The 124,792-nt window shown below is 38.6% G+C and overlaps 1 protein-coding gene and 1 long non-coding RNA gene across 6 annotated transcripts; one reads left to right on the top strand and one right to left on the bottom strand.

Moving 5' to 3' along the window:
- Window positions 1-3,481: 3,481 nt before the first annotated feature.
- On the bottom strand, window positions 3,482-5,435 carry LOC148052127 (uncharacterized). The gene is made up of 3 exons (XR_015699232.1): window positions 5,241-5,435; window positions 4,415-4,530; window positions 3,482-3,604 (listed from the first exon to the last, which is right to left on the bottom strand). It is a non-coding gene; the product is annotated as an uncharacterized LOC148052127 (long non-coding RNA).
- A 2,285-nt stretch (window positions 5,436-7,720) lies between these two features.
- Window positions 7,721-85,693, top strand: TTLL7 (tubulin tyrosine ligase like 7). 5 transcript variants are annotated; one of them, XR_015699009.1, is made up of 22 exons: window positions 7,721-7,846; window positions 26,430-26,605; window positions 26,763-26,891; window positions 27,862-27,983; window positions 28,688-28,755; window positions 37,406-37,564; window positions 39,201-39,417; window positions 41,976-42,140; window positions 42,961-43,119; window positions 55,088-55,182; window positions 55,844-55,991; window positions 56,073-56,146; window positions 58,735-58,870; window positions 59,681-59,767; window positions 63,718-63,913; window positions 64,974-65,248; window positions 68,158-68,292; window positions 70,017-70,097; window positions 75,604-75,764; window positions 80,132-80,305; window positions 80,643-80,761; window positions 83,772-83,910. XR_015699009.1 is itself a non-coding variant. In XM_009468339.2 (21 exons), the coding sequence occupies exons 2-21, from the start codon at window positions 26,581-26,583 to the stop codon at window positions 83,890-83,892; spliced, it is 2,655 nt and encodes an 884-aa protein (XP_009466614.1). In that variant the 5' UTR covers window positions 7,721-7,846; window positions 26,430-26,580; the 3' UTR covers window positions 83,893-85,693. The 5 variants fall into 5 exon arrangements, 4 of the variants coding, with proteins under 4 accessions (XP_009466614.1, XP_087589479.1, XP_087589480.1 ...); XM_009468339.2 differs by lacking the exon at window positions 80,643-80,761 and having other exon boundaries at window positions 65,046-65,248; window positions 83,772-85,693; XM_087733353.1 differs by lacking the exon at window positions 80,643-80,761 and having other exon boundaries at window positions 83,772-85,693.
- The last annotated feature ends 39,099 nt before the right edge of the window (window positions 85,694-124,792 follow it).

Below are 124,792 nucleotides of genomic sequence, written 5' to 3'. Positions count from 1 at the left end.
TTTCATATGAAATATATTGTATTTCTGTAGTATGAAGTTCTCTGTAGTTTAGGTAATGCAAAGACTTCTATGTAAAACTAAGATTTCAGAAACAGATTTGCTAGTTAACTCTACTGTAGAAATACTCTGCGGAACACAAATTCTGATGATACTGTATGAAAAATAGTTTGATTTTAAACTATTTATTAATAAACATCACAAGGCTATAAGTTAATACATCTTAAGTATGTTAAATTTTGTAAGACAGTCTATGACACCTAATCTATTGAGCACACGAATGGGATCTGGGAGGACTTGTGCACTTTGTTCTGCCAGGGACTCCAGAGGTCATGTTCCAAGCAGTGTACAAAGTGTGAAGTAAATTAGATGAGTGCTGAAAATAGATTTTCTCAACCTTGTACATATTTCAGATCAGTATCTCCTGTGTATCTTTCGACAGCGTACTTATCTGACAGGCACAAAGTCATTGCTGACATGACATTGAACCAACAGCATTGGAATAAATTCAAATCTGTATCCATTTCCTTAATGGAGACACATAATATTTACCTGATAGGAATGTTGTAAAAGTAGTTATTGTACAGTATTGTCAACTGAATAAAAGCTTTGCTTATGACAAAGGTATACAATCCTATCAACACGAATTCTAATATTATATGCACAAGGATTTCATTCTTTCTCCCAGCCCAAATTTAAATTAACAAAGCATCAAGAGACCCTAATAATGAAAATAAGTGCAGACTTTTCTCTGTCAATTGAATCAACATCCTCAAAAGATTTAGAGCTTTTTTTTTTTAGGTCATATAGCTTAGATACCAATTATCTCCCTTAAAAATTGTTATGGTGATAGTAATACAATATAACACGCAATAGCTGTCACATTGCAATACATCAAACTAATGAACTGATCATTTCAGACTTATTTCAATAAACCTGTATGAAAGAATTTTCAGTTATACCTGGTAAGGTGTGGATTGAACAGATGCTGAGAACTTTTATACTGTGAAAGAACACATTAACTACATGAGAAACAGCACAACTTTGCTGGGGCAGAAATCTCTCTTTCATTCCCATTTTTCTTCTCAGTGATTCCTGACCATGTTGCTTAAATAATGGCATAATTCCTATGTCTGAACTGCAAAGGAGGAGTTGCTCACACCCTGCTACTTGGGCCTGCAGGCCAGCAATAGCATAGGTAGCCTTTTGTAATACTGTATGATCTTACTCCAATTTGTGAATATTTATGCAAACTGTTTTTATTTCCTGGATGACCATGTTAACTTAGTTGATCAGCAGATATAAATTTCCACTTTCCTTCAACTTATGCCTCACTTGATCTTACAGCCTTCATACAGTGGAAATATTTTTTTTTTTTTTTACTGGCTTGATGGCTGCTCAACAAAAAGAAACGCCTCCCCAAATTCTTAAAGTTCTAGGACTCCCTCTTTCTTAAACAGGGGAAGACAACAGATGGGAACTAGAAGAGATTATTTGAAAAATAACCTCCAAGCTTTGATTACCAAACAGATAAAGACACTCTGAAATGATATTTTTGTGTAGTTAAAAATAGAAGTGCTCATGTCTTAAAGCTGTTCAAAAACATGCCTGAACCAAAGGGGCCCCATTAAGCTTGAGTGTAATTGACTGTAGTCTATGGATACCCTTGGTGTTATGGTATCTGCTTACATCAGTACTGAATTTCACCCAGAGCGTGTTTGGAGTGATGAGGACTATAAAAAGTTATTGTATATGAAATGCTACCTTATGTCAATATCATACTGCTACAGCTTGTAAATTTGCATTGACCTATATAATAAAAGATGTTTACAGCAGCAATGAACTCAATCAAGCACATGTTTGCTGATATATAAAAAAAAATAACAAGCCATCTTGCTGGGCATTTGATTTCCAGGAGATAATCCCAGACGGTACTCTGAAGATTAGAGAGATAGGAGATAAGAAGCTGCGACAGGCTGGCAGGGTCTGCCTGAAACACCATCCCCTATTAGCAGGTGTTGGTGCTGCTGGCAAGTTGTTGCATGGATTTTGCTAATGCACTGAGCAGATGGCTTATTATAAAAGAAATGGGTGTTGCTCTTTGAAGCAAAAAATATGGTTGAGCTGAGAAGTCTTGCAGCGAGAATCCTGAGGGAATATAAAGTATAGGGAGGGAACTTGAGCTGAACCTTGTTTCTTCATTTGTAATGTTTTCTAGTCAGTCGCTAGGAAATGGGTGATTTTTTGACTGCACAGACTATGTTTGGACATAGTTTTATAGCAAGTGGGAAAATACACCTGTTCAGAAAAGCATAATTAACTACTTTGTAAATATATTCCAAGATGAATGTCGTGCAAACAGAAGAAAACACACTTGGAATAGCTAAGTTTCATATTATACAGCTACATGCTGGTCCTGTTTCAAAGCTTTTGAACTTCATGATTGTTACTTTTAATGTTTTGAAACTCTGTCTTTTTGGCATTCCCCAGCACTAACAGTTGCATGAAGATACAACCTGTTTCAAAAGCAGAGGCAAAATGCAACTTCAGGTTTTCTGGACCATATTGGACTGTGCATCCTCCTGCACCTCTGTACGGTAATGGTTGAGCGGACAGGAGAAATAGGTTTGCATTTCAAAGCCTATTTTGTGACTTTGTTCAAAGACCAATATTCTTTAGAGAATTTAATTATCCTCTCTGTAATTTGAAGAAGTTATATTTACTGACTTTGAGATGGATTACATATATGCAGCATTACAGTGCTCATAATTATTCAGAGAGTATGTTACTAATAACAGGAAAGGTGAAATAGGAACTGTGCTCAAATAAATAATCAACCTTTCTCTGAAAGACAGGATTGATCTGATTGCCTCCATAGTTGTTCTACCATAACAATTAAAAGTCATAAAGGTACCCAGGGTCCCTGGATGGAAAAACAGGAAAAAAACTAAGAAAATTCATAGAAATATGTAGATTTCTGAGAAAGCATTCTTCCTGATCTCTAGTTTGCTGTTTTGCCTACATTTATTTATTTGTGAAATTCATAAGGTGATCTTCATGCCATAAAAGGTATTTCTATTTCTATTTACAATAATTATCTAGGCACATCTGTTGTCTCAAGTGCATGAATGTTCAATATTTAAACTAGCTCAATATTAAAAATAAAACTCTCTTTAATGCTTCTAATCAAGCATCTGTGTATTTAATACCCTGTTTTGGTTTCTTACTAAATTTTGCTCTAACATTTCAACATGGAGGTAGCAAGTACTATCTACTCTCAGAGTGATTCAGAATGCAGATCACGTTAAAAGTAAATCTGATCTGCTTCTGGGAAACAACAACTAAAAGCACATTCTGGAAGAGATTAATGCCTCCCACCTCCCAGGAAGGGAGATGAGAAAAAGCATTTGTGCTGTCAGGCTCCGGTCTTTGCTGGGAGGCTGTGTCATAGGTTGTGATTCCCCAGCTGAGACCGGCATCCATTTGTACCAGCCCTCCTCTGGAAAAGGGAAGCGTTAGCTGCACCTTGGAAGTGAGGCTGTTAGAAAAAGCCTCCCAGGAGCAGAGCAGGGCACGGCACAGTCGTATTGTCAAGCTCCAGGTTTGCCTGCAAAGTGTAAAGAAACAGCTGGGTACAATCTCTCATCATAAACTCCAATTTGTGATTTGCTGCTCTTCCCACTATATAACTCACTCAGCAGAGAGGTGCACCTCAGACTTTGGGGTGTAGAGACCTCATTTAGGGTATAGAATGCGGACGTACAGCTAAAACAAAGCAGGCAGGATCTGCCGTAGGCCCAAAGCAAGCTTTGACCCGGAGATAACACGCAATGCATGTAAACCTTGTAAACGGTTTCATCTGCGGTCCGTGGCAGCATTCCAAATGACTAACGGAAAGAAAATCAAACCTTTCCCTACGAGCATCTTGTAACACAGCTTTCTCACAGCTGTGAGAAAAATAAAGAATGCTTACATGGGGACAAGCTTAGATCCCATTGCCTCTGCTTTAGCATGGGCTTTCTTTCACTAAAATCTAGATCTGTTCCTACAGACACTTACCTACACAAACAAGCATGTGAATTGCAATGAGATTACATGTTTGTGGGCAGAACTTATACCTCTGCTTCTTTTTTTGACAAGCCTAACAAAGGTTTGAGTGGTAAATAAATGATAATTTCTGCGTATCAGTAAAAAACACAATGCAAGCTGTAATCAAACCCAGTGAAAAATACCATGTCTGTAAAAAGTAAGAAATTCTTCAACTTTACAAGCTACAAATCCATACCACACATGAGAAAACAGTCTGACATCTCTCTAGGCTTCCCTAAAGGATTTTTCACGTGGCTTTCTGTCCTTAACAATCATTCTAGTATTTGCAAGAAGCCCACAATCTGTTCTTATTAAAATATCAGCTTACCTTACAAAATGTTGAAGTAGAACAAAAACCATAATGCTGATCAGGTCGCCATTACATTTTCAACCAACTTGCTTCATATCATTTAACATTGTCAACTTTCTCCATTCCAGTTCTTTCTGACCAAGAAAAAGAAAACATTAAACTAAGCCTACTGAATATGTTTATTTCTAATTACCTCAGAAAGGTAGTTGTAGATATTCTCATGGATGACCTATTTTAGCCAAGAGATTGTGCAGAAAAGGTTAAACTGAAATTGATTTTAAAGGTATGTAGTAATGAGGAATGCGTGATGTAAGAATGCAATAGTATGAATAAAGTAAGCTAATTAATTGATAAAACAGAAGGATACCCAAACATTACCAACCCAAATAAGTCAATAAAAGATTACAGCTAGTTCCACGGCAAACATAAATCAGCCTAAATCCAATGCCATGGTGATTTCCACTGCTTGTGAATCTGGCTCCTAACCTTGATAAACAGACAAGGAGGATACTACATAATCTATTGAGATAATGGATTAAATTTCAGTTGGGCTTTTATTTATTCTTTTAAAAAAAGATGGGCTTTTTTGAAATTTTTTATTCTTTTGATAACATTCTTTAAAATCTTTATTTGACAAATGTTTCTCCATTTTGTAAATCTTTAACGCACCTATCTGATTAGGTCATGTGCCTTACGCTAGGATGCAAAGTATTTCAGCAAAGACTGAAATGGCCCTGTCAGCGTGGCAAACAGCAGCGATACACACAGGAGGAAACACACTGGTCATGAGACCGAAGGGGAAGGGGGAAAAATGGTTTGAAAACGCGTATAAATCAGCGCAGACCTACGGATTTCAGCCCGTGGCGACGGGAGCCACCAAGGCGGCAATCTGCCCGCCAACAACCGCTGGCGGCTGCAGGGCCGCGCTCCCGCAGTGCCGCAGGCCCTTCCACCGGCCCGGGCGCAACCCGCCGCCGCGGCCCGTCCAGGCAGGAGCTCCCCGCCGCCGCCACCGAGTCCTGCGGGCGGGCGGGGAGGCTGCCCGTACCTCACGCCGGTGCCCGCCCGCTGCCCCCAGGCCGGGGGGGGAGTGCCCGAGCCGCGCTGCCCCGGCCCGCGCCCCGCCCCGCCCGCGGCCGTCCTCCGCAGGGGTCCCGAGGTGTTTCCCCGACAGCCGGGAGCCAGGCCCCGGAGGTCCCCTCGCCCCGCGGCGGCCGGGAGGCGCGGCCCTAAGGGGCCGAAGGGAGGCGGCCGTGAAGGGGAGCGTTCCCGCGGCTCAGGGCGGCCGCCGGCCGGCCCGGGCTGGTGAGGCGCTGCCCGGGCGGTTGCTAGGTCCTCTGCTCGCGTCCTCGGGCAGGGAGACAGCGCCGGCCGCTCCCACCCCGGGAGGGGGGAGACCGGCGGCTCGGCGGGGCTGGCCCCCGCCCCGGCGCCGCCCGCCCCGCTCCGCGGACACCGCCCGCCTCTCCTCAGGCGCTCTCCTCGCACGTACCTGTGTGGGAGGGCCCGTCCTCCTCGCCCCGCCTGGCCGGCCACCGGCCGTGCCCCCTCGCCGGGAATGGTTTCTCCCAGCTCCCCGCCGTACCCTCCCGCTCCTCCTCCCGCTAGTGCCCGGCTCGGCAGACGCCGGCTCGGATGCTGCTGCCCGGGAGGCGCAGCGCGCTCCGCCCGGCCTGGCCCCGCGGCACCGCCGCGCCGCCCGGGAGGACCGGAGAGCTCGGGGGCCTCCCGCCCCGACAGGTAACGGTGAGGGAGCGGCCGGGCGCTCGCCCTCTCCGCCCGCGCTTCGCCTCACCGGCCCGCCGTCTCCCGCGCCTGAGGGGGACGGGCTGCCGTCCGCGGGGAGAGGCAGCGGAGCGGCCGCCGGTGGTGATTCAGCATCGCCGCCCGCCAAGGAGGGGCGGCGGGGAAGGGCAGCCCTGCCCAGCCTGCGAGTGCCGGGGAGCGGACAGGGGTGCTGGGCGGCCGGGGGGCGGGGTGCGGGTCCCGCCTGGAGCCGTGCCGGAGCGGGGTCTGTCGCCGGCTCGGGGCGATGCTCCGGGGCGGGAGCGCGGGGAAGGGCCGCCAGCCCCCGCCGCTTCTCGGGTGCGCGGCCCGAGGGCGTGCGGGCCGCGGAGAAGTGCTGTCCGCAGAGCCCGCCCCGGCCCCGCAGCCCTCGCCGGGGGCGGTGGCGGGGCTGCGGCGCAGGTGCGGGCGGGACCGCGCGGTGCCGGCGGGCAGCGGCCCCTCGGGAAGTTTCCTGAATGCAGCGGGCAGCCCGTGTGTTGGGAGGGGAGGGTAACTGCCTCCGCGTCGCTGTGTGAGGAGTGAGGAACAAGGAGGCGTTTCGGGATTAAAGATGCTCGTTTTCTCTCCCCCTGCCCCCCGCAAATCTTGCATGCGAAGTCCATCATGTGTGCAGGTCGCATCGCGTGTAGGGCCAGGTCTCTTCGGAGCCAGTTAAGGTCAAAATGGGATCGTCCGTTGGCACTGGTACCCAGTGGAGGCTAAAATGGAGAACAAGTTAAATCTCCAGAGATGCAAGTCAAATATCTTCCTGTACTTTTTGTGCTTAGTTGAAAGTCCATAATCCGTGGGATCTTTTTGAATTTCTGCTATTGAAACCACACATAATGTAAGCAAAAGGGAAAAGCAATTGATGCTGGTATTTGAACATCTTGCTGAACTCTGTGAAACTTGCTTAAGGTCTCAATATTGATTGCCTTTGTGCCTTTCTTATGTATTTGCAGTTTGAGTACCAAAATTAGATATTACTCCCTCTCAGAAAAACCCTAAACCAACCAAGCAACTCCTCCCTGGTTCAGTATACTTTTCTGCCTAAATCCTTTGTTAATTTTATGTACCAGGGTGTTAGTACCTATCTAAATAATACTCAGAGAAATCCTGCTGGTTGTTTTCACAACTGAAAGACTGGGAACACTCTTCTGTATGGGAATTGGTTGTCCCCCAAATTCTACAGACTATCCCAAAATACACAGTGACTTGGCATCAGTAGAAGCTTTTGCCCCTGTTTTAAGTACTAGGATGTAATAGAAATAGGATATATGTCAATGCTACTTTGAACAAAAAATGACAGAAGCAGTTATTATGCCAGGGGTTTTCCTACATGGTGAGTAAGTATAATGTCTACACTGACATATGGAAGTATTATTTTTGAAGCCAGATTCTCGGAAGACAAATGTTACAAAGTTTCAGAAAATTACATGAGCTATTTCATACAGAATATGGAATTTCTTTCATAAGGAAAGAATGTGTTTTTACCTGTAGGTATCGGCAGTATTATGCAAGAAAGACTAGAACAATGGTTGTCATTTTTTTTTTTTTAGAGAAACGCCCCCTTTCTATATTTCTGATGGTTTGGATACATTCCACATACTTCCGAAGGGATCTGCCCACCAGTTTGGGAGTGTTAGAAGAGGCCAGGAGATCAAGCCTGTCAGCAGTTTTTAGGTAATTATTCCAGTAACCTAGCAATCATTTTAGTAATCTGAGGCTCAGGTTGGCAATCAAATAAGGGCTTGTTCACACGCTCTTCCAAAGCTGACAGTGTTAAATTGGCAATGTAGATTGAGTTGTAGACAAGTCTGAAGAACTAGGAGATGAACTGCTCAACAAGCAGTTAGACACTGAACAATCTTGCAATCTTTTGTATAGTTAGGATTTTTTCTAAGATCTTTATAATACTGTGTGTTGATAATGAAAGCCATAAATACATTTTTGAAGGTGAAATGTGTCAGACTAATGCTGACTGCCGAATGTGCTTACTCTGAATTGTCAGCATCAAGAAAGGCTGAAAAATGATTTCTTGATTTGATTCTTCATCTGGATATTTATTATAAGTTTTAAAAATCTCTGTAGGATACATATGGCAAATGAGTCATTTCTTGAACTTCCACATTTTCGCATGTTTTGGGTTTTTTTTTTTCTTTTTTTTCTTCCCTATGTTTTAATGATGTATTAAGGACTATTTTTGCATTTAATAGATACTTGCAGATGTCTCATACAAATTGAGAACACACTGTTAATTTAAGGATGGAGATCCTTAGAAAACCAAGAAAATTGAAATAAAATCTTAACCTCTGAAATAGAGAAATTGATAATGTTTCCCAGGCTACCTTGCATCTACTTTTATAAAGCTTCTGTCTTGTCTTAAAAAATGAGCATGACAACATGTTGCAAGATAATTTTTTGATATGTGAGTCACTAATGTTTTTTGAGTTTGTGCTATAATTTTATCAGTGTAAAAACAGCTTATGAAATCAACAATGCTTATTACTCGCATCTGTAAATTTCTGCAAGCCTTCAGAAAATTTTGAGTGTCACTGCTGGCTTGAAGTATTGTGACTTTTGGGCCAATCCTAAATCATAAAGACACTGAATTGTAGCAGTAGGCTTTGTGTCAGTCCCTGAAGAAAAAGATGAATGCTTGTTAGTTTTCTACCTTTTTGATGAAGTATTTCCATCATCCAGAGTTGACACAGTGGTTCTATCATGATCTGAGAGGGGGGGGGGGAATAGTTGTATTTTCCTAAAAGAAGGCTAGAGTCTAAATGAAGACAGTGGGAGTTCAGTTTATTTGGAAAGATGCGTGCAAACTGTCAAAGTTAAGAAAATTCATTGCATGTACCACAGCATGCGTATTGGGGGATATTAGCTGGATTTTGGTTTTCCCTTGTGAACTTTAGAATATATAGCCTCAGATTCACTTTTATTTTCTGCACGCCTAGGAGGTTAATTGGGGCCATTTGACTTCCAGCAGTAGGATTCAAATGGCCCTTATTAAGCATGAGGAAGCTCTTCAGAGCTCCATTAATGCTTGCCTAAAACCCTGCCAGAATGGTACTTTGCAACTACTCCTTTTGCAGACATTGTGAGCTTCCTTTAAAGTTTACTGGAACCAATAAGCCTTTTTAACATTAATATTTAAAATACTAATGTATTTTAAATTTAGAGTTCAATTCACTGATGTCTACTACACTGATGGGTAAAAGAATAATCTGTAATTGAGAATAGATCCAGGAGAAAAAACGTCGTGACATACTGAAGCAGTCAACCTTTGAATCTGTTGGGTATTAGAGCAAATCTTCCTGTTCCACAGTAGCACCCCTCTTGGAGCCAGAAGCTTTTTCAGCCCTGGAGGTTCTGTAGTGCCTTGATCTACTGGATACTCTTCTTTGTGGTCGTGGATGCAGGAATTTACAGGTTCTGTAGGGGTTAAAGTCTTAGCTTTTTGCTTGTTCCCAGTGTTCTTCCTTGCCTTCTGTCTTAAATGTTCATACAGCTGTACAAAATGGTTTTAAAATACTACCACATTAATTTATACTCATTTATGGACATTTTTTCTCTTGCCTTGAATTCCATGCACCAGGAAACAAGCTCTAACATAACAGAACAAATTTTTGGTTTTGTGTTTTAAAGGACTAAATAAAGCAGGCATAATGGTTCTTGCCTTCAGTATCAGTTTTAATCCAAATATGGGGTCTCCAAAATGAAGACTGACGTATGTAGTTGTAATATTTCTTTTCCCAATGTTAAAAATACAGGTATTCATTTAAAAAAATCTTTGCTTCAAAGGCAATATTTAAGAATATAATCACATGGTTTTTGATGAGCATTTATCTTTGGGGACACAGAAACAGTACTGCTTTATGGAGAGCCCAGATTAACAATAATAATGAAAGAAATACAAAAGAAAACAACATTCTGATTTAGGACTCACTTTTCACTGTCTTTACGCTTGTTATTTGGTTTTGGGAGGCTATCAGTTTGAAGCCTAATATGCACCACTGCTCAGTTGCACCTTAGATGGCTACATTACTGTTAATTGATAGAAAAACCGACTGCCTAAAAGGATGGTAGTGCTTTACGGTGCATTTCAGAAGCCCTTTCTGGCCAGCAGTAGTAACAGACTACTAACAGTAACTCTTAAGAAGAAAGAAAGGCTAAAAGCACTTTTCATATATAATAAATGCTACAGAAAGAATTGAGTGAGGCGTGGGCTTCACAGTTAGACACAGTGATGTGTTGACAAGTTTATTTTCATCCTTGCTTAGTAGCAAAATGCTAAATATATTCTTCTTTGGTTACATTAAAGTATGTTTCCTTCCAACTTTGTCCTTGGGTTGACATGTGTTTGTTTTATTTTTAGCGCTTGAAAACCAGCACAGTAATATACCTATAGGGTGCAGTGGAAGCATTGGAGTATAGCATGAGAAAATGAAATCAGATGCTTAATACTGAATTCGTGCAGGTGAAGAGGCAAAGATCTAGATGCTGTTTATGAACACAAAAAAGAGTGGGCTGACAGGGCAGAAGACTGAGATTTGATGGGGAAATTGCTCTTATTTGCTTGCTCATAATAGACTTTTCCTGAAAAGTATAGAATAGAGCTATGTGATGAAAGTCTGCGTTTTCTTTGCTTTTGTGGGTGGTTGTCGTGTTTAGTGTTCATTGAACATTAAATTTCTGTGAATTTGTTATAGTGTTTTGTCCTTCCAAGCTTATCTTGGTGGGGTGAGGGGTGGGAGAAATGTGCTAAAAGACTTTATATGAATTATTGATGGAAGAGATCTGAAAGATGTGCAATTTATTCACCCAGGAAAAAACACTCTTTTTTTATTGCATTTTATTTCATGCAGCTTTTTAGAAGGATATAATATTATCCTAACTTTTTATCGCTATGTCAACCTGAAGTCTGTGAAAGACTATAAATTACTAGTGAGCATTAACAATTAGGCATTAATTTGAATAAAATATTTTTTGCTTAAAAATGAACAAGAGCGATGTGAGAATGTGACTTTGGTACATTTTGTACCATTTTAAAAATGGAAGCATTTTCTGAAAAGAATGCTTCTGAGGATGGAGAGGATATATTCAGTAAGTAAAATAAAGCGTTACTGCATGACGAGACAGGAATTGGTGCTGTTTTGGACTGTTGCAAGATCTTCAGTAGAGTTGGGAATCTTGTAGGATATTGACCCAGAGCAGTGTCCACAAGTGAAGAAATAGAAGAAAAGTGAGGGAATAATACAGAGTTAGATTTGAAATTCTGGACACCAGCTGAGAAATGATGCAGTTAATGACCCCGAGCAGTCGCTTAAAAAAGCCTATATGTTACTTTCCTCTGTTGCCTCTAGGTATGAAGAGAAAATGAAAGGGCGTTGTGGCCTTTCTGCCAAAAGCAGCGCTCAGGAATACAAACACATATAGGAAGCAAATCATTAATATTTTCTGAGAAAATTAAATAAAATTTATGAGAAATGAAAATAAAAAAGAAGATATATTCTTGTGAGTAGGTGTTTGGAAATGTCTGATGCAGATAGTCAGCACACCCTTTAGTTTCACTGATAAAGAAGAAATACCTCTCAGGCAGTTGTGGGACATGCATGCGTAATGCTGTTTCAGCTGTTTAAGGATAACAGATTAATGGTCCAGTTGAGGCTGATTCTCTGCAACAGCTGGATGTAAGAGAATTGGAACCAAGAGAGCATGAGGAGCCACGGGTAAATGTCATCTGTGGGAGAAGACTTCAGGAGAGGTGTCCAGATTTCATTACCAATTCTGTGCTTCTGCAGGAAAATGCGTCTCAACTGGTTGCACTGCATTTCCTCCTACAGTTTCCCACTGTTTCAAAGTCCTTGAATTCATCTCTTCTTCAGTATTGGAAGATGTACCTGTCCAATCATGGCCCAAGTAGAGGCCTTAATCCTTGGTGCATTGGGGTTTTTTTTGGTTGGTTGGTTGTTTTTTGTTTATTTTATGTAGAGTGAGATTTTCATGCTGAGCAACTTGGATGGGCTTCAGCTCACCAATGTTTATACATTTACAATCCAGATGCCTGCAGCTGCCTACACTGACTATATGTAGGCTGTCTGTGAAGGCACCCCAGAGAAACCAGCTCAAAATCTACATTGTAGGAGTCTACATTTATACAGATGAAGCCACTGTTGTGTCTTTATATTTGAGGAGTAAATGTGCTTTCAATGTCATCTGTGGGATTTCATGGTAGTGTTTTTTCCCTACTGATTTGTATGAAAGGAAGAACCATACTTCTTATGAACTGGGGAAAATGGCAACAAACTGTGGTAGAGCTATTGAATTTTCAGAGCCTTATTTCTTTGTACTCATGGTGCAAATATGCACATTTGTTTGATTTTCTATTTCACTTGAATAGGCAAGCAAGAGAGACGTTCTCTGTGGTTCAGAGAGAACATTTAATCTTACCATTCGTAAACTAAGGGGAGAGGAAGTAAGAGGCAATGTCATTTACGTATATTGTAGCCTTTGCGCATTCTGTTCCCAGCTTCGTTCTACCTGTATGTGATCCTGGAAGGATGGCTTTACAGCTAGTAGGACTACAACCACGTCATGTGAATATATCCTTCTCCATCTCACTAGGATCTGGCTCTCCACAATACTTCATCTTTGTAGGACAGGTGTGACAGTAGAGGTGCAATTGGTCTCCTCTGGTACGTGCAATGGGCCTGACTGCTGTAAAACTGACACAAAAGAATGGAGTGCAGTTGATTGCTCCAGAGTTTTCTCCATTTTTTTTTTTTTTTCTGTGAGGAGAGATAACCCATTTGAACAAAAGAATTTTTCCAAACCTTTTATTGTCAGATGGCCTCCATGGCCCACAGTCCACCCTTATTAAAATGTACTGAGCTGTCAGATCAGACCAATCTTTTCTTGATGAAAAAGAAAAATAATATGACAAAAAAAAAGTCATCTTGTGAAATGATGTCAGAAAACAATAGCTCATTGATATAAATTGACATTGTAAAAGAAAACAACCAAATTTAAGAAATATGAATGGTTTCAGAATACTACAGAAAGAGTTTTCCCAGGAAAGGAAGTAACATTTCTCTATCCATGAATTCACTTAAGATTTCATTTGGTTTAAAAATTGCTCTATAAGGTTGTAATCGTGGCCTCACTGAAACCAAACAGGTTTGATTTCAAAACCTGAATCTCATTGGTCCAAGGCTGGAAGAGAATCATAACCATTTTTCTTATAGCAATTTATGAACTATTCATCATCTTTAGCTTACTTCTCTGCTACTATTTTATGTTATTGTGGTCTTGACCTCTTAATTCTACGTTTGGAGAAACCATTGTTCTGGTTACAGTACCTCATGTCTCTGGTATAACTCCTTCCCAGTCACTGAGTCATCTTCTGGTTTTAGATTTTACTTTTCTTTAGCTTATTGTTATGACTAAATCCTGCTGCCTTTCTTCCCACGGCTCTTGTCACTCCCACACTCTAAGTAAAGTGGGAAATAGTGCATTCTTTTCTTATAACATGTATCATGCCTTTCTCTTTTCACCCAAAACACAGGGAGAAAATACCTAGAAAGGGTTAAGAAAGAGATCTAAAAAGTGCTAGGGATAGGCTAAACGGGAAGGAGCTGCTGCTGCAGCATGTCTTTCCCTGGTGTACCAGTGCTGCTTGAAACTCTATCAGCTGTCAATTATTGATAGAAAAAACTGTTTCCAGAGGGCTGACTCTTCAGGTAGTTTCAGCAATGCAACACTAACGGTAAGTGATTTAATTTTGCTACTTCTACTGCAGAATTATTTTAAATCTGTTTCCATATCAGTGGGAGGTCCTGGTATGACTGTTTATTCTGCAGTATGTAATCTTGTCAGTCAAATCCATGATAAATAGTTTGCACTCTTATCAGTAATTTGTATGCAGAATAATTTGGTATATCATCCTGCCACATGCTGCTGCTAAGTTGATTTTGGTTTTGTTTTTTTTTTTTTTTTCACTATTGCTCTCTATTGCAAACTATGTTAATTGAAATACATTACCTTCATTTTGAATGCTTATGCGTTCTGTCCACCACATATATTTTGGAGTGGGTTCTTTTTCCAGGATTCTTGTGCCTTTTCTCTGTTTGTTTTTTTTTTTTTCTTTCTCATCCATCCTTGAGCTTGCAGTTTATCTTTTCTTATAATAGAAAGAGCTACATTTGGGAGCATCTTCTGAAATCTTGATCCATTAGCTAGACAAAATATGCTTCTGGAGAACAGCATGAAGCTTTTTCGGTGGCGATACATCTATATCTATCTATCTATATCTATACAGTAATCTATATCTATCTATACAGTAATCTCTGTTTCTGACCCTGTGCATCCTACTTTAGCTATGAAATATGAAGCACTGCCTCTAGACAGCCAAGCAGTTCTGAAAGTGATACTTGAAGCTTATAATCTTGTCAAGAAAGAGAGAAATTCAGAGGCAACTCAGTTATTTTTAGCTTTAATCTCTACTGTGCTGAAGGTTTGGTTTAAATGGACTGTAGTTTTGATGTGGATGAGACATGGGTTGGTCTTGTTACCAAATGAGTCTGTGCCTTAATTATATTCCTGAATTGTGCCACCAGCAGGGCTGTTCTGGAACTGAAACACTATGATGTAAAGTCCACAGAAGTCAATAGAAATGTCTATATTTGCTTCACTGGGCTACAGAGAAGATCCTGTTACATATGGCTTGATCTCATTTACACTATAGACTTGAGACAAATTCTGTACTTTGTGTACTTTTCTTCCAAATGGTGCAACTGGGAAACTTCCTGGAGAAAAGCTCTTTCTTCCTTTGAGCAATCAAAGGAACATAAAAAATTGGGAAGAAGCTTCATATTTGTGAAATAATATTCAGAGTCCTGGATCAATAACCAACCATGAATCCCAGTTTATTCTCCATTTCTTTCTGTTTGGATTATCAATGGCCTTCTCCTTGATTCTCATTGGTACTAACGCTTTGCATTAAACATTTATTGAAAGATTTATTCTTCTGGTTAATGGGTGTGTTGTTACTTTTCCATACCTTTGTATTTATAAGTGCATTTGGCTCAGTTTGGTGCATTTCTTTTTTCCTTATCTGTGGTCATCAGGTAAATATAATGTTCCCTGGCTACAAAAAATTATTCTATAATATGAAGGGTGTGATATGTCTGAGAGAGTCAGAAGCCAAAAATGATAAACATTGTAATTTTCAGCCCGAGATGATATGAAAAACAGAGTGTGTGGATCAGTTCTCAGTCATGTTTTATTTTGGGGGGTGGTGGTGTGTGTTGCTATAACATAATGAGAAATTAATGTGTTTGGTTTTTTTGAATATTTGAAAACTAGTTAACTTTGCGGGCAGCATGTATTTGACTGTATAAGTTTATGCCTTTCTGCTTCATTAGGAATCCACCTTTAAAAAATATAAGTTTAAAGCAATGAAAAACCAAATTGAGCCCTGCTAAGTGAATTGAATATCCCACTGCTCTAGCCTCTGTCTGGGGACTTTTATTTCAGTATATCTCTCAAGTGTAGCTCTTAACCAACACACAATGACTTTAAAATAAAAAACCAAACCAACAAAACAAACATGCACTCCAGAGCCAATTACTTTTAAGTGTTGCTTTTTGAGAGCTGACCAAGATGGATGAGGACAGGGCTAACTGTGATATTGTACCAAACTTGGAACTGGGCTGCTGCTGTGATTAAAGTCATGAAGGCAAATAGGCATGCTTAGGGCAGTTATCTCCTCAGATTTTGGAGTTATTTTAAACTGCATTAAAAGCTATGATGCCATTGTCAGTATGATCTCTGTACCTCAGAGGCCATGTATGATTACTCAATAAATAAACTGTTCAATACTACAGGGTTGCATCAGTAATGCTGTACTTGTCATTCAGAAGGTACAGTATTCTGATCCTCGAAGTTCAAGCATATCCTGGAAAATTACTTTTTGGTAGTCTGTTGTCGGGTTTTGTTCTTTTAAGCAAAAATTAAAGCTAGTGTGTATAAATTCTGATGCACTTCATTTTTCTTTCTTGTTTTGGGTGTTCAAAGTATTCAATTTAGGATCAATATTTAAGGCATGTTATTTTTCTAGGCTTTCTGACTACATGTTGTATTTCTCTACAGATGACCAGTATATACACAAAATATTCCTATAGTTGCATACTGGAGTCTCATCTCATTACTGATGAGGATAGTGACTCTATTTAGATCCCCTGCAATGGATAAAAATAGCATGACACAGAGGGTTTGGAGCCAATCCAGCCTTTTAAAGGAATTTTTATAAATTGGGTCAATTCTAGTTAGAGAAGCTTCTGAGGACTAGCATCCTTTTGAAACTGCTGATTTTCTCCTGTTTTCATTTGCAGAAATATTTTCAAATCAGTGGTACCCCACTGAGCCCCAAATACTAAGCTGTGGGGAGGAAAGCATGTTTTTGCTGAAACGTTTTGTAGCTGTTGGAGTTTCTGGCTGGCTTTATCAGCTGTTTGTAAAATATTACTAGCACTAAGTGTTGGTTGCAGTAGTCAGTGATACTGTAGGCCAACTGCAAGTATTTCTGACTGTCATTTATTCCTTACAGAGTAGAAGCGTATGGCACAGTCATTAAAATATTAAAGGTCTACCAACCCTCATACAAGCGTATGAGTATTCCCAGTGGAGCTGAGCAAATTGATTGGAAGTGTCCGTACAATACGATAAACAATTTGGTGATCATGTACGAGCAACTTTCTTGTACTTCTATGGTCAAGAAGACTTTGAGTAGATGTTTCTTGTGAGTGCACTTGGTAGCTTATTCAGGGCCTGATTTTTGCTTAATGTTTTCACATCAGGTGCTGAAACTGCAGGCTAATGTCTGCCAATTTATATTTCAGGCTGCTGTGGGAGTGTCATCCTTGTTGCTAAACTAGAAAACATTGTTATGCGGCAGCATGTGAATTAGGATGATGTAATCCTCAGTCGGAGTCATCGTGGACTGTGTGTAGTGAAAATAGATCTGAAATAATAGATCTATGAATGGTAGACCTGTAAAATATGTAATGGGGCATACTTCATGTGGGGCTAAGGTGTGGCTCTTGCAATACACAGATGTCTGTGGAAATGATTTTAACCATATTTGTGTTCTTGTGTCCCTGAACTTGAGGCTGTTTTCACACCAAGGCAATGCCACCAACCTGAAGCAAGGGAGGGAGAATTTGATGTGTGAGGGGGAACCTTCTAAAGATACCCTTCTTTTTTTTTTTTTTTTTTTTTTTTTTCTTTCTTCTTCTCCCCTTCCCCAAGATCCTTAGTAAATCTTCCCCCAAGGGCTATTTGTAATATAAGGAATCATTGCAAATATGTCAGCTTCATTAAACAATTAGTGCTTTTTCTAGTCTACCAAGACAACTATGCTGATATATGTAAAATGTAAATCGTCCTGTCTTGTAGATCCCTAAGATCTCTAGCTCTTGCTAGAGAAATAAATCTTTTGAGAAGTGCATGATAGAAAAAGAAAGGAATAGTTTAATTCCAGCAGTGATTAGTGTGATGTACTCAAAACACCCTGTGATACATGTTGGTGTATGTTGACGTGCTGTAATGAAGAGCATGGATGGCACACTGCAAAGTCAAAAGCACAGCAGAGATGTTCCCACAGGTGCCATGACTCAATTCGTCTCCTAACTCTCTCTTGTTTACCCTTTCCCCTACCAAAACGACACCGTTAATGTCAGACTTCGACATTACCGTTACACAAAATCATTATTGCACATTATCATCTCTGTTTCTCTTATTAGTGGCCGTGGCTGTCACCACAAAGAGCATTGGCCCTTACTGTGCGGCGATCTGGCAGTCAGCATGGCTTCTTGCACTTGTGGTCCCCAAGACAGCTCAAACAAGGGTCCTTCAGCTGTTTGTTTTAAAGGGAATGCTTCATTTGAGGCGACAGGGGTGCAGCCCTCCTGTGGGTGGTAGGTGTCATGCCACTCAGCTGTCGCTTGCAGAGCTGATGTGGCCAATGAGCTCTAACATAGTCTATGTTTCTAGGCTGAAAATGCCTAGATCGCTCCAACACTATTTTAAATGAAGGTGGAATGATTGTTGGTGTGGCTGAGGTAGGTAGTTACAATAAATAGAGATGGGTTTCCATTCAGCAGTGTTCAGTGGAACTTATTGTGATCAAGGGCTAGGAATACTTTCTGTTCTAGAGTTAGTGAAATGCTGTCTTGCTGACAGATTTATGGTGTTATCAACATCTACCAAAGTGGTGAACAGTAGTACGAGACCTATGCAGTGTCTATGCTTTTTGCTGACAGAGAGTAGAACATGAAAGCTGATATTTTTTTAGCAGTGAGTGATGCAGATATACATTTTCTGAAATTAAGATTTTACTGTATAAAAACATGGTTGCACTTTGGGTTGTTTGGGCTATTCTGTCAATATTTTTCCTTGCTATTAGGAATGCTAAATGATGTTTATTAAAAGTTCCCTGCATTTTATTTATGAATTATTGATTTGTAAGTCATACAGGTTCTTTTCGCTTGCCTTGTCAATTAATATATTTCCTATGCTTACTGAACAAGAAAAAGGTTCAAGCATTTTCCTTTTTATTGTCGTCTTCTAATCCTGTCTCGCTTTTTGATGGCCCTCTCTTTCAATATTCAGAACGTAAGTATGAAACTCTATATTACTCAATTTGCTAACAGCCTGAAATATGTTATCACATTAGAAGGGGCTTTTGAAGGCTGAGAATGAGCCAACAGATAGTCACATTGTGTGCTCTACTATGAAAGACACTTTGGAGGTTATTTTTTAAAGATAAAATCGATCTTCAGCTTTGAAAGCTTTGACATTGATTTAAATTTGGCCAAGGATTTAAAGTTTCCTTTTGGAAAATGGATGAACACAAAAAGAAGCAATATTGCTTCAAGACAATACTGAAAAGAAAAAAATTGCTTCTGTGCCCAATTCCGATCTCTGTATATTGTGAGTAGGAAGTGATTAATTCCTGGGAAACACTTCTGTTGTGACACTTCCACCATCTTAACAGCCTCTAATACGTTTCCTGTTTTCTGAATCAGGGATATATACTTATCATTTCATAGACCTTTTGTGATAATAAACAATGAAAAACCCCAATCCAAAGCTGTGAAGTGCAAAGTCAGGAAAGACCAAAAGAAAATCTCCCGTGAGCTGAGACTGTAAAGTTCCCGAGGCTCTGTGCCAACGCGCGTGGCTGAGCCTCGGAGCTGGCACTGAAGGGTTGTCTTCTGACCAGACTCCAACCATTTAAGATAACACACCTTTTACGTTCTCCAGCAAAAGATACAAGTTCACAACTGTGATGCAGACTCTGTTTTGCATTGTGTTTTGAAGGTAGACTGGAAGGGTCAGGATAGCCTATGCTTTCAGTAATAGGCATTGTAAAATTACGTTTATTATATAAACTGTGTTGCAGAAGGCTAAGGCTGGTTCTAGGGCCTTTACTGATTGGGGTCTCAAATGGGAAATGGCAGTTGTAAGGTTAAACTCACACTAAAGTAACTGTAATTTACGGATTCAGCGGTAGAGTGCTGTTGCCATAGCTTGATTTAGTTGTTTTGGTAGTTTGTGTGGTAGTTCAGAGAAATTTTGGAAGTTTTAGAAATGCTGTCCATTTGGATAAACTACTTCAGAGAATTGTTTTACAGAACCGCATGATTCAAAAAAGTTTTAAATTTTGTAAATGATGCTGTTTGTATTCTTGTGTAGCTTGTAGCTGTCCATTTAGCAAATCAAACACCCGAGAACTCTGTACAGTCACTTTATCTGAAAGAACTGCTGACATCTTATCTCATTTGATGGTGAGAGCGAAGGCTGTTGAAATTAATAGATTTCCTTTGACTTCAGAATATTTTGAACCAAACCCTAATGTGTATGCGTTTTTAAGCCAGCTGACAGATAGCCTTTTAAAAACAAGCTTATCACTTTGATACATTGAGCCTCAAAATGAGGATTGCTTTTTGCATCTAGAATTTCTGTGTAGGAGTGAGAACTTGCCACCAAATTGTTTTTTTTTTTTTAGCATGTTACAATAAAACTGCTCGGCTATGCTTGGTTGTAGCACGAACACATCAACATACATTTTGTCAAGACACATATTAAAAAAAATCGTGAAGGGAATGACGCTCTTAATTCTGCAGTTTTAATTACTGCAAATTATTACCTTGCTATTTGAGGGTGGTAGTGAAGAAGGCATTTTTCTTTATTATAATTTCTCTTAATGTCTTAATCTCATTTTGAATCTGCATTTTATAGCTTAATTCCAGATCAACAGTAGATTATAGTTTTGTATAACTAATAAATAGCAGAGCCCTCACTACGGTCTATCCAGACTTTCACATTCTAAGATCTAAGGGAGCAAAAAGCTTAATTATTTAGGTCAGACTGAAAAAAACAGAACTCAGATGTTTGCTAGGTCAATGCTCTGAAGACTATTTTCACTTCTTTCTTTTATCATGTTTCTGTGAAATTTTTGTTATTTTAATTTTCCAGCTAATTGGGGAGCGGGGATTGCAGTGCTATGATGTCGTCCTTCCATCCCTATGGTCATCTGCCAAGTTCTGTAACTATATCTTCAGTTTGTCTCCATTTCAGAGTGAAAGCTCCTTATGTCAGAAGCTTTGTGGATTTCTTCCCAGCTACTGTGCGTTTCCAGACGCTTTTGACAGCACTGAATAAATTGCACTAATGGGCTCAGAGGAAAGCAGTCTGCTAGTTTTAAAATCTATTCTAAAATATTCCACTGTTGGTGAGTGATTACTTGTCTGTACGCAAAGAATGCAGGCAATGAAAATAAAACTGACAATCTAGTTTTTGTAGCATTTCCCCTAGGTAAATATGAAGACACTTAAGAAACGTTAGTTGTCTTTGAGAGGCCTTGTTGTATGTGCAATGGCTTAAGCTCTGAAGTCACGTTTTCAGTTCATACGTGTAAAGTTAAGCACATGCATAGCCCACGGAGCTTTTCAAGCTGGACACCAGTAGTGTCACAATAGCTAGGAGAAAGAGGTTCACATTGAAAACAGGACATTGAGTGATACAGAGTTGTCTCTGCTTTGGAACATGGAGTATTTTGGTCGTAAATGATTCTATCATTCTTAATGCTTAAATCTATTAGATTAAATCTATTTTAAATGTGCATATGCAATCTAGTCTCCTTTTGTTAGGGTACACAGTAGTGGTTTCATAGTTACTGGTATGATCCAAGTTAGTTTGAAGAATCTCATTGACTTGAGTGTTCTTTGGCATAGGTTCTCAAGTTGCACCACTTTTTATTTTAAATTTGAATTTGACTCCCCCTTCTCTATTTTGATCTGATTAATTCAACCTTTTTCTGAGATGCTTATTCTTTGGGGGAAAAAAAAGGGTCTGATGGCATGCAATTCCTATTTAGAGATTAAAAATAGCCTTTTCAGCTCCACACTGCATCAGGATGGATCATGAAAGGCAGAGGTCACTTGCGAGCAGTATGGTGCAAATAGCTTAGGAAATGAGAGGGATTTGTTCAGAAATACTTCTATATAATCTAGGCCAGAAGAATATTTTTCAGGCAATTTACTAACTTCTTATGAAACACTTAATTTGTGTAACAGCAAAATATACTCTTAATTTTTTCTTTTCTACAACATACTACAACTTGTTATCAAGGAAACATGGGTCATTCAATTAACTATGAAACCACTTCTTCCCACTGTTCCCTGCTCTTCACCCAGGCACTCTCGCATCTTCCTCAGGCTGTTCCCTTAGGTGGACTCAAGCACCTGATTTGGTCTCTGTCTGTGTGCAACACTTCCCTCTCCAGCAAGAGTACCCTACCTCTGCTGCCCCTGGAGGAAAAAAGCTCCTTTTTCTCTTTTTCTTTTTTTTTTTTTTTCCCTTCCCTCCCCTTTTTTTCTTCTGTCTCTTTCTAGGACAGGCTTGTGTGCAGTGTATCTCTCTTGCCGGCTCTCTCACACCTTCACCAGGCAACAGTAAAGATAACATCTCATCTCTTTTTTCCCCTGTAGAACACTTTTATTCAAAGTGCTTGCTTGTGTAAGAATATGCTAACCTGATGAAGATGCATTCATTTCTTCTCCACAAGTCTTTCTCCATGTAGGTTAACCACTTTTGTTCAGCCACCCTTGAATCAATATGGGTGAGCAACAAACCTTCACCAATTTGTGAGTATCACAATTTCAGGAGGGAAATGGTATATACAGCAGGAACTGCAGTCCTTTTCTGTCTGAGTGTGAATTCAGAGATTCCCGATAGCTGACTTGCCAAGGTTAAGCAAGCTCCATCAGTCCGAGTTTGGAAACAGAAAACTTTCTTCCATGTTGTTAAAAGCAATCTCTTAGAAACAGGTCTTTCAGATAGGTTGCTAGAGCGATATGCCTCTACGTTGTAGCTGAACGCAGGTTATAGGTTATGCTTATAACTGTGACAAGTTCTTACTTATACAGTAAGAACTGACTCAGAATTTGGTGTATTCATAACCCGACAATGCTGCTGCCGTTACTGTTGCATGATCTGGTGGGCCCTGCAATAAGCTGTAATTGCCCTGTAACTGGCAATTCCGTCGGGGTGGCAGAGGCTGCTTGCAAAGTGGTCTGCGCTGCAAGTCTCTCCTTCAGCATGCCTGAGACAAGTGTGCTCTGACTGGGAGTAGGCCTGGGCAATAATAACAAATCAAGAGATGTGAGCTAGAAAAAGGTGTCTGGGGAGGACCTGGGTCAGAGAATGAAGTAACTCTAGGGTGATTTCTGCTGTATAGAAGTCAAAAAGAGGAGAGACCTGTGGAAGCTCGTGGCTGCCAGGGCCTGTGGCATTGCAGTGTTGCATCTCAGTGCTCTGTCAGTGTGTGTCCCTCTCCTTCCAGCTCCCTCCCCCCAGCAACAGACCTTCATTTATTGCTCTCAGAGATGTATTCCTGTCTCTCCCAGGTGACCCATTCCCCCAGTTAGAGAACTGCTCATCTGAAGTGTAGTCTGAGGAGCTGCTGCAGTTTACTTGGGAGGATTGCAGCTTCCTCAGTAGCCTGGTCGTAGGTTTTCTTGCTGCAGAATTGGAACTTCTCGTGGTACTGCACTGGGGACATACAAAGCATGGAAGTCTAAGCAGGAGCAAGTCTACTGCTCCCATGGCTTAGCCTACAACTCACAGCTAGTGCTCTGGGTAATGTATTCCCCCAGATGAGATGCTGTACCTCTCATCTGTCACTTGACACAGTGGGAAGTAAAGCTGAGAATGTCCAAGTTCATTGGACCTGTATTTGCCCTTTGGAAAGGATATGGTTCCAGTAGGAACAAAGGGAAGGACTGCATCCTGTGTAAAATATTTTGGAAAACTACTTCTAATTTAGAACTGCTGGTGTTTTGGTATTCAGTGAAATGGTTGTTTGGAGATGGGTGACTTAAGAGAAGCGAAGCAATTGTAAAATGATTTTGAATTATTATATACAAGCTTAAGGCATACTACAGTTTAACTTTATTGACATAGGACAGTGCTTGTGAAAAGTCAAAAGCCTAGAGTAAGTTTGAATACAGAGTACAGTAATGATCCCTTTTGTCTTTGAGGAATTCAGTTTAAATCAGGATTTGACAAATAGACTGCATGTGTCTTTGTAACAAGATTTGACATCATTAGAGGAGTGTATACTTCAGCTGTGATGATAAAATTGTGTCATTCGTAATCTTGTCAAGAAAAGAGTTACTTCAATGATCAGTTTGCAGAGATATTTGTGAGAGTTAGTCAGTTCAATTACATTGTTTTCCATATGGCCAAACTACTAATTGTCCATAGAATGCTCTAAAGCTGACCATCAGCTCATGTACGTGTGCTAAAAAGTTGACTGGTTGAAAGTTACAGACCTTGAGTGTTGGTGCTTTCTATTTAAACCTGGAAGAGTATTCCTCTCAAGAGAGTAGAAGAGTTTATATATAAAGAAAAACAGTAATTCAACAACGTAGCGCAGTTTGGAGCTTTATGGTCCACCTTCAGAATACAATGTGTTATAATAACTTTGGGCAGATATTTTTCTGTGGTTATAAGCTGAACGAAAGCTCTATGAGCTGCTTGGTTTTTATTACTGTATCATAGCTTGTAAATCATGCTGTATTAGTAAGGGCTGGCGTTTCTCACAGGGAAGTATTAGTCGTCTTGACATTCTTCCAAATTTGTTAAAAGCTTTTAGCCAGTACAGCGGAGGAACAACTGCTAGGCATTTGTGTATGTGCATAGAAGTCCTTAATTGGCGAACAGACATACTTCAGTATTATTCCCAGGAACTAAACATGTCTTGTACTCTGGTGGTATTCTTAGCCTGAGAAACAGATTAACAGGCAATATTCAGTGAGTCATTGTGCCCGGCACTGCTTTTCCTTCACCGTAGTTTTAAGGAGGATGATTGCTTTGCTTTCCCATCTCTGTGTCTAATTTTAGTAGGCTGTCGGGCAGGAGGACTTTCAGGCCACCTTCTCAGATGATGGCATCCAAAACATTAAAACTTCAAAATGACCTGCCAGTTTTAGTTCAATTTGGTGGGATTTTCTTAGCGACTTCTGGTTCAGCAAAGTATGTTGCAAGTAGGTGTGGCTGGGAGTTACTACTATGCTGTCAAACATTGTATCTGTGCATAAAACATCTCCTGTTCTTACTTTCTGGATAAATACACAGGGTCACGTCACGTTTTAGTCTTAATTTGTGGCACTCCATTAAATGGACATGAGGGAGATTTGGTTGTCTTATTACAAAGCAGAATTTGGCCCCTAGTACATTGGCAACAGTCATAAGAGAACCATAATCTGTTCTTTTTATCCTTTTGTGTTAATGGACTGTTAAGATTAAATTTCTGTCTTGAAAGGAAATAAGATCTTGCAGCTCAAGGTATCTGCTTTTATATTTTCTTATCAAGAGGGTAACTTGTCCAGAATATAATTGTATCTCTCTCTTTCTCTCTCTGACATGTGTATGTGCGTGCACACACACACACACACACAAATAAAAAAATGAGGATTTATATTCTGGTAATATTCTGGTTATATATATAATATGATATATACCACAATAATATATAATGGTAATATAAAGTAATATTCTGGTAATTTTGCTAATGCACATCTTGTCCAGTCTTATGACCAAAGATGTTTCACGTCATAAGTCATGGCTGAATTTGACTTTACCGTAATTTTCTGCTATTTGAAATAAGTTTTGCAATCACCACTAGTGGCAATATAATCTAATCTAAAGCTAGTGTAAGGAAGTTTAGCCACACATATAATTGCAGAAAAGAAATGAAAGCATTTAAAAATCAGTACCTTATATTGTATATGATTCAAAAACTTGTAGATTTGTTTGAGGCAGCCTGCCAAAGACAGCATTTGTTTCCTTGCAGGCTTTGTTAAAACAGTGCTGCACGCCTGAAGTCATGTAGCAGTGTATTTAGAAGCATTTTATTCCTGAGGTTTTTTTGCTAATATTTTAGCCCATTGTTCGTATGTGCTTAAGCTGGACCTAAAAAACTTCTTAATATGTGGCATTTTCATGTGTGGTAGTGTATTCATAGAGAAAAAAAAATGAAATTTTGCATCAGTGTAGACATGAAAAATAGCATTTTATGCAAATAATTACTCATTTTAGAAACTGACAATTTAGATACTTGCCAACCCAAAGTGTCTTTGAAATTATGTCCATTGTGTCATGAAGTGGTCAGGAAACTGCAGCCATGTGTTATCAAGTGATTACTGGACAATTGCTTTAAAAAATGTTGAAAAATGAAAACGTGGAAAAAGATTATTAAGGTGATTTCAGTTAGTTCCCATTTGGTACCTGAAAACACATAATACAATGTGTCTGATTTTAAATTCTTAATTAAAATATGGTTTAAAATTGCTATAAATTCAGAGAGCTTTGTGAAGATAAAAGTTTGCAGTATTGATTGAATTTATTGTTACCTATTTTCATGCCCCAAATCTCCCATACACAAATGAAAATAAGAAAATGAGGTAATATAATCTCATTTGGAAAATTAATATTGCAAAATTATTTTTCCCAGAAACAAAACAATTGAATTGTAATGAACAAAGTTTTGTATTTACAATAACTTGATCAATCTTTTAAAATAAGCATTACTTTTGACTTGTTATTAAAAGCATTTCCGTATTTAGTTTTCTGCTGTTTATATTTCTTCAGGATTTCTCTATAACAAAGTTTCTCTTGTATTTTTTTAACACAGATATCTGTCCATTCCAGAACTAATATTTGCTACAGCCAGAGACTGAAATGGTGTGACTGGAGCTTTAAATAATTTGGCTTTGACAGCTCCATCATTTTCTGAGAACTTGGAACGGAATTTGGGCTCTGCTTCTGCACTATCCTAGGTTATAATGCCATCCTTGCCTAATGAGGGAGGTATGCTAGTCTTGGATTTGTAATGTAGCCTATTAATGATTCAGTATGCTTGTACCACTAAGTTGCAACGAAGTAAATGTTTGTATTTTTAGTTCATTTGTATACGTTATTTGAGATATAAAGATGTTGATAGTTACAACATCATTATTTTTTAAAGATAACCATGGAACTGCTCCTCTGACTTTGAGTTCGGAACTACCCTATCAAAGCACAATTAAAAGAAAAGTCAGAAAGAAGAAGAATGGAGTCATCACTGCAAATGTTGCTGGCACAAAATATGAAATTGGTAGGAAGCTACATATTTTGTTTTAATCTTAATAGCCATTGAGGTGAGTGAATTACTAACTAAAAGGGTGAATTAATGGACTTCGCATCAAGCTGACAGTGAGACATTTCCAAAGGATTTTCTTTTGTAAGAAACCTTTGATGTTTGTTTTTTTTTTCTTTTTTTTGTGTAACATTGAGTTGATAGCTTTGAACACTGCGCATCTGTTACTGCCCATTTGTTACGCAGGGAATGGCCTTGAAATTAAAAAACTTAAGTAATCAAGAAGGCTGTGGAGAAACCCTCTAATTATGAATTACGTATGTGTTTGAAGTTTACTTAAAGCCTTGAAAGGTGAACAGTGTAAATTTAATGTTAAATACTCTAATTATTATACAGAGGTTTCTCAATAAAATCTCCTAATGTTTTGTATTTTGATGCTTGGGACTACTTCAGAAAAATCTTTTCTCCTAGAACCTGAGTTATGCCTGGCAGATAATCGGTCTTTTCTCTTTTTTTTGTCTTAAAATAATGTACGCATTTGCTTTAGTAACTACTGTACCTTGACTAAGGAGGCATTTTTGTCCCCTGTCTGCAGTGACACTTGCAGTCATCACTGTTTTAAAATTAGCATATGTGATAGCCAACATTAAGTCTAAAAGCCGTGCGATAGCCAACATTAAGTCTAAAAGCCATGCAAGTGGACTTTTACTAGATGATTGTCAAATGCCCTGAAGCTCTTTACAGTTCCTGTCAGTGGCTGTGCTCTGATTCCAGCCTCAGTACAAGGTGCTGTCATGTTGTAATGGCAGGTTTGCAATAGACTAATGGAAATATTGCAAGATAAATAATAGCTTGCATGCTAACATTGTTCTCAGACAAAAGGTTGAATATTGGAAGTGCTTAAAATCTTAATTGATTTTTTTTAATTTTGAAAATGAATCTATTTTAGAGATTCAAAATATTCCTTAAGTATGTGATTTTTCTGTAGTACGTGTAGTAATACGAGAGATGGGATTTGTGAAAACACGTGATGAAGATGAAACAGCTAATCTTATATGGAGTGATTCTGCTGTGCAACAAGAAAAGATTGCTGAACTTCGGAACTATCAGGTAGAGTGGTAGTTAGGATTTCTGGCATGTTTCAGTAAGCTGTTTCACTCTGAAGCGTTCAGTAAGGTGTCACTTTTGGTCAGTTACATTTGTATGGAGAGAAAAAAAAACAAACAACCCACAAAACACCACCAACCAGACTGCAATAAGGCCATACCACTACATACTTTAAAATCCTATTCTCTTTTCCAGAGTTATTTGTTCATACCACTTGGAATCTGGTGTTTAAATAGTTGGGGCTGTTCTTTCATGCTTTTGTCTGCCAGTTGGGTGTTGTGAATGATCAGAGTTTGAAAGAAGATGCAAAACATCATTTATAAGTTGCTCATAAGGTTTTAAGCAGTAAGTTAACAAGCAGAGCTCTCTCCACAGTTTCTGTGAATAAGTAATTCCTTTTTTTTAACCATTACTTTGTGATAGCGTTCTTTGTTCCTAGATAGCTTTGTGAATAAGAGTATGATAGTCTCCTTTCATGTCTGAAATGAAATCAATGGGCACACTCATGTTGGTGGAGGAGAATATAACTTACAGTATCTTTAGTATTGCTAAGGATACATAGTATAATGTAAGATATTATCTTAAATAATTTATATGCAACACCATGTTTGCCTGAGCATGCAGTTGAACATTTGAAATGATTGTATTAGGTATGCCAGGAAAGCTAAAAAGTACCAACTCACTTTCTTTTTTTTCTCCTTCCTCAGAGAATCAACCATTTTCCAGGAATGGGAGAGATCTGCAGAAAGGATTTTCTGGCAAGAAACATGACTAAGTAATCTTTCTTTTAATATTAAGAGGTTTTTCAGCCATAGTATTTAATGCAGTACAATACTGAATTATTGCTTGTAAGGTTTTTTATTTTTACTAAGAGGCTATGAGAGGACTGAGAATAATGTCCGAAGTTCCTTAATAAGTTTGGCTTTGGTTGTGGATCTGTAGCATTGAAGTGGGCTACTGTTTCTCTCCGATTGACTTCAGTGGAAAAAGGTGTGGGTTCAGTTTTCTGTCTACACACTGAAAAATGTAGGAGAGCCTTAAAATATTGCATAATACACAAAATACATAATAAACCCAGGCATATATCCTGCAACAGTAGAACAGAAAAAATAACTAGTATGTGGATGGATATTATTTCTTTTAAAATAATTAATGACTACATTTTTGTGTATATCAAATTTAAAAAATGTGAAGTATCTTACTATTTATATAAGAAATAAATCAGAGATGCTCATTTGTCTAATTATAAATTCTCCTCACTCTAGTGGAATAACTGGGTTCTGAGGAATTATCCTAGCTGAGAATCTGTGAGTAAGACCTGTAAGAAAACAATGCTGAATCAATAATGATTCAACAGCCTGGTAATAAGGAAAAGTTTAGGGATAAATCATAGAATCATAGAATACCAGGTTGGAAGGGACCTCAAGGATCACCTGGTCCAACCTTTCTAGCACAATCTAGATGAGATGGCCCAGCACCATGTCCAGCTGAGTCTTAAACATGTTCAGCGTAGCAGAGTCAACCACTTCCCTGGGGAGATTATTCCAATGATTGACTGTTCTCATTGTGAAAAATTTACCTCTCGTGTCCAATTGGAATCCCCGTGGGAGTAACTTGTACCCGTTACCCCTGGTCCTCACCATGTGACTCCTTGTAAAAAGGGAGTCTCCATCTTCTTTGTAGCTCCCCTTTAAGTACTGGTACATGGTGATGAGATCACCTCTAAGCCTCCTTTTCTGAAGGCTGAACAAACCCAGCTCTCTCAGCCTATCCCCATACGGCAGGCTTCCCAGACCCTTGATCATCTTGGTGGCTCTTCTCTGGACCCCCTCCAGCCTGTCCACATCTTTTTTGTATAACGAGGACCAGAACTGTACACAGTATTCCAGGTGTGGCCTGACAAGCACTGAGTAGAGTGGGATAATGACTTCTTTATTTCTGCTGGTGATGCCCTTTTTGATGCAACCTGGCATCTTACTGGCCTTCTTGGTCACAGCAGCACACTGTTCACTCATGTTGAGCTTCCTGTCCACCAGGACCTGCCGGTCCCTTTCCACAAAGCTGCTCTCTAGCCAGGTGGATCCCAGTCTAAGCTGCACTCCTGGATTATGTTTTCCCAGGTGCAAGACCTTACACTTGTCTTTGTTAAACTTCATAAGGTCCTTGTTAGCCCACTCTTCCAGCCTATCCAGATCTTCCTGCAGGGTGGCTCTCCCTTCAGAGTGTCTACTTCTCCACTCAGTTTGGTGTCATTTGCGAACTTCATCAGGCTACACTTGATCCTGTTATCCAGATTGCTTATGAAGATGTTGAATAGCGTGGGGTCCCCCAGAGATCGATATTGGGCCCAACTTGTGACGGGTTGCCAGTTTGAAAAAGAGCCATTTACCACCAGCCTTTGGGCGTGGCCCGCCAGCCAATTCCTCACCCACTGCACAGACCACTTGTCCAGGCCATAATGTATCAGTTTCTCCAGGAGGAGGCCGTGGGGAACCATATCGAAGGCCTTGGAGAAGTCCAAGTAGACAGCGCTGACCGCTCGCCTCATATCAACTGAGCAGGTCACTTTATCATAGAAGGCCACCAGATTTGTCAGGCACAACCTGCCTTTTGTGAAGCCGTGTTGGCTTTTCCCAATCACATGCTTCATTTGACTCGTGATGGCCCCCAGGAGGGTCTGTTCCATGACTTTCCCAGAGATTGAAGTAAGACTGATGGGCCTATAATTACCCGGATCCTCCCTTGAGCCCTTCTTGTAGATAGGGGTAACATTTGCCTTCCTCCAGTCCTCTGGGACATCCCCCGATCTCCACGACTTCTCGAAGATTATAGAGAGTGGCCCCACAATGACATCAGCCAGCTCTCTCAACACCCTTGGGTGGATGGCGTCAGGGCCCATTGATTTGTAGGGGTCAAGCTCCTGTAATGATTCACATACTAACTCCTTCATCACTGATGGTGGGTCTATGTTTGGATCCTTCTGGATTTTTGTTCCCAACGCCTGGGATCCAACAGTGTTGGTAAAGACAGAGGTGAAGAAGGTGTTGAGAACCTCTGCCTTTTCAGTGTTGTTGGTGACTGATTCACCTCTGCTGTTTAACAGTGGGCCTATGTTTTCCTTCTGTTTCTGCTTGCAACTTACATACTGGAAGAACCCTTTCTTGTTATTTTTGATGTCTCTGGCCAGTTCCAATTCAAGTTGAGCTTTTGCCTTTCTAACTGCATCTCTGCACTCTGGCAATGCCCTTGTAGTTCTCAGTGGACAATCTTCCACTTCTTCATCTCTGGTATGCATCTCTTTTGGTTTTAAGCAGACCCAGGAGCTCGTGGTTGAGCCAAGGGGGCCCCTTGCTCTGCTTACTTGCTTTTCTTTTATAGGGGATAAACTGGTTTTGTGCTTCCAAGAGAGCATTCTTGAAGAACTCCCAGCACTCACTGGCTCCTTTATCCTCCATGGAAGCTTCCCACGAAATCCCTCCCAGCTGAGCTCTGAGCGAGCTGAAGTTTGCTCTTCTAAAATCTAGAACCCTTGTCTTGGTGCTAACCTTCAGCATGCTCAGCTGGATCCCGAACTCCACAATATTGTGATCACTGCAGCCAAGGTTGTTACTGACCGAGATATTACAAAGCAGGTTTTCTTGGTTTGTGAATAGCAGGTCCAGTAGCGCCTCCTTCCTGGTTGGCACATCTAACATTTGTAAGAGGAAACAGTCCTCTACGCATTCCAGGAACTTGATGGATGACATGCGAGCTGCTGTTTTGTTCTTCCAGCAAATGTCTGGGTAGTTGAAGTCACCCCTGAGAACCAGATTCTGTTGACCAGAAGCTTGCCTTAGTGTCCCAAATATTGCTTCGTCGGCTTTATCGTCGTGGTTTGGGGGTCAGTAGCAGATGCCCACTGTAAGGTCCTGCTTGGAGACGACCCCTCTGATTTTAACCCAGAGGCATTCAATAGAGCACTCACAATCACCGTAGTTGACTTCGATACATTTGAGGTTTTCCTTAATATAGAGTGCGACTCCTCCACCTCTTTTTCCCTGCCTGTCTTTGTGAAACAGCCTGTAACCGTCCATCGCGATTCCCCAGTCATGTGAGTTGTCCCACCATGTCTCAGTTACTCCTATGATATCATAACCTTCTGTTAATAAATGTGTGTGAATATTTTGATTCTTCTAATCTAAATTAGTTTAAAGAGCAATAATAATAGAGTTAATCTTTTGGCGCCCAACGTTACCTACACCGCATTTCCTGTTACCAGAACAGAATTTGTTTTGATATATTAATGTAATTAATGTGATATCGCCTCTCTCTCTCTTTCTCTCTCTTTCTCTGTTTCCTTTTCTATTTTGTAACTACAACACATAGCATATAGAATGTATGCAACTATTATGATGCAAATATTACATGCATTGCTATGGTGTCTACATGTTCTACGTGTAGGCTGGAACTCCCTTGTGTCAATACATGCTACACAAGCACTTTTCACTGCCCCTTCCAGACTTAAACCCTAAGTAAAAACATAGACGTAGCACATAGAGGCAAACAGCTATTTGGAGAGGTCCTGAAAACAGTGGAACAACATTGGTCAGCTTGGTAGGCAGTGGTCTCCCTGTGCATTGCTACAGTTCTGTGATTAAAAAAAAATGTGCACAATGGACAAAAGGGTCTTGTTATCATGCACACATTGTTTTCAAATACAGTCTGGTTATACCTCTCTCAACCTACTGAATTCTGAGTCTGAGATACAGTTTACACGTACTCAATGTGCAGATTGCACATATTATAGATAAGATGGGAATAATTTCCCTGATATGATAACTTTCGGTCAAACATATCTATGTTGTGACTTCACTTAACATCAGTAGATACAGCAGGGTTTTAATCAGTCTGTTTTTTGCAACACTAACCTCACAATTCAATACTTAGTATTCATAATTTATAAAAATTAAAATTATATGCTTTGAGACTGCTTGTGAAACAGACATATGTATGTGAAATCATGTCAGTTGCGATACATGGTTGGGCAGGCTCTTGTCTGTAGAGTGGAGGATTTTGTTCCATACAGCTGCTGTTCTGTCTTAAAATTTATTTGACCAGGATAGTGCAGAAACACTAATTCTGTTCTCTTGCTTTTCTGCTGTATGCAGTCTTTTCTGTTGTTGATACTGACTCGTGCAGAATAGCTGTGGATTTTGTACCATTGAGAGTTCCTGAAACAACTGCTGAGAATTGGTAGAGAGTAGACTCTTCTTTTTCTTTTACTTCTACCTTTGTTGTTATACTGATCTCACCCCTCCATTTTATGCAAGCAGTTGGGAATGGAGCAAAAGAACAAATCTACTGGATTCTGAGAGGCAAATGCTCTTCAGGAGGAATTGCACTTCAGGAATTCCTCTTACAGCCAATATCCAGGCACTCTGGATCACAGGACAATGTGGTTTTCACATGCAGAAGGGTGGAAGGGAGCAGTGTAATATGTAGCATGTGTAATATGGAAGACGACAACCCAGCACAGAAACTGTAGGGACATAGAGTAATGGGCAGGTAGAAGCAGGCGTGTAATTGAGAACAAAAGGAAGTGTGAGGGGAATAATCAGAACACAGAAAAGAAAAAAAAAATAGAGGTGCCATTGTAGGGCCAACTAGATCTTAATTTCTGAAAATGGTCTCTTAGATGAGATCTCCTCATGTGAAGGATAAGTGTTGTTACAGAACTAATACAATAAGTGGGGGACAAGGTATACAAGATGAATGGGAAGGGGAACAGACCCATGTATGAGATGGTCTTTTTTGCAACACCTTTGTTGTTTACATTTAAAAGGTTTGTGAACTGGTCATAGAATCATAGAATCATTTAGGTTGAAAAAGACCTTTAAGGTCATCAAGTCCAACTGTTACCCTAGCACTGCCAAGTCCACCACTAAACCGTGTCCTTAAGCACTACATCTACCTGTCTTTTAAATACCTCCAGGGATGGGGACTCAACCACTTCCCTGAGCAGCCTGTTCCAGGGCCTGACAGCCCTTTCAGTGAAGAAGTTTTTCCTAACATCCAACCTAAACCTCCCCTGGTGCAACTTGAGGCTGTTTCCTCTTGTTCTATCACTTGTTACTTGGAGAAAAGACCAACCCCCACCTTGCTACAACCTCCTTTCAGGTAGTTGTAGAGAGCGATAAGGTCTCCCCTCAGCCTCCTCTTCTCCAGGCTAAACAGCCCCAGTTCTGTCAGCTGCTCCTCATACGACTTGGGCTCTAGACCCTTCACTGGCTTTGTTGCCCTTCTTTGGACATGCTCCAGCACCTCGATGTCCTTCTTGTAGTGAGGGGCCCAAAATTGAACACAATATTTGAGGTGCGGCCTCACCAATGCTGAGTACAGGGGAATAAGCACTTCCCTGGTCCTGCTGGCCACACTATTCCTGATACAAGCCAGGATGCCATTGGCCCTCTTGGCCACCTGGCCACACTGCTGCCTCATATTCAGCTGACTGTCCACCAGCACCCCCAGGTCCTTTTCTGCTGGGCAGCTCTCCAGCCACTCTTCCCCAAGCCTGTAGCATTGCATGGGGTTGTTGTGACCCAAGTGCAGGACCTGGCACTGAGCTGTGTTGAACCTCATACATTCTTGGTCTACCCACTAACCTTCTTTCATACTTGAAAAGTCAGAGGATCTTGAAACCCAGGCAGTGGAACCTGCGTTATTAGACTGACAAGTCCTGTCTTTAGTAACCTACGTTTTGTTCAACACCTTTGATTCTTTTGCACAGAAAGTACTCTGAGAAACACGAGCACAGTCTGACCACATCCGTAAGCTAAAATAGCACTCAGAAGAACAATAACTTGCTGTTTAATTCTCAGACCTCTTGGTAAGGACTCCAAAGGCTAAAGTATAGAGCAGCACAGTGAAGAAGTGGTTACCCACAGTAGTGGATAGCAGATGTGCTGGAAAATAGGGCTATTGTAATGGAATAGGTCTCGATTCCGCAAGCTACTTGATGATGTTCCTAAGCTCTTTCTGAATAGGGCCAAGCAGGGAAAGAACAGAGCTGAATTCTTTTATTGAAAGTTTTAGTGAGCACTGGAACTTGTAAACAATGGTTAAGTATTCCGCTTCATATTATTAAGTGTTTGTAGTCTACCCGGTTATGCATAAGATAGGAAAAGGCATATAGAACTGATGTACTTGCAGTCACAAAATAATATTAATGTATCTGGAATACCCTGAAGCTATATTCACTGAGTAGGGAGTAAGGGTCTTGAAACCTGTGAGTAAGTTAAATGGCAAGTCTCTATCATGTAACGCTTCAGGATGCATATGATAAGTAATTTGGAGAGGGATGGAAGCTAACACAGAAGTTGCTTTTTGCCTAAAAACAGGATAATTTCTGCCTAGATAAGCTATTCAGTTAGCAAGGTAATAACATTTGTAAATATCTAGCAGATGGAGAGTGGTTTAAAAATATGCATGAATCATGAATGATAATATCTATTTATGATTTTTTAAAAAAATTTTTTCTGAATATTTGGTGGCTTTCATCAACCCAGATTTGTAAAAATAATAGTTACAATGAAGCTGCAGAAGCACTGAACCTCAGGCAGTACTTCAAGACTACTATAGCTATTGTGGTTTCTGCAGAGTGTTTGTTGGGTAGTTGGCTAAACAGTTTGGTGACAGCGTATCTATTATACCAGTAGGGCTTGGCTACAGTCCTAGCCTTACAGATGTGGTTGGCAGCTCTGTTTTTTCCATTAGTATTTGAGCCACTTAAAGAAAAAGTGTCTTATGCTGTATCAGGATTATTATGTAGGCTCATAGTAGAAATGAAAAATTGAGATGATATTGTAAGTCTCTTTTACATTTGAGTTATCCTGATACTATTAGTTTCCATTACAAAAGTAGAAGTATACCTAAATCTGTAATTAATTAAAAAGTATTAAAATTCATCATAGTGCCATTTTTTAAAAATCTAAATTGAGGAACTTCCTATATCAGTTAATTTCTTTTTAAACAACCAGTCACTTTCTGTGGTCTGTGGATATTTGTATTTTAGATGTGTCCACCCTATGTTACAGGGTAGTTTTGAGTTACCCAAACTAATTTCATATGAAGTTATGTATGAAGTTTCAAGTATTCTGAGTACCTGAAACAAGCTAGCTGCACCAGTATTTAACTCAGCAAAGACTAAATTTCTTCTGCTGGGAACTATGGTATACTAGTTTGCATAGTACTACCAAGTCCACATTGCTCTTAAAACTTGGCTGTTAACCAGTATTAAAACGACTTTGTTTAAAGCTAACCCATACGTGTAGCCCGTACTGCCAGTCTGGTGTGGGTATATGCTTCCTGTCTGCCAGATACACAGCTTTGGGTGACAGAAACTTCTACTAACTGAATTCTCTACCATTTTTCCTCTTCTATTTGTCTTTTCTGCATTCAGACAACAGAGCTATAAAATGAGATACGCTCACTATCCCAGCTGCCACAGCTATTAAAGCAGGGAGATCAGGACCTTGCTGCATCCTTTAAGCAGGTTCAGTTTCAGAGATTGTTTGCTATGATGTCTTAACCTTATTTTTGTTTTAGTTCTTCTATTTTTTCCCCTTGTCTTGCTTTGCATTTCTTTGCTTTATTTTGACTATATAAGGTGCTCAGGGAGTCTCAATCACAATATGCTGGTACCAAACACAAATCCAAGCTTCTGTGTTTTGCCCTATATTGGAGGTTCGTGAGCAGTTCCTTGGCCTGTGTCAAAGTATATTTGCTACAATTCCTTACTTTTAAAATTCCTTCAAAAGACTAGAAAGAAACAAAAAATTCTTCTTAAATTGCTTCCATTTTAATTTTAAATTCAATCCTTGTTATTAATATTTTTTGCACCCATGAAGAAACTCCAAATATCCTTTTTTTGTGCGTGTTGATCCTCATACATCCCCAAATACATAACAATATGAAACTTGCCAAATATCCCCACCCCTCCCAAGGAAAAAAAAAAAATTCATAAAAGAGGAATACAGGAATCCAGGAGGCTATTAGGTAGGAAAAGATCTATAATCACATGGTCTATTGTAAGTTTAATATTCCTAAGAATAGGAATAGCATTAAATCAACTGAGTAACTGAACAAAAACTCTAACAGGAGCGAGATGGATGCCAAGAAACGAGATGGATGCCAGTAACATAATAAGCAAATATGATAATAAGCAAAAATGCACCAGATAATCTGCTTTTGTTGTTCTGAAAGTATGCATATGAATATGCTATAGAGCTCTAACTATTCTTAAACAACTGCAGAAGTTTGCTTTCATATTACAGCATTTTGCTAAAAAAGCTTCCCTGTCAAATTATTGTAAATGCTTTTTAATCCTGAGGATTGATACGTCAAAGTAGTTAAAAGATTTCAATTCAGTTAGTTACACTTCTTTGCAGAATGATCAAGAGTCAGCCTCAGGAGTATAGTTTTATTCCTCGAACATGGATCTTCCCTGCAGAATACACACAGTTTCAGAACTATGTAAAAGAACTGAAGAAGAAACGCAGACAGAAAACTTTCATAGTCAAACCAGCTAACGGTGCAATGGGACATGGGTAAGTTGCATGTTAACTTCAGTCTTCTTACCCGTTGGAGGTGAAATCCAGTGCTATTTACAACATTAACAGAAGCTGTATATTAGTAAGAAGTTAAAGTTATACGATCAGTATAAGAAAGTTCGTGTATTGGATGAAGGCTTAACAAGCAGAAACAGCTAAAATATAAAGCTAAATGGAAGTGGTATTTTAATGTTGTTCTGAATGTGGCATAATTAAAGAATGCATTTTCTGATGAGGCTCAAATAATTCTTAAGATCAAGATTATTTTTATTGTGAATTTATCTAAAGAATATATTTATCAATCTGTTGTGCTTAGACTTACGGGGTGAGATTGTATTGGGCATAAATGGCAGGGTTTTGGTGGCTGGGGGCTGTGGGGGTGTCATGTGTGGGAGAAGGTCAGGATCTTCCACAGCTCTGAAACCCGCCCAACCACCCCATTGTGTGCCAAAACTGCAGCCAGTCAGAGAAGCACAAACCTATTTAAGAGTAGGAGCCATGAGGTCTTGGAGAAACAGAGGAGACACTGTTGGGGATGTGGCTGGAGGTGCACTCTTGGAAGGAGGTGACACCCATGCCCAGAGGAGGGACAGCCCTGCAGATCGTGCAACCTGCAGTTGAGTTGAAACAGCTTTGCCTGTGACAGGGCTGGACAGTAAAAAACAATGAGATAAATATTGCAATTTCATTCTCAACTCTGTTCTTGTTTTTAGATATTTCAATTTTAGCTTTTATTGCTTTTAATATCAATTTGGATTATACAGTAAAGTGCTTAGTTATTAAAAATATATCAGAATTACTGTAAAAATAAAGCCGCCAAACTTTTCAATCTCCTTATTTTTCAGTCCTTTTGATAAGGACAAAGATAAACTGAAGGGAAAGGTAGCAGCATATTTCAGAGAAATGCCTGGAAAGTACTTCAGTGTATGAGGAGTATTCAGCACCAGAACACTGAAATGCATCATAAATAATAGAGGGTAAGATTAAGGCAACAAAGCTATGGCAATTCAGGGTTAATAACGATACACTGAAAAATATTAGCTATTACAGTCTGTATAGTTAGGGACTGCCAGTTTAGGGTCTGTATATAAACCATTTTTCATTCCGATGTGGGGAAATCGGAATACAGAAATACTGAGCTTAATCTATGCCATCCTTAGTTGTACCGATCAGTGTCCTGCTTTGCAAACATTGTCACTGAGTCAGGTTAGCACTGAAAGTTCTTTGCAATCTGTACCTTGGGCAGAAGTTGTGACAAAGAAAGCCTGGAAGCCTATTATTTTTAGAGCTGCTTGGGGAAGAATAATCACAAAAGCTGGAGACTGGTAGTTCTGCCAAACAATTTCTAAGTGTAGAGGGAACCCATTATTACAAATTGTTGAATCAAAGGAAGCAGAAAGTTGTTTTGAAAATGGCTCATTGCCTTTTTTCATCCAGTAAAGCACCATAAAGGACAGGAAACCAAAAGCCATGTAAGCGAATGATACTTTTTCTCTACTCAACAAATCAGATATGTAAGTCTCTTCCTCCAGATAGACTTTAGCCTGACTACCTGGCTCGGTGACCATGAAAATCTGTTTTGAAGAGTAAGGTCAAAGTTCCATGTTTTTAAAATAACTTTTGTTTTTACCAGGATCTCTTTAATAAGAAATGGAGAAAAGTTACAAGCTCAGGATCACTTGATTGTTCAGGAATATCTTGACAAACCATTTCTTATGGAAGGCTACAAGTTTGATTTACGTGTGTATATACTTGTAACCTCTTGTGATCCATTAAAAGTATTTTTATATCATGACGGACTGGTGAGAATGGGCACGGAAAAGTATCATCCCCCCAGTGACTCAAATTTGGTAAGTTGGAGTTCATTCCAATTTATCTTATTCATGTAGAATTTTACCTGTGTAGTGTTTGGAGGAGGTAAAATAAAATAAACTGTGACATGAGATTTCATTTGGTATTTATCTGGATAAATTTTTGTATTGTCATTGAAGAGAAAAAATTTAAATGAAAGATATTTAACTCATACTTTTCTATCAAAATCACAACTATAGCTGTTATTATTGCTTATGTATAAAAATTTTGTATGACTTTGCATGTATGTATGCTAAAGAGTTTAAATATTTCCTAAAAGAAAGCAGATTATGTCAATTATTGACATTCAACCCAGAAAAAATGAAGTAAAGAAAATCACTTCAAGAACAGTTACATTGCTTTTATATTTATCTGAGACTCAGTTTGGGGTGGGGTAGGGGCGAGGATAAGGTTTATGTCCTGCTAGATCATTGTTTAACATCCCTGAAGTTTTGAGCTTCTGCTGAGGATCCTGCAACGTTTCAGCCATTGTGTTGGGAACCTATGCAGAAAACAGAAAAACAGCAGTATAGAAACCTGTGCACGAGAGTGGTCACTGCAATCCCTGAACGTGAGGGAATCTGCTGCTGGTGCTCTTTATCAGTGACTGCTTCAGCAGGGAAAGGAGTATGTACCTGACAACTTTAGGATGATACAGCAGGGCTGCCTATAAACTTGCAGAGAACCAAGAAATGGTAAGGGACATGCTAAAGTTTTTGGACACTTTAATCCTCCTGTTCACTGTATAGCATCTTCCCCTGTTGAGAGGTGTAATGCCTCTCTTCTGGCACAGACCAAAATGCAGATGTCTGTTAAGAAAGAAGTAGATTTGAAGCATTGGGAGGCATCAGTAAATTTGAGTTTCTTACACCTCACTCTGTACTCCGTTGCCACTGTATCTTTCCTTTTCCATACCATGTACTTTTAGAGCTGCTTCAGTGTAATTATCCAATAGACAGCACATGGAGAGCCTTTTTCCCTACTTGTCACTTAAAATTGTGGCTGTCTCTTAGTGCTCCTTTGAAGAATGCAGGTATAATTTGGAGCCCAGTACAAATGCTATATTTGGAAGAATTCCAGTATTATATTTGGAATAGTTTGCTTTTAATACTTTTTTATTGTTACTAATCTCAGCATTAGCAGCACTGAAATATGCTCTGAGCGGATAAACAGAACAGGCAGTTGTTTCTGTGTTCTCACAACTGTTCATGTTGTAGTTTGTCTATAGTATGAAATGACCTGGCTTATCACTAACGACATTGTTCTTTGGATGACATTGTTCCATAGTGACATTGTTCCAGATAACTTCAGACTAAAGATTAGTTCAGATGTTTAACAAATGTTCTAAAAACACTTCAATTTTTTTTGTAGTCTGAAAAGTAATTGCTTTTGTCTGAAATAATTTGAATTTCATGGAAAGATGACATTTATAATGACTCAAAAACAATAGGTTTCAGAATGATTCTCAAAGCAGTAATTGGAAGCCATGGGAGAAATTCATTACTTGTAGTGCTAATACAATATATTGTTAACTAGCCTGCAGTTAATTTGATTTTTTTTTTTTAATTTAATTAAGTTTTTTTAAACATAAGTAAGTGCACTGAGATAAATGACAGCAGAAGGCTTATGTTACCTGTTGGCTATCTTATCAAAAAGGAATTGGAACAGAAGGCTTATGGTCAGCTTAGAACATCAACTATACTCAAGTAAGGAATCAAACATGACAGAGAACTGTCACTGTGATGAAGATGGTCATCATGGTAGTGTAGGTGGAAAGCTGAATTAACATCTGTACTGGGAGATAATGTAAACATGTAAAAGGTGATTTATAAATTGGCCTTGGAAAGGTAATTTTTTTTTTTAATGCAACTGATAACGTGAATCTATTGCTGGTGACATTTTGCTCCATAAAGGAACTATGGCACTCACTCATTTATGTAATGCATATCTTGAAATTTACCTCCCTCTGATGTATGGCTACCAGCCAGTCAAAAATGAGCAATTTTGGCAGATATCAACATGGCAGATGAGTTTATATGTAAAATATATTTTAAAGTATCACTATCATGAGAACATTTCTCATAAATAAACTACAGTGAAAACTGAAATGTGGGATTGTCTATGAAACAGATGCCAGAGTGTTTTTTAGCACTTTTAAAGTAGCACTTCAAAATACCATCTTTATTGTTTGCTTCTTGTGGAATGTAATCATTCTGTAAGTTATGATAATTGCTTTTCACTTTTTTAGGTAGTTGTTTACATACAGACCTGTAAAAATGGCAGATATATTGCCTAACCAGATGTTGAGTGGTAGATCAGTTGACTGCAACTGGCTTAAATACGAGCACAGGTTTTGTTACAAGAAGGCTAGAACATGCAGCAGATGAAATCTCCAAGAATCAGAAACACTAAATCTGCACATAGTGTTATTTGCAAATATGAACTGTTTCACTGTGTCATTATTGATTTAACCTATTTTTTTTCTTTTAATTATTTTGAATTGACCATTCTAGAATTGTATTTAAGGTTTTTTAATGTCTTTTCTCCCTTTTTTTAGAGTCAATTGTATATGCATCTGACTAACTACTCTGTCAATAAACATAATGAACACTTTGAACGGGATGAAACAGAAGACAAAGGAAGCAAACGCTCCATAAAATGGTTTACTGAGTTTCTAGAAACAAATAATCTTGATGTCTCCAAATTCTGGAGTGATATTTCAGTAAGATAAAACTAATACACTTTTCTTTATTTTGTGTATGTATATTCTTAGAAATTTAATTGCTTCTGCCATCTGCTTTACTGGAATCCAGAATGATTTTTGAAAGTTTATTAATCCAAATTCTCAGCAGTGCATGCCACAAAGACATACTACAAATGACAATTATGGGTTTTAAAAGGCTAAATTCAGAGTTTGATTACAAATTTAATGTTAAACTTTTTCTGAGGGACAAAAGCCCTTTCAAACAGGTTACATAAGTAATACAATACAAAGGAACCATCCTATTCAAATTCTTGGAGACTTTTCTTGAGTGTAAAGTGAATTTTATGTGTGAATATTTACAAAATTGTAGTCAGCATCGCATATGTCTGTGGACTGGAACCTATGCCACTGAAGTCAATGGTTAGTCAATCTTTAGGTGAGGAATAGGCCTAAGATTGTTAGAGCTTAGGCATCATCTGTATGTATGATTCTGAGAATATTTATTGTAAATTATATTGCAAAATGAAATGGGTAAAGATTTGCTATACTATACTTTGTTCCCAATATACCTTTAATATTTAAGATACTACACATCTAGAAGTACGTATGTACTATGGCAAGTATAACAATATACTCTAGAGCTATATGAAAAAAATGTATCTGTTTTACTCCACAGGAATAGTTTATTCATTAGAGACCATTTATTTGGTATTTTAAATCTTTTTTTTAGTAGATACTTTAATGAAATTTAAATTATTACAGTATGAAGCACATCATTAGTTCAATAATTACTGGTGTCTTCTCTCCTGATGAATTTTTCTGAAAAAAATCCCTACAGGAGTTAGTAGTGAAGACTCTCATAGTTGCAGAGCCACATGTTCTTCATGCTTATCGCATGTGCAGGCCAGGCCAGGCACCAGGAAGTGACAGTGTCTGCTTTGAAGTCCTGGGATTTGATATTCTGCTGGACAGAAAGCTAAAACCATGGCTCCTAGAGGTAAACTTCTTTAAACAAATGTAAAGTAAATTTTTAAGAGTAAAATTAACTAAGCCCCAGCTGAATTCATATCTATGTAAGAAAACTTCCAAAGAAAATCTGTGCATTGCAGGAGTACTGTTGTTGAGTACATAGATGGTGCTTTTTCTGCAGCCATCCATATGGAAACACTGCCTTGCAGTGATTTTTGGGACTCAGATAAAGGTAATTGTCTTCCTAGAGGAATGTTGCATTTCAGATGTTTTTGAAAGTTTTGATAAGAAATGTGACATTAATCCAGTTGTTATTGTAGCTGAAGGACCTTGTTTATAGCAATCGGGTGCTACGTAATTTCCTTCATGAGTATGGTTCTGGCAACTTTTGTGAATGAATGGTCTTAATTTTCTTTTTTCTGGGGATATGTGTTCTTTTCCTCTCCTGTGGCTTTAAAAAGCACCCACGTAAACAGAGAAAACTAATTCAGTATAGACGAAATGCTGTCAAACAATTGGCGTGAATGGACTGGAAGAAACATTTCTCCTCTGACATGCTACCGGTACAGTTAAGCTTAAGTGGTGCTTGAATACATTTTGAACCAGGAATGTTTAAGGTTTGTCTATTGTGTCTCTTTAATTACACTATTAATAACACACATGGAGTTCACTTGTCTTCTTTCAGATTGTCTTATATCATTATGTTAACTGGTTGGGAGGCTGTACAGCTGGAAGAAAAAAGCAAAATGTATTAAAAATCTGTCTATTGACAATAAATCATGAATATGATTTGGCTACTGATGAGCAAAATGTACACAATTAATTTACTGAATTATAACCTTGTTCTCAGGCAATTATGCTGTCAACAGTTGTTTTGTTGTGCTTATTTCTCTCAGTGGTTCGGTATAATTTTAATTAGAAAAATACAAATTCCTTCACTGTTGCCATGCAGACATAGGCATATTTGCTGGCTTTGAAGTGCTAGCCAAAAGCAGAACATGCCATGAACTTAGTCTGTTACTGCATTGACATCTTCTCTTTTTGTTGAGCAAAGCCTACTGTCCCTTTAATTTAGCTCTACACTTCCAGATTGTCATCTATAGGTTGCCTGTAGCTTGCATATAAGTGTATGTAGTTGTTTAAGTACAGACTGAAGTTGGCCCGTGTATGCATTTCATCCAGCCTTGTAGCAAATGGTGACAGACCTCTTCTATGGGAGATGGTGAATCAACCTGTGTAGTGAGTCCGTTCTGAAGGACACCCCTCTATCTCCATGCAGTATAGAGATTTTAGGGGGGTTGATTCACTGTTTATGATAACAGGTCTCAGAGGAGAATCAAACTATCCCAGATGCCTTGTTTGTGAGGGGGGGATCTCATAAAGTAGTAAATGCTGCTCTGGTATTTTGGGTTGCTGGAGAATAATACAGGACTTGGAGTTGTGTACCTGGTTGTTGTTTTTTTTAAATACAGAAGTCTAATTATTTCCTCTTCTGCTTTTGGTGATACAGGTATCCTTCAACTTATTTTGCCAGACATTAAACTAACCTAACAGAAATTTCAAACTTTGAAACTTAGTAATTCAGTTTCTATACTCATCCACTAATTTTTACTGCGCTTGTTCATGTTTTTTGCAGCACTCTTAGAACAAACACACAGTATGTATATGTATGTACACTGTATGTATACTATATGTAGTGTAGTAAAGATCAAATATGCAGTGTGTATATATATATACACACTATACATAATGTATATACAGTGTGCGTATGTATTTATGTATATCTATATATAATATTTTTTTTTTCCTAAACCAGTTCTGGCTTCTTCCCCAGCTTTCCACTCTTATCTTTTTCCACCATTTCCCTCTTGCCAAACCTCCCTTATGGGAGTGAATCATTCTCTCTAACAATGGTAACAAGTACTAATCACAAGGCTCCGAATGTTCCCAATGTTATGGGAAAATTGCCAAAATAAGATTAGCATGGTAAATCTAGTTTCATGTTTCCATAGCTCATGTAGCCTTTCTGTTGTAAAGATAGCTTAATAAACTATTATAAGAAATAAATTGTGTGACCTGATAATGACTCTGCTTTCCTGAGATGACTTTTGTTTATACTGCCCTGATGTGATGTAGCTCTCCTGCTCCTTGATGCTACTGAACTTCCGGAACCTTCTACCGAAGTGAGGGCTGTGGGAAATGCGTGATTGCCATCTTGTGGCACGAAATGTTTCTGGCAAGCATCTGTGCAGTCCCAGCAGCCTCCATCCTTTCTGAGTAGCAACAACTACCTAGAGCTCCCTTCCGTTCCCAGAAAATCCAGTTTTATTCATTTTGACCCAAATTTCCAAGCTAGGTTACTTTATGTACATAGGAAAATCATACAGTTGAAGTTCTTGGATGGACTCCAGCCTTGTTCAACCTCATTATATCCAGTTGGGATCACAAAGTTGTGATCCTTGGAGAAAAAGATCACATTTTAATAACTGCCTCAAGTGCAGGGTACCCAGCTTCCCTTGTGATTTATGTGGGTGAGAGAAACTCACCTTATATACAGATCCACAAATTTATTATTTAATGTAACTGAACTAGCAAAATCTATTCAAAACTTTGTTATCCGTCCAGTTAAAAGGACTTTGGACATCTTAGGTCAAGGTATCCAATTATTGCTAATTCCTATTAATAAAGGAGTTAAAGCTCTCATATACACAAGCTCTCTGGTATCTAGTCCTATCTCTTGTATTATGCTTACCCTGCCTGTGCCCTGGGAGATCCAAAGGCCAACAAGGGGCAGGAGAGGTCCACTTCTCCAAAAAAAGATGGGTAGGTGCTTATAGAAAGTTGTCAGTGTCTTGTGTTCTTCACCAGGAAGAACACACTGTTGATGGTGACAGTTTCTTCCTCTTTGCTCTTAGCTTCACTTAGGGTTGTTTTTACTCATTTGCTGCCACTGTCTACTTACTGACTGTTCATTCACTGGGCAGCAATTTTGCATTGTCTCCAAGTTTTACCATAAGCGGTTTGTTTTATTTTTCCTGGATTCTGCTCTGTGTTCTCTTTGTTATCCCGAAACCCACTGCTACCTAGTTCACAAGGCTGCATTCCTGTAGTGAACACTCCTTGGCCGCTGTGATTGGTGTATATCTCAGAGTCTCTGGATTTTCAAGGCCTTCGCTGTCATCATTTGGTTGTACTTTTGGGGCCCCTCATACAATCCTCTTTCTGCCAACAATCTTCAAGATGTGCCTTCCTGATAAAATTACTGATGTTATATTAACACAACCCAGTCATGTGTATGTCCTGGTTCTCGGGTCACTGAACTCTAAATAATCATCTCTCAGCAGACAGATATATATACAATGCTTTGGTAACCAGTTATTATGAACACCTATTGTGACAGTATCACTGGTACATTTTCAAGATTACTTTACAACACTGCTGTCTTACAGATTAGTCAGCAACCATATTTCTTGTCTGGAAACAAGGGATAGCCACATGAAAAATAAGGGACAGTACTTTCTTTTAAGGGATGTTTTAAGGGAAAAGCAATTTTCTTAGCATAGTGTTTTTGCCTAAGTCTTCTCAAGATTTCTCACCCATGATCCCATTTGACAAAGCAAGGCACTTTGTTCCATATAGCCAGTATATGGGGATAGAGTTAATTTTCTTCCTAGTAGCTGGTGTAGTGCTGTGTTTTGGATTTAGTATGAGAATAATGTTGATAACACACTCTTGTTTTAGTTGTTGCCAAGTAGCGTTTATACTAGTCAAGGACTTTTCAGCTTCCCATGGTCTGCAGGTACACAAGAAGCTGGGAGGGAGCACAGCCAGGACAGCTGACCCAGACTGGCCACAGGGCTATTCCATACCATATGACGTCATGCCCAGTATATGAACTGGGCGAGTTGGCCAGGGGGGCAGCGATCACTGCTGGGGACAGGCAGCGGGTGGCGAGCAATTGCATTGTGCATCACTTGTTTTGTACATTCTTTTATTGTTGTTATTATTATTTTCTCTTCCTTTGCTGTCCTATTAAGCTGTCTTTATCTCAACCCGCGGGTTTTACTTTTTTTTTTTTTCCTGATTCTCTCCCCCATCCCACTGGGGCTGGGGGGAGGGTGAGTGAGCAGCTGTGTGGTCCTTAGTTGCTGACTGGGGTTAGACCTGAACAGCCCCTTACATGAGTAAAATTATGTGCCGAATATATAGGGTAATGGTATTTGCATTTCTTGTACTACTTAGACTACAGCCATGAGGAAATACATTTCAAATGTATCTCATTGTATTTCATTGGCACTTGAATTGTTCCTGTGATACCATTTTTCATAAAGTTGCTGCATAAATGTAATCTTTTTTGTTTGAGATCAAGTTCTGCATCTCAGTCAGCAACATGACTTGCAGAAAATGACCAACCTTCAGCAAAATTAACCAGATTCAGTCACACCTTATCTCTCTCAAAGTGTTGAGCATGCGTCAACAATGTGTACTTACAGTGATGTTGGCTAACTGGACCTGCAGGTTGATGGCAATGATCTATTTGGCACCTGGGAGGCCACATCTGGAATATTCTGTCCAGTTTTATCCTCCAGAGTAAGGGAGAGACATTGGCAAACTGTGGTGAGTTTAGCAGAAAGGTGCTACGGTGCTTCGGGGCTGGAGCACATGCTGTATGAGGAGGAGCTGGGTGAACTGGGTTTGCTTCACCTGGAAAGGGAGGGCTTTGTGGGATCTAACTGCAGGCCTGAAGTGGGCTTTGAGAGAAGACAAAGTCAGTCTCTCCTCAGAGATGCACAGTGAAATGGCTGGAAAAATTCAGGAATAGTGCAGAGGGGCATGATGTGGAAAGGTTCCCTGAATGAAGAAAAACAGAATAAGAGAAACAAATACCTAGAAAAACTTTCTGCATGATCTTTTGGGATTTCTGTCATTGTTTCGAAATAGTGAAACACGTCTCTTGCTGATGCTCTGATAAATGCACATAGATGACTATACAAAGCAAATATGCTGCAAATTACTTGTTAAGGGGGAAAAAGCTTAAACTTTTCTTCATCCAAAGAACTTAAGGTGAGATTCTTATCAGAAAAGTAACTGAGCTGGCATTGTGGGCACCCAAATTTGTTATGCCCTTGTGGTTTCCACACAGATATAAACCCATTTGGGTTTTACTGTGAGGCTGGCTGTTGTTCCTTTAGAACTGTAAAAAAAAATATTCCGCCAGCTGCATATTGTATCAGCTTTCCAGAGAGCACATGAATTATATTCAAATGGTGGATGGAGAACATTTTGAGTAGTTTTGTCAGGTACAGAAAATCCCCTGCAATATTCAGATTGATCTTAACAGTCACAAAAGTTAAGAGGATTTAAAGGCATTCTGTTTGAAGGAAGTGCTCACCTTACATGTTCAGGCACAGCTCTTGGACGTCAATTTCAAGAGTACGTGTATTTATTATATGAATATCTACTGGGGAGACCATGATGCTTTCTTTGCCCTGAACAGAACAGAAACTCAAAGTATTCTATTTTCTGGCATGTTTCAAAATACGTAAAAATGTTGTAAATCTAATGTCAGGTTATTTAAAATACATAGAGAACCTGAGAGTTCACATTGTTTCTTACTGAATCACAGTCCAGCAACATCTGATGTCAGCGTGAGCAGCCTGCACTGTTACTCTGTTGAGAAGAAGGGCTCACTTCTCACTTCAGTGTCTTAAGTTATACGAAGTCCAAATAACAACAGTATGAAAAGTAATATTACAATAGTTACATTATTGTGTAAAGTAGAATTGTTAACATTATGTCCAGAAATGAGTAGTTAATAACTTTAACAAAGGAATTCTGAGCTTTGTAAATATAAATTTTACATGTGGGAAATTCCCATTCTTCTACTCCCAGGAGTCTGTAAAAACATAATGAAACCTGAAAAATGCATCTCTCTAAAAGCATCAGATTTTTCAAATATTCATTGATGTAACTAACATTTTCTTAAAACTTCTATTGCAGCTTATTGTAAATTTGAAAAGGAACAATTTATTTTCTTTGTAGGTTTGCAACAGAGAGCACCTGTTTTAGTCATATTCTTCAGTAAAAACTGTATGTGTCTCACAAAGCACTTCTGTATCAGTCAATGAGGCAGTGTTGACGAAGTAGCGGTGCATAGGCATTAATGATCAGTTAGGTGAGCACAGGGTGCCATTAATGCTGCCCTCCCGTGGTCTTCAGCAAGGCCAGCATTTCAATTGTGTGATGAGCATATATATACATATGTATAAAAGAAAAGCTGTAAAAGCTCAGTTGCCCCTTGACCCAAGAGTTTAGCAATATTTAGAACCTTTCCAGTTACCGTTAGGAAGAGCAACTGATGAGACTACTCATCTAGCTCTTTGGTTCAATCCTTTCCTTCTTTTTAGTTGTATTTATTTATAACAAAGATGACTTCCTTTCAGTGACTTTTGTGCCCAGGCAGCCTCTCCCTCTATTGCCTTGGAGAGCCATTTTTGGGGCTCTTTATCCTGCTGTCAGCTGGCTTTTTCCTCTCTCTGATGCTTGTACATGGGTTTTCTTTGCTCTCAAACAGTAGCAGTGAATCCACTAAGCACACATGGCTCTAACTGGCTTAATATTTGCCTTCTGTAGTGCCTCCTACTCTTCCCACTTTTCCAGGTAATAAAGAGTGAAAAAGACTGCAGTTTGATTTAACATATAATATAGTGTTACTGTGGGCAGTTGCCCAAAGAGCTGGTCTAGCAACTTGCCTCTATCTGGTGGTGATGTCTGTTGGATGAGATGTTTCTGGTTGCTGTTTAGATGAACATCTCATTTACCATTCCAAGCAAACTGTAATTTTACACTAAATCAGCCTGAAGAACTTCCTCACACAGGGACTTCACAGCACTTGGTCTGGTGCAGGGCAGAGGGAAGTGACATGAAGGTAGGACTAAGAGAGGGGCAGCACCAGGCCTTTTGGCAGCCTGCAGTTGCACTGGACTGGGTTAAATGTGAAACTGCACAGAACTGGGGCAGTTCAGTGGTGCTTAACCTGAACAATGTACTGGCTGCAAGATCTCTGCCTTCCTCCTGTCCTTTGCTGAAGGCATGCTCCCTGCTCCCTGGGTGCACTGGTGCTTGTAGGATTCCTTCCTGAGATGATCAAGGACCAGTGAAAAATAACTTTTGGTGAGGTTAGTCATCATGTGGATCATTGGGGTCAGCTTCCTCACTCTCTGTGAACCCCAGTGCCAAGACAATGAAGTAGGCAGAGTATGACAGCTTAGATTTCTATTAGTTTAAACTGCCATGGAAAAACAGCCTTCTGCTTAAGCTAAGAAAAAGGGGGTTAACACTCTCATAATTTGTGAAGTTTATAAAGGAGGGATTAGAATGAACTTCATGATTGTCTCTAATCAAAAATCTGCTCAATGATAGCCACTAACAGCATTCGGTGTAATAGGATTTTTATGGCTTATAAATTTCTTTTGCTTTTTGAATTTTATTGTTAGCAATCTCAATCACTTTATTAAAGAATGAGATCCCTTCCAAAACATTCATGCTGTCCTACAGATTAAACAGAGACTAAATCACTGTTATTGAAAGGATGTAATATTTTATTCAATTGATTTTAGGTTTATAAAGTCATTCATGTAATCTCTCTTTATATTTGAAAGGTCTTTTCAATAGGTATGTGTGACAGATAGTGGAAAATGTCTTTCCTACTCCATACTAATAGGCTGCAGCAGTGGGAGGTGAGAATATGCTCTTTAACTGTTTTGGTAAAGAGGTGAAATGCCAGGCTGAAATTTATCCCATGTCTTGGTGAAGAAGAAAGTTTAATTTTGTAAAATCAGAATCCTTTGCAAATGTAACTGTGGATGGGAGCCTTCACAGGAGGTACTTCAACTTATGCTGCTTAATTTAAGCATTACAGATATAAGGTCCTCTTCTGACAAGTATGTAATTATGAAATACACTGTTACACAACTACTGTGCTTACAAGCAGTTTGATTAATTGTTTGTGTGCTATAGTCAGTGAAATTTTAATTATGAAACCAACATTGAAGATTTCAATTGGAGGAATTAAAAACTTCTAAAAAAGTTCTATAGCTATTGAAAAGTCATAGAAAGTGAAGAAGCTAACGTATCATCACTAACAAAGCAGATATTTGGGAGATAAAACTATGATATTGTGAAAATAATAGATGTGAGAAACATTATGTCCAGGAGTCTATATAGAAAAATACTGTATTTTTTTATTAAGCCGTTTTTCTTTTCTGTGCATTGCTGTCTACAACAGATTAGAAAATTTGAAGTTTTGAAGATAGTTTGTCCAAAGAAACCTAATGCACGACACTGCCATATCTCCAGAATGAGTGTTATAAAATTCATCATGAGTAGATTCAACCAGATAGCTGCTAGTTTAAGAGTAGTGCTGATCATGGAAGGTATTCAGCTAGATCAAGCACACAGGTATTTTGTTCCTTCAAGTGAGGTCCCAGGTAATCTATAATATGAAGACACTGTTAAGGAAAAAGGCATTAGTCACCTCTGAGAACAAGTGAGTGGAGCCTTGAAAAGGTATTGTGTGGTGAGACTGTAAAATGTTGTGGTAGCCAGTTTAGTTAGTTGTGCTCTTTGCAGGGAGCATATTATCTCTATGCTCTGGAGATTAGATTATCGGCTGCTTGTTTTTTTTTTTTTTCTTCTTCTTCTTCTTCCTGGCATTGAAGAGGGTTTTTCTGCTCTAAAAACGTTATTTGTGGATTAAACCCTTTGTTTTGTGTCTTAATTATGATTTCTTGCATATTTATGTCAAGAGTGTGGGTGGTTTTGCACATCAGAGACTTATGCAGTGGGTTCAGATTATGAAGTTTTGGATAGCAATGCTGGATGAAGATATTCCCCATTTTTATACCTCCCATAACTCCAGCTACGCTTAGTAATAAGTAAATTTTTTAGCTGACATTTAAGGTCAACTGTTAAGACTGCCTGTTGAAATTTCCGTTTGAGAAGGGAGATGCATGGAATGGATGAAGAGGGTTAAAGAGAAAAGTTTATTAGTGAAGCATCCTTGCACATAGTTGTACTTAATCAAGAGGCAATTGAAGTATACACATAGACAGTATGGAATAGCTAATGAACTTTAAATTCACACGTGCTTTCTATGTATTAACTTTCTGATATACCCAGTTGCTTGGATTTTATTTGTACTGGATCTGCATCTACTGCTACCTGAGACATATTGCACCAAGCCACATTTGCAATAGCTATCCAGAACTGGATTGGTGTTTTTACTGCCCCTCTGGTTACTCTTCACGATTGAGGTCACAGTAGGCTTGGGATCTCAAACACTAGTCATGAATGGTATGTCAAAAAAATTGAGGATGCGGGTGATACAGCAGTGCTCTAGTTTTAACTATGAATGCTGTAGCTTTTCAGCCTCTTAAATGACTGCATTACAGTGACAGAAACCTCATTGTGGAGTGATTGTCTGATGTCTCATAATAGCATTTTGCTTCATAATGGCATTTCAAATGCCTTCTTACATCTTTCCTACCCCCACTTTAATTTTCTGCTTAATAAACACAGTCACTATGGTTTTGTTTCTTCAGAAGTGCCAGATGTAGATTTTTGGCAAAATTCACTCTGTAGGAGAGAAACTGTTATTTAAATTATTTTACACTTTTCATAGTGTTAATTCTCACTGGTGCTTATATAAGTAACACATTTATAGTGTCTTTATTAATGCAGAATTTATGCCCAATATTATCCTTCAAATTGTTGTAAATCTAGGAAGTACCTAAACCAAATATAAATACAACAGTGTGCACTTTTGTATGCTCTCAAGTTGGATGCTTCAGTGCTGTGTAAGCACGTGTCTGTGCATCGCTAGGAATTCAGTACTGGACCACCACAGCATTTTACATGTTCCAAATAAGTCCTCCTATCTAACTGCAGCCTCACTGGATTTAAGGACCTGGTGCACATAAAAAATTAGAAATTAATTTGTTGGAAGTTTTAATAAATGTATTTCTGTCTCTTCACCTGGTTTTAATGCATGCAAAAACATTATTTCAAAGTAGAATATTGTTATTTGCTACACGTTCATATGGAGTAAAAAAAATTAATACATGGTACAGAATATAGTTTTCTTCAATACCTAACATTTCTCCTGAATAAGGAGTTGGGACTTGATTTTATGTCTCTGTTTTCAGTCCAGTGAGCTTCTTGTGTACTTAGGTATTTGCTGGACTGAAGCATAAGGCTGTGTATTGGATCTTCATGAGTATGTTTTTAAACACACATAAATCCTTCCTGGATTAGACAATATGATATCTCAGAATCAGAATATTTCCAACTTATTTCAGTTATCAGCTGTATTTAACCAATGCAGCTCTAGTTAAAGTGTTTTGTTTAAACTTCATGTTGAAAATGAGATGCAATGTGTCTGTGGTCTTGTCAACTGCGAGTATTCTCTAATGAAATGTTGGAGAACTGGGTTCTAATCCTTGTGTTCGTTTCTCTGAATGTTTACATGTTTGCTTAGCTGAAAGTGGAACATTTTAAAAAAAATTAATGTCAATAAATGTACTATCACAGTAGAGAAAAAAAAATCAGCCTTTGTGATGTGATAGGAGATGAACAGGTCAGTCTAAGGAGGTTGGTCAATTAAATATTTGGATGAAAGTCTTCCAAAAAAGAATATGTGTACACTTTTTCATCATTTTTGCTGAATTTTCATGCTTTTTCTTTCAGCATCAGATCTTATTGCTCACTTTGCCAGGCTGTTTGCAAAACCAGCAAACAAGCTGATTCTCAAAGCCAAGATGCCCTTCGGCTATAAGCATAAGTGGTGGGGCAGCTGGGATTCAGCAACAGGACAGTTGGTGGCTCACCAGCCAGGATAGTTCTTTGTCCCACAACTGTAGAGGCTCTATGATGCTCTAATGTAACAAAAGTGTTAAAACACAATCTTAATGAACTGGTTTTGCCCTCTGCTTTGAACATACTAACTGTCTCTGTATCCCACTTCTTATTTGCATGGGGCACAAGGTAATAGTTTTCACTTCTGAAGCTCTTTAGTGTCTGTCCCTTCTGTAACCAGCACTGCTCATTCACTATCAAGGTGAGATTCCTGCCTCTCATTAGCACCCATTGCTCCTGTATAAGCTTTTCTACCAGCCTGGAAGGTGTTCCTAGAAATGTTGATGCAGCTACTTCATTATCCCTCCTCAAAGATTTCCAAAAGCTGACGTTCTTCTGCAGGGGCTCCAAAGCTTGGCAGGGGTTATATGGACGTTGGTTAAGACTCCTGGTTTTTAAGTGTGTGATTTAGTCTCACTGATTCCCAGTTGTATTTCCCTTGTTCCTCTATATTTATGGTAACATTTTTAATCTCTTATCTTGTACTTAGCTTATACGCTTTTTGTTACTGAGACTGTTAATTACTTTATGTTTTCACACATGTACTGATTTAATAACTTAGATCTCTAGGTGTTGCTGTAAAGTGTATCTGAATAGTTATGTAAATATACTTGAGAAGACCTTGAATTAGAGCCTCTTTCTGTCCTTATATAGTTGTTACTTTTTAGAGAAGTAGTCAAAGTTGCTTGCAGACTGGGAACGAGTTTAACTCTTCCTGTGCTGGACTACTACAGCATGGCACATAGTCTGTTCTAATGTGTTTAACAGCACTTTGGATGGTAAATTTTCTGGTTGCAGCAACCGAGAATAGATTAGACTGGATTTACTGTGCCAGTACTTGAATGGCATTCATTGTAAGTGTCTGGATAACTTGGTGGCTGAAAGGTACATCTCCTGGCTCCCAGTATCTGTGATACTGAGAGCTCTATTTATTTAAAAATACAAACAGAAATGAGCTTCTCAACATGTATTCTCTTAATCTCTGCTATATTTGAAAGAATGGTTTCTCTGAAGCCTGTTACAATAGATGTGTTCCCAGTGAAGATGAACATTCCTGAGTCTTCTGTATCTCATTTTTTCAGATTAATCGTGCCCCAAGCTTTGGAACTGATCAAAAAATAGACTATGATGTAAAAAAAGGTGTTCTGCTAAATGCATTAAAGCTTCTCAACATACGGTAAACTTGTCCTCTTTTCTTCAGCCTGGCTCTCTTTCTGTTGCTTTGATTTTTCTTTTTTTTTTAATTTGAACTGGACTAGGAGAAAACGAAAACCTTTTTTTCCCACGTTCATATTTTCAAAATGTAAATGTTTCCCTTGCTGTCAGCTTTGCTATTGAAATTAACCCAAATTTAATTTTTATTCTTGCTCATGTGCTTGCAAAAAATGAGTGGTAATAGTAACTTTCGTACTTTTTTTTTAAAATGATTTTTCAAACAGGTCTCAAAGTGGAGATATGAGTGCAGTCATGGGCATGTGGGCACACAGGAAATTTGCTTTGGTGATAGTTGAACATACAGTCAAAAACCATACCCCTCTACAGGAAAACGTTGTAGTTTGGATATGTTGGAGAAAATCGACACTTCAGGAAAATAGATACAACCATGTTTGTACATTAAATTATAGTACACAGTCATTACAGTACACCTTAAAGTGTGAAAATTTTATAGCCATAAAAGTTAATATTTTAAAAAAATTCTTGATGAGTGTTTCAATTCTGATTTTATATCCTAAGCTGCACATGACTGACTGAAAAATACAGATGATATACTTGAGATGAAAGTGCATCTCATCTCAGCTGCATTGGATTGACATATCTTAATATCATCTGTCTTTCAGGACAAGTGATAAAAGGAGAAATTTAGCTCAACAGAAGGCTGAGGCTCAAAAAAGATTGTATGGTCAAGGTTCAATGAAAAAACTGTTGCCAGGTTCCTCAGACTGGGAGAAGCAGCGCCACACACTGGAAAGGAGAAAAGAAGAACTGGTAGGAAGGAAAAAATGTGCTGTTTCTTGCCCATGCCTTATGCTCCCTTTGTTTTAATTGTCTTTTTTTCTTGATTTGTAGAAGGAAAGACTTGCACAAGTACGTAAACAGATTTCCAAAGAGGAGCATGAAAACAGACACATGGGGAACTACAGGTAACTATTTTTGACTGCATTAGTAGGAAGTATTCAATGCATTCTTTAGGAATAATAGAAACAAGTATTTATGGTAGATTATAATTTTATGCCAAAAATGTGTAGGCATTTATAGAAAATACATACATGTACACCAGATAGTAATTTTTTTTTCAGATCGTTATTTTTTTGATTCCAAATTTTTGCTTGCACTTAGGAATTTATATGACACCAATCACTCCAGTGTTTGTGCAAGACATTTGCTTGAAAGACATGATTGTTCGCATTCAGTGTACAAAGAACCATGACTGTCATTATGGACCTGTTCTGTAATCACATGATGATTCTTATCTCTAGGGGGGGCAATATAGGGGTGCGAGTATTCCCCTATAAAAAAATCAAATCTGAGTATTCCCCTATAAAAAATCAAATCTGAATGTTATCTACGATGAGGCTTGCCAAAATTTCAGAAACTTTGTTGGTGCTTCCACCATTTTTGATAGAATGGCATTTGAAATACTATATGCATTTTTCTGCACTTTGGTTTTGGATCTTAGTAGGCTTAAACGTAAGTATCTTCAGATTTCTTGGTAAAATACGTTCAAAGGAAGTTTTAACTTGTTGGTTATAATAGGCATTGGCCAGAAAACAAGAATTTTGTTTTATGATATTTTTATTATTATTATTCTTTCTTGATATTTGCTTCAATGAGAAGTGAAAGCAAGGCCTATGAATATTTGGTGAAAGGGAGAAGAGTACGGCTAGGAAGAGATGATGGGAGCATTTGGCCACTCTATAACATTCATCCAGGATGTGGGAGGTCTGGGTTCACATCTTTTATTCTGAATTAGTCAGAATGCCTTTATTGCTGTTCTTCATCTCTGCTTTTTTGAGCAGATGTTCTATAATTCCTAATAAAGTTCTCATTTAAAAAGATAGATATTTCTGTGAAATTTTCCTTTTTGATGAATTAACATTTTGCTTACAAAAAGCCTTTCTTTATAGCATTCCTAGTTTTAATTACATCCTTTCTTGACATACGTGGAGCTGAACTAGTACATCAGAAAAAAAACCCAACAACCCCACAATGAAGCAGTTATTTTCAAGCTACTTAGACTATAAGAAAGAGAAACATCATGATGCTGTAATATGTTTTGCTTTTTCGATAACTTTCAAGTCTAACTTTTTAACTGATCACATTTTAGGTTGCTTATTCAGTTCTTGACTGAAAATGAGCCAAATGTTCTCTTTATTTAGCTTTTTGGTTAATGTAAATCAATAAAAATACAAAAATATTTTTTTCTCAGGAAAAAGTGAAGAGTCATTTCATGAGGAATGTGCACATGCAAAAGGGCAGAACAGCTTTGTGTTTTCTTATTACCATGTGTTTGCAAAAAGGCTGAAGAATCAGCAGAGCCTGAGAAGTAAAGGAATCTTGGCTAGAGATGCAGAGAAATTTTATCTGAGCATTATGCAGTATTTCTCTTTGTGATGTTCTCCTGCAGAGCAGGACTAGCTTCTGTCAGGCATTGTCATAGAATTATGGAAATTTTGGGTGCTAGTATTGCTGCATGGATTAATATTGCCTTCTGAATGAAAATCCAGAGAAACCTCAATCAACCTCAGCAGGCTTTGATTTAATCTATGGATGTCAAGTTCAGCAATTGGCTTAGTCAAGTGTCTGCCTGCAAGCACAACTAGCCCACTGATTCCAGTAGGAGTCCTGGGGTGGTAAGCATTTGTGAATTCATGAGGAACTGAAAAGGATGTATATGACTTTGAAATGGCCTTTAGCTGCAGTGTATTTCTACATATATTAAAATGAATATCCTTTCTTTAAAGTGTTGTTCTACGGCACTTTTTCAGCAGTAGAATCAACACCATTAAGAAGTGTTGAATGCAACTAGATTAGAGCTCCTACAGGTATTTTATGCAAACTGGAACCATCTTCAGTTTGCTGTAGAACTGCCTGGAGTCTAATGGGATCATAACCATCCTTTTCTCATTGCAACAAAATCATCATGAAAGATACCTTTTCAAGGAGTCACCCTGTACAGCTGTGTACCAGAATTTTTTTTTTCTTATACTATCTATTTCTTCCTGTTCATTATTTTGGAGGATTTAGCATTCAAGTGCAGTACATATTCAGTCTTTAATTTACATCATGCCCATTAACTCAAAGCAATTGTTCAGATTTTCAGGTTTGTGTCCTTTTATTGCTAATACAAATTATTTTGTGGCTCTGAATTTTACATGCAATATTTTGTTAATATTTCATGAATCATTCACACCTGCATGCATCATTCACACCCACTGAAATTGCAGAGTACTGGAAAACTGAGTTTTGGTATATCTCTGGAATGACCTGCATGGTATTTCTTTTGACTGGCTAATTGCTGGTTTAAACACGAACGTGTTCACTGAGTTAAAATTAGATTTAGAGACCAATGTTCAGAGTATATGTTTTATGATATGATATTATACAATTATTATAGATGGGATGCATATGCATTATAGAAGAGACTCTGAATTATCTGCATTACTTTTGTTCCTAGTGTGGTAAGTAGCTCAGCTTCTATCTTAAACTCAATTTTTTTCCCCTATTTTAGGCGAATTTACCCTCCTGATGATAAGACGTTACTTGAAAAGTATGAGAGTTTGTTAGCCACTGCTTTCCAAACTTTTCTTGCTGGGAGAGCAGCTTCGCTACAGCGGGAAATGAATAACCCTTTAAAAAGAATGAAGGTACTGAAGCACAAGAAGTATTGGCTGTAGAAGTTTTTTATCTTGGAATTCATGACCTTGTGGATTAGTTTCACGATAATCATGTGTGATGGCTAATAAATAGCATTTGATAATGTTTCCATCATTTTATTATTATTCTTTGTGCAGCTTGTGGGCCAGATCCTTGAATCTGGATGAACTGCAGTGGACCCAGGGTGGAGACAGGCTAGATGGCTTTAAGCTACTTTACCATTTCCCTGATCCTCAGCCTTACCCCTGGCCAAACCAGAGGTTGGCAGAAACTGCTTTTGAGCTGGTAATTGCCTCCTTCTTCCTCCAGTAATGTCCCCAGCCTATTCATCCACTTGTATGGACTGGAATGAGAGATATCATAAAACCAGCTCCACTACTTTAAGACATCCAAAAACTCTGCCTGATTGCCTACTTATCTAGTCAGATATAAACAGTAGGAAAATGGCTACATTTAAAATAACCAACAAATGTGACTTAATTTGAAATCTGAGAAATAATTTTCCATCTTTCTAGTTGGCATCATTCAGCAGTTTTACAGGAATCTTTGTTCAACCCTTTCTTCAGACTTCTATGTTTAATAAATGTTAATGATTTTAACTTTCAATTTCATGTTGATTGCAAGCAGAGATGCATGCATCAGAAGAAATACTTTTATATCCTCCTGTGGAGAGGTTCATAGTCTTATTTCAGGAATTAGTAATCAAAGTAATTTCAAATTCCTAGCAGTTGGTGCTTGAACTTTGGAAGGATAGGATCTGTCCTGCTTTGAATTAATTGTAGTGAAATTCCCATTTCTAGGAGGAGGACATTTTGGATCTTCTGGAGCAGTGTGAAATAGATGATGAAAAACTAATGGGAAAATGCACCAGGCAGCGAGGACCTAAGGTATTTGACTTTTAGATAACAATTTTTTATTTCACTCTGTAGAGAAGTATTCTGAGAATTTTAAGTGGGGAATTTAGTTAGCTGATTCTGGTGGAAGTTTTCTTCCTCAGACTGCCATTAGCTTTTTTTTTTTTTTTTTTTTTTAAGTATGAAGAGAAGCATAACTACCATTTGTCCAACTAAATACCATTAAAATTTTACTGGATATGAGACCCTTCTTTTCTTCTCTAAGGTATTTTGAGCAATTGTCGTGCATGGCAACAACTGTTGTACAAGAGATTGCTTGATTTCAGTGTGTGAAATGATTTTTATATCCGTAGCCTATCTCGAAAGAATGCTTTCATCTTTAATCGATTAGTGCCACTAAGGAATTTTGAGATCATGGGATAAGAGGCACTACGGAAGCTCAAAGGATTAATTATGATCATGATGTATCTGTAGCTTGCTTACTTGCTAAAAGGGTTGTACAGTAAATCTTGGAGCCTGTTTCATATCCAAAATCTGCTTTTAAAGTCAATGTATATTATTTTTAGCTTAATGCTTTCTGGTTGTGTGCATAGTTCATGCAAGTCTTTGCCTTAAATACACTGCATGTCTCCGTAAGCCAGTAAAGATAAATAGTTTGGGTGTGGCTAAGATAAGTATGTTTCTTATATCCTGCAAACATTTTAGGTCAAGTCTGCTTAGAATAGCCTACATTTATGTTCCTGAGCTCTGATGGATTTGTTTATGGATGCATGTAAATTTTTTTACAGCTTTTTATGTTTCTGAGAGCATAGTGTACAAATCTGGGAATTTCTGTACAAAATGAATGCTCACAATTGTCCTGAGCTTGCAGGGGTACGTCATATATGTGCAAGAATCCAAAGAGCTACATCTTATTACAGGCGTGCATACTGGAAAGAGGATCTGCATACCCAATCTGGTATTAAGCTAGCTTTGCAGGAACCTCATTACAAATATGGGGATTTTGATTCATTTAAAGAAGAGGAAAAAAAAAATCCAGTCTGCCCCAGCAACACACTCAACCCACATTCTTCAGGGATTCTTTTCCCTGAGGTTTTGTTTTCAGTTCTTTAACGTAGGGTCACTTAATTCAAGTTCAACATCTCAGTCACATTTTTCCTTTTTCCAGAAGCCTGTCTTTTCCCAGCAGCCCTCAGAGAGCATCTATCTGGTTGACTGTATGAACACAGACTTGATCTATACTATCTCTACACTGGTTGCACACAAGCCATTCTGAAGCTGGAGGCCATAAACATTTACTAGGGTACTGAGACCAAATTGAGAAACCTCTCTTAATTAGTTTTAGTATAAAGTGTGATCAATTTATGAGTCAGACTATATAACATGATCTTCTTTTATAGCAGGCAAATGGATTCCGTAGCTTACAAGCTGCTCTACCAGTACCAGTTGTTTGCACTTACAGGAGAAAGGAAAAATTGCATATGACCAAAATTCTCACTTTTTTTTTTTTTGGTCATAAAATTGATGAAATAAAAAGGAAAAGTGGTAAAAGTAATCTTCTTGTAATCATAAAATCCTACAAATAAAGATCCATTAGTGTATCAAAAAAGTAACATATGCAAGATCTGATAACAAAACAAACCTGAAGGAACAGTACTTTTCATGTCGTGTTACCCAATATGAACGGTTCTTTCAGAAGGTCATGAAGTCCTGGCCTCCCTTAAAAGGCAGTGGCTGGCCTGCTGACAGAAGCTACTGTTAGGAAGTCAGATGCTCTGGCTTGGGCGCACTCTCTTCCTTGGAAAAAGGAACAATCAGGACTCAGAAAACTATACAGAACAGCTGAAATAGTTAGGAGAGAGAGGTGTTTTCCTCCTCATCCTCCTCCATACATAGAAACATATATATATACATACATAAATATATGTGAAGGGTAGAGGGGTGTGTGTGAGTGTAAATGAGCTTTTCATGCAGCAACTATTCCATACTTGCTAGGAATTTCAGCCTTATTTTTATTTGAATGTGATTAGGAGCTCAGAGTATAAAACAAGTCAAGAATTTCCCAGAATGAAGGCATTTTTGCCTGCAATTAAAATATTAATGAATTCTACTTAGATTGAAAAATGTTCTGGAAATGTCTGGTTTATTTGTAGCCTCTAGAGGGCACCTTATCCTTACACACTGTAAGGTTTACTCGCATTTATTGCATTCCACCTGTTTGTGCAGGAAAAAGAAAGAGCTGAAGAAATAAAACAACAGATATTTTAGAGGAAATGAGCAATTACTTTTATTTTTATTCTTCTGATATAAAATCAGGTGAATTTAATCAAAGAAAGATGAGGTTAGCATAAGGGGAAATCAAGGTGATTAGAATTGCTAAGCAATCAGATATGTCTTATTTTAAGAGGTCAGTTTAAACCCAGATCTAGCTATTATTTCTCATTATTGCTTTTTGTAATTTCTTTGACCTTTCTTTTTATTCTTCTTTGTTAATTGATGTGAAGTCTTGGTCAGGATGTTCTTATTGTTTAGTGTAGAATGTGTGAGGAACATGCATATGATAAGTGGGAATGAGATTTACCTTAAAGCCCCTGTGAGTTTTGATTGAAAATGTTTATTACACCTTGTATAACTCATCAGGAATGTCTGGTCTATATATCTCCATGATACACAGCATTTCATGATTAGGACAGCTATTTTTGAGAAAGCAGTGAGTGTTGAGACACCTTAATTTGTCCTTTTGTCAGGTAGATAGATATCAAAATATTCTTTGTGTAATCTGAACAATTGTTAGGGCTGTCCTCAATGGAATATACTTTAACTCTTCCTTATCTGGTCTAACAGCTTAGGCTTGCATAAACGTACTGTCGCTTTTAAGTTAGTGGCAGAAATCTCTTTCTTTAGTTTAGGTAGAATACGTTTAGTTACAAAGTGTATCTTGCAGGAACAGTATATTTGGGGCTTTGGTCTATTGCCCTTCACAATAAAACTTGGTGCCTTGCATTATGCTAAGATAATAGGGCAATTTAAATTCATTGTGAGAGTTCTTCTGTTTCACTCTGACCCAAACTATGTTCAGAAATTATGATATTAATTTTTTAAAATCTGAGTTTTAATCTCAGTCTGTTAGATGACTAGGAAGTTGAGGCCATCCCCATAGCTTCTTATAGCTGAGAGTTACTGGAAAGAAAGAAAGAGAATGTGTAGGGAAAAAAAGTGACCACATGAGGCTTCTTAGGATAGTAGGTATAATGGAGGATATTGCATTTTTCTTGTCTGCCTGATGGTAGGTGGAAGAAGAAAAATTTTCATTTGTAGTTTATGTTCTTGCATCAGTTTCTCTGTCTCCTACTTTTTTGCTTTTTTGTCTTGCAGTATCCTTGGTAATAGCACAAGATTAATTACCTAATGACACTGAATCCCATGTGCATACGGGACACCAAATACACCTAGCATAGCTTGCTATATTCTGCCAGTTTCTGCTTTCTGCAGGATGTGGATTAATCACTTTCTCTTTCAGAAGAGTACCAGCCAAAGTTCCCTGATGTATTTCTTTACTTCACATTGATCATTGTTAAACTATAGCTTCAGTTATTGCAAATATCAGTGAGGGATTGAAACTGATTGTAAATGGTATTCTGTATCACTTGATTTATGATTTCAAACTGTAATTCAATCAATGTGTCTGGTAGTGTAAGTCATACTTGAAATAAAATTATTTTTTTCCCCCTTACTATGTTATGCTCCTCTTCATGTGAGAAAGATTAGGATTACTGTGTAGTGAATTTAATGAAACATTTAAGCATTTATTTCAAAATTAAGGACAAACTTCCAGTCTAATTTAGGAGGGTTTAAATATCTACAAATGAACCTGCCTGAATCAGGGACGTAGTGTCATAGTAAAGTGTTCTTTTGGGATGAAGGAATTTAATTTCTTGGGTGTTCTCTCTCTCTCCCCACCTCTTTTTTTTTTTTTACTTTAGCCCTTGTGTTCAATGCCAGAAAGTGCACAGCCCTTAAGAAAACTTAAGAACTACAACAGTGATAGTAGCTGTGATAGCGGTAGCAGTATGTCAGAATCGGGAGAAGAAACTGAAAAGGAAGATCATAATGAAAAAAAAGAGAAAAAAGTTTCATATGATCTTGAAGAAAATAAATACAAATCTTTGGAACGATCAGGTAAGTTAAATGATCACTTTGCCAAGTAAGTCTGGCATTCACAATGAATTCTATAAAATGCTTCAGTATTTCAGAATGTATCAACATTGGTAACTCAGGGTTAAACACTGGTTTGCTTGTTTTGTCATTTTAAAAATTTTTTCTAAATTAATGAAAATGAATTTAAAAAAAAAAGGAAAAAATGAATGTTCTTTTGCAAGAGTGCTACACAGAAAAATACAACTGGGCTACACTTGGAAATGGTGTGAAAGTTCCTCTTTGCTCTTAAATTTTTTTTTTGAGCAGATTGTTATTTTTTTCCCTGTAAAAGGTAGTCTTATTAATCTTGACTTTGCTGGAGTATAGAAAGGATAAAGAAATGTACCTGGAGACATATAGAAGGTAATATATTCCAGATGAGATCCCTGCACGGATTTTTTTTGTGGTTGTTTTCTTGCTTGCTGCAGAGCATTAGTGTGAGTGTGTTCTGTTGAACATGGTAGATAGAGCATGTTATTTTTTGTTTTAGTGGTGTATTATCTCAAAGAATTTAATCATGTAATTGCACACATATAATGCTGCTTCTAAAATTTTATTTTTCATAGCAGCATTCTTTATTTAGCAGGAGACTGAATTAAAAAACTGTATAGCTATGCAGGAGCAGATGAGGGAGACTTGATCTGCAAATATGGGATCCATCAACCAAATTTTCTCTCCTGCTTCCATATTCTTACAGTCAGGAAGCCAGTCATAGAGCCACATATTTTTGGACCTATAGGGCATATGCACTCTGTCATAAATCTGATGCGTGTTATAGAGGACTGAAGTCTACCTGATTAAAGCTGACTATAAGGAAGAAATAAAAGTTCTAATAGAGTATGTAAGGAGGATCTGACATGACTGACTGCTACATATATAGTTGTTAGTCAACATACATTATAGTACAACGTATGTGCGTGTACACATGTTGGTCATATATGTTGTTAGTTACAAAGACTGAAAAATTGGTGTTAAATGTCTGATGCAATTACTTATTGTTCTTTTGTACTTATTACTTATTGTTCTTTTAATTTGTCTGCAGGCAGAATGAACTGGAAACCTTCAAATAAAAATATAAAATCTCCATCATACTCATCCCCCACATCATCCACAGGTCCAATAAGGCGTTCTGTAAGCTGCCCTCGTTCAATATCGACTATGCAGTCACAAGCAGCTGAGCAACGTCCCTTTTCAGCCAAAGCATCTCTGCAAATACAGCGTGCATCCTCAGTGAATAGGTCTCATTCTTTAAATCGCAGCCCATCTTCAGCCAGAGTCTCTCAGACAGCCAGCTTGGGACCTATGAACTCTTCGGGGGTGAGTTAACACAGCAGTTGCATTCAAAACGTGTTCCGTTTCTCTAAAACTCAATAAATATATTACTAATTTTTACAATGTCAGAAAACCTGAGGTATTATAGTCAATGCTGTTTTGACACAAACTCAGGAATACAAGATATCTAGACCTGCATATGACTTAGAGTGAGCGCTAGCTGTGCTGTTTCAGTGTTTCTGGTGCAGCAATACAGATGTCACATTTTGTGAGTATGGAAATTTTAGAGTTTTTGTGACTGGGAAACCTGCTCTCCTAAATAGTGTTTTGGAGATGGAAAGAATTTTTCTTTCTCCGAAAAAGTTTCTGTGATTTGTTTGGAGACTGCTGGTTCTGAAATAAGGATGTACCTACCTTCAAAGTCTTTACAGTAACAAAAGTACATCAATATTTCAAAACCAGTGTATACTCCAAGGGTAAATACATTGTACCAGAATAAAACATTAGTAAGACTTTGTATGGGTGTCTATTGTAGAAGAAGGTGTAATTAATTTCTAATCTACTGTACTTAATTCGCATATACTATATCACTGCAGTAGAGCTCTACTTCCAAAGTGAACAATTTAAAATTTATAGATAGTTCTTGTCATCTTTAGGATTTGCCACTGCAATAACTGCCTCAGAAGCCATCTATTTTTTTTGAAGTGAAGATAAAATTTTGAAGCCTATCCCTGAGGCAGACAAGCATTTAGATTCAGGTGGTCTAACTAAATAATTAATAGAATAAATAAATCAGCTTAAACACTTTCAGCTGCTTAGAAATTGTGTGGTTAGTTGTAATTTCACAATGTACTTCTGAACCATACACTTTTTCCTTTTGTGACCAGATTGTCATCCTCTTTGGTATCTCCTTCACAACCCAGGCATTTCTACTTTTGTCTTTGCATGGTGGACCACATATCCACTTATCCCTAGGCAGCGTTTGCTGTGATTGGTCCCCAACCTCATTCAGTATTGTACTGGGTGTTGGTCCCAGTGCATTTCCATTCATGCTTTGGTGCCTGACATGTACGTTTCATCACCCAAATAATTCATCTGGAGATGGGGCAAAACAAACTGTCACTTTGCACCCATATTTGCAGCCTTTCTCTATTGTGGTTAGCTTTGATTGTGAGAAATCCTTTGTAACGCTAATTACTTGTTTCATAGGATTTACTATCTCTAATCATCATTTTTATCTGGTAGAATGCTCATTGTCTGTTTTGCCTGTGAGGCTTTGTCTAAATGATGAAAAAGGATCCTTTTAAAATTGTGTGCTGACATCTTGTGAAATACTTCTTAACATGGTTTTCTATCTTTAAAGTCAGCTAATAGAATTGGAAAGACATTAAGATTGTGTCTTCACCACAACGTGTTAAAGGTATTTTTTATCACATTAGCTATCTCAAGTTTAAAAAGTACCCTTTTATCATCAAGATGTACTCTGAGAGTTTAATGAGACAGGGCTAATATAGATTTTTCTATTCACATTAACTCTATATCAAATACAAATTACTGAAAGATTAAAAACAGTCTCTTACCATCTGACATTAAAAATGGGCTACTCACTTAAATTAACATTAGCAAGAAACCATACTCTCTTTTTCACTGAGAAGGCTCCACCACAAAAATGATCTTGATATGCAGAACAATTACGTTGGGTGATAGAGCTTAGGTCACGCTTCTTAAAATAATGCGAATAAAATTACTTACAGAATGGATAAGAACTACTCATAATTTAGCACTGTATTGTGAATGGAACTCTGTTCATAATTATTTTTGCAACTAAGAATAATATACTATATATTACTGCTAGAATAAAATTGAAATTGATAAACTGTAACTTACTAAGAAGAAACCATTTATGCATGATAAAGTATTAGTTTATCTATCCTTTGGGCAAGAAAAGAGCAATATATTGCCATTTTTGGAGGCTGCTGAGATCCAAACGTACTAAAGGTATGGAAACTAAGTTTAGAATAAGCCATTTACAGCTGGGAATTACAGACACATTATTATAGCTGTTATAAACAAAAGTGTATTTGGAAATATTTTCTATCTTATTTCAGCCACATTATATATCATGTAGCAAAATATTTTGTTATGCTTGAAAATATTTATCACTTACTTAAGCAAAAATATTCTTAAGTAAGTATTATAGCTCTTACAAAATACAAAGATTTAGAAATGCCTAAAAATTTTGCATTTCAGTCTTGAAAAACATAAAATTAAGCCCACTTAATCTTGCAAATGCAGAAGTATGCAAAAGTAAAGAAAAAGGATCAGAAATACTTCTAACTAGTGTTGAAGATTTAAAGAAAACCCGAAACCCCTCCAGAGATGGTCTTATGCAGACATTGTAGGGGTTCAAGGTGGTGTTGGTATAAAAAGCACTGATATTTTAAGCAAAATCCTGGACAATTGAAGATGCTCTTAGAGTGGGACCAAAGTGTCCTTACTTTTTAACGCTTCCTGAATTCTTGCCACAATGACATATAATTGGCAGTTTCTGTTAAATTGTTGCAGTGAAGAACTGAAAGGAAGTTTTTTATGACTAACAATTTCTTTTCATTATGTTGAATTCAAATTCAAAGTCTGTTATCTAGATTTCAAATTTATATTTTAAATGGTGGGCATCATAAATATCGAATATGTATTTGTTTATTCTGTTTCAAACAAACTTACATTTGAACTGTTTTTCTTTAATTACTTGACAACTGTAAGTAATGGTGATGCATTAGTGTACATGAGGCATATATGTGCATATTAGTTATGTATTAGATATTACGTCTATCCACTTTAATAATATATTTTATGTCACCCTATGTAGAATTTATTTTTGTCAAGGAAACATCTTTGTAATGTGATCTAATGACATGCCTGAAATTTTTCATCTGCTTCATATTGGTTTTTAGAGTGAATCTTTGCTGCAACAGAAAACAAAAGAGCAAGAAGTTGCTTTGACAAAAGAGACTCTTCTCATTATTAATGACATGAGAATGAAGTTCCCAGGTAAAACAGATGAAGAATCAGAACTAATTATAGAAGATGTAAGTATCTATAAATAAGAAAGAATTACAGGCTAGACACTATTTAGGCCACTAAAATGAAGGAAAGTAGAAAGCTCACTTTACGATTCATGAGCTCCCGTGGCCTTAAAACTTCCATAGCCCAGGGTAATTCAAAAGATTTCAAAGCTTTGAGCTTTGCATACTTTCTGATTTTAAAAGAGCAGCACTTAAAACATTCCTATGTCTCTATAAAATATATGAGAAACAATCAGGAAGGTTAGGAAAATTCAGTTTTTCATTGTGGCAAAAGTTCAAACTTTTAAGTAAGCTAAGAAGAATGTTACAATTCATTAACAGTTTATATTTCATCTGATATTGTTAGTACAGATCCTGACATGTTTAACTTGCTCTTGAATAGGCATACTGGAGAACTCAGAATGGTATGCTGCAAGGCAAACTGGAAGTTTGCTAGTCATAAAGACCACCAGTCACACTCTGTGGCTCTTCTAGTTTCCCAGCTTACGCTTTCTTACATCCAATATTGTCCTCATCATTTGGTAGCAAAACCTTATGAAACAATGCCCAATCTAAAGGGCAATTAAAAAGCAACACCTAATATTCAGATACATGAGCAGAAAATACATGGTATCTAAATCCCTTTTAAATATCTGGCACAAAGAAACTAGCATCAGCTTGCAAAAGAAAAAAAGTGAAGATAGTTGTTCTTTTCTCAGTCTAGTAGAGATATGGAGGGATCTAGTAATTTAAATTAACACCTGTATTCTGATGTAGTAAGTGCCGTCCACAGTGTGTTAAAATTAATCTAATTCATTATCCGGTTGGAAATGTCCTTTGTTCTATGAGCTTTCAAAATGTTGATTATGTCTCTAGTAATCTGTGCAACTACATCACAGTGGAAAGGAATTCTCCTGTAATGATGGTTGATTTGGGTGATTCTGGAAGATAGCATTCAGAACTAGCATACTTAATTTCTCATCTTAGAATCGAAAATAAAATGCTTCATTAAATTTTTTCTTTCAGACATGTGGGAGTGTGTGTGCATTTAGGTACATATGGGAGTGTGAGTGTGTATGCACTCCATCTAGTGGTGCTTTCTCATACAACATTAGCATGGTTATAAATGCAGTTTCTTATTGCAGAATTCTCTCATAAATTTGTCTGGCCTTAAGCAGTTTCTGATGGGAAACAATATTCGATCACGGAACGAAACAAGTAATGGTATATTAGTTATCAGTGAGACAGAACTTGTAGGTTTAGAATAGAATAGAAAGATAAAATAACAAAATGAAAATAAAAATCTATGTTCACAGCTTGAACTAACACATCATAAAAGGAGAGTTCATATATGATCATTTACAGAAAGGATGTTTTCAAGGTATGTCTAATGTCCTTTATGCAGCGAAAAACCTCACTATTTAAATAGATTATTGAACTTATTGCTGCGTTCAAGGAATCTGATTTGGGTCAGTCAATAAAAGTTTCTACCTGCTTTGTAGTGTACGACTGTCAGAATCAGGTGGAAAAGAGGGTAGGATTAAACTGAAAGATTGCACATGTCTTTGCAAACGTTCCCCCATGTAAATTTGCAAATATTTTTCTATTTCTTTTAGGGAAAACTTCTTTTCACAGAGGTCTTTTAGATGCTCACACTTTTTAGCATTAGGAATACTTACGAATGAAATGCGAGATTTCAGTTGTTTTTATGTGTATTTGCTTTATCTTGTGTTTTGCAATGACTACAGATTATGGATAATTGGAAGTACCATAAAACAAAAGTGGCATCCTATTGGTTGGTAAAACTGGATTCTGTAAAGCAACGAAAAGTAAGTGACATGTATTTCATTTTCTGAAGATCATCTGAAGTAGACACACAGCAGTGTTTCTACTGGTGTTTAGCAGTAGCTGAGAGTGAGTTGAGATGCTAAAATACTGGCTATTAATACTAACATATATATGAATTAATTCCATTGCAAGAAATTATGTTGCTCCATATTTAGACAAGCATAGTTATCCTGGACAAAAATTTCAAAAACAATTTCTAAAAAATTAGTCTGCTGAAAGAAAAGCAAGCAAATAAATGATTAATGCTTACATACCTAATTTTTAGCAAACATTCTTAGAAGTGTATTGATTCAGCAGATTTGATTGATAAGGGATAAACCAGTCAGCAGTTTCAGACCAGGCATATTAAAACTTCATTAGAGTTAGTGATATTGCACTTGGTTATTTGAGTCTTTGACCCACAGTATTACAACAGATCATGTTGAATAAAAAATAGACCTGCCAAGCAAAGATTATTGACTTTGTTATAATGTTCAACTAACTGGTTTAGTCTTGCAAAGGACTAATTATATTTCTTTATCATTCTGTCTTCACTCATCTGCTGTCTAGGAGCTACTGTTGTGCATAGCATCTAAAGAGTTTTTGATCTGTTTAAAACCTGACATACAGTAGTATGTCAGTCATATTTATATGTCATATGTCAGTCAAAATCATCTTCCCAGTGTAATATTTTCCTCAATGTAGCAGAAATTATATCTATTATTAATACTTTGGTGCCCCTAAAGCAATATTTTGGGTCTTTCTCTGCCTCAGTCACTGACACATTATGTGAATTAGCATATCAGTTCCAGGCATTTAATCTCTTGTTTGTCTTATTTTCACAATCTTTTTTCATAGACCATAAAAGAAAGTAACTTAATCAAAATGCTGCATACATGATAAATATTATAATTGGAAAAGGTTGGTAGATTGTTATAGAAGAATGGAAGAACAATTTCAGATCCTCATCTCAAATTACTTTTTATAAAATCAGCAGTATGATCCTCAGTCTTTCAAATTGTATTTTATTGAATATTGCATTAAATGCTTGTATTTTCATACTGGACAGAGAAAACATGTCCATTTAATGTGATCTCATACAATAGAAATATATTTGACTACTCAAGTTAAGTTCAGATTTTAAATGGAATATGTGTCCACACAGCTTTCTAAAACTAAATTAGTCATGAGAAACTGAAGAAGAACTTGGAAACGTAGGAGGCTATAATTTAATCAAAATTCTTCTCAAACCATGTGAAATGGCAGCACAGATCTATAATTTAGCAGAATTATTTTTTGTGCCATTGACAGGAATCAGTAGAGCAACCAACTTCATTGGCTGAAATTGTGTCATTTTTTGTTTGATATCTACAGCTGTTCTGCTGAATAGTCCTTTGCTTAAAATCATCTCTCATTTCTTTTTAATTACAGGAAAGGGTGCTGTAATCCCGATATACATGCACACAGGTCTTTTCTATTGTGTGCATATGGCAGTTGTAGCTTTTTGCCCAAAACCAGAGAGAGTCTTAGTGGGGGCTTGTAGAGAATGGTGATATGGAGGAAGAGCTGCCAGGAGGGAGGGAGGGAGGGAGGGCTAAGTACATACATGCATACATAGCAGGGCCCAAAATTCACACTGCTGCTGCAATGGAGATGTCATCTTTGGGACAGTTGGAACTGGTGGGGGAATGTGTTGCGAGAATGTGTTGCAAGAATTACTTTCTTTAGTCTATGATGCCACAAGTGTGGAAAGAAGTCACCAGACTGGGCCCATCGTTCCAACTGAGATACAGGGCTTTCACACAAGACTGGTTAAGGCATCTCTTTCAACTCTTCCCCATAGGTCATTCCCCAAAACTATGGGAAGGAATTGCCAAGGGAGAGTGATACATCTACTCTTTGAGGGGCTGAGGCCGTTCACTACACATTCTTCAATTGCCCTTCCTAAGCTCCTTTTGGCCATCTGGCTTAATTTACTTGTGCCTGTCTGTTTGGTGTTTTTTTGGGTTTTTTTTGTTTTTTTTTTTACTTTCTTTTCAATCTAGTCAGAATTTTCTCCTTTAAGCATTATTTCAGAAAGCCTACAATAAAGGGTGGTTCTGTCCTTTATTTGACTGACAGTCATGAAAAACCAAGGGCACATGTACAAAGTCAGGATGGTACGGGTTGATATGCCAGGTCGTTATTAGCAAAAACTGCATAATCAGAAATGTGGATTTCCTTGCTCTTCTTGTGAGGACATCTTTTACAACTTAGGAGACTTATAATTCCTGAAGCACTCGTGGGCCCTTCATCTTTGCTTGCACTGGAAATGATTTGCCTTTTTTTTTTTAAACTGCTTTTAACCTCAATCCCTTCAAGCAATCAGATAGTTATTCTTAGAAGGGTAGTTTATAAAAACGGATTAACTTTGACAATGACATTGCAGCTGAGGACTGCCAAATGTGTAAGCTTTTGTTGATTTGAAAGAAGTATGTTTTATATTCCAATGAGGTGGGTAAAGGAGAAGCGAGCTCAAGGTGGAGAATATTTATGCAAGTAAGGAATCTGTCTCAAAGGTACCTTCTGCAACTTTCTGAAATACAAACCAGAAACTCAGTCCCCTTCACTATACTTACTGGGAAGTTCTGAAACACGAGAAGAAAATACCTGGGCAATGTACTAGATTTCACAATGTTAATCTCTGACAGGTATATTTTCTTAGGAATTATTCAATATGATGTAGAAAAATTAAACTCCTGCTCATATTCTTAGTGTCTAATATTCCAGCATTACAGCAGAGGTACAGGGGGCATTTAGAAGCAAGTTGAGAGTAAACTGATGAAATCGATACATGCTAAAATGAAATTTAGTCTCCCAAGACTTTTAGAAAAAACAGACTTTTAGGAAAAACAGACTTTTCTATGGGAGGAGTTGTGACTGCTTTCACTTTACGTAATTTCTTTAAAAGTGTTTTGATGGTTACCAGAGGGTCTGTACATCTTCTTTTGAATATGCTCTTTCATAACATCTTGTTCTGTTACACCTAGATAATTGGTTATGTTAAAGTAAATGATGTAAATTAAAGTAAACAGAAAGATGAAGGCAAACTAGGGAAATTAACTTAGAAAAATGGGGATGTAGGTTTCATGAAGTTCCAGCTCTTGTGCAATGCCTTGTCTCTTTTCTTAAGTGGATGATTGAGGCCATGTTTGCAAATTAAGAACAATTAACTGGGACGTTTTCCCCTCTGGCTTAACGGCAATATCAACACAGTAAAAACAGCAAGAAAGTTTTTTTCCAGAGTACCGGGCAGTTTGCAGCTTGCTCTAAGTCCTTAGTTTTCTTCAGCTCCAGGTGCTAAAGTAAAAGAAAATGCTGCACATTGGCATCATAGTTCTTAGTACACGTCTTTTGGACTAGTGAGAGAACCTATACGGAGTCGAATTGTTCTGTTTTACACAGGGAGATAAATTGCTATTAGTCAGTGTAACATTGCAAAGAAATGTATGGTCGATCCTTTATGTAATTTAGGGACTTAATTGGTTCAAATGGATGTATACAATCACAGCTACTGGCCATTTGTGTGGGAAAGCCTTAATCAGGTGAGACACTAGGAAAAGGCTGCTTGAGAAGCATTAAGACAGTAGGCTAATGCTGCTAAGGGAATGTCTGAAAATCTGGACCCATTCCACAAATGTGGGGCAGTCCAAAACCTGGGTTTAGCTCCTGTAGTCAGTAAACAAGATCACCATCCTTGGGTTATAATTTACTACTCTTTTTATCTCACTCTTTGGGAGAAAGAGACCACAGGTGTGGTTTTTGTGAGTTAAGACACCTGCATTCATAAAGATTCCCAACAGAGAGGACAGCATTTTATTCACATTGGGTGCATATGTGCATGGAATTAATGCAAGACCTATGTATGCAGACTAATCCTAGGTCTTCAAAAAAGAGCTTAAATAACACATAAATGACATATTTCATCGAGGTTTTCGTTATTAGGCGTCTATAGATTTTCTGCCCCTGAAGCATTTCTCTTTATTACACAGCTCCATTGTGCTATTGCAAGCATTTTGTTTATTTTTGCTTTGTTTCCTTCATCGTGTCTCTTCAGACTATTTACAAACAACAGTTTGTTATGCAGGACCAAAAAATTGAAGTTCTACATCATGCTTCCATACTTTACTGTTTTACTAAATCCCCTTCACCTTTTGAAAGTCAAATGTTTAACCACGTGAAATCAGTTTGTTATGCACACCTGAAAGTTGTGTGTGTGTGTATAGATATATATACACACACACACACACACACAGAGTACTCCTGGGCAAGTATTGTACCTTCTAAATCTTAGAATTTGCAACATCTTATACCAAATAAATGAATCCCTCCATTGGTTCACCACCTGCTTGAGTCTGACTGGTTTTTTGGAAGATGCTGTTTTGCGAAAGAGGCAGTACGTGTGTCTCCTTTACGGGAAATCATGTTGCCTTTTTGTTAATAGGCTACATGCACCGTAGACTTTTTTTAGGGCAGATTTTACACTGTTCAGCATGCCAGTGTGGGGCCTAAATACTACTTCAGTCACAAAACTATTCCCTGTTGTACTGATAGTATCTAAATAGACAGAAGCCAAGACACTAGAGCCTGTTTCTCTCCAGTGATTATGGAGGGAACTTAGAGGCCTGACTTAAGAGAACATACAGATGTTTAAAAGCAGGCAAGATGAATCCCACCTTCCATGCCCCAATTCAGTGGGATGTGCAAACGCGCATCAAAGAGGACTCTGATGAGTTGGATGAGCGACTGCCTGTAAGTGTGTGTGTGTGCACTGAGTAGCTAAGATTTACTGGGTAAAACTCTCCGTGGTATACTGAATGCAGCTTAGTGTTTTGTTCTTTACACATCTTTACACACTTGCATTTAAATGTAGTCTGCATATAATAAATCCGTTGTATTTCTATAAACATTGCTATTTTAAATATCTTGCTGGTTATTTTGTTACTTATTGATTTCACTACACTGTTTCCCATGTGAAAGGTAAACTAAAATGGTTTGATCTAGGGTAACACTGAGATTCAACAGACATTAAACCAAAAGCAGCTTATAGCTTTTTGTGATTCTTTATAAAATTGATGGTATTTTAAATGGGAAGGGGAAAAGAAGAGATAATCTTCAAGTATATAATATTTAGGTTGTTAATTATGTTGCTTCTAGTCTGTAATTGTGTCCATTTTGTTTCTTTTCAAACTCTTTTTGTCATTTAAATGAGCTAGTATTGAACAGACTGACAAAAGTAGAAATGAACTTTTCTGTAATAAACATAAAATATTTTGATTTGGTTTTGCAAAATGTTATTGACAGAAAAAGCATATAATAAAAGTTTGCTGATGAATGCACAGACATAGACATATGTGGGAATTTATAGCTATGCAGCCATCTGTGTGTGTGTGTGTGCAGTGAATCAGCGAACAGTTGGTTTTAGGCAATATGCCTTTGCTTTGGTTTGCTTGGAATACTCTTTCCTAGGTTTTGGACATAGTCAAGACAAGTGTTCGTGCAGTTCTACAGCGTGTCTGGAAGGCTCCAGACATTGAAAATTTACATCTGTACCGCCTCTTTAACCGTGTATTTAATCGCTTGCTTTGGAGCCATGGTCAAGGTCTATGGAACTGTTTCTGTAATTCAGGGTAAGCCTACTTTTCTTATCTTCGTCTTCTTCATAACTTGACAATTACAAACAATGCTGGCATACTTTGTTTCTCATTTTCATTCAAGAGAATTCTGTAATACATCGAACTTGGTTTAAAACCATCTAAAGACAGAGTGTAATTAGAAATCTAATAATCTAGGCCAACCATTTCAGTAATGGAATCAGACATTTAGTAATCTATTTACAAATATAATAATCTAAGGAAAAAAATCTAATTTTCAAAATATCTGAGCTTTAGGTCAAGTCTTTTGTTGGATGGTGCACAATTTTGAGGCCAGACCGCTGTAAGTGTCAAATGTGGACTTACCATCAACAGAAATCATTGTCATGTCTATTTGAGCTCAAGACTTGGAAGTGAAGAATTCAGTCACAAGTGCAGCTGACATCTCATGCCAAATGCAATGTCAGTTCTGTGATTTACAAATAATGAGTTTGAATTTCTGTGCTTGATTACGTTCACTGTTTCCTACACTCGTGGGAATTTAAGTATATGCGGAATGGCAAATGTCCACACTCTGAGGTAAGCAGATGTTTTCATTTTGGGTAGCAAATACAAGTTTTCTATGGGGGGAGAAAAGATCAGGCCATATATTAAAAGTTCAATATCCCACACTTCAAAATCTACATTCCTGAAATCAAAGGCATTCACGTAAGGATAGGTTTGGAGAATCAGATCATAGGTATAAAATAATCTTCCCCACCCACAAAATTTGTTCATAAAATAAGAATACAAGTGTGTAAATATGAAATATATTGCATACAAAAAGACATTTTCTCTGTAAGTATATGGAATGTATAAAGAATAGGAGGGGTTTTGATTAGCTTGCATAAGGTGGTCTAAGAGATTTATTGAAAAGGAACTGCAACAAACACACATAGCATGCTGATGGATATTGTATGTACAAAGGAGTCAGGTCAATATGTTCTTCACATATAGTCATTTGTCATATGTAGAGAATGCATGTAATGCACTTGTTAATTGTTTCCCAACAAAATGGGTAACAAGAAGAGGGATCTGAGAGTATCCAAAAGGTCATAATTTTTTGGGGCTTTTTCACCATTATGTTCTCATTGATGAAAGCTTGTTGTTGTTGTGCAAGCTGTTAGGAGTCTCCACATTTTTTTCACTGAGGCAGGCCGTGGGAACATGCAGATGTCAGCCTTAAGATTTGCTAGATACAGGTATTGGGAATGCAGCACACTCCAAAAGTTAAAGTAGGGTGAGATAAGGTTCCCGTGTCTCCAATCTGAAACATTTTCTTTGTATAATCCTCAGCAGCTGCAGGGTCTCTTCTTCATGCCAGCAGAGGTGTGTGAAGTCTTGAGTCCATGGTCAATTTTTATTGTCATAAAATATAATACTTACCTTCCTTTTTAATAATCCTGTTATTATTTTGAATTTTACTTTTAGTGTGCAAATCTTCTAATATGCATGAAAATTTTCATTTTGGATTTTTTTTCTCTACGAAGAATAGTTTTTGTTCAAAACCTTTGAACAACTCTGCTGCTCTCTTGGCCTGGGAGAAGAGTCTCTGAGCCAGCAGAAGAGTTCAAAGAAGAGTAGGATTTCTTATCTAGCAATAATTTTACTCATGCAGAACAAGACTCTGCTGACTCCAAAGCAGAGCTCAGTTCTTTGACAAAGAACCAATTCGTTGTAAGAGTTGCTATGTAAAAGATTCTAAAAATACTGTAAAAGTAATATACAAGTATCCAGTATGTGCAGAGGTCACTCTGCATGTAATATACTTAATACAGAATTCACAGAAGAAAACCGAAAGGCTGTTTGTATCTTCCCAGTATGTTGTTTATTCAGTTACAAGCATCTTTCTTGCCATGTAATACACAACAGACAACTCATGACAGCACCTCTGTAGCAGAGAGGCCAACTTCTCATCACTCTTCCTTAGAGTTCATTGTGGCATTTTAAAGAACAGATTGGAATAAACATAGGGCATGTGTGGAATTTGGGAAGGGCTATTAATATGGTAATTCAGGAACAACATGCGTATATGAAAATAGACTGAGTATAGTGCTTTGACTATTCGTAAGATTATGTCTTGGGAAAAGAACAGAGCTAATAGCCGTAAGGTTTCCTCTTGCTGGTTAGATCTCTGCCAGATGTATGCTATTTTAGCAAAAAGAATGACCAAAGAAACAAAGAAAACCTCAGTGAAATTACCGTGATGTAGATGGTTTCATAAAGCTACATTTGTTTTACTGTATAATAAACAGAATTAATAAGAGAAAACTGGTAGAACCAGTTGACTTCAGATGGTTATAAAAAGAATAACACATAATTGACAATATTGCACAATCAAGCATAATACTCTTTTTTGGATCTGGTGAGGAGTCCATGATTTCTTACTAATGTATGGAAACTAAAGCTACAGCATAACAAATTAAGCTTCGTTAGGTACCAGTACTCTGATCCCTGTTGACTGCAGTATAATGGAGTATGAACTGAATCTGTGTAGCACATGGAGGAGGGTGCACAGGCATATTTATAGGAAAGCTCATTAACATTCACATATATATTTCCAAATCTCAGTCTTTGTTATTAGGGTAACTGTATACCACTGTGTTCATAATCGGCTATAGTTACAGCAGGCCACATATTATTCTTCACTGATAAAATCCCTCATAAGTGGAAGGTGATCACAGACCTCAAAGCCCAGAACTTAAGGAATTTCTCAGGAGAGTTTCTTCTACAAGATTTTGGAGATTTATGGATTGAATTAGAATATAATTATGTGTAGCACTGTGAATCTGTTGAACGAATGTATTACTTAGAACTTCATCTTTCTGCTTTCTACCAACCATCACATGACTTCATGAGGAAAGAATGAAGACAATAGATTAATTTCTGTGTAAAAATACATGTGGAAAGTTCCCAGACAGGAAACAATATTGAGAAAAATACATTAAAGAAAATAGTAGCTCTTCAAGTAGTAGAATTATTCTGTTTATGAAATGAAACAGTTTTGATGTCTTATAAACAATATTTCTTGAACAATTCATTATATGGATAATAATTAATGAGAAATGCTTGCATCACTTGAAAATTATGTGTGCAGTGGAAACTGTGTAGGACTGAACAGTTTCAGCTGGAACATATTATCTAGACTAAGGAACCAGGCTGAAAAATCCATTAGCTGTACATAGAGCTTATCTTTTAGTCATTAATGTTCATAATTCCATCCTAATATAGCATAATTTCGAAAATCTCACTAGGCAGAAGTAAGCTTGCTCGTTCTTTGATGTTGTTTTAAGGACAAACTTCCTACACTAGGGATGTGAAATCTACTGCTGATCTCAGCAGACAAGGCTAAATCATCCTGGATGTTATGTTGAAGCCAGGTGCAGCAAATTTTCCTCACTCTGTGAAGTGCTTCTTTCACAAACAAACAAAAAACCTCAAGTTTACAAACCATCTGTGCTACTGGATAATGTTTTGACCAAAAAAATGTCTTCACAGGGGCCATGTTGCCTTTAAAACAGATGTAATGATCTGTAATCTGGTCAGAATTTTGCACAAACAGAAGTGTTGAAGTATATGCAAAGGACTATTGTCATCTTCTGTGGTAAAACATACCTGGTTTAAATTGGTATGGTAGGGTTTGGGTTTTTTTGGAAAGAGAAATGGCTTTTTAAGAAAACAAAAGTATGATGGTCTGTATTTCAAAAAGGAATGCTTCTACAGATACATTTTGCAAGTTGTGCTTAATAGTAGACCACCAACCCCATATGACCAGATGGAGTAATAAGTAGTATTTGAATGACTAAACTGAGAAACTCTGCTCATATGAGTATTTGGATAAGGAAGCAGAACACATACTAATCTCCTGTAAATTAATTTCATATTTGTTTCTTAGTATCATGTACTTAAATTAGAAGAAGAGTATTATTATGCTTTGTAGACATTTAGAAATAATTTATTATTTTTATTAATTCCTTTAATATCACATCACATTCGCATTCAGGTGGTAGCCTGTTAAAAATAATAAGTATTTTTTGTTATTCCTGTTGTAAGACACATAATCAATTATGTGACAGTAAATCTTTATGTGCTAAACCTAAGTAATGGCCCTCTAAACGCTGCAGGGAACAAACCAAGTGAAAAATGGCAGTGGACATTTCACATATGAAGATTAACTTCTTAATTTGTGTTTTGGACTCAGCATCTGCCAGCATTTGTGTTAAATAATATAGACCTTTCCTGTAAACAGGCAAGGTCATGCTTTTTTTCTTGTTCCTCTATTGTTAATTCTGATATAAAGCAGTAAAGCTCTCACATTGCAATTTGTGACAGAAAACATGAAGTCATGTCTTCTTCCGTAACAGGAGCTCTTGGGAAACCATATTCAGTAAAGGCACAGAGGTGGTGACTCCTGAGCAACTCCAGTGTTGCCAACGAATAGTACAGCTTTGTAAACACTGCCTGCTGGTGGTTTACAAATATTCATCAGATTCAAGAGGATCCCCAACCGGAATTAGCCCCCACTGGGATGATACAAGGTATACATTTCAAAATTCTCTTCCTAAATTATAAGTACAAAGGATAATATTGGAACAGGTTTCAGTCTATGTTGCTACTACTACAGTTCTCTTTAAGCCTAGTTCACTATATATTTAAAAAAAAAAAAAGGCAAAGCTCCCAACATTTCCCTTGATCCTGAGTTTCCATTGTTCTAATCTCTCTAGCCCACTCATGAAGTTCTGCTAAAAGACAACTAGATATACACATTTTGTGTGAAACTACACTTATTAAAGTCTTGGTTGCCTACTGCCTGAGTAGCTGCAGCAAAGGCTTTCCATAAAGTGAACTGAAAATTTCCTTTCTTCCCCTTCTCAGATCCCTCAAAGTCACTGATTCCAGATTTGCATTCCTAGAGGTATCCTAACATGCATGATACTTCTGGCTTCACATTCGCAGTGGGATGCTATAGGGGCACAGCTCCAGCCAAGAGTCAGGTAAGTGCCATCTGATTTACTGTATTGCACAGTTTTGCAAAGTTGATTTCCAAAACCTACATATTGAAAGTTTCATTATTTCATCTTGCAGAGCATAAATACGTTTTCAAACCTTGCAAAACAGCATCATATAGTAAAAAAATTATTTGGCACTTACCCGATTCTCCATGGGCTGGTTTATTTCTCCAACTGGATACAATAGGGACTATAATATTGTCAGTATAGGGATTACTGAAAATGCTCCAACTGTGGGAGTCAACGATCTGCAATTTAACAGTTGTAGGTGGAGAATTAAATGTAGGTTTCACATTACTTGGGTTCCAAATTCTATCCATAATGGCAATTTGAATTATTACGTATCTAAACTTACAAATGCTTTGTTTATATAAAATATCTTACAGACATTATTTCATAGAAGGGCTTTATGAGTTAAACATTACGTGAAAAGCAAACCTTTGATATATTATCTGTTAAACTTATTTTATGACTTAATTGCTTACTTGCTATATCTCAGACTAGTTATTTGATACACTGAACCCATTTGTTATTGTCATATGGATCTTAAGGCACTCCAACATAATTTAAAACCAACCAGAAACTGAATTTGTTTGGTCACAGCAAAAGTAGGTTAGCCACAAAACAAATCATATTCAATATTAACATCTACTGAGCTATAGCAGGACTATGGTAAAGTCATCTGGATTAGCTAAGACAAGAAAATCTTCAACCTTGAAGTTTTTATTGCTTTTACTGTTAATACTGCAGAAAATTTTTCATCATGACCAACCACAAACTATTCAAACTGATTGGATTACTCTAGGGTACTGCAGCTAACAGGCTTGCATTTGGAAAGCAGTGAAAGGGATGGTCCAATAGAACTTTCTCATCTCCAGTTTCTGTGTTTCTTTGGATGCTGAATGGAAGTTTATTCATAAATTTCACAGGCTAGAGGAATCTAAGCCCTCTATATCCTGAATATCAGTATGTCTTCAGCAATGGAGAGTCATGACAACTCTGATGGATTAAAGTTACAGTTTTTATATTAATCTCCACAAACGTTACCTCTATACTGTGGAGACAGCAATACGCTAGTTAACCACGATATTCTGAATTTGTGAAATGAAAGATACATATGGAAATAAATGCTCTTGCCCATTATGCCCCACAATTTTAAGGTAATGAACTATTTTTCTAGAAATGGGAGAACCACAATACTTTCACTTTTCATCTACATTTCTGTTTTTAAATGATACAAGAATCTGCACTACTAATAATAGTTTTCTTGAGTCTCTGTAAAATTGTGTGAAGTGCAAGAAGAGATCAGAGTATAATTTAATAGATGTAAAAGAAGTAAATTTTTTCAAGACTTTATAAAATCTAATTTGAAGAACTTCGTTTTTTCTGAGCACAAACCAATTTTTTGTTTTATTTGTGTTTATGAAACAAATGTTTGTGAAACGAAAGCTTTGAAAGATTACAAATAGATACCTCTTTAGCTGGGAAAATTTATTTGTACAGGGAGAGAGAAAAAGATAATGAAAGCAGCCACAGAGTTCTTTTTTCACTTTTCAAATTTGTTCTCAATCCCATCTCCTAGCTGTAAATTCACTGTATGTCATGAAGAAAATGAATAGGAGTATTAATGTCGATGTGTATTATTGTCATTTTTTTCCTCACAAAATTAAAAGTGTAAAGAAAACAATAGGAGAGCTCAAAAACTATACCTAAATCTCTTTGAAATAATAGCTAAAATCAAACTGTGTAAAAAGTCAGACTTTTCATATTTTGATAAATTCACCTGTGTTACAGATTTAAAAAAAAAGTACCATCTACTGCTAGGTCCTTACAGCTTGCTAAGTGATCTTATCTATTACATGGCATGTTCTCTGGGAAGCATTAGAGTTTTTTACTGTATTGTCAAGCACAGGTAGGACTCAGTCTGGTGATGTAGCGAACTGTCAAGCTTACCACCAACCTGTACCAATCAGACTTTATTTTTTTTTGTAATTTGTTTAAAAAAATGTTTTGGTGATAATATTTTTATAACAGCTTTTCTCAAAGCTTAAACAAACCAAATGTGTACACTTTCTTAAATAGATTGTCTCCCATTGACAGTTTGATGCTGTTTCTATCCATGTGATTAGTAGGATCAGTCTTTTAACTTATTCATCATTAATCATTATGATTCACTAGAATAGTGCAACAATTTTTAAGCAATAATTTGTACAATGTGTTGTGTTAATCCATACTAACATTGACATAATTCATTATGAAATTCTGATTTAGTCTGGATGTTATTTTTGCACACACTGTGCTCATCTAATGACTTCTGCAATTAACTATTAGGAAATGATAACATGAAAAGATTTAAGAATGAATATTAGGCATTTGATAAATTATTGTTTGTAGTATTACATAAAATACAGGCTATATAGTTGCCTGAATTTAAAAGGCAAATAGTCACTGATGTGACTTACTAGGTTGTAGCATCATTTTTTCTTGCTTTACTAGAGTAGTGATGATAGCATGGCTACTTTTAGAGAATTAGAGCTGGAAACCAAAGCTGAAAAATTCTGTTTTTTCCCTAATCAACTTTTTTTACAACTTAACTTTTTATAATCTGGTTAACATCAATTGCAGTTTTTACCCAGTTTAAATTGAATAAATAGTACTATAATAACAGAGAACAATGGGTGAAGTATTAATTTTTGGTAGTAGTGTTACACAGGATGCCATTATTTTATTTACCCAGTCGCTTTAAACATAAAGGACTGGAAAGACGTTGATTCTCGTACAACATCTTGAAATTTTGCTAAGAGTTTCTCTGAGTTTAGATCTGTTTCCTGAGTTGGCTAGTGCCTAATGCCCTGTATGTTTTGCAAATAGAATTTATTGTACATAATTTCTTGCATACAATGATTTTAAGGTATGGCGTATGAACAACTAATTCTTTTGCTCTTGAATGTCACTTTGCCTGTAAACTCTGCTATGTTTTTCATATCCTTTCTAGGTATTTATTGCCAGGACCTTCACTGTTCATCATGAAATCATCCTCGTCTAACCTTAGCTGCAGTTCGTCTGGAATGCCTCGCCCTAACATTTTGTTCACACACAGATACAGTCACTTGTGAAGCAAAAGGAAAATTACTGTTCTTTGTAAATAATGGCACTCCATTTTTTTTGCAAATTAAAATTTGTGATGAAGCTGAATATAAGCACTGTTATACATTTACTACCATATTATGACAACATTTAGCTGAAAACCTACTGTAAAAGCACAGCTTTTCTGGAAATGTAATAAACCTTGTTAAGTTGTTTACACACACATGTGAATGTGTAGATCTTGCTAGGTTTATAAGTAATTCCTTCCTACTAGAAATGTTATTTTTGCTGCAGAATATATAAAATGGAATTGATCTTGAAGATCCTATTACAGTGTTACATTATTTTGTAAGTACAATAGTTTGACTTGAATATTATTTATTGTAAAGTATACTATTTATTGTCTCAAATGTAATTGATCCTTTAACAAGGAAGATGATTAAAAAACTGTAGTAGAACAGTAAAACCGCAACAGTCATCAAAAATAATCTGATCATTTCTTGGAAATGTTTAAAATAATCCCCAAAACTCTCTAAGTCAAACCTAAAGCAGACATCTTTTTATTTCTCCTCTGAAATTACAAGATCTATTTAATGCTGCTATTTTTCTTAAAGGAACATGTTATAGTATCTTTTAGTCAAAGTGAAGGCATATAGTACACAAACAGTAAAAATATCAGTTTAGGCATTCCGTTTCTAATTGGATCCTTGTAATAAGACAGAAGCCAATGTTTATTACCAGATTTTCATTCACATTACCTATGTCCTGTGCCTTTAGGTTTCCTTTGGGAGCAAGCAGTCATCTCCAACTCGCACAAGCATGCATAGTGCATAGATTTTCTGTTTTACTGCACAAGTGGTAAAGCAGACATTTTTAGGAAATACTGCAGCTATAATGTATTATTTCAACCTTAAACTAATTGGTTTGTTGTAGTTTTTAGCATACAATCCAGCACCTACTGTAGAATGTATCCTTGCAATGGACAGTATTTTCTAGATTGCTGACACCTTTAAAAGTTGGAAATCTAATTCATTAGAAAGCTCTCATTCAGATTCAGCTTCAGCTTCTTGGGCCTGGCTGAAGGGCACAAAAAGAAAATGAGCCAGAGCAGGAACCTACTATTAACAGGACTTGTAACCTGAAAACATCATTCAGGTTTTGCTACGTACACACATTCATCCCACTCAGCATTGCGCCATATAAGCCTTATTCATTATAGAAATAATTATTAAAAAAATCAGTTAATCTAGATTTTAAAATGAATTAAGTTTTTTAACTGAGTAAAGAACAGAGTAGTTATTATTTACCAAAGACTTGTTTACTTACCAATCATGTAACCCTGAAACGTGTTTGTAAATTATCAATATATTTCAGGTATACTTACTTAAAAAAATAATTTGGGGGCTAATTATCCTCAGGAGCAAGTATGTTAGAGGTTTTTGATATCCAGGTATTTAAGACAGATTTAAGAGACTTTAAGAGATTTGAGACTGAAGTTGTCTGGTAATGATTTTTTAAAACTTTAGTCATAGCATATATAAAACTAGGAATTTGGATGAGATTTTTGATGCCTGTGCTGTAGTGCCTCAGCTCTAGAACCGCAGGATATATGATAATGAGACTATTTGTAAACAATTTAAAACATCTCTTGAGAACAGCCAGATATAAGCAGTCTTCTGGTCTGGAAAAGTCCTTTTCATTTTTGTGGTAATACTAGTTTAGTAATAGAATATGTTCACATGAATTGTATATCTCTTTTGGCCCGTACCGTGACTACTGATAAAGCATACTATGGTTATCTGTAAGACCTAATAAAAGCTGTAAATTCTCTCTTCTTGGGGGAGGCTTCCACTGTATTCTGCTTTTGGCCATAAGGATAAAACCAGCTTCCAGCGTAGCTTGCCAGACCCTAACAGAGCCTTAGGATAGTAGGTTCACATGCCCTTTTTTTTCCCTTTTTTTTCTTCTTTTAAACTACGTTATGATCTCTGTTCTCAGAAGCCAGTGCTGGGACAGGTCAAGCTGTATAGAATACTAGGCCAGCAGAACGAGGGCTACTAACCATACCTGTGTGGTATGGACAGATCTGGAAAAAAAATGAATTTAGCATGTACAAAAGTGGACCAGGTGGTTGGTTTACGTCTGACGTTACTTAATATAGTCATATTTCTGAGAACCTTTCCTGAAGTGGTACTGTGCTCCTAATAGTGTGCGAATCAATACTTTCAATAAATGTAATGCTGCACTTTCCTGCCAGCTCCTCAGAACAAGTGCGTATGGTCTATGGGGGAATTATGGGTTGCACCTACAGTCCGACTCCAGACAGTGCCATAGGTGGAAGCATTTACCCCTTTTCTTCTGCAAAACAGCAGCATTTCCTTCGTGATCAGATAAGTAAGTGGTCCCGGTAAATGAGCCTCTAAATAGTAATTAGTTCTGGCCTTGGGCTCTTACAAGCAGCACTGCAGCTGAACCTTCAGCCCGACGACCAGCGCACCTGCTCACCCCTCATCTTAGCCCCACCATCAAACCTTTAGGGACATGGTCTAGCGGTGGGCTTGGCAGCGCTAGGCTAACGGTTGGACTTGATGATCTTAAAGGTCTTTTCCAACCTAAACGATTCTATGAAGCAACTAATTAATCAAACACGGAGGTGAGACCAAACTCCTAAATGCCTTTCATGGTGCAACAGGATCTCAAGCGTCTTTCCAAGCTGTGTGAGAGTTGTAATTAGAAGGAAAAGAACACAGATGATTTCTTTTCTATAGGTTGATTTTTACCCATTTAAGACATGAATAAAATAAGGCAATGCGTTTTGTAATGGTGTACGGTAATCATAGTAACTTAAAAAGAATCGCTCTGATACAAGGCGCTCAGTAGCTCTAGCGTAGGAGCCGCGTGTGTTCGGGCTGACAGCAGCCCGTGCGCGCCCCCGCGCGCCCCCGCGGCCGCCCCGCCGAAACGGGGCGCGAGCAGCCCGCGCGCCCCTCAGGTGGTGGCTGCGCCCCGGCCCCGCCGCCGGCGCCCGGCGGGAAGCGCGGCGGCGCGTGCCGCCGAGGTGCGCGCCTGCGCCTGTAAGGAAAGCCGGGGGGCGGCTGGGTTCCCTCGCCAAGTGTTGTTAGTAACTGGCTCTCCAGAAACCCGCTGACGTTTAGGCAAAAATATCGCCCTTTGCTGGAGACTTTTTTTTTCGGTTACATTCTTGGAGCAGGCCAGAAGCGCGGGCGGTGGCGTCGCGCCGGTCGGGCGTCGCCCGGCCTTCCTGCCGCCCGGCGGCGGGAGCGGGGTCGACAGCCGCGCTCGGGCGCTCCCCTCCGTGAGGAGACGGCAGCAGGTAAGGCTCCGGGGTGCCTCGGTCCCGGTGCTTCCTCGGCGTGGGGCAACTTCTTACCGCAGCTCCTCGGGTAGCACGAAGGCGCCAGGCTGCGGGTAACTTTAGTGGCCACCAAAGATGCCTGTTCCCCATGTCCGCTGTCTTGAAATAAGCTCACGTCGATAATGGTGCAGTTGTGGCAAACTCGTGTGTTGAGTAGGTGTTTGGAAGGAGCCTGCTCGGGAGCGACCGTCGCAACGTGGATGCTGGTTTGCTGCTGGTTTGCTGCTTTGTGCCCTGGTTCTCGTACTGGGCTAGTGCGAGGGCAGGGTGAGCAGCTGTAGGGATGGGCCCAGAAATGCCGGTTATGAAACCCTGCAAAGACTTATTTGTGGTGTGAAACAGCTCTTATCCTGTGAGAGCATGGCCTGATGGCATCTGCTCTTCTAGGCTTTACTGGAGAAAAATACCTGCTGAAGTCTGCAGGCGTTGCATTCATTAGGGCTGTGAAACAGGCTCCCAGGGCTGACCAGAAAGGTCCAGGGCTTTCTGCAGCGGGATGCTGCAGGTCCAAATCTGTACCTTGCCTGGGTAAATCTGTACCTTGCCATGTTATCAATGTGGCCAGACCTGTTCAGTGCCTGAGGATGTGGAGTTTTCTGCTAAAAAAAAAAAAAAAGTGCTTCTCTGGGTCTTGGTAACAAGCTTGGGAGTCCAAATACAAAGACCAAAGAGCAAGGAAAATACTTTTTCAAAAGTATGGCTTGCTGAAGTAATGTTAAAGGAAACGTTACTTAAAATACCTCGTAAGAATACCGGTTTGATAGATCTCAGCCTTGGGTTAATGTCTTGTCTAGAAAGGAATGTCTTGTCCTTGTTATGGGAAAATTAGTCTCTAATTGTTGATTGTCTGTACAGAAAAGTAAACAAATTAATCAGGTTTTAAAACTACATCTGAATTGTTCCTTAGCTGGGCTAAGAGTTCTAGAAAAAATTCAGTTTTTTAAATATAAACCTATAAGTTTACAGGTTTTGACTTTTACTGTATATTCAAGTGAAAAGACTGAATTGCATTGCCAGTTATAACATCTAATTTAGGTGTTAGCAAATGTGAATATTTGCAAGTTAGGTTTGCATGCAGTGTTAAAACAGTTATTTCGAAGCTGTTGCATTTGTTCCCATTTTCAGGAGAAAATAATTTGCTGTTAAATGGAAAATCTTATTGGAAAATCTTTCATTCCAGCATTTGCTAAAGACATTTGTAATTTTTTCTGTATGTGGTAAAATTCCCATGCATTAGTTGTTATTCTGCATCTGTGTTCTTTGTTCTCTGCCAACCCCCTCTGTGCAGTTCCCTGTGTTGTTGAAATTGCTTGTTATTGTAGGAGAGTCTTTGTTGGTGTGTAAATACCTGTAGCACTTTAGGACTCTTAAGGAAATCGGGGATAATTTTACCATTTACGTATATGGAACAGGAGAAGATTTTGCTTGTCGGGGAGCAAGACAGATACATTCTTGGTGGTTTTTGGTTTTTTTTTTTTTTTTGTTAATATATCCTCATTTCTTCTTTTAAAACAAAAGGCAACATTTACTTAGTAAGGAGAACTGAACTTAGAACTGCCTTCCTTTCACTACAGATGTTACTACTCCTACGATAATATAATACAGTTAAAACTGCTGTATATGGCCTGTAAATGCCCCTTGCACCGGCCTGCCTGCTCTTAGTGCCACAGAGCCGAGTGGAGCCTGGACCTGGCTGAAATGGTGGCTGACATGGATGCCCAGAATCTGCTTGGTATGCCATGCTGGCTCAGGTGGCTGCACAGCCGTCGGTCACCCTCTGCGCCTGCCCCTGTCAGGAGTTATTAGCAGCAGCGCGAAGGGTAGGAGAGCATAGGGAAGTGACCCATAACTGCCCTTCCTGCTGTGCCCTCATCAAACCACTGCTCACGGCTACTGTCACACAGTGTTGCTCAGCATCGTCACACAGCGCGCTGCTGCAGTGGGGTTTGGCAGCACAGGCAGTTCACTCGCTGCAAAGCACTGGCTTTGAAGGCTGAGAGTGGCAGTCATGAAGTAGAGCGGAGCCCAAAAAGGCTATGAGAAGTCGAGACATCTGGTGAGAAAACGCATTATCCTGGAGTAGGTTTCACATTAAAGGTTTTCCTTGTGCCCATCTTTGTGCAAATTATTTGCTTTGTCACAGCAGAACAGAAGACCGTTTCATTTAATGCTATATATGATTTTTAACTGAGTGGCATACTGTCATCTGATCATCTATAACATTATTCCTACTCAGTTATTCCTGCCACAATTCCCCACAATCCACTGTCTCTCTTAGAAGCTTCTCAGAAGGACATAGAGGACCCTATTTTCTAAATAGAAGCTTTCCATTTCAAGATTAAGAAAAAAAAGTAATGCAGTACCTGTATTGCAAACTTCTACGTAGTGCACAGATTTCTTGATCTGACTTGGGTATCAGAAGCACTCTGGTTGTCATTGCACAAGAGGGATGGGACTCATTTACTTTTTGCAAAGAGAAATGTAGCTCTGAGTGACACGCAAGTGGACTCGGCAATACTCAGCAATGGTGCATCTGGCACAAGAAGAGGCAGAGGTGAGAACTCAGTATGTGTTTCCAGGAGCGTTACCTGTGCCCCGAGCAGCCCTTGCGCGTAGGCACCTCTCTGCTGAGTGCCGAGTGCTCTCGGCTCTCGCTGAAGTTCCTTCCTTGCAGCTCTGACCTTGCTTGTTCTGCCAGAGGCTTGTGGGCCACATACAGCTGCAGGTTTCATTAGTACAGTTGTTTGTTTGGTAAAATAGCCGATATGCCATGTCTCTTACAAAGGCAGTAAATTAGTCAAACAACTAAACGTTGCTAAGGAGAAGTAAATTGTCCTGTGCAGAGGTCTGTACTTTCTCTGGTACCTAATGAATTAGGGGGCATTGTGCAGTGTAGATGTATTTCTTGTAACTGACCATGTGGATAAATAGTTAGCAATCTCAGGGATATGTCAGGCTTGGAAGAGTTGGACTTTCTTCCAGCCCAGGTACCCTTTTCCATTCAGCCCTCTTGGATGATTGCAGGCGTTCTGCTGAGTCAGGTCACTGGGCACACAGCCTCTTCTCTCCCCGTGCAGCGTTTGTGCTGTTCATGGGAGTGAGCTTTCTTTTTCACAATTGTGTAGGATTCAAGCCATCTGATTTTTTTTATTCTGATTCAGAGAATGAATAAAGTAACTGCATCAAAATGACACAGTACTAGACAAGTATGCTATAGGGCGGTTTAAGTTTAGTCACATTGTTCTTGGTTGCTTGGGTGTTTAATACATTATGCAACCAGAAGCAATAGAGAAAGCTTACTGGCATAGTGAAAAATAAGTTCCTCTGGCACTTAAAATAATTTCTTCCAGCATCGGTAAGCTGGACCTGACAACATCTTTCCAATCTTTAATTTACTTAATATGTGGGATGATTTGCCAGATTAATCAGCATGATTGCCTACAGCTGTGTGGTTGGGTTATACTCAGGGTGCACTAAACCTCACTATGCTGCATGCCAAGTACAGAGTTTGTGCATACCTTTATTTCTGTCTGTAGTTGTTTCAGACTGTGCGTTCCTCTCCTGTCACCACATCCTCTGGTTTTGTTTTGAAACAGGGGACGTGAACCAGACCCAGCTCCTTAACTTCCTTCAGCCACGACATGCCTTTCGACATACTGAGAAGCTAAACGCTTTGCTCGACAGGTGTGCCACTGAGTATGACAGTACTGGTCACAACTGATGAATAATGGGAACATAGGTAGCAAGAGAATTTTTTTTGAAAAGCAGTGTACAGTGCAGTAGTTTTATACTTACCGGCTTACAAGCCACTGGTACCTGGCTTGCACACATCGTTAGAGCTGTCAGAGTAGTGTGGCTGTTCGCTCTGGTAGAGAAAGGTGCCACTAGCGCAGACCATTCTTTCTGAACTGTGAAAGTCTGCAGTTTTTCTTCCCTTCCTTTCCCCTACCCGCCCCCCCCCCACCCCAGCCTGCTCAGGTGAAGGAAACAGTAAGCATTGTATGTTTTATAACTTCCAAATGTTAACAAATCTGGGTTTGAGGAAAAAGCTTTAATAGCGATATGAATGATCATCTAATGTGAATCAGTGTTCAAACTATCCCAGTATATGTTCTTAACTGTGTTTGAATACAAATATTTTTATAGAAAATATGTTTGATTTGCCCAAACACTATCAATTAATATATAGCAGGCAGAGATGTTACAAAGTATATCTTCTTTCAAGTACATAAACACATGTATTATTAGTGGTAATAGAAAACCTACTTAGGATTAGAACGCTGAAGTAATTGGACGGCTACCCTTACCTGAGAAACACCCGCGTTTGGAAGAAGCTTGGCTCTCAGATGAGCTTTTGGAATGATGGGATCTATTTCACAGTAATTTTTTTCTCCTGTACAGACTGCAACAGCACGGTGGGGATAGCTTTACTGGCTATTACAGTCAAGTCAAGTAAGTGAAATTGGTATACACTTTTGTTTTAGTTGGCTGCCTTATAGCATGTTCTACAATTCTAGGAGGACAATTGTATATCTTTTTTTGTATCAACAGTGATAACAACATCCAGTAACGCTAATATGCATATTGTCGTGTCAGCATTTTTGTTATTTAGGAATTTGTATCTCACCTGAGTTGCAGTTTAGCTTGCAGAGCCTCAGCAGGAAGTATAGCACTGTACTGTAATCACTTAATCAACAATAAATTGTACTTTACTGTGTTGTGCCCTTGTGCTTTACTCTTTTTAAAGAAAACATTCTATCTTTCAGAAGCAACTTTGCTTTCATTGCATATCTACTGATGAGCCATCACTCTTCAACATAGTGTAGTAATTGGAGTCTAGTAATGCTCCCTTCTTGTGTCTGTACCCTGTAAAATTTAGTATCAAGTTTTGCTGTTCTGTGGGGAGGAATGGTTTCACAGGTTGGTTGTGTTGGTCTTAAACTACTGAGTGTCAAGATTATTTCTAGTTCTGGGAACTGTATGTGGAAATCTGAAAGCAACTGAGCCATACAACAAAGCACCAATGCGCTGCAGACTGCGCGCTGTCGTGCTGCCTGTGCAGCGTTCTGTCTTGCCTCTGGTCCTCCACAGATGTCAGTAATGTCACCAGTTACGCTGCACTCGGTAGCCTGTGTTTCCAGTAGCAAAGACGCTGATAGTAGGGCCTGTGCCAGGGAGGGTTTGTCATCTGCAGGAAGTTCCCTTCCTCCAGTCCCTCTAATGCTGGGCTTTGTTTGTATTTTGGTTCTGTAAGTCTGTGTGGGCAAGCTTATAAGAAATAATTCTCCTTTCTGAGAAAGGAGGGCTGTCTCAGGCTGCAGGGTATGCTTGTTCAAAACACCAGCGAAATAATCCATTTCCAACCTCAAGCCCTTCAGCACAAAAGACTAAGGTTTTGTGGTGCCATGGCAATAAAGCAATTACTTCAGCGCTACTGATGATGATTTTTCTTAACTATTATTATTATTATTATTACTGTTTTCTGCAAAATCGCTGGGGAAGGGAGGGAGATTTTTCCCAACTTAACTTTTTCTTGTTGCCAAGGTCAAGTGAGAAAGCAATCTGAAAATAATTACACCAGCCTTTTTGTACTGGTATTTATTGGTTACTAGGAAAAATTTATTCTGGAAGCTTTAATTCCTGTGGACACTCTTTCTTTTTAATCAAATGGTGCAAACAACCCTACCCCTACTTAATTGAGGAGCAATTCTTAGGATAACAGTATTTTTCTACAAATTAATATCAAGTAAGTACCTAGATATATTTTTTTTTAAAACCTTATGTTATTTTAGCAGGTGGAATATAAGGGCCAGCAGCATTTGTGCAGTCAGATATTGTCAGACAGTAGTTTGAGAAGCATTCATCTACAGGAACTATGAGACAGCTAGGCATGCACTAAGTCCGTCAGGGTTGGTGTCTCTGCCCTCACAGGCAACCAAAGGCAAACCCAGCCCTGCTCTGGAGCTGCTCGGCTGTCCCTTCCCAGGAGCAACGGGAGGCTGTGAGAGCTGTGGTCAGCCAAGCTGCTGAGGAGACGGGCCTGGGCAGCAGGAGCGAATGGGTATAAGCTATCAGTAGTAGGCTGGCAGGTTGCAGGGAAATCTGTCGTGATGGTTTCTGGAAAACACTATGCTTTGAATCGAGTTCAGTCAGGCTCCACTGGGTTGTAATATTTCTCAGGCTGAGTAGTTGCTAATATGAGGGCTTCTTTTTGAAGCATGGTGAGTGGCACTTAGTAAAAAATACTTTCAGGATCAAGCCTGTAATACAAAAATACAAATCAAAGGTGGCATCCTTAAGTTTATCCATTTTTAAAACAGTTTGCTTTTCCTACATATTTTGAGTTGTGTAGTATCACATGAAAATTACATTTTTAGCATCTTTTTATTTTGAGTTGTGTGGTATCACATGAAAATGATGTTTTTAGCATCTTTTTATAGTGCAACATAAAATAGAAGTGTTACTGAAGAGTCCAAAGCATTGTGTAACTTGTATGAACTAAGTATGTCACAGATAATTTGGGGATTAACTTGCAAACCTAATTCATGTAATCTTAGTGATATGGGAGACTTGCAATTGTTTAGAATAGAAAAAGGCAGATTATCAGAGGTATAGAAAAGCCAGGTTTTTTCTGATTACTGCTCTAGCTAAGGAAGAAAAACCCAGACTCTTCTCAGGCTCCCCCCAGAGGAGTTCTCTAGTTTAAACTAGTAATTGCAATTAAGAACATCAAGTAAAAGAATTATATAATGCTGCTCCATTTTGCTATTAAAAGCTTAAACTTTTTCTCCGTTAAAATTGAAAGAGGAAAAAAAGAAATCCAAAAAGGATTTAATTAACTAGTAAACTTGAGTGTTTATCAACTGTAAAAATGATTTTATTTCCATAGCAATAAGGTATAAGTCAACTTGCAGATTTTAAAGATCAAAGTTAAAATAATTACAAAAACAGTGATTGGCTATTTATTTATTTATATTTTTAATTGAATTTTTAAAGCTCAGTATTTCAGGATATTTTTTCCCCACTTACTATGGGTTACTGGGATTTGGTATTTAACCTTGCATTTATTCTGTAAGCTGTAAATTAAAAGGCTAAATAATCTGTGTGACCCTTAATAAAACCTCAGTGGTAGAAAGTTGCTCTCAGATATATCAGCTGTGTCGAGGGACTGTAACCAGCAAATTTCTGCCTTCTGTTCACATTTGGGCTCAACTGTAACTGAAATTGTTTCAGTTAAGGTGTAGTTCAGATCAGAAACAGTGTATTAACTGTGTCTGAACTGTGAAGGGTCATGGAGGTAACAGGCTGCATCCTGCCAGCTGCAGAGAGCTCCAACCTGAAAGAGTGAATGGAGCCTTAATTTTTCCTTCCTCTTGGTCTCCAGGCTGCGGCAGCTTCTTTCCCGCTCTCTGGAGCTGTCTTGCAGGGTAGCAGAAATGGAAGAGGAGTGGGATGCTGAGCTGTAGGGGCTGGTCCTTCCAGGGGATCAGGAGACAATTAAGAGTGTCAAGTAGAAAATTGAAAATTGCCTTGCAGTTTGTCGGGGTTGGTTTCCAGACAGATGCAGCACTATTACATGGAACAAGTGATTTTCCAAAGTCGGGGCGGGATGCGTAGACATCACTGTGAGTCTTCCCATGTTGGCAAGCGTTAGACCTAAACTTGTGTCAAGTATTTGAAAGACTGAGCCTTTATGCGTTGCAGTGCAGTTTTAAAATGTCCTTGCCTGTGTTGTAGTTGATCTCACAAGTGACAAGTCTGTATCTGAGGGTAGCAGAAAGCTAAAAATGTTTGTTCTGCAATTAGTTTGTGGGAATTCATGTACTTTTCCTTTAGAGCAGCGCTGCCTGACACAAAGTGATTGCACAACCCTCGTTGAGGCGCTGGCAGGCAGTATTCAAGTGAGGAACAAAGAATTACGGATGTATAGCAAATTGCAAGAGTACCCAGTGAAAGCATTTGAGCAGTGAGCGTAGATACCAAACACTTCAGCTGTGATCCACAAGGTTTGTTCTTGCACTAAACCCACGTATCTCCTCCTTGTTTTTTGCCCTGAGGTACTGTGAAGTAGTATTGATCTGATACTAGGGTTGAGTCGAATGTTTCCTCGGTTCATTTTGCTATCCAAGGTGTGGTCCTACAGCTGCATCCTTGCGGCCAGAGTTCTGAAGCTGCTTGCAGGAGGAGGGGGCCGAGAAGTGCTGCAGCAGACCGTTTCTCGGGGTCCTCCCATAACTCTTCACATCTGTTGATTTGGGGCCAGTTTTAAGTTTCATGTTAGATGTGCTTGTTTGGTATCTGATTCAAACTTGAATTATCAGTAATTGATTTTGTTATTTTTATTTAATGCAGATAATATTTTAAATAGGCAATAGTTAGATCTTATTTTAAAATTGTTCTTTCCACTGTGATAATTTGTCTTTGTGTTACTAATGATCATCTTTTGTCTTCTATAATGTTATAACCTCAGTTTTTCATACCCTCAGATTTTCATTGTGGTGCTCTTGATATCAAATGGTTTCCATTATTATTGCAGCTTATCTGATATACTTTCCCCAAAATACACTATTGTTTTGATTTGGTTGCATGTTGCAAAGATACACATAGTGCAGTTAGTTAAAACAGTTAAATTTCTGCTCCAGAGGTGTGGGGCTGTTTATGAATTACTCAGTTTGTTTTCACCATTCATGACTTCGGCAGAATTGTTTGAAGTATGGCTCCATTAATCTCTCTTCACTATTTATATGTAACAATTAGATTAAAATTTCACTCATCAGGATAGCTGCATTAACTATAACATCTTCTAGTTACTCCTGGGGCAGCAGCTGTACTGGGAATACTAATCAAATGGCATGGTCACAACAATTCTCCTGCTATTACTCTGTTCTGTGTATGAACGCAGAATTTAGCTACACAATTTCCCTCGCGGATTTTTAGGGAAGTTTTAAAGATGCTAAGAAACTCTCATCTGATTTAACTCTCTCATCTCCTGGTGTGATATCCATTGATTTAGAGATTAGGTGGTTACATCTGGATCATGCAGGATAAAGAGCTTTTTGAAAGATAGAAGATGAGATTTTTCTAAATATCTGTAAGTTTTTCAGTAGCTACTTTTTCGTATGATTATGCAAAATCTATGTTTTTCTTTATTTGTTGTTCACAGGAAAAGGAGGACAAAGCTTTCAAACTGTGGTGGCTAAAATTATATGCCAAAACCATATTAATACGTCTCAGTAAAAGAGAAAGGATTTAAAGGTGTTAACCATTTCATTTTGCACCACTGAAATCCGAGAGAGCTGTAAGTGTTCTCGTATGTTAATAATTAATAACTCTCATCTACTTTTACACATGTAGGTTTGAATGCTTTATTTTAGGTGCTTATTTTGAGAAGATTGTCCTTTGTTGATTAGACTTATTCACAAAAATAAATGGAGAAAAAGTATTTGCCCTCCTTTAGTACTGAAGCCCATGTGTACCCTAAGGATTAATCTCTTTAATTTAGATTATTTGCCCCGAATGAGAAATAGCCTGAAGGTTACTTGGCCCTGTGTAACTACCACATGGAACTGGTTATAAACATTATTACTGCAGTTCTGTGCAGCCCAGGTGGAAAGGACAGGGATTATTATTAAACATTTTTATAGCACAACAGATGTACACACAAACAGTCTAACACAGAGGAGACAAAATAGGACAACAGCTGAGGAAAACAAGGATATAGAGATATCACTGGGGAGAAGGTGTCAGGTAAGGAAGAATTTAAACCAGGTGGTTTGTGAGGGTAGGAAGGCCCAGTGAGGGCCAGATGCAAGAGAGTATACAAAGCAGGGAGGGCTGTGTTAGGATGCCGTGCTAGTTCTCTTCTGTACGAACAGTGATGGGGTTCTCTCAATGAACTAGAGCATGAAGTGAATGGATCAGTTTGTTTTAATTGTCATATCCTGTTTATTCTGCCCCTATGCGCAAATAATGGTATTTACACTGAAATTTTCAGTGAATGCTTTACTGCTTGCTGGTCTTTGCTGTTCCTGCATTAACCTCAAGAGTAGTAAAGTACGGCTGCCGTTGCCATATGAAAGAACCAAAACAACTTTATCATCTTCTTTCCAAGATTATTCTTCCCTTGCAACATTCATATTATGGATTAATATTTTTGTGCATGTAGATATGGTACTGATCACTTTGGTAAAGTACCCTGTAGCATGTAAGACTTAAGCCTGATAGAAGAGCTAGAACAAAATCAGCTAACGTTTTGCATCATTAGCAATTTCTTAGCTGAAATAATGATGAAAAAATAATCAGCTTTTTAAAAGTATTTAAAATCAGAAGCTAAGGGTTAAGATCAGTTTTGGAACTGAAGTTGAATAAATATTTTTTTAAGGGCTGGAATTTTTGTGCAGGGAAATTTGTGTCAGTACTGCGCATTCACCAAAAGAGAGCAACATAGGCACGCTGTACGTGCTTAAGGCAAGTGGCCATTTTACACTGTGAGCAGGAACATATTGTCCTCTGTTTTAGAGTCTATATTTTACCTGCCTCTGAATGTGATGGATGTGGTGCAATTATTAGTTAGGTTTATGGCTATTGATGATGTATGTTTTATGGATCATATTTTTGTCTTTCAGATGTTTATGTACAATATGTTTCCTCATTCATTATGATTGCATTTAGGATACATGTTTATACATTTGCTGAAACATTGCTGCTTTTTTTCCTGTTAGAAACTTTGTTCAACAGCAGGCTTTGCATTCATGAATTTTCTTTGGCTAAAGTCATTAAAATGTACTTAACATTTTTACTTTCCTTAAATGCTTTGGCATGATATCAGCTATATCTTTGACTTGAAAAAAAAAACCACCTTGTAAGCCTAGAAATGTGCATTTTTTAGTGTTAATGATTGTCACCATCCTGAGTGTGTAGAGACTGTTTTATTTTACATTCAGTTTCATTCTGCTGAATAATCCTTTTAGCCCAAAAGCTAATAAATGCATTCAGAGATGTAAAGATACTTATTTAGGTAGGGCATGTGGAGGTTCCTTGAAGTCTCTTTCCTAAAATATATGTCCATCTTAAGTTAATAACTGTGATTTTTTTTTTTTTTCTTAAAGCAAGACTTGAGATAAGCAATCCTCAAAATAAAAGGACAAGGGATTTGTAATGCACGCAGTTGTTTTCAGACAACAAGTACTTACCTGCAGTATCCAAAACCTACCCACCTCATTTCTCGTAACTTGGTTTTGGGATTGGTTATTAGCAAGTTGGTTGTTTATATTCTCTTTATATTACTATACCTTGTGGTCCTTAACAGGCATAAAGGTATCTGGGGCATGGTCCTGTGACCTCATTTAGAGCAGTGCTAGATCCTGTCCTAGGATCTATGTAGGCTGAAACAAGGGTAGCTCTTTCTGCAGCAGGCAAGGGGAAGGGGGAGATGAGCAACAGTCTGTCCCATGCCAGGCTGAAAAGGGCAGTTTTCTCCTCCCTCTTGTACGCAGGAGAGAACGAATGGTTTGACTCCTTTCTCCTTGTTTTATTTCCTGTGTCGTCCAGGGATTGAAATAAAACAGATCCAAGTTTGTTGCAGCTATTTTTCTGCTCAGCCAGTAGAAATTAAGTGCTGTAAAGTTTCCAGTCGCTTCCAATGTCCCAATAATAGACATTTCTTCAGTACAGTAACACTGACTGCACACAGTAGACCTGTGTTTGGGAGGACGTACTGTGAACTGGGGCCCTCGGGCGGTCCGATGCGCAGCTTGTGCCAGTGGCTACGCACGGCTCAACAGCACGGACTCCCTCAGGCGGGTCCCAAAGTCTGCAAAGACTCTTGGAAAGATCCCATAGTCCAAATGGGCTTTACTAGGATTCTCTTAAGGGGTTCCAACAAAATGTCAGCTGAATGACATCTTCAGGCCTGTGGAAGGATGGAGGGGGTCAGAGAGCAGGAAAACAGGAAAAATGGAGATGCTGAAGAATTGCTGTAGCAAAAGCAGCATCCCATCATGTTTATTAGGAATGTGGATGATGCATAGTAACAGAAATGAAACATGAAATGTAAAATAGGAGTGAGTTTGAATGTAAATATGGCCAGAGGCAACTCAAATGATAGTATGTTTTTAATAGTTAGAAACCTCACATGAAAGGCTTGCTGGAGCAGGAAGAACTAGGTGTGTAAGTCACTGGAAAGAAAATGATGTTTTTCTATAGCCTGTATTTTTGAATGTATGTGCCCCTATTTACTTCTATTTAAAAATAAAAAAATAGTTAATTTCAGAGTTCAGTATTCTGTGGAAGTTCCCTGCAAAGAACAAAAGGGTAGCTCCGATAGATGCTCGATGTGGGAGTGAGAGTATGTTGGGCTCTGGAGAGCTAAGCAAAGATACAGCAAGATTTGGCTGTGCCTGAGGCTTTGAGCCTGTGTTTGTTGTGGTGTGTCTGTTGGAATAAGGAGCTCTTCATCTGAGCCCTCCGTGCACAGAGAGTGACCCTGTGTGTGCCAGGCAGACTCTGCCCCTGAAGAGCCACTCTCACATCTCTTTGCCAGCTGCGCATAAGCATTGGATTGAACCTGTTTCTCACTCCCACTAGAAGAGATGTCTGCATAAGCTGCCCAAAGTCTAAATGTAGGGACTGCATGTAAATAAGATGAAATGCGTATATATTTACATGTGTGTCCACACGTGAATTTTGCTCAAAATATTTAAATCCAGAATTCTGGAAGAATAGATTGTTCAATAAAAACATATGTTTTTCTGATTACTAGCCAAGACATCATCCTTTTTCCAAATATTTTCAGACTAAATAAACATTTGAAAGAAGCATAGACTAATAATTCTGAGGCTGCTGAAGCGTTCAAGACTTAGGACTCTGGACACTTCACATTGAGATTGGAACAGAGAATTTCTGAAACTTCTTTTTAGAAGTATGGGCTCTTGTAAAATAATCTTGGCTAGTTTCATGCAGAGTGGGGGTACACTGATTCTGTCCAAATGAGAGGTGTTTAGCATAGTCTAAAAAGCTGAATTCAGAAAGGCTGCTGGAGGACCTTATGGATCACTTAGTTTTATATACTGAACTCGCTTTCCTAGTGCTGACTCCCAATATGTGACGAGTATTCCCTCTTTCTGAATTAATGAGATTCATCATGGGTTATACAGCCAGGCTAGGGAACCCAGCTGAGGAAGGAGCATTTGCAGAAGAGGCATCTAAATGAGAGACCCTCGTGGATTTCTGAATCTACATTTTTGTACGTAGTTCTAGGAAAAAAAAAAAAGGATATTTCCTGGAAATTATTTTTTGTGAAAAGTGTTGCGTTGATGAACTGACTGTTCTTTTGACTCACTATAGCAGTTGTCTGTGTATGTACACAATCAATCAGGAGTGGTATTTTAACTGTTAAATGGTGGAAACTTATCAATGTGAATTAAATCACTTCAGTGTGAATGCCAGTGGTACACACAGAGACAAAATATGACTCAAGGTTTCCAGACAAAGTTTGTACAATTCCTGTGAACAAAAGGTGCTTATCCTTTACTAACAAGTTATGTATTGGTCAATATAATCTGCAGTGTTGTTATTGAACCATTTTTATTTAGAGCAAGGTCTGTAATTTTCACGACTGTTGCTGCTCTGTTCTTTTATCAGTAGAAACCTCCCGCTCATGATGCTCTGGTTTGTGGGAATGGAAACAGTGAAACTACCAGTCCTAGACCAAAAGTTCTGGGAAGTTTTGGTGAAATGAGTTTGTGTGGCTGAGAACATGCTGTCTTTAGGTTCCCACTCACTGAAAGCAGGGGAAACTTTAAAAAATGAGGGCTACTGTGTAGGTGGGATGATGTTTCTGAAGTGGTAAGCAAATGAGTGCATCTATGCTGAGAGCTTCACGTGCTCTGGGAGTGCCCTAATATGCACTGCAGCTGCACAGAAGTTTCTTGCTTTAGCCTGCACCCTTTGAGAGAAATGGGCTAGTGCTCAAGACCGGAGCCCTGTTGCTTTAAACTGTGATAATGTCAGTGTGAAAAAACGGTTAGGGTTGATCCCTGAGCCGGGAATATTTTTCATGGTCATACTGTGCTCCTGGGAGAAATTGTATGTGTGTACACACACATACGCGCGTGTGTATTTTAAAAAAAAAATCTGCCATCTGTTCCCTGGTATTGTGGCCATGTTTATTAGTGATCCAAAGCTATAGTGGTGTTCCAGATCTTTGCTGATTTTTAGTCTGCCTCTTTCTAGTTTCCATCTATTGACAACTATTTTCTGCTCATCTGTCTATGCAAAGCAGAGTCTAAAATGCTTTGCGCAGTTGGTAATGGAATTTCTGGCAAAGGTAGATTTCAGCTGCTAAGAGAGAGAAATTATTAGAACGGGTGAAACTTCGAATTCAACTCTTGATATATTTGCTTCTGTGATTTGTTTGTGTAACACAGTACTGTAGCTCTTACCGCCTAAACAGCCCTGCATCATCTGGTCCCCTGCTGTAAGGGTGAGATGTCTAAAAGAGCACAGCAGGGGTGTGAGAATTGCAGAACTTGAAGATCAGAATTGACCAATACAGAACTTACAATAATTGTTTAAACCTGTAGTATCCAACTGGTGGTGGATGATTGCTTCAGACTTCTGCTTCTCATCATAATTTTAATGAAACTGCAGCTTTCCACCCATGTATGATGTGAATTTGGAGACTGGTTGTTGTTCTGCAGTGCCCTCAGCAGCAGGATGTGGACACTGCTGCCACACCACTGACAAGATGTACCTGTGTTACTGAAACAAAGCATGTGAGCAGTAGGATGATATTAGGTATTTTTCATGATATTATTTTGGCTTTTGTTTTATACAGGAAAGCTTCCTAAGATCAGCAGTCATTTAAAATGCTTTTAAGCATATAACTGCAATGTAACATGAATTACCATTTCATATTTCATTGCTATTCTTTGCATGCTGTCGGTGATTCCTGGGTCCGTAAATTATAGCTAAGTTAGGCCAACCTACAAATCCTGATATTTTTGCATAATCTCTGTTGTGAACAGTAAAAGCATGTGTATATTCTGTTAATCCATATTCAGATACAAGCCTGCAGTCAGAGCACTAAATATAACCTGTTTTTAGGCCAGGAAAAATAAGTTATCATTTTTTCCCATGAAAACACACTTTGAAGCGACTGAAATATTGCCTATTTTGTGTGTTTTTGTTTTAAAAGCTATTTTTAAATATTCCACAGCAGACATTCTACCCACAGAAAACAGCAGGAGAGTTTTCTTACATAATAATCTGACAGATGTGTCATGGTATCTAATCCCTTAAACCTCTAAAGCCCTCTGATAGTGGATGTTTTAAAAGGCCAGATTGAAAAGCATGCTGCTCTTTTATTGAGTCTTTGCCTTCAGTGCCCATTCCACACTCGATCGCTTTATTTTGCTAAAGCAGAGTACATGATAACTTGAAGTCAAGAGGAAAAAAAATTATATCTTAGAAAACAGAATTAAAAGTACCATTAAAATAATTAATGCCAAGTGAAAACACCATTTAAGATCTGCATTTACATCTGGATCTTCTCATTCAAATCTTTTTTCTGCGCTTTCTCTGAGATTCTATCAAGAAGTAAATCAATAATAATTACACCCACAAAATGACCAGCACACTTGCAACTGAACCATCAAGATTTTCACATTCCTTAGCTATGCAACCGTGTAATCACATTACTGTAACTCTTGTACTCTTTCGTCTCAGGCCTTTCTGTGCCTTCAAGCATCATGTCTGAGTACACCATAGGCCATTCAAAGTGGGGGACTCTGTCTTCTACTTGCCTGGGTAAGCACCTGGCATTCTTTTTAAAATAACAAAGTCATTAGAATAGTCTTTGCCTCTTAGCTCATTTTAGCCTTTTCTTTTTCAGAGCAGTTATAGCTTTAATAATCCAAATGTCAGAGGGAAAATGAATTCAGAGGATCAGGGTTTCAGTTAATCACGTTAAATAAGTTCCCCTGATAGTTAGATACAGCAGCGTACAACCTTATTTCAGCTAGCAGGAATTTTGGATAACTGAGGTTCGGGTAATCAACATTGCAATACATTTGACTACTGCGTCGTTTGCCATAAATCTGTGTTCTACATAATTTAAAAAATCGTATCATGTGCTGTTATGTGGGAGCTGGGTCTGAGCTTGTATCCAAACTTAAAGGAAGCAAAGGTTTAGAAAGAAAAGCTGACTTATTTGGGATTTTTGACATTTGCCAAAGTGCAATGCGGTGTTAAATGTGTAGATGAAAAATGCTGCTTTAAAATACATAAGAACACCTAGAATATCTTTCAAAAATGTTGTTAATGTTTGTTTTGATAAAATCATAGGTTTCTAGTTTTTATAATCCTTATTACTTCTAGTAAGGCAATTATTTAGAGCTTTTTCTTTGAAATGTGAACTGACTTGAGATATCTCACCTGATGAGGTTATCAAAGATTTGGGAAATGACACTCTGGGACTGAGAAACTAATCATCTCTGATGATGCAAACTGGTCTGTCTTTTTCATGAATGCAGCAGCTAACCTTGACTTTACACATGGTCAGTTTCTACATTTTTTGCAGCTTTAAAAAAAAAGTGTTTTTCCACAGACTAATCCTATAATGCAGTGATTTCTTTTTCAGTGAGGATTTCTCAGTGATTTTTAGTTCTGTTCAGGCTAAGGTTCTTTATATACCAGCTGTATACACATAAAATGTAAGATAAAAACAAAAGAGAACAGACAAGAAATGAAGATTATACACAAAGACTTCTAGGTTAAAGTGGTTCTGCCAGTCTAGCAAATGTGAAATACAAGGTTAAAAAAAAGGTCTTCGTTATTTAAGTGGCACATGTTGCATTATGGACAAGAGCTTTTCTTCGTGTAGATTACAGTCCTGTCTAAGCATGGCCTCCATCCATTGTACATCCCTTCTTATGGGGTCAGGCTTCCTCTCTCCTTCCTCTGTTTTGCTTGTGGAGAATTGATGATTTTCAATTTACCACTGCTCTATCTTTTTTTTTTATTTTTCAATTTTTTTATTTTATTACTGTGTGTATATTGAGGGCACCTTGATGCCTCAAATTAACATTTTAACATCTGGGTTAATAGTACAGTATCCTACAGCACGTGTATTCCTCCTATACTGATGATATGGGGTAGTGGATTTCAGATCCTCGTCCCAGCACTCACAGACACTGTTTCGGAATGGAAAGCAGTTTGGGAGTACATGATTGTAATTTTTGATTACATGTAATCATGTAGTTGACACTAAATGATGGAGGTAAGGTCTTATGTGTTACATAAACCATGTCAAAATATACATCAAAAGGGTGTAATTTTTTTACTGGACTGCATATTTGTAGTCCAGGCAAATCTGAGAGCACCTTGCTTGATGTGACTCTTCAAGGCTATGAAAGACGGGAGAATGTGGAAGAAGAAGAAGTAGTTGTTCTCTTCCTTTCAGGCTGGCCGAAGCAAGGGAAACCTCTGTTGGTTGGTTTGATGTTAATTTTACTGTCTGTTGAATAATAAGGGTTTTCAGAAGCAAGGGTTTATCTCTTCACGAAACCATTTCTTTCCAGAATTAGTGGTTTATTCTGTACGCCTGCCCTTTTGGTACTGTCCTAATCCCTCTGAAAGAAAATAGCTGTTATTGGGGTGTAGAGTGCCTGCATGGAGAACTGTTACAAAACCTCTGTTCTATGTTTTTCAGCAACTATTTTGGTCAGTTTAACTTAGTTGATGTGCCCTCAAGCCTAATACTTTTTCTTTTTCCATTGCTGGGAACACTCTACCAGTTAAGTTAACCAGTTAAGGGAACACTGTAGGCTTCAGCCCTGCAGTACATAACGAGGTGAGGGGTCTGCTCAATTCTGCTGTCTTTCTAAAATTACAGATATACCTTTTGCTCGTGTATACGATATGCTAAAGGAAAGGAAGAGGATGTGATTCAAGTGCTTTGTTTTTTGGAAGCTCAGACTTTCTTTGTGACTTTCGAATGATAACTTGGGCTCAGATTCTCAAATGTACTTTAACAACCATGTAAGCCCTTAGGCATTTGATTTGCCTTTTAAGTGGCAATGACGTTTTTGAAATCATCCAGCCCTTGCTACCTTCATCAGTTATGAATACCTTGTAGCCAACCATTTGTTTGAAGCCAGAGCTCTGCCAGATGATCGGTGAAGCTGAATTGCAGAGGCACTTGCGGAGCTGACGGCAGCTGAACGCTGCTCATGCACAAAGCACCTGAAACAAGAGCAGAGAAGCTATGGTGTGCTGAGATGTTCTGGTCAGAATGCTTGCCCAGAGCGAGAAAAATTCTGTGGGGTTTTTTTTTTGTTTGTTTGTTTTTTTTGCTTTGGAATACGAATTTAAATTTGGGTCTCTGGTATCTTAGGATAGTATGCTAGATACTGAGCAGTAGATAAAGTGTCTTTCCTCATTATGAATATTACTTATATCAAGCAGAGGAGTTTCAACAGGAGAGAAACACCTCATACTGACCAATGTTTTGGTGGAGTGGGATTTTGATTCATGCTTCACCTTGATGGTTTGAATGCTCATTCAAGGTTGTGAGTTATTTAGATTTTTGTTTGTTTGTTTTAGGAGTAGGTGTTTTATGTTTATAAAAATAGTTGGCAGGCTTTTGCAGGTGGAAGAATGGAGCTTAGCTCTATGTTTTTAGCAGGTGGTTAACAAGTAACTGTCTGTGGACTGGATCAGTCACTTGGGCACTGGGGCCTGGCCTCTTTCCCTTGTGTCTCACCTCGAGCTCCTGGGAGCTTCCCACCAGTGCTGGTGTTGCACGGAGCGCCCAGTGCCTGGTGGGTGGGAGATGCAGAGCCCAGCATTAGCTATGCAAGCTGCTCTTGTGGCTCAAGCCCTTCATTTCTCTGCTCCTCTCCTTTCCACTTATAAAACAGAGAGTACCAGCGGCCTTTGTCATGTCACTGTTGCATGGTGAAGATTAGAAGGTGTTTAAATACTGCATTGTGCTGGTAGGGACCATGCAGACGTTTCAGCCGAGTGTGAAATGGCGTCGCTAAGCCAGCTTCAGAGGTGCACTAAACTGGCAAATTGCCACATAACTTAGTTTTGGTTTAATCTACTGTTTCTATTTGGATCTTTATTCAAAACCGGCTGGGTTTGCTTGATGAATGCCCAGCTTTTGCAACTGGCCTGCACTTCATGAAACATGACTGTGAAAGACCTTCACTGTTCAACATCTGCTGTCATATTGTTTCTGTCTAATTACATAGTTGCTTAGGAAAGATGTTATTAAATGAAAAACTGTATTTTTGCCTGTGTAATTATCATGTGACAATTTCTTATATTCCTCTCTTAATTTTGATGTACATTTTGACATGGTTTATGTAACACATAAGACCGTACCTCCATGATTGAGTGTCAATTGTGGAAAAAAAATCAAGGCTTGATTTTTTTAAAATTTTTTTTTTTAGGTCCTGTGTCCTGATTTTTTCACTCTGCTAGTGATATTTACATCGAATGTATTCAGCCTGCAAATAAGAAAAAGAGAGAGATTGTAATTGAGTACTGTTTATATTTTTGTGAACCGTTTGCTACATTGTTGAAGCTCTACATCATTGAAAAAGAATACGCAAACAATAAACCAGTTCCCTGATTCTAGAATCCTGTTACAACACTTCCAGATGTTACCACATGAAATATTTTACAACAAAGCTAAGCCTTGTGTTTTGTTGCTTTGGATACTGAAGGTGCCTTCAAGAAGGAAACATAAACCAAAGATTTCTAGAATAGATAAAAGCTGAAGGACATGAGGATGTGCAGTCAGTGCCTTCAGATGATGTATCATCCTGTCGCCCTGAAAATGGGGCAAGAAACACACTGTTCCTACCTGAACACTTAGGGAAATTACAGGCAAGAGGTACGTAGGCTGCTCCTCTACCTTAAGTCTATATTCCACTGGATTTATAACCACTTCTATTTTAAAGAATCTTCACAGGTTTACTGCATTTATTTATTAGCAGAAAGGTTACAGTCACCGAGAAACTGTTGAAATGTGCCATGGCCCATCTGTCCCCAGTTAGGTTCACTGTTATCTTTCTACATCCAAAATTTAGATGCCTGGAAATCATGCAGTCAGCTGGCTGGCTATAAAATGTTGTGGGAGAGCATACATACAATTTCTTACATTGAAACTCTTTATTTTTTTACAAATTAACTAATTGTTCCTATGGCCAAAAAGGGACAATTGAGACTAGACATTGGAGGCAGCTATCTAGAAGTGGAAGAGATACGGTCCTGTTCTAATAAATAGTTATTTAAAAGAGATATTTCAATCTAACTCGATTTAAAAAAATAATTAGTGTTCCTAATCTAGGGCTGTGGATTCCTCCAGGTACCTAGAGTTAGGTGGCCTGTTGGTAGGAAGGGTGTGCAGCAGGAAAAGCCTGGCTCTAGGGGAGAAAAGATGTGACAACCAGGCATACCCTTCTGAACTGGCAAGTCTGCACAATTTCTGTGGGATGTTCTTGGTGTGCCATCACCAGCAGTAAAGATTCATCAGGCCAAATTCTGATATTGCTTGCATCTATGAAGAGCCCATGGGCTTGCACAGGTGTAATGGGTTGGAAATTAGTGAAATTAGTCAACAATTCCGCTGGCAGTTCAGAAGCAGGAGTAAAATTCACAATTCTGTGCAGTTGGCCAGAGTGATTACCTGCACAGGGCTAGCAGGAGTAGGAAAAATATCTGTCTGAATAGATGCTTTTGCAAATGAAGCTACTGGTTAAAACTAGTATTATCTCAAGACCATTTCTAGTGAACTGTTAATCAGGAAAACTGGAGGTACTAGGCTTAGTTTTGCTATGTGACTCTTCTTTGTTACCTAATTGTCATGTAATTAGCCTGCTGTTCACTGGGAGGGCACACTGTGACAGCTGTCAGTGGTATCTACTTCTGGTTTAAAAAAAAAATAAATTAAAAACCCCATCACATCTTGTGTTGAATGTGGGACTTGCATTGTGATACTTTGGGGGGGGGCTGTTTGAAGATGTGTTGCGGCTTGAAATCAGAAGGGATCAGAAGCATCAGAAGCCGGGTTGTATGGAAACGTCCATACCGCGGATGAGTTACAGAGGTTTCTGGTGTTGTGGAGAGGGGGTTTTGTGTTACTGTTGTTCTGGTTGGTGACTGAGGCACGCTCACAGAGACAGAAGCAGTGGTTGCCACTATTTTAACTGTGTTTTAACTGTGTTTCTGTTGTTGCAGAATCACAGAGAAGTTGGGGTAGGCAGGGACCGCTGGAGATCACCTAGCGCAACCCTCCTGCTCAGAGCAGGGTCAGCTAGAGCAGGTTGTTTGAAGCTGTGTCCAGCTGGGTTTTGAACGTCTCCAAGGATGGAGACACTGCAGTCTTTCTGGGCAATGTGTTCCAGTGTTCAATTGCCCTTACAGGAAAAAAAGGTTGTTCTTATGCTTAAATGAAATTTCTTGTATTTGTTATGGCCAGATCCTGTAAAACCCCATGGTTACAACACTGACAGTCTTTAACAACCTTCCCTCCTTCCCCCACTCTCCCAGCACTCATCCATAGCAATGATTGCAAGTAGTACAGCACAGGAAGATTTAGAGAGTGTTTTGTTGTGAAAAAGGCCTCGCTGAGAAGAACTGGACTTGATTTTAATACTGAAAACCAATATTGACAAGTGTGTACTATTCAAGCCTGACTACTGCTGCAGCTCTTTGCTGGCAGTCTCCTGTGCAGTGAAGGTCAGAAAGAACACAGGTTCCTAACCAGGCAGAGCTGAAGCTCAAGACTGGCATTAATTTAATTATGTAAGGATAAAGTGGCTCTAGTCCTCATCTTGGGATGTTTAATGTGATAGATGTAAATTGCTTCAGCACAGTAACTCCGTTGGAATGAATGGAGCAGCCACAGCTTGTAATGTCGGATGGTTTCCTGTCCTATCATTAGCAGTCAGAGTTGTTTTCAAATTTCAGATTATAGTAAAGTTGCTTCCAGTGTTTGGATGCTCAAATGCTAGAGTTTCTGAAGGTGGCTATGGATGTCTCCACATACGTTTTCCACTGTGGTTCAGCTGGCATACTATTGCAGCTGCTGCTTGACAGTATATTCCAAGAGTTGTCATTTTTTTTCCTTCTGAAGCTCTGTTCTGACAACGCTCCCTCTCTCACAGTTCACATGGAGAAAACTTGTTGCAGGATGAGGATCTGAATTGAGACCAGTGGTCTGTGCATATTAACAAAAATGCTTAGGGAGTGCAGATAGGTTAATTGAAGTTAGTTGTGTGTGACCAGGTTGGTTTGTCTTTAATCTCTTATGTTTAAATTTTATATGCATGAAGACAATTAATCCTCTTAACTGCTGTAGACTTTGAATGCTTAGTAAATAAGTGGCCTCTTTAATTCATGCTATGGTGTTTGCCTGTTTAAGCCAAAATAAAAGTAAAGAGCTACACTGGGCCTTGAGGGAATCTTCCTCAGTGTAGTGAGAGGTTCTATTATGTAAAAGGCTTAAGAGTCTTCCCAGCTCATTATTTTTATAGTACTGTCTGCTTTGCTCTAAGACAATGCTCTTTTTTTAGCATCAACAATTTTGAGATCAGAGAGCACTTCCTGAGTCAAGGCAAATTGAGCAAGATATTTCAGCACTTGACAATCAAAGATGCACTTCTCATGCATGCAGGTTAACACCCCTTTCTTTTTCTTTTTTTTTTTTTCTTTTTCCAGAAACCCAAAAAGGTATTCCTCTCAAATGAAGGGCTTGTTATCTTTGCAGTGTGTATAGTAAAACAATAGTCCAGAGCTTATTTCTTCAGAGTGAATCATGAAGTGCTTTACAGAGCGTATATCTAGAGATTACTCACTGGCCAACCCACCAAAATACCAGTATTCTGTACCAATAAATCTGTATACCAGTTTTAATGAGATGTGAAAAATATCTTCTTCGCTTTTAATTGTGTCTTCAGTTTTGTTCAGGTAGCATGTTAACATTTATTCCACTGAATGGCATGTTAGTGACAGTTAACTAACACATCCTTGTTTATACTAGGTTTCAGATCATATCCATGTTTCTTAAATCACTGTTCAAGTGCTGTTTTACTTTGGCCTGTGTGGTGAATAGATTAGGAGTAGTAAGATGGAGGGGAAGAATCTGACATTTAGAGATAATTTTTCATACATGAGGTATGATGGAGAAAGGAGTTGTTGTCTCATTTATAATGAAATCTAAATTCAGATGAGTTTCACAATAAATATTTTGCCAGGCTGCAACTGTCCTCGGTATGATGCCAGACAGCAGCTGAGCGCAGATGAGAGTTGTTAGTGCCTCAGCTAGGCTTTTTCTGTAGGTGTCACGCTCACTCACTGCCTCAGCTTGATGCTGCATAGCTGTGCTCTGAAGTTCTCAGATCTGATCACATTTCCTTATACACGTAATTGTGTTCATACATAATTTGTTATTAAATTCAGTCATATTTAACAATTTTGGGGAACTAATAATCTATTTTACGTACAGTCTGTATTTTTGAATAACTTTTCTTTGAGGTTCTTAATTTTTTAACACAACTTTTAAGGTCAGTGGTCCGACTGCATAAATTATTAAATACTTCTGAATTTTTTATAACTTTCCCCAGCAATGCAGACTGAATTTTCCCTTCTCTTCACAATTCCTGGATGTGCAGTATGGAAGGTGATACTGTACGTACTTTGCTTTTTGTTTCAGATCACAGTTGTTAATGTGAAATCCAGGCTCTCATTTTACTAATTGTAGTAGTAACATAGAGAATATTTTGCTCCCTCCCAATAGAATTGACCTGCTTCTTTAACCTGTATGAGGTTGAACAGCAAGTATCACGTTCATCCCTTGGTTTGGGCTTCCCCTGTAGTGCAGCGGAGGTACAGCTGTGGATCAGTTCTCAAGGCAAGGGCCGGCGCTGCCCCGGAACAGCACTGCTCCAGCAGAATTTGACGGTCTGCATTTCTGCCAACTCTGAACCTGAAGATCCTGTCCTAGGACAGACTTTGCTCCTCTGACATTGTGGAGCAACACGATGCTGCTTGGTTTAGCAGGGTAATGGGACAGGGAAAAATTTTGAAAGGCGAGGAGAAGTCAAGTTGTGATCCATTTGAACTAATTGGTGAATTAATCCAAAGAAATATGGAGCCATATGGAGATTTTGCTGCTAGGAAGTAGAGACACGCACTTGTAGGGTACCTCTCAGATTGCTTTAGATTTCTGTAGTGGTCACATTTGTCTTTGTCTGTTGGAGATTCCTGGTTGGAGATCCTTATCTTCTGTATATGACCTTGATTGTTTTAGTTCAGCATCTATGTGACTGGATCTATGGCTGTGCTGTGGCAACCCTGTGGAATGGGTGCCTTCTCTGTACTCTTGCTCTCTAAGCAAGGATCAACCTTTAACAAACACTTGGCAACCCATCAGAAAAACCCTTATGATTGGGTAGGCATGTTTATAAAGTATCTATGTAATGTGGGGAATGAGAAGCTGCCAGATGCCTCCGGGCTGTGAAAAGTCATCCCTCTCATCCTGACCCTCCTCCCCAAGAATCCCGTAAAGGCTGTTAACAAGTCACACCACGGCCACACGAGTGACATGGACTGCCACTGAACTGAGCTTCCTGGGCTGGCTGCACAATTTACAGTCTATATTACTTTCCTCTTCATAATTCTTGAGTGGAAGAGATTAACAACTGTGGGTGCTGGCAGCTTCCTTTTTTTTATTTATTGGAGAGTGCAGTGCTTCTTATCCTTCCTTTACCACTTACACGGAGAGTAAATGGGTTTACCTGGTAACAGTATATTGCAATGGGCATACAGGATATTGATTATTTGTGGAGGGTATAAACACAGTGCCAGTCACTTGCTGTAGCAATGAAACTTGTGAGTCACAATGAGCTAAAATTTCCCCTGTGCAAAATTTTCAACTAGACTAGTTTATGCTCACGGGAATTGAGAACTATCCCTTCTGGTACTGTAGTGTCCATCTTGCATGGATTGGAAATGTTTGTCTTTAAAGCAGTAACTCTGGTAGATAAACTACAGCTTTAGTAACAATTGTCTAAATTCAGCGGCTTGTTTCACTTTCCCACGAGCACATGTCTGGAACAGTTCAAATAGTTCTCAGTTGGAGACCACCATTAGAGGGTTTGGCGTCTGCTTCCCCCCCAGTGGGTCTATTTTAACATTGTGCCTACATCACCCCATAGCCGAAAAGTAAAAATGCAGTTGTAATTGCAAGCATTTAAATTCAAATGTGAATTCAGATCTTTGCAACCATGACATCATTTTTGTTTGGGTCAGCCTTTGGATGCTTGCTGCCCTTATTAATAAAAATCAGTCCAATGTCTTCCTATCAATGACAGTCACATCAGCTGCATAACCAGCAGCTGTAAAAGAAGCTGTAAAGCAAAAATACCATTCACTAGATTTAAAAAAAAAAAAAAAATTACCCCCTCACCAGGAAAAAGTTGCCACACTCTCTAGACCAAGCACTTTCTTCCTTGACTTGTCTAAATGTAGAAGTTTTGGTGATATACATATTCTGTCTGTCCTGTGGCACTCTGAGTAAAGGGAATGTGACCATTTTTGTTCTGTGATCCATTTTAGCTGTCTTAACACCTTGTTTGCTCTTTTCCTGACAAAAAAGGAAAGAAAGAATATCTGTTTCTTTTACTTCAAAGTGCTGGAGGCATAGAGGATTCTCTTCCCATATCCTTTTAATTCTAGCATTATCGAGGCACTTGGTAAACTTACCTGAATTTCTTGAGTTTCATTCTTGCTGTAAAGAATACTTTCAGGTAGTGCCTGGAAGTACCTTATGATTGCAAAATCACAATTCTATATGTAAAGAATCTTAGGGAAAGAAACAGAAATTAAGAACAACGTAAGATGTAGAGAATACATACCAAGATAAATGAGTCTGTGCATGGGATGCTGCTCATGCTTAACTCTACAACAGATACGTACCAACAGATGCCACACTCTTTAAAACAGCAGTTCAGATACAAAACAGAGATTTCCTTTTCATTTTGCTCATCTGTTAACAAGAAGCTTGATTTTATGCTGATGGAATCAGGCAACGTGTAACGTTTTCTGATGCCGCTGGGTATGCGTGCAGACTGAATTGACCACCCGTTATGTCTTGCAATGCCTGGTCTTTTGAAGAATCTCTGCGTTTTCAGGCTGAGCTACCTTGTGCTGTTGCTGATCCAATGCAAGCTATGAATGTTCAGCATTTCTAGAAATCAGACGCAGATTGTCTCAAGTTGGGTGCCCCAAATCTTCAGAATATGCTGCTAATTAGGCATTTTGCTGGAGGGCGCTCTCTGAAACCACCACGAGATAGGGTTTCTGTGATTGAAGTCCCTTCTACTTTGGCATCTAATTTCAAAATGAGTGACAATAAACACAGTGCCTGATCAAAAGACGTGCAAAGCATGGGGTCCCCTCCTGCTGCATATTTATATGTTGCAATGTGTTATAAATACATTTAACTCAGTAGAAACCATTGTAGTTTATATAAATCAGCTGTTATTGAAGAGCTAGCCAGTTCATTAGTGTGTGTGCTTCTGCATATGTGCTGGGCTGCTGGAGGCAGAGAGTTTCTGGAGTGTAAGATCTGTGATGGTCCTCTTGCATCCTTTTCCATTCAACAGCAGTTAATTACTGAAAGCTATGCAATAGGTTTTGCAAATAAAATCCTGAATCTTTGTCTTTTAAAAATACCTTTAAATCAGTTACAACACAAGCAGAGAAATAGGTATGAAACATGGGTGGCCTGGGGAAAACATTTCTAATTTTCAGAAATAGGTGGTCCCTCCTTTTAATGTCTTTTTGGAACATTTTGTGTCAATGTTGAAGAAGGAAGCTTTGTCTGTGTGGCTTTATCTAAGTCAACATCCCTATGTCAGGAGGAAATAGCACCTAGTGATTTGTATTTGGTTTTAACTCGTAGATAAATATTATTGCATTGTGAGAGGAGGACCATGAGGCTTTATTTGCCCTCCTTGGTATTGGGACCACTGCTACAATGTGGAACAGAGAAAGTTCTCCATGGACTGAGTAAAATATCCGTATATGACACAGTTTTATTTGAGCTGTGTAAGAGGCATAATTGTACTGTTGGAACTAGCTATGCATTTTAATTCTCTTGCATTCCTGTACGTCTGTGAGAACAAAATTGGGAAAGTCTAGAACATACATAAGCCAAGTCTATATATAAAAGATAATTTCATCTGTCATCTACTGTATAGCAATATGTTATAGTCCAGTGGAAGCATTGACCAAATGTGCCTCTTAACATTAGCAGGCTTTCTGGAAAGAAAAAAAAAAAGAGGCAAAAATACATATGTAATTTTCCAAATACAGAAGTATCCCTTTTCTTTTGAATGCGTTAGTTTCTCCTGTGTATAGCTATTTATTTGTCCAAGACACATCAATGCTTTTTTCTTTTTGTGAAGTTAAATGTTAATGTTGGGAAAATACCTGTCAAAATGGAGAATTAACTTCTTTGGGGGGATGGTGGTAAGGGGAAGGAATGCTCTTTCTCACCATCTGTTTTCCCTAGGAGGTGGCCCATGTGGAAAATTGCATGTATAACTGTAAAGTCAACTGCTAATGAGCCACTGGGGGCAGTCTTGGAGTAGGAATAGTAAGTCTTATCAGTCTCCTGCTCGTTGTGCTTTATGGACATTAATGTTTGCAATATTCCATGAGCTGGTGAAATGTTATGCAAGTATTAGTCCCTTTTATGTATCGGCAACAGAGCCTAGAAACAAAATGATTTTCTCACAGTCATAGGGAAAATCACTGCTGGAACTTGGCATAAGTCTTAGGGAAACCAGTTTGCCTGTCCTGCATTCGGAGATGCATCCAGATGATCCTTCTGAGTGTTTTCCTCAGCCTACTTGCGTAGTGTGACACCAGCTTACTGCATGTGCAACACACTGCACCTCTGCAGCAAGCTGCTCTGGCAGCCGTCTGGAGAACTATGAAAAGAAGCAACCACCGAGCAAGGCTCTCAAGCGCATGTTTAACTTCAAGGCCATTAGACCTTTGTTTTTGGTGGGACTGTTGTCTTGTGTAAAATAGCTTACAGATCTAAGCACCTTGTTGAAGCAAGGGATAGTCGTAGGCAAGAAACTCTAAAAATCCAGCTTTAACAAAGCTGCCATAAAGAGGTTTGCACCTCTGCAGAAGTACAGAGCCAGAGGGCAGCTGCTACCTCTGTGCCTCATTATCAAGAGTTGTGTGTTGGCTCGGGAGGTAGCACGGATCCGCTAAACCAGAGAATCTGTAGACATACATAATTATCAGCTTCCACTGAGCCCTGATTTGGACACCTGGTTCCCTTTCTAGCTGGAGAACTAGCATGTTGATAATAGCTGCTCATTTTACAGAAGAGAAGTGAAGCCTGGAGGAGCAAAAATAGTTCCTAATGGTAATATTTGTGAAAGTCTGGTGGAATGCGGCCGAGAGTTGTTGCGGTCACAGACAACATGGCGGGATATTATTTGTGGGGAAAATGTGAGCAGCTCACATTTTTTTTCTTGTTTACTGACTCAGATAAATTAGATTATTCTGATGGAATAGATAAATTAGTGCAGCTTAAAGTATTTAAGTTTACTCCCTGCTCGTTTTGTTTAGTTACACTTGCTAGGAGATAACCAGATTGACCTAAACTGCATATATCTAGTAATTTTCAACTGGTTTGGTCTGTGGGCCTTGTTTATTTAATGTCCTGACTGCACTGTTCTTAATAATTTTATGTACGCCATGATCTCAAAAAAAGATTAGCAGACTCTTTATTGGGTATGATAAAGAGAATATTTTTGTTGAGAAGTATGTGATTGAGATGCCTTGTGTAGAGAATATTTTCTCACGTTAGGCAGCTGCCTAGTGGATTAAATTCTGTTGCAGAGCCTTGATCAGATGTTTTTGGTGTCAAGCTGAAGGGTTGGTAGCACCACTGCTCACTAAATAAGTAAATCCTAAAGTGTTTAACACAACCCTGAAATAACAGTTTGGGACAGTGGTAGTTTAAGTGTAGGTAGGATGGGGAAAAGGACCCTGAGCAGGAGGAAGTTTTGACAGCAAAGACTGTGCCAAGGAGCAGTGTGCTTTGTTTATATATTCCCTTTTTGTTATAGATTTCTCATCTTCAGCAGATGAAAGGAGGTTGTGTTTTCTCTCTGTTTTAAACCTAGTGATACTATATGAAGAAACTTCTTCCCCACACACTGATTTAATGAATCTGTAATTTTAGGCTTGTCTATTTGGAGAGAAGGGATTTTCCAACGTTTCCTGAGGAGAGTTTCTGAAAAGCAATAACTATAATATTAAAAACCTCTAAGTCACCTTTTTCTCCTCACAGGAAATAACACAGCTTTCCTTGCATCTCTAGCAGTATTTAATTATACCCAAATTCTTACAGAATGACAAATGGCAGGTTGCCTCAGTAGTAGAAGATTCGAATTTTTCAATGTGAAATGCGGATTATGTGGGTCCTGGATTATCTGGGCTTTGCCTGTGTATTGGAGCTCTGTCAGATTTTTCCACTGTCCTTTGTACCGTAGAAGACACTAAAAGAAATGCTGCAAAGAGATGTGAAGTTAGCAGCGCGTCTATAACGTCTGTTATGTGCTCCTGACCATGAGATCTCGGCCCAATTTATTATCTGACAGAGGACAACTGTCAGCTCCCCTCCTGCACGGGGGGAGCATGCTGGATGGAAAGTGGTGGTAGATGCAGATTTATTTACAGAAAGCTTCCTCATTCCTTCTGCTGTTTTTCCTGCCCCGGTGGCTGCATGCAGAACCTTCTTCGTGATGGAAAGATCTTTGTGTCTCATTGGTCTGGGTTTCTTTTTGGACATCCCACAGTCAAGAGTCCTTCTTGCAAATAGCTGCCAAAGAAAGGAGGGTTTGCTGACCGGAGCATTCTTTGGCAGCAGGGTTAGAGGCAGGTTATTGCCACAATAGAAACTCGTTTTGCAGCTTAGGTCCCCAATTCTGAGCTTTGCAGATATTGTCTCAGCATGGCACCAAAAAAATTTCAAGGCATCAGCTCTTCGGAGAGTTAATGGTTTGGATCTGACAGTCTATTTTAACCCAACAGCAGGCCCTTGAGAGCAGTGCTGGAGCTCATGCTTTCTGTGCAGCAACCCGCAAGTCCTGGTGGCTCATCACAGGATTGACCCGTCCTGCCTAGCAAGGCAAAGTTTGGGGCCATTGCGCAGCAGAGAACGCCACCTGCATTAGTTTGAGAGGTTTGTTTGGTTTGTGCTGAGGGACTGCATGTCTTGGGTGAAGCCTAGACATGCAGCAGGGTCTCGGCATCAGCTGGTAGCTTGTGCCCCCCAGTTTCGGCTAAGGAGGGAAGGGAGGCCGGGCTGGGCAGAGCCGCCGTCCCCCTGGCTTCTGTTACCCGCCACCTCCTCGCCAGAGCAACGCACCTTTGCAGTGCTGCTGCCAGTGGGCGCCCCCCCCCCCCCCCAAATCGCGGCTTTTGCTTGAGAAGAAGCGATTTTAGGTTAAAGCGAGGGGTGTTTTCCCCTGGAAGTCAACCGGCGCCTTGGCCTGGTGGGGCGGGCGGCCCGGGGCGCTGCGCCGGCAGCGGGGGCGGGGGGGGGAGGGGGGGCTGGCGGCGACAGGTGGCGCTACGGAACCGCGCAAATTTCTCCCGGTTCTGGTTTTTCCTCTTTTTTTTTTTTTTTTTTTTTTTTTTTTTTTAACCCGGTTTGATTATCAGTTTCACTTAGCGAATTCAACCACCCTGCTTAGAAATTGAAGCATTTCATGACCGTCTAACCTCCCCTCAGCTGAAACTGGTAGTGCCTCACTGCTTGGCAAGCACCAGGACCAGCTCTGCGGGTGCTTTTTATAGTCATCATTTGGGGGAAAAAAAAAAGGGGGGGGGGGAAATCACCACCCCATTAAAGCACTTCTTTTTGTTGTAACTGCTAGTAAATGGGAATGCTTGCACAGATTGGGGCTGACTGAAACTCTAATCATTATACTGCAAGAATATTTTTGATGGATTTTCAACAGCTCCAGAGTTCCTGTCAGTATCACTGTGTGGCTTTTTAAAGTTCTTTCCTTTAATGGGTCCCAGGACCCATGAAAACATTCAGGTCAGTTTAGTACCTGAGTCTTCCCAAGTAATTAGCGGGTAGAATTACCTGGTAGCAGTCAGTGTTTTCTGCTGTAATCCGTCCACAGAAGCTGCAGCAGAGTAATTGCTATCTCTGGCGGCCCTGCAAACATGTCTACTTTAATGTGTCAATAGGGATTTTTCTCTCTGTTTTTTCATTCCCGATGCCAGGCTGTGAATTTTCCTTTTGGAAAGCCAGACTCAAAGTGAGGTGGATATATTGAACACATGGATTTCAAGGAAATGTTTTTTCCCAGCAACTGTAAATGTGTAAAAGCATTCAGAGCTCATTCTCCTCTCGACATGACTTTTCAACAGGTTAAATAAATGTATGTAGCAGACAGATACTCATCTATGTGATCCACAGTTACTGGAGCAGATAAACGCTAAGCTGACTGTGGTGTCTCCTTGCCAGCAGTGCAGTGTTTCAGTCCTCCTGGCTTCTTTGGGGATGTTCTGGTGTTCTCTGATGCTGACTTGATGATATCGACTACTGGTGAGACACATGTAGCTTTTTAGTCTCCCCTCAGTAAACATTTGCCAGTAGTGAAGGAACAGATGGGCTTGGATCTGCTCTGAGATCAGATGTGGAGTGAGGGTATTTACAGGGTACTCCACAGGCGAGTTTTCCACCAGCAGGCTCTCTGTCGTGGCTGGCTCCCTGGGTACTTCTGTGGTTGTGTTCGGAAGCAATGCTGGGTCAGAGGGCTGCAGTTTTTTTAACTGCCTCATTTGTCTAAATACCACTTTCTTACATTGTGGGGGCTATGAGTTTTTGTTCTGTATCGAAAAAAATAAGGTCCTATTCTGCATGAGGGGAAAGCATATATTCTAATGATAAAAGGGGTCATTCCCAAAAGGCAGATAGAGAGATATACGCATTATATATTCTCTACAGATCTATAAACAGTCCTTTGAGTCCGTTCACATCATGCTGCGAGTCACTGATGTTTCCTATTTAGTTTTCAGTGAAGACCCCAGCATCTCAGTTGTAAAGGAAAAATAAAAATAAAATAAACTCATCGTGAACAAACCCATTGGGCATGTGTCTGAACAGTCCTGGATACACAACACACAATATTCTTAGTTATTAAAGGAGAGGATCCCTGAGAATCAGAGTCGCATTGTGTCAGGGATTGTAAGCATACAGAATAAAACTATCCTTCCTGAGAGCACGAGCAAGACCTGATCCTTGGGTGACCTAACTGGCATTGCTAAGCTGGAGGCAGCAGACCTATATTACATTAGTCACTTGATAGTATGATCTTCTCTTCCTTTATGCTTAAAAAAATCCCTTTTGAAAAAGTAATAAGCATAGATTTGAAACGCTAGAGGACTGTGGTGTACTACTCAAGGTCTTGTTGTTTTCTTTTCCTTTATTTGAATTTCCCAACTTTAAAATGGAACCTTTGAAATTTAAAATACTGGTTCCAGTGGCTAGCACTCATGTATGTAAATACCGCAATTATGGCGTAAAGGGATATCAAGATTAAATAGCTGTGGCACTATAGTGAACATGAGCAGCACAATTTTATTAATGAATTAAGACTGTAATTTCATACAAAACTAGATCTTTGTGTCAATTGAAATATTCTGTTGCTTTAAATGAAAATAAAATTACTTGTCATCAATAGCTACATCTTTAATATAAAAAAATATTTGTATTTTGGGGCCTTAAATCTATGCAATATAGCAGTGCTTCAGTGTGGGTCTTTTCAGAAGGAAGACCTAGAAGTTTTATAGAGAACTCACTCCAAACTGCCTCTCTATTCAGCAGATTAAAAATTGAGGTCCTTCGCTAGTTTAAATGGCAGTCAGAAAATCCACAGGTAATCCCTGTAACTTTTCATATAAATTTGATAACAAAAGAAAGTGTGCTACCAGTATCTCTATAACATAACTAAGCTTCATTGCATAACTCAAACCATGATGGAGATTTTGACATGCTTCATGGGAACCTGACAGATGTGTCATAGCGTCTAATCCCCCAAAGCTCTTTGAAAACGGGTGTTCCTGAAAGACCGGATTGGAAAACATGCTGCTTTTTTATTAAGCTTTTTCTCTCAGTGCCTCTATTACTTACAGTGTCATCTTGTTGCCAGGCTGACTGTACAGATATGCACTAACTAGGCTGGTAATTCTGCTTTGTTAGCAAAGAGGTAAAATATATATAATTATGTATATTTAAGCTATATATATATATTTTATATAAATTATGTAAAAATGTAATTGGTTTTGCTTACAATTTGAAAATACTGAAGTTGGGAATTTATGGCTATTTTATCCTGCATTTTCCTGTTCTTTACAGATGTACCTCTAGTGTGTCCCAACCTCAATATTTCTGGTATTTTAAAAAAAAAACAGATAACATTAATATGGATTCATGAGAAGTTTAGAAAGTATTCTGGAGCACTATTTGAAATGCTAGTTGTAGGGAGGAAAATAAACTATGTGCTTGAAAGTGATTTTGACAAAATGCCCCCCAAATTTAAATGCAGACAGCGTCTCTAGTCCTGGGATTTGCCAGCATATCTGTAGGCCACACTCATGGGAAACTGAAAGGAGGTTTCATTGCAACATCACCATGTCCTATAGATTGTGCTCAGTGGCATCTCCGTTATTTGGATGACATCCACAGTTGGTAAAAAGAGAAAATTGGGCCAGTTTACATTCTGTTACAGAGCAGCTTCCTGGATGACAGAATAATTTCCAATCAAAGTGCCCTGGATTACTCCCTGCTGTGAGCTAATAGGGTGCTAATTAGCATATTTCATTTATTTACTTAACTGGGATAAAAACAATTGGGCACAGGTCCCATTTACAATGGTTTCCTGGGGAAGCTGCAAACTGCTGTAAGTGTAACCGTGCTGCATTAAAAAGATGAAAGCTCACATAAACATAACGTGCAGACTGAACACAAACTGGCATGGCTGTCCAATTGCCTCATATGCTGAGAGCGGTTTAGAACATTAAATGAAGCTGTATTTCTGTTTCCTTCAAGTCTTTAAGTGGGCTAAATGAAATTAGAGCAGCATTTTTCCAATCTTTGCAGGTCCACTGGTGACAGTACTGAACAAGTGCTGCGCTATGGACAGCATCATGCTTTGCCTTGTGCTCTCTCGTGTTCACTATTGCCTTAATATCTCGTGACTATTAACAGTACTGAAGGCTTTTGCAAGTATTGGATTACCCATGAAACAGGGGTTGGGAATTGTTGTCCCACAGCTTTTTTCCAACGTTCTCCTGTTGATTCCCAGGGTAGGGCACGCCTGCCCAGCACATTATGCCATTCTTGAAAATCTTTCTAGTTGCAGAAATGCTGGAAGTGCTCATTTGCTTATTCCTCACCCCCAGCCTCCCCATGCTCCCAGTTTCTTGCGTATTGTAAAACTTAGAAAATTTCAAGCACCCAACTTAGTAGGTCATCTGGGGAAATTTTGAATGTATTTTCTATGAGTTTGTAGAGGATGAGGCAGGAACGAAGACTCTTCTGCTTTGTTGAACAAAGGTCTCTTTCCAAACTGTTTGACATTTTAAAACACATTTTTGCATTTTTATATCTTAAGCAAGAGTTTTACTTAGGATGAAATTCCTTATCCATTTTGATTCACATTCTGCTTAGTTATGAAAATCTGGATTTGCCCTAAGGCACTATAATATCTCTCTGCATCTGGGAGGCAAGTTCATTAAATGATATGGAGAGATTTTGAGATCAAGAGACCTGGGGTCTGTTTCTGCCCTTTTTACATCTTATTGTGTGACATTGAGTAATGCGCCTTTCCATTCTTCAGTTTCCTTATCCATAAACTGGAGAGAATAACACTTTATCCTGCCCATCTTAACATGCTTTAATATTCTCAATTGGAAGATGCTTTTTGGCAAAGATGTGCTAACCCCCGGCTCGCTCCCCCCATCCCAACCCTGGCTCATCATTTCAGTACGCAATAACCTCCTACCCGAGTATTTGTGTCATGATCTACTTTTTATCATTTGTCTTGTTTCCAAATTCAACTGGTACTAGGGTTATCAGTCGTGTTACAATCATTGTTCTTGTTTGTACGATCTGCCTTCCCTCCTCTCCAGCTAGCCTGGGAGGCCCCTCTCATTCTGTTCTGTGGGAGAATTTTGCTCTTATTTTTCTGTGACTCAAGAAGCCCCTGAGCTGCAGAAGTGCAAGTCTAGAGTACGTTTCCTGTACTGTATTGAATGAAATGCCACTGTGGAAGAATATTGCCCTTCTGCATTTTCTGTGCTTGTAAAACACATTTAGAGCATCCAATGATAGTAATTTATAAACCAATTAGAACAGAGATCTTAGCATTGGAGGAGACAGTACCTTATTTCAGCCTCATAAGACCTGTTTCCTGGGAGATGTGTTTTTTGTGTTGCTCTTGTTAAAGTTATCATATATCTCATAAAAGCATCCCGTCCACCATTCAGTACCTGTCCTCTCTTTGGGTATCGAAATACTAGTGATCTCATTTGATGCGTCACTGTTTGATGCAGTGATACGTCCTGCAGAAATAAATATGGTTCCATTCTGGTGTTCTGTGAGTAGACCTGATTGTTATGAGTTATGTGCTGAAAGGAATTTAAACATGAAATGAAACATTCTTTGTTTTTTTTTTTTTCCTCCCAGACCCACCTGAACGTTGTGAAAAAGCGGATGGAGGCACCCATTGAGGATTAGCCTCACAATTTGAGAATATTCACTAGCCAGTTTCATTGCTACAGTATACTGGCACAAATTCAGGAAAAAGTAAAACTAAAAAAAAAATTCCCCAAGGCTTGTGAATTCATGACCACAGGTCCAGAAATGTGACTGTTGATCTGTGTGCAGAAGAAACTACTGGTCATGTTTCCAGGGCCATTTGAATTCCATCAGGGGCCAAAAATCTGGATGATAGTTCTGTATAATTTTAGTGTGTACCGTGTTGGAGAGCTCATCATTGGTGAGTGAACCCATTTTTCAGTAATCTTTGTCACAGCAGGCAAGATAGAAATTGATCTGTAATTTGTAATCATTACTTCTTTGCTTGAGGTTAATCCTGGATCACCCACAGTGAAAAAAGATGCCTCCTAACCTCGGGAAGGACCATTCTCCATTCAGAAGGCCACTAAGGCTTGCTGTTCACAAAGCACACTTTGTCTTGACCATCCTTCTTTTTTATGTCAGGTGAACTTTTATCTATGTTCTGCTTTTCTCTACAAGACTGAATACTCCAGACATTTTACATAAAGCGATTTTCTCTATTCTTAGTACTGTGAAAGAGATTGGAGGGGGAGGGGGGAGAGCTTTGGAGTTTTCCTATTGATATATTTTTCAGAATGGACAAAAAAAGTGCTATAATGCACACAAGTAGATGTGGGCAGTGAATAGAAATAACCTTTATTAAAATAGAAGGGATCTGTTTACTACCAGGTAGTTAACATGAGGAATTTGGGCTAAAGGATACTGTGATTCTCAAGATCCGAGTTGGCTTCTGAAAGCAAAGCATTGACAAAGCAACCCAGCTAGTCCGGCACTGTACTATATATAGTGAAACCTGTGCATTGGAAAGCCTCTGATACTCAAAATGATTTCTTAACTGACCTCTTTAAGGTAGTACCAAGATTTCTTATACAATATTGTTCTTTTTTTTTTTTTTCTTTTTTTTTCTTCAGTTAAAAGCCACCTTCATTTGGTCATTGATTCCCCTCCTTCTTCCTCCACTCCTGGCTTTCCTTACACAGACTAAAGACGGTCCTGGCCTAGAGTTTGGTGTTCTGATGTAAAATGCTCTTCAGTTGAAATCAGATTGTTTGCTTTGGTATTGAAGGGCTTTAAAATAAGAGAGAACACAAAAAGGGGAGGAAAAAAAAAAAAAAAAAGATAGGTATGTGAATAGGTTGCAGGAATGGCTGTGGGATACCAACACTGAAAACAATAAATGGGGTCATAGTATTCATGAGGCATTGCATTTCCAGTAAGGACAGGTATTAAAACCATTGTGCATTCCTGATCACCCCTATTCCAGAATGATAAATTCAGTGTGGGATGGGTGAGAGAAGTCTTCTGGAGTGCTTAGGGCATTGGAGAGCCTATTTTATGACAAGCAAAACAAAGGAAAACGTTATGGAAGCTGAAGGACAATGTTCAAATACCAACAAATAGATATGAATGGCTTGCAATTAAATTGGAAATGAAAGGTTTCTTACCATCAGGTACTGTCATTGGTATATGCATGTATCCATATGGCGATATAAAACATATGGTGCTATAACTATCACTGAATAACCTAGGAGGTCCTTTCCAGTATATTTCCTATACCAATGTGTTGCTAAATGGCAGTGTTCATGTAATTTTCTTGGATTGGGATAAAATGTCAGAAAAATGTTTT

The sequence above is a fragment of the Nipponia nippon genome, unplaced genomic scaffold, assembly GCF_047370975.1.
Source record: "Nipponia nippon isolate SJK-2023a ecotype South Korea unplaced genomic scaffold, ASM4737097v1 scaffold_5, whole genome shotgun sequence".
Lineage (NCBI taxonomy): Eukaryota > Metazoa > Chordata > Aves > Pelecaniformes > Threskiornithidae > Nipponia > Nipponia nippon.
This window is presented reverse-complemented; position numbering and strand designations above follow the sequence as displayed.

Coding starts and splice junctions, on each gene's coding strand:
- TTLL7 (XM_087733353.1), top strand. CDS start 26,581: ATGCCATCCTTGCCTAATGAGGGAG. Junction 65,249..68,157: donor GACCTATGAACTCTTCGGGG/GTGAGTTAACAC, acceptor ATTGGTTTTTAG/AGTGAATCTTTGCTGCAACA. Junction 68,293..70,016: donor CAGAACTAATTATAGAAGAT/GTAAGTATCTAT, acceptor CAATGACTACAG/ATTATGGATAATTGGAAGTA.